Below are 133592 nucleotides of genomic sequence, written 5' to 3' on the forward strand. Positions count from 1 at the left end.
ATATAGACCAGAGGGGGGGAATCCCACGCACCTAGCCCAGGCTATAATTATGGTTAAATTCATGTATTTAGAAGTATCTGAAAAATACACAAATAAAATACACACTTTTGTAAAGCCACACTTTTGACCGTTTGGCTCTCTCCGCCATCGTTATCTATCTAAAGGTAGGCTATGAGCTTGAGTTGGTGTATGCGCTGTCAATCTCCCTGAACAAGAACCAGTAACCATCTCAATGGCAGACATCAAGGAAAGAGTGTCAAAGATGAAGAGCTGGACAGCACTGGGCCCTGCTATGATCCATACATACTGGCTGAAGAAGCTAACTGCACTCCATGAACGCCTAGCAGCACAGATGACCCAGCTGCTAAGGGAAAGAACCCACCCAGAATTGCTGACACAGGTAGGACAGTCCTGATCATAAAAGACCTCCAGAAGGGAACCATCCCATCCAACTACGGACCGATATCCTGTCTCTCCACAACATGAAAGCTCCTGTCAGGCATCATAGTGGCTAAGATAACTAGGCATATGGGCCAATACATGAGCAAGGCACAGAAACGAATTGGCAGAAACACTAGAGGAGCATAGCACCAGCTACTGGTGGACAGAGCAATCGCCCAGGACTGCAAGAGCAGGAAGACCAACCTGCGCACTGCCTGGATTGACAACAAGAAGTCTACGACTCCATGTCACACACATGGACACTAGAATGTCTGGAACTATACAAGATCAATAGGACACTAACAGCCTTCATAAAGAACTCCATGGGAATGTGGCAGACGACCCTAGAGGCCAACTCAAAGCCGATTGCCCAAGTTAACATCAAATGTGGCATATACCAAGGGGATGCACTGTCACCACTGCTGTTCTGCACAGGCCTGAATTCCCTCAGTCAGATCATAGACTGGCTACGGATACCAATTCCGAAGTGGAGTAACAATCAGCCACCTGCTCTACATGGATGACAACAAACTGTACACCAAGAATAAGCGAGAGATCGACTCACTGATCCACACCACCAGGATCTACAGCAAGGGCATAGGGATGTCATTCGGATTGGACAAGTGTGGCCAAATGGAATCAAAGAGAGGCAAGATGATCAGAACTGAGGGGGTCGAACAACCAGAGAGCAACATAGGAGATATCCAGGACAGCTACAAGTACCTTGGGATCCCACAGGCTAATGGAAATCATGAGGAGACCACAAGGAAGTCGACCACAACCAAATACCTCCAGAGAGTAAGGCAAGTTCTGAGGAGTCAGCAGAATGGTCAGACCAAGGTCTGAGCCATCAACATGGATGCACTGCCAGTCATCAGATACCCAGCTGGGATCATAAGCTGGCCAAAGGAGGAGTTAGAAGCCACAGATATCAAGACAAGAAAGCTCCTCACCATGCATGGAGGGTTCCACCCCTAGTCCAGCATCCTGAGGCTATACACTATGTGGAAAGAGGGAGGCCAAGGACTAGTGAGCATCAGAGCCAATATCCAGGATGAAACATCCAAAATCCAGGAGTACATCAAGAAGATGGCCCAAAAGCTGCTCAGTGAATGCCTTAGACAATAGAATTCAGATGAGGGCAAAGAAGTGGAGGAGCAAACAACATGGAGGGACAAGCCCCTACATGGTACATACCACCGTCAGATAGAGGAAGTGGCTTATATCAAGAAGACCTACCAGTGGCTGGAGAATGCTGGACTGACAGACAGCACAGAGACACTAATCATTGCAGCACAAGACCAGGCCCTAAGCACAAGTGCCATAGAGGCCAGGGTCTACCACAGCAGATCAGACCCAAGGCCAAGACTGTGCAAAGATGCCCCTCAGACAGTCCAGCACATAGTGGCAGGGTGTAAGATGCAAGCAGGATTAGCGTACATGGAGAGGTACAACCAAGTGGCTGGGATAGTGTACAAAAACATCTGTACCCAGTTTGGACTCAAAGTACCCAAATCCCGATGGGACACACCACAGAAGGTGGTTGAGAACAACAGGGCTAAGATCCCGTGGGACTTCCAGAGTGACAAAAGCTGCTGGCTAACCAACCGGACATAGTGGTGGTTGACAAACACCAGAGGAGGGCAGTGGTAGTAGATGTGGCGATACCAGCCAACAGCAACATCAGAAAGAAGGAACATGAAAAGGTGGAGAAGTATCAATGGTTGAAAGAACAACTAGAACAGATGAGGAAGGTCAAAGTTGACGTTGTCCCCATGGTAGTAGGAGCAGTGACCCCCAAACTGGGAGAGTGGCTCCTGCAGATTCCTGGAATAACATCTGAAGCTTCAGTCCAGAAGTGCGCAGTCCAAGGAACAGCTAAGATACTGCGCAGAACCCTCAAACTCCCAGGCCTCTGGTAGAGGACTTGAGCTTTAGGATGATACAGATACCACCCTGAGAGAATGAGAGGGTGATTTTGATATATCAGGGCTACCCCCAATGCGCACACACACACACAGAGGCACAGGTGAGCACACTAGAGCGCAGCTCAGTCCGCATTTTTCTGACCAAACCTGACCGAGACAAGTATAACCGAGCCTGGCCCGAACCCACAGCATGGCACTGTACACACACTCAATGAAGCAGAGCCTGTGTTGCATTCAGGCGTTGTCATGTGAATAACAAATTCCAGCACTTGACTAGGCCCACATTGTTTACAAACAGAGCGGCTGATGTTGCTGTAGTAAGAAGTTAGCAGAATGAGATGCCCCACCAGGCAGCTAATGTTGCGTTGTGTTTTGTTGTTTATATACACTATGTGCTCTGCCTGAAATCAAAATTTTTCCATACTGCTGATTTATTCCCAAATAAATAACGTTAGCTTGATTGTCTTCCCCTTGGCCGCTTGTCATTACCTGCCTGGCAGTGTTTGATGGTGGCACAGACTTTAAAAACAATATCAATCAATCAATCAATCAATTTTATTTATAAAGCCCAATATCACAAATCACAATTTGCCTCACAGGGCTTTACAGCATACAACATCCCTCTGTCCTTAAGACCCTCACAGCGGATAAGGAAAAACTCCCCCCCCAAAAAAAACCCTTTAACGGGGAAAAAAAACGGTAGAAACCTCAGGAAGAGCAACTGAGGAGGGATCCCTCTTCCAGGACGGACAGACGTGCAATAGATGTCGTACAGAACAGATCAACATAATAAATTAACAGTAATCCATATGACACAATGAGACAGAGAGAGAGAGAGAGAGAGAGAGAGAGAGAGAGAGAGAGAGAGAGATGCAGGTAATGACAGTAGCTTACAACAACATTAATGAAAGTAATAATATTATAGTTATAGTTCTGGCTACTGTGGTACAATATGTTGAAAGTATGTATTAATATATGACAGTATACTTGTGTGACAATAGTCATATGTGTATAATAACAGTAGAAGTATGACTAATGACTAATGATGGCAGCAGCAGCAGGAGGCATCTGGCAGGACCACGGCAGCAGCACAACCACACACGTCACGCTGTCCAGGCACCGCTGTGATATGAGTTAATCTGAGAGACAGTGGAGCACAAAGGCTCCGGAGAAGAAGCCGAGTTAGTGACATCCAGAATGGCCGAGTTAGCAAGATGCAGTAATAGGATGAGAGAGGGAGAGAGAGAGAGAGAGAGAGAGAGAGAGGGAGAGAGAGGGAGCCCGGTGTATTATAGGGCAGACTAGGCCTAAGTCAGCCTAACTAGGGGCTGGTACAGGGCAAGCCTGAGCCAGCCCTAACTATAAGCTTTATCAAAAAGGAAAGTCTTAAGTCTAGTCTTAAATGTGGAGACGGTGTCTGCCTCCCGGACCGTAACAGGAAGATGATTCCACAGGAGAGGAGCCTGATAGCTGAAGGCTCTGGCTCCTGATCTGCTTTTGGAGACTTCAGGGACCACGAGTAACCCTGCGTTCTCAGAGCGCAGTGTTCTGGTGGGATAATATGGCACTATGAGCTCTCTAAGATATGATGGAGCCTGATCATTTAGAGCTTTATAAGTTAACAGTAGGATTTTAAATTCAATTCTGGATTTTACAGGGAGCCAGTGCAGAGAAGCTAAAACAGGAGAAATATGATCTCGTTTCTTAGTTCCTGTTAGTACACGTGCTGCTGCATTCTGAATTAGCTGGAGAGTTTTTAAAGACTTACTAGAGCTACCTGATAATAGAGAGTTACAGTAATCCAGCCTTGAGGTAACAAAAGCGTGGACCAATTTTTCTGCATCTTTTCGGGTCAGGATAGGCCTAATTTTCGCAATATTACGCAGATGAAAAAATGCAGTCCGTGAGGTTTGCTTTAAATGAGAATTAAAAGACAAATCTTGATCAAATATTACTCCGAGGTTTCTTACGGTAGTGCTAGAGGCCAGAGCAATGCCATCTAGAGAAACTATGTCATCAGACAAAGAGTCTCTGAGTTGTTTGGGGCCAAGAACAATAACTTCAGTTTTGTCTGAATTTAACATCAGGAAATTGGTGCTCATCCAATTTTTTATGTCTTTAAGGCAGTTATGGAGTTTAGTTAATTGACTACTTTCTTCTGGCTTCATCGATAAATACAACTGTGTATCATCCGCATAACAATGGAAATTTATAGAGTGATTTCTAATGATGTTACCTAAAGGAAGCATATATAGAGTAAATAGGATTGGTCCGAGCACAGAACCTTGCGGAACTCCAAAACAAACTTTGGTACGTAAGGATGATTCATTACGAACGTCAACAAATTGAAAACGATCAGATAAATAAGATTTAAACCAGCTTAGTGCTGAACCTTTTAGGCCAATTAAGTGATCCAGTCTCTGCAGTAGAATTTGATGGTCAATTGTGTCAAACGCCGCACTAAGATCTAATAAAACAAGAACAGAGACGAGTCCTTTGTCTGAAGCAATCAGAAGGTCATTTGTAATTTTAACTAGAGCTGTCTCAGAGCTATGATGCACTCTAAATCCTGACTGAAATTCCTCAAATAAATTATTATCATGGAGAAAATCACACAGCTGGTCTGCGACTACTTTCTCAAGGATCTTTGACATAAAGGGAAGATTAGATATTGGTCTATAGTTGGCTAACACCTCTGGATCCAGGGTGGGCTTTTTTAGGAGAGGTTTAATTACAGCTACCTTAAAAGACTGTGGTACATAGCCTGTTAATAAGGATATATTGATCATATCTAATATATGAGTGTTAACTAAAGGAAAGACCTCCTTAAGTAGCCTAGTTGGGATGGGGTCTAAGAGACACGTTGATGATTTAGATGAAGAAATCACTGCGGTCAATTCTTGAAGAGAAATTGGGGAGAAGCAATCTAAATATATATTAGGTTCTACAGCTGTGTTTGAGGTAAGATAGGTAGGCCTACCATCTGAGGGCAGGAGGTCATGAATTTTGCCTCTAATAGTTAGAATTTTGTCATTAAAAAAGCTCATAAAATCATTACTGCTAAGGGCTAAAGGAATACAAGGCTCAATAGAGCTTTGACTCTCAGTCAGCCTGGCTACAGTGCTGAAAAGAAACCTGGGGTTGTTCTTGTTTTCTTCTATTAATGCTGAGTAATAGTTTGCTCTGGCATTGCGGAGGCCCCTCTTATAAGTTTTGAGACTGTCTGTCCAGATTAATCGAGATTCTACCAGTTTGGTTAATCGCCAATTCCTTTCAAATTTTCGCGATATTTGTTTTAACCTATGGGTTTCAGAGTTATACCAAGGAGCAAACTTTCTTTGCTTTGTTAACTTCTTTTTAAGAGGAGCTACAGAGTCGAGTGTTGTTCGCAGCGAGCCTACGGCGCTATCGACAAAATGATCAATTCGGGAGAGGTTAAAGTCGGCACGGGAAACCTCTGTTACTGAGGGACTTGGTATTGAATTTAACGACGAAGTAATCTTTTCCTTAAATTTTGTGACAGCACTATCTGATAAACATCTAGTATAGTAACTGTTGCTGAGTGGCGTGTAATCGAGTAAAAAGAAATCAAAAGTAATCAGATAATGATCTGATAGCAAGGGATTCTGTGGAAAGACTTTTAGGTTATCAATTTCAATTCCATACATCAGAACTAGATCGAGGGTATGGTTAAAACAGTGAGTGGGTTCATGTACACTCTGACTGAAGCCAATGGAGTCTAATAATAAGATAAACGCAGTAGCCAGGGAGTCATTATCAACGTCGACATGAATGTTAAAATCACCTACAATAATAACTTTATCTGATTTAAGAACTAAACTGGATAAAAACTCTGAGAATTCAGATACAAATTCAGAATACGGACCAGGAGCACGGTACACTATACCAAATAAAAGTGGCTGCGAGGTTTTCCAGGTCGGATGTAAAAGACTAAGAACGAGGCTTTCAAATGAATTATAATCTAGTTTAGGTTTAGGGCTGATTAACAGACTAGAGTTAAAAATGGCTGCAACTCCCCCTCCTCGGCCGCTGCCTCGAGGAATGTGGGTATTATTATGACTGGGAGGAGTGGACTCATTTAGACTAACATATTCATCTTGACACAGCCAGGTTTCAGTGAGACTGAGTAAATCAATATGATTATCTGATATTAATTCGTTTACTAACACTGCTTTAGACGATAGAGACCTGATATTTAACAGTCCGCATTTAATATGGATCAATGTTTTCACTTTGCATCAATGACATTAGATTGCTGATCAATTTATCAATATATCGATCCACACTGATGGATTGTTTCACTCCTAATGGATCCACAGCCAGATGCATCAGCAAACCATCAGGTACCATAACTTGATCAGAGGCCCCAGGGGGAAATTAGTTGCTTGGCTCCAGTTAACCAGTTCCTTAAAACTGTGAACAGGGACAAATTCTGACTTACAGGTTGTACTAGATCGCCATCTGCTGGACATTTACCATTAGGTGGGGCTGCAGCCTCCTCTGTTAGGATCAGTTGGGTCAGTTGAAATGCTTGCTGTCCTGTTCCTGCATGCATTATTTTGTAAAGATGCATGAGTAGTCACTGGCTCATATTTACAGATAATGTTAATAGCAGTGGTATATTGTTGATATTAGGATGTGGTAAGCATAATGTTAATTTCCTTATTTTACATATTTTCAATAACTGTTGAATTGAAGAGAGATCTTCCTAAAATGGCAGAAACAAATCATATATATGTATTGACTGCATTGTCAGTTTCACAGAGTTTTATGGTCAGCCATAGCCTACTGGGGAACCCAGAGGAAAAAAATGCTGTTGGGTCCCAAATGATGTCACACCTCCAAGCTCCCATTAATTAATTTTATGATGCATTGTCCATATATGGTCATTAAAATGTTTGTATCCTTTCAGAATGTGATGTCATCACATTTTGATATTATTTTCTATTATCATTATTATTATTATTATTATTATTATTATTATTATGTTATTGTTATTGCAATACTCAGCTGGTCCTATACATTCACAGTTGAAAATCTTGACTCACCGCAGCATATTGGAAAATACCTTTAGAGTATGAGTTGGGTTTTCTTTTGAGTTTTTTATTCTCAGCTAATCAGTCAATACAGAAACAAAACTGGATTGCATAGTTTTAATGATGTAAACTATCTTTACCTTTTTCATTTTTTTCTTTTATACCTTTTTTGTTATTGTCAGCATAACTGAAGAAAACTGGACTGTATTCCAGATTTTTAACAATGTGAACTGTATTTACCCTTTTCATTTTTTTTCTGTTATAGTCAACATATTTTAATGAAACCGGACTGAGTTCCAGATTTCCAACTAACAATCTTTAATCATGGATGAAAGATTCTGAAAACATTTCACTCTCCAGTTTTTCTAAGGTAACGTGATTACTTTAAATTATAGAGCAGGGCTTGTAAGTTTGGGACACCTTGAGGGGGCTGCAACAATGCAACAATACAAGAACTGGACTACATTCCAGATTTTCAACTACGTGAAGCATCTAGAGTATTTTTTGAAGGCAATGATTTTTTTAATTAATTTAATGATGCATTGTACATACATGGTCATTAGAAATGTTCACATCCTTTTGGAATGTCATCAGACTTTTATCTATATGTTTTGTAATGTTAGGTCAGCCTTAAACAAGTTTATCATCAGACTAAAGCTGTTTCTATGTTGATTTGAGATTGTTGGGATCATTTAACAGCTCAGTGTTGGATGCCAGCTGCTGCTATGGGTGGATAATGAAACACTGGGCCCCTGGGCACAGATATGCAAAAGGCCCCATCATCTCTCCTACATAAGTGTAAGACACACAATGGACATTTTTTAGGCATAATACACACTCACAAAACAATCCTGGAAGATGATCAGCTCTGCACTCAGAATTTCTAGTGAGTAGGCTCTGATTCAGCGCTGGTTATGGTTGCTTAGCAAACTCAGACACAACCTGCCTCTGCGAACTTTAAAGTTGGCACAGAGTAGGCACAAGGGTGGCACCCAGTGCCTGACCTCGCCTTTTCCAGGTGGCGGCCCCTTAAACATGAAAACTTGTTTTAGGAAGTGGGAACAGTTACCCAAACTGTGCAGAGATTCACTAATTCACTCTTTCCAGAGTTAGATATCATAATTGTCCATTAAATGTTAAGCTGGACCAAGGAGACAGTTAGCTTAGCATACTTCCAAACTAGAAGCGGGGGGAAGCAGCTGGCCTGGCTCGCTGACAGAAATATAAAACAGGGGAAAGTAGCAAATCTGCAATGATTTGTATTTTTGCTTGTTTACAAATAATCATTGATCTCAATATGCACAAACAAAAAACCAATGTCAGGTTGAAATGATTCAATTACTGGTTGTTTATTTTGCTATTGTTACTGGCAGTTAAAAGGGAACACGCTTATTATTAGCAGCGATCCTCATTTAAATACAAGTTCTTATATATACATACAGTGTTAGCATGAAGTGCTCTTGATTCACTTAGATCAGATACGTATTGCTTTCCAACCTGAAAAAGAGGGTATTATTAAAGTGACAGATCACACCAGCTCATCTGCTTGCTCACTGACCTAGCTAACATTACAGCTCAGTTGAGGAGGATGGTTTACATTTCACGCTGTCAGGACCACCATGAGTAAATGCATGCTTTTATCTGCATGTGATATGGATGGCGGGTTTTATTTTGGTATAAAGAAAATAGTTCCTACATTAAACTGCTCACATGGTCTGTGGATTATCTTGAGAAAGGGACTGTCCTTATTTATCAGAGGAGAGGGGTGGCTTATGTGTGACTTTGGTTTTGTTTTCGACCTCAAATATTTTTTCTTGAGCCTCCCTAAGTGACAAAATGCATGACCATCAATCACCATCAATTAGTAATTAGATTTTTAAAACTTACCCTTTGATTTCTGAAAGTTAAAAGTGAAAAGTTGAAGACGAAATACTGGAGCGGAAAAAGGCTTCGTTTTTTCACAGTTGTCATGCATGCCTGTTAGTTCATGCAAACAATTAATTTTTGGCCAAATTTTAAATGAGACGTAAAGTGATTTTAATGAAATTAAAATCAATCAATTTTAAACTCAGACTTGGTAATGTTTTGTTTTTTTCCCCCTGCCGGAAATATTCATCACACATGATGTGTACAAGAACCATCGGAAATTTGAAAATTCAATGACAATTTATGTTTTTACAGTTTCTGGTTCAGAAGGCACGTTTTCTTTATTTATTGGTAATAAAATAAATACAAAACAGAGCTATTCTAAGTTTCTCCCCAGCACTTAAAAATATTGTTTGCCATGCCTCTCCCCTTTTGCACCATCCCCTCCCCCTTTTTAAATAACGAATAGTCCCTAACTGGATCATGATTTCTGGAAAGAGACATTGCTGTTGAGTTTTTAAATCTGTTTTTTGCTGCTTTGAGCACCACAAAACGAGTGCCATCCAGTTCCGTTATATTGGAGAGAGGACCAATATCTCCAACGCAACTCACCCCAAAACAATCTAGGTTGATAAATAGCACTACAGGTAAGAGGGAAAATATGTATTTTTGATTTTGGGATTAATTGTCCCTTTGGTGACCACATGGTGCATTAGGAGGCAGATGCACTAACAATAAAACCATCAGATTTATGTACAATCCCACATGCCCCATGTTACATAACATGTCTTCGTACTGATATCAGTTTTCACTTGAGTGATCTGTCCCTGTTTGTCTCATCCAGACGTCCTGTTTTTACAGCAAATACTTCCTGTGACATTAATCTGTGATCAAGCCATGAACGGCGATGATGAGATTCTCTGTGATTAGTGACTCCCCCTCAGGCTCAAGATCTTTATAGTTGTCTCGGCTGAAGAATTTTCCCAGGATTCATCAGGTTCTTTGGGTCGAGGGCATCCTTGAGTGTCTGCATGACCTGGAGAGCCATGGGTCCCATCTCTTCACACAATAGTGCTCTCTTTCCTAAGCCCACTCCGTGCTCCCCTGTACATGTACCATTCATGGCCAAGGCTCGCCTGGAGTGAAAACAAACCACATTAATTCACTTCAGTGTTTATTCAGTGCTGTAGTGTTGTAGCCCCTGCCTTTAACTTTAACATGTTAAGTTAAACATGCTAATATCACAATATCTTTCATAAAGCTAAAAACAAATACCTGAGGCTTTCAGCAATTCTTCTGCTATTCAGTACAAAAGGCTTTTGAAATTTTGCACATAAATGTATGTTATCTGAAAGTATATGAAAATAAATATGTTTTCACTGATGGTTTTCTTTCGGTTTTGCACATCTTCAAACTGATATATTTTTTTGTTTTTTTGTAAATATACACTCATTCTGATTTTGATGCATTTGTCATCTGAGAAAGGCTCAGCTGTTCACAATTAAGGATGGTGCAAGTTTAACTCTATAGGCCCTAGGACTTTTTGGGGTATTTTTATTGGCTTTACTTTTAAGCTCATATCATAGTCATTATAAAGGCTACATACAAATGCTATATCTTCCTTTTTTCCCAGGAAAATCTGGGCTATCCAGATTTGCCATCATTAATTTTATATCAATGAAAAAACAAATCTGTGTTACTAAATTCTTACATTTTTACATGTATCTCACCATAGCAAATTGGAAATAGACATATTCTGACACACACACACACACACACACACACACACACACGACGTTCAGGCTCATTGGGTTAACTACTTTGTAAAAGCTGTGTTGGCAAATAGTCCAACAATATACCAACAATGTTTCTCAAAGCATGTCTACAAAGAATTTAGTGATTTAACCATCTACGATTGATAATATCATCAAGAGATACAGAGAATCTGCAGAGATCTCTGCACGTAAGGGGCAAGGCTCAAAACCAGTATTGAATGGCCATGACCTTTGACCCCTCAGGCTGCACTGCAATAAAAACCAGCATGACTGTGAAAAGGATATTATTACATGGGCTCAGGAACACTTCAGAAAACCATTGTCAGTAAATGGTTTATCGCAGCATCTACAATGCAAGTTCAGTCTCTACCAAGCAAAGTCAAAGCCATATATCAACAACATCCAGAAACACCGCTGGCTTCTCTGGATCGGAGCTCATCTGAGACGGACAGCCACAAAGTGGAAAAGTGTGCTGTGGTGAAGAGTCCATCATGGATGTTGTGTGCTCTGTGCTAAAGAGGAAAAGGACCATCCAGATTGTTACCAGCTCAAAGTTTAAAGCCAGCATCTATGATGGTATTGAGGTGTGTTAGTGCCCATGGCATCATGGGTAACTCTCACATCTGTGAAGGCACCATGAATGCTGAAAGGTACATACAGGTTTTGGAGCAACATATGCTGCCATCCAAACGACATTATTCCAGCAAGACAATGAGACACATTCTGCATGTGTTACAACAGCGTGGCTTTGTAGTAAAATGATGCAGGTACTAGACTGACCTGCCTGCAGTCCAGACCTGACTCCCATCAAAAATGTTTGGAAGATTAAAAAGCACAAAATATAAGAACAGAGACCCCAGAATGTTGAACAACTATAGTCATATATCTAGCAAGAATGGGAAAGAATTTCACTTTCAAAACTGTGTAGTGTATATAAGCTCTTTGTTTTTGTTGTGTTAGCAATACTGATTTCATGTTGATTTGGTTAGGTCACAGCTATGGGATATTAAATTATCCGTATTGTCTCACTACATCTTAGCCTTTCTTACCCTCAGGTGTACGTAAACTACAGGTTATACACTTCAAAAATGTGAAATTATCAGTTATGGATATTAGTTGAAATAATCCATATCAGTGCATTCCTAGTATTTGTGTTTCCAAACACTAACCACTCCAATTAATTAGCCATTATTACTGTTAGCAGTAACTGTGGCTTCTATTCTATCTATTCATCTGTACCATTACTCCTGGGATCCAGGCAATCCAGCCAGACTTTCAAAACTGAGTTTGACAGGCTTTTGTAAGCATTTAGCAAAATTCACCATTTAAACAGACAACACACTATCCAGCAGCCGTTAAACCCTTAAAGTAAAATTACCGCCTTGTGGTTGTATGCCTCTGCTAACCAGTCAAGTTGCAGTTTGTATCCATGTCTGTTTGGACTCATAATATATGTAGTAAAGACTTTGAGGGAATTTAATAGGAGGTATTACATGTTTTTTGGGTTTGTTTTTTGTGAAATATGGATGCTTCACACACATCTTCAACCCATCAGCACGGTTTCAAGATTACTGTCACCAAGTCAATATCTGACCAAATGTTTTCCCTTCTGTCCCTGAGATATGAAGTTGAGTAATGGCCAGAAAAATCAGAAAAGTCATAATTTTATTGTGTTAGACATTTGTGTCAGATTTTGTAATCATTAGCATGAGAATTCTTCAGGTGTGGCCAAAAACATCATATGAGTTCATCCTTGAATCATAAGAACGAGATGGATGTAACACCCCAAAACACAATGGCGGCGGTGGAGTCTAATGTTGTCATGATACTTTATTAATCCCACTGAGGGGAAATTCAATTTTTTCACTCCGTTGTCATTAACACACAGGTCCGAAATACACACACATGCACAAACAGGAGGGGGGCTGCCTTGGTCATGCGCCCCGAGCAGTTGGGGGTTTCAGTGCCTTGCTCAAGGGCACCCCAGCAGTGCCCAGGAGGTGAAATGGCACCTCTCCAGCCACCAGTCCACGCTCCGCATTTGGTCCAGATGGGGACTTGAACCAGCAACCCTCCGGGTCCCAACCCAAGTCCCTATGGACTGAGCTACTGCCGCCCCATCAGGCCCATCATCAGGTCTGCACTGATGCTGGTATAAAGAATTGAATTCAGTACGTAAATATCTGGACTTTCACCATATGTTTTCCTGCATGGTCAAATGCTATGATGATGTTAACTGGGAAGACTGTGCAGTGAATCAGGGGTGGAGCCAGATGTAAACATTCAGGACGCCCAAACCTAGGGGGGGTCCAGGGCATGCTCCTGCGGGGGGGATTGTTTTCCCCCAGGTATATGCACTTTTTTCCAAGTCATTTGAGATAATATAATTTCGGGAAAAACATGATTATTGCCAAGAAAAACTAGAGCCCATCTTGTGATGGGATCACCTCAGAAGTAGAGGGGGCCAATGGCCCCTTCTTTACTTTCTTCCCTCTTGCTCTGACCACACCCATCTTCAAAACTGACCTCCATTTTGATCTTACAGTAACTACACATCTGTTAAGTTTTTGAGTTGACAAAATCTCTCAACAGACAGACTGACAGACATATAAACACCTGGCAAGTTACTCAAAATTGTATTTGTGGTAGTTCCTGCTACAATTTGAGCAATCTGGATGATGACATGGCCAAACATGCATACACACTCATGAGATGAAAACAATACCAGTGGTCTTAGCAGTTAAAATGATCATATAGAACGTACATCCTATTTTATATCTAATTGCTTTGCGACTGTGTTCAACATTTTGGGACTAGAACACTACAAATGTAAAGGATGACTAATTTTCACTCATGCTGCCAAAAAAGAGGCAATAACTGTCTGATATTACTAGTGTTATAGTTACATAACATAGGCAGTGTAAGAATGTGGTGTTGTTAATAGAAGTAATAGAACTTTTGCTCCACTGATTTGCCAGTTATGTCAGAAAAACTGAAAATGACACAACATTGAAGGTATTTTACAACCTATAAAATTCAGGGCTCTGGAGCAGGAGCCCCAGAATCTGCCAACCCCCCTGCTCCGTCACTGCCAAATGTGTCAAGTAAGGAGGACAATATTTTTTAACTGGATTCCAATTTCAGTATAGTGGGCAATAATTCATACAGTAATTTCACAGAGAAAAGTTCTGTCAGAGGACAAAGAAAGGTGAGAGGTTCAGAGACACATTACCTGGCCAGTCTCTCAGTGAAGAGGTGGATCCTGTGCAGCTCCTCTGGGTCACTGGGGTCCACCACCATTATACAGTGGAAGTTACCATCACCCACGTGACCCGCTATGGGACCTAGAGGCAAGGACGATAGTATTCACACTCATTCCTGTGGATATTTACAATATAATTTGTATCTTAATTTCTTACTCTGTCTATTTTCTTATGATATATCTGTACTGCTTTTGTACTGTGTTAAGTCAGCTGTCTTTTTAGTTTTTTGCAATAACGTTGTTATATTTTGTATGATAATGCACATTCAATATGTAAGTTTTGAAGGAAGAAATAACACATTTTGGTCAGCAGTAAAAACCACCCATTCTTAGTTCAATACTCTAAGAATATTTGTTTCTTCATGAACCTGGAAGACAGCTCAAGGCTTGTGCCCTTTTTTCAATAAACAAACTATTCAAGGTTTAAGGATGGTAAGGCGGAGGCCATTTGGGAGGCCTGGATGCACATTTATTTATAATTATTACCTTGAAATAAAATAAACAAGAACAACCACTCTGCGGCTGTATACCTCTAACCACCAGTCAAGTTTCTCTTACAGTTTACATCCCTGTCTGTGAAAACATGGATGCTTAACACACATCTTCCCCCCTGCAACACAGAAGATCTATATAATCAGCACAGTTTCAAGATGGACACCCAAGATTAATGTCACCAATTAAGCACCTCACCGAATCATGTTAGTTATGATGTTGAATAATGGCCAGAAAAGTGTTTTATGCAGAACATTATGATGTCACAGTGAAGTTGACCTTTGACCTTTTGGACCATTTATAAAATCTAATCACTTCACTATTTTATCCTGTTAGACATTGGTATGAAGTTTTGTCCGAATTAGCATCATATTTATGGAGTTATGGCCAAAACATATTTTGTGAGGTCACACACACAGACTTTTTACCTTTGACCACAAAATTCTAATCAGTTTATTCCTCAGTCTTAGTGGATGTTTGTGTCAAATTTAAAGAAATTCCCCTCCATGTTCACAAAAGTAAGTTGACATTTGTACCAAATTAAGAAATTCCCTAAAGCTGTTTATAGATATCGCATGCACAAGAATGAGAGAGACAAGGTCACAGTGACCTTGACCTTCGACAACTAAAATCTTATCACTTCATGAGTCAAGTGAATGTTTGTGCCAAATTTTAAGTAATTCCCTCAAGGTACTCGCGAGATATCACATGCACAAGAATGAGACAGAAAAGGTCACAGTGACCTTGACCTTCGACCTATGACCATGCAGTGGCATAAAAATAAAACCTCTCTGATGTTTTTTTGTTACAGTCTTACTTGTTCAGATATGACCAGTAGCTTATGGTAGCTTACAGTGGCAAGGTTTAGGTAGATCTTACTGGGTAACTGACATTACTGAGTCAGTCTGTGGATATAGCAACAATGTTGATTTTGCCAACAGCTGTAGCAGTAATAGATTTATTCATTACTAACCTAATCAACTTATTTTGTATCTGCTACAAGCTGTATAAAACTCCAAAATCTGCATGCCACACTACAACCACCTCAACATGAGGTTTTTCATTTGGTTTTTAAATATTATTTGTGAAAAAAGAATTACTTGACTGGCAACAGGAGAACATTTATCTTGCACTGTACTTATCCAGTACTTATAATTATTCAAAGGTCATTCTGAATGACTGTATCCAGACAATTAAAGAAAGCATCTGATCTGATCATTTTATAAACTATTCAGTTTTAATCATATAATAATAATCAGTATCAAGGATCCAACTTTTACTCAGCTAACAGTCATTAGTGATTGTAATGTAATCACATCAATTAATGTCATTATGACACATTCATAGGTCACAAATAATGCACCTAGAGGCTTTATACTGACAATGAATCACATCAAGCATTATTAACATTATCAAGACTGAGTCTACTTTATGTTAACACCACTAAAATTGTTTTCTGCAGTGCACTCACCGGTTAGTCTGTTCTCAATCAGGTCCTCCTTTGTCTCCACAATGATTTGAGGCAGGCGAGACAGAGGGACACACACATCTGTAGCGTAGGCCTATGTGTGTAGCCATCCACACACACACACACACACACACACACAAGGGGGTGAAAAGGGTCAGTGAGAGCATGATGTCGCGGTACATACACTCTTATGATTACTGTAAAACTTCAATTAATAGCCCAGGCTTATATTTTCTCCAATCACTGAACTCAACCAGCCTTTATGCAGGACATGTGTCCATATATTGTTTTCACACAAAACTCTTGCACAGCAAAAATGGGAAATACTGATAAATTGTTTATTTAGGCCAGTTAGAATATTGTACAAAGCTCCCAGAGACAGCATATGTCTAGACTCACAAGTCAGTCTTTAGACGCTTTGCTTAACTAAAGACTGATGACTTTCTCCCTGATTTTGTGTTTAGATGGGCGGATACAATTTCAGAGTTTAAAAAAACTCCCTACGTTGCAGAACCAATAGTAATTCTGCAGGGCGGTCCTTCGGTGGCTCACTGAACTCTTGTGCTTGTAAACATAGTCCCACTAGAAACACGTGTAGCGGTACAAAATGGCTCAGCCGTGCTCGCAGAAAATGCCGTCAAAGTTAGTGGGTGTTTGTCGCGTTTGCGGCGACACATTCTCGCCAACTAAAAGAAACAAACATAATCTTTTACAAGGCCATGACTCATCCGTCCGACCGGACTATAGCGTTAGAGGGAATTGCCTTGTTGTTTACAAATACTTCCTGGTAGAAAACCAGCAGAGCTTTTAGCTATATATATGTATAGCCTATGTATCACATTTTTCACATCACTGTATCACCGTTTGGGCTAATCCGATGTTTGTAAAGTCTATAAACACAAAGACTGAACAAACATTACTATTTCTGTGTGCACGTTTAGCTGGGCTAACTGTTAGCTGTCAGCCATTAGCAGTGTCTGTAATAGGTAATAACTCATTAAACGGTCCGTGAAAAAAATATCTTCTCCAGCGGATATCTTAGTTACAACATGATTGAGCTAGCAAAGCAGTTTTGTGTTGCTATGTGTGGTATTTAATCAGTTTTGGGAAATCACGATGTCTAGAAAGCATCAGTGGCTGCAGCTGACAGGGACCACTAACAGCAGCAGCAAAGCTAACATCAGGACGTCATCTGTTAAAAGCCTCCCGTTGTCGGATACGACATGAAACTACTCCAGTTAGCTCAATAATGTTGTAACTAAGACATCCGTTGGAAAAAATATTTTCTTCACGGATGAGCACACGTTTGATAAAACGGAGTTAAATCTCTCGGCATCCATTTTCAAGCTCTCTGTGTGTTTGTTTCCTTGCGGACGAGAAAAGGAGGAGCGCACATTTCCGAGAAGGCGTGTCCTTTTCAAAAATGCAAGAGGCGTTGCTTTGTTGCCGGCCGTTTTCGCTGGTGTGTTAAACACACTTTAGATAGGAGTGTCCCCAGACTATCAGAAGGCGGAGATCTCTGATTGTCTGGTGGCAAGACTAGCATATGTCTAACCTCATGCATTGAGAGAGAGAGAGAGAGAGAGAGAGAGAGAGAGAGAGAGAGAGAGAGAGAGAGAGAGAGAGAGAGATTGCCTATGTTTCCTCCATGTTGAAAGACAGTTCCAAAGAGCAGCTGCTAGGCAAAATCTTTAAACATTGTTTAATGGATTTTTTTTTAAGGTTTTTTTAAGAAAAATTTAAAACCTACCTCAGATTTTATGTTACAAACCAATGGGTGATGTCATGGTAGTTACGTCCACTTTTTACAGTCTATGCTAGAAAGGAGTACTTGTGTAATTGTTTTGTGTTATTTTTCTTTCTTTATTATTTTAAATAAATGCAATCCAGTCTTTAATGAATGCACACTGGAATCAATGTGGGGCAGCATGCTATATAGGTTAAGTAGCCTGGCAAATACCTACAGACTGGCAGTGAGTCCAAAATAGTCCTTTTTTCTTTTATTATTGTTTTTTTGGTTGTTGTTTTTTTTAATTAAAACCTACCTCAGTTTTTATGTTACAGTTGCACTTTTCTTTGTGGATGTGATTACTGATGTTTTAAATCACATTTTCAGAATGTGTTTTACAACATAATGTACCTCAGTGTTGAAAGTATTAATGATTGTACTTTTATATTTTTATTTTCAACGGCCTGTTTTAGGCAATGTTTTATAAAATGTTCTCTTTGTGGCTGCAATTCATGCATAAATGATGACAACTAAAAAAAAAAAAAAAATTCAAAAAAGCTGTGTTAAAGTGTGTTTTTGTGTTTCACCGCTAAAACATTATATTGTTATGCAATTGTTTCTTCACGTTTTATCAACCTTTACCACATGTAGTGCTCATTCCAGAATGGGGAGCTGCAAAAAGCATAGTTAACTGTTAATAAGTGCATAATAAAGGATTTATTAAGCTTAATAAGGCTCTGTTCTCACTTTAGATCCGGTGCATGCAAAAAAGCATAGTTAACTGTTAATAAGTGCATAGTTAACTGTTAATAAATGCATATTTTAATAAAGCAACAAAAAAATCTTAGTAAAGGTTTAACAATGACATAATATGTAAGTTAGTTAAACTCAATAAATGTGTTTGTAATGCTATTATAAACAATTGTAAGAAACTCAAGGCTTTTATTAACGTTCTTAAGCAGTCTATAAACTGTTAACAAGTTTCTTATAAGTGCTTATAAATGTCTTATAATCTAACAATTAACATGTTTATAATGCTATTATTAACACTTATATAGTCTTATTAAACATTTAATAATGTTAATAAGCATCTTATAAGGAGTTATAAACGCCTTATTACATATTAACTAACGCTTATTACAAGGACCTTAAAATAAAGCGCTTCCAAAAATTCACATTTTTTCCATTGTCTTTTCCTTAGTGTGGACTTACTCTCTCTTTGGATAATTCAGCCACCTCAGAAGCGTGTATCAAGGGATTAAGTGGAAGTGTTACATGCCTCATGGAACTGGAAATTGTCTATGTATTTTATATTAAGTATTAGTTGTTAACTGCACATTGGTCATTATCACAGCGTTATACATTCCACCACAAGCACGTACAGAGGCTGCCCTGTCAGATCTTTGCAGAGACCTGAATTTTCTATTGCTGGAGACTTTAGCACAAGGATCCTAAATGAAGACCCTTCCTTATCCTAACCTTCATAGACATTTATTATTATTATCATTATTATTTTGTTTCTGTTACAGTGTTTTGAATAAGTATATTGACGGAACTATTACATTTCACTGAAGTCATGTTTGTAATTTCATGTGACAAATAAAATGAGCTGATTTTGAATTGAATTGAATTGAACTGAACTGAATTGAATTGAACTGAAAGGTGTAGTGTCCCATGTTGCTCGAGTGCCTCACGCCTGATCACTGTGGCTTCACTCCACACCTGCTCCCACATCTAACTATGTCAATTAGGTCAGTTGGAGTCTAGATTAGGTGGCCAGGTATGCTTTTGAGTCGTGCACACATACGTGCGTCTGCATGGCTGAGTGGTACTAATCACACACAGACAGACATGCATATACATGTTGGACTTTTACTTAATTATCACACGAGTGTTTGTACGTGTGTCTTGTCCCATTTCACAGTGGAAAAAATTGGGTTCTGGCCTCCCCATTCAATTCCTGATAACAGACATCTTGTCAGCCACTATCTCTTACATATTATGGGGGTCAGCAGTTATGTTAAGACTCTTATGAGTATGGTGTGAGATTCACTGGGCATTTCAGTGATAAAACCATTTTCTAAAGCTGTTCATTTTCCCACAGCTTAAGTGTCAGTTGACTTTCTTTACCTTACAGCCAGGTCTCAGAGCCAGAGCAGCGTACCAGGCGTCATGACGAGCTTTCCACAATTTGTTCCATGTTTCTGAATCTCTAGCCCACTGAAAATCGGAACCAGCATTACTCTGAGTGATGTACTCTGTAAAAACACACACACCAGTAATAATTTGGTTTTACACCTGCAAAAGAGGGTCAATTATTGCTAACTACTATAACTTGCCCAGAGCCAAGAGAGGCAATTCCATGTGTATGGCATCATATCAAAATAAAATTTATGGGATGGGCCGGCAGGTTCAGGAAGAGACACACTTCTAGGAAGAAATCTAGGAAGGGAGATAGGAATAGGTGCTGTTTTGGAATCCAGTGTCCAGTTCTCATATCAATTCATCTATGGTGCACTACATAAAAGTTAGGCAGGTACCAAAGTCATCAGTATTAGGCAGTAGTAACTACCACCAAGTTTCCATCCAATCCATCAAATACTAGATGATACTAGAGATTTTTCAGTATGGAATGAATAAATATTGGACTAAATGATCAGCACTGCCACAGGAGTTACACAAGTTCCTTTTACGCTGCCTCTTCAAGGTGGGAGTGTTGCAGTATAATGCTGCCTCACTGTTTGCAAATTTGCAAACCCTTGGATGGTGAAGGAATGACACATCCCACTCTCCCTATAATTGGCCAGTACTCGTTGCCTTCATTGGTTGGATTGGTTAGGTTTAGGCAAGAGGAATGGGATTGGTTAACTTTAGGGTAATAATGTCAGGGTAAGCCAGTCAGAGGCAGAGTAAGGCAGAGTTAATCAGGATTTACATTTCTGCGTCAAATTGACGCAGTAACCTACGCCATAACTTGACATGTCCTTCCCCAGAAATGTCACTACGCATCGTGGCGATGCAGACCTCCTGTCTATTTTTGTAAGCTGAAAACCATTTCCCTCAGTGGAAACGAATCTTGAATTTACTTCTATTTCACAGATAAGTAACAATAAATTGTGAAAACAATGAAGCCCTCACACAATAGCATTTTTAGTCTTGTGTGTGATTTATCCTGGCTTCATATGAGTAGAGGAAATATCTGCTAGTCCCTAGACTAATTTATACAATGTAAAATGCCATAGGCTTGTGCTATTAGTGTTAGCATGTTGTATCTGTGGGGAAAATGTGTCTAGCAAAACACAAGTGTTTTGTCTGTGAATCCTGCTAGTTTTAATGAAGTCAATTTGTGTACTTGTGTTGAACGGCGTGTTGAACAACGTAGGCTCTGCATCGAGCTGAAGCACAAGTATAAATCCGCCTTAAAGCTATAGCTGGTAATCCTATTCAGAAACACTTCTTGTTATACTGGTTGAAATGGTCCTTTCATCCTGAGAGTAGTCAATACATAATGTGTTCAGAAAAAGGAATGAAAAAATCAGACCTCTGTGGCAGCTGCAGGCCTGTAAATACTCTGACCAATCCCTGCCATTTGGTGCGAACGGAAAGAACCAATCAGATGCCTTCATGTCTCGTCCTGTCCGAGCCCCCCCTCCGTCCCTCCCTCCTCCCTGCATGCACTCATCACGTGTCACCATTGCCGGAAATATTCAGCACACTCCTCAGCAGAAATACCAAGTTAGCAGGAGTTTGCTGAACAATGGCAGAGAAAATGCAGCCAAAAGTACCACTTCCAGCATTATTTGTAATGGCTCGCCCCGCTAAACAGGCTGAGAAAAGAAAGTTGGAGACAGAAAAGGCTGCGACGAAAAAGGCTTTGGATAAAGCAAGAGGACAAACCAGACGTCAACATCGGTGCAGCTTTTGAATGGTGGAGACAACTGAGGGAGCTGAAGGGCCTGAAAAGTGATGCAGAGGTTGCGGTCTTTCTGTTGGACAGGTAATTATTTGTTTGCTTCGGGGGGATCTGTTATTTTACTTGGCTCTCCTCTGCCCTGCTGACTCCTACCTACTGCAGGATGCGCGTTCAAGTTTGTGGAGCTGTGGCTTTGGACAGAGCACTGACGGGAAAAAATCAAATCAAATCTTGCTAGCTCTCCAACATTACCAACTATAGCTTTAAGGCAGGCCATTCCTTCACTATCAAGAATTCGCTCACCGTCTGTATAAAAGGTACAACTGTGGATTTGGGGACAGAGTTGTCTCGCTTTTAATCCAGTATTGAAGGTGGTATGAGCACTGAAATGACTGATCAGCCAAACCATTAACACCACTGACAGGTGAAGTGAATAACTTTGTTTTGTTTCAGTGCATTGTTCTGCTGGGAAACCTTTAGTTCTGGCATTCATGTGGCTACCACCTGACATGTTCCACCCACTCAAACACAGTTGCGGACCAAGTACCCCCCCCTCATGGCAACAGTACTCCCCAATGGCAGTGGCCCCCAAGCCGGATAATGCACCATGCCACACTGCAAACATCGCTCAGGAATGGCCCAAAGAATTTGACAAAGACCTCAAAGTGTCAACCTGGTCTCCAATATCCCCAGATCCCAATCTGAAAGAGCATCTTTGGCAGGTGCCATTAACCCACCTCACAACCCACTGGACTAAATGAATCTGCCGCCAACACAGTGGTGCCAGACACTGCAGGACACTGGTCTGACCTGAAACTTAACATGTTGGTCAGCAGTGAAGGCAAATAATGTAAGAAGTTCGAACTTTTAGCAATACCTGAGACAGGGTGGAGTAGAACAATGTTGGTTTTTAGCCGTACTAGCTGTAGCTAGAGATGGTGCTACAAAGTCCTTTCTTTATGCCTCCTTTGCATTTGTACACAGAAAGCAGTATGCCACACTACAAAAACTGTTCAGAAATGGCCTGTGGAGCGTGACATAAAGCTCAAGGTGTCAAGCTGGCTTCTAAATTTCCCAGGTCTAATCTGCTCAAGGATTCTTGCGATGTGCCGATTAATAAAATCCTACATCTCATGTCTGAGCATTTTTAAGACTTTTGGAAAATTCAAGATATTTAATATGAAATTTAATATTTAGATCAATGAATTCAATGCCTTTTAAGACTTTATAGGGATTTGCAGGAACCCTGATTTCATCAGTCTGTGACAAAACACTTCTGTGAACATAACAAAATTCATAATCTATTAATATTTGTAATGACGGTATGAAGGTTAATTTTATCTATATTAGGTTTTTAGCCAACTGACATAGTATGTGACTTCAGTTGTTAAAAACCCATTATTATTTTTACTTGTGATTTGTACACTCACACACCGGTTATGTTGACTTGTTCCTCGAGGCTTTGCTTCGAGCCATGGAACTCCAGGAACAGAGTTGGGGTCACAGGACAGGACAGAGAGCTGAACCTGTTGCACGCATCAATCATCACATCATCCAGAAACTCTGGAGAAAACGCATTCACACAGTCAGAACACACACACAACCAAGACAAATGTCAGTGTGATCCATCTCAATACTACACATCATTCTCTGACTTCTGTTGACTTAATGGTGAATTAAATATTTTCTAACTGCCAACAACTGATATTGATTCCTTTATTTTCACTCCTGTGTTCAATTATCCTCCTACTGCAGGGACCCTCTCTCTCTGTGTAAGGGTTTCATCTCTTTGTTTGGTCTCTAAATCAAGTTCTCCCAAACCCTTTTCATTTAAATGTGGGTGGAGCTGTTGTCACTCACTGCTCCGTTCAGTACACACTGTATTTCCTCTTCACCGGTGACACAGATGGAAGTCTGCACCTTACTTATCATCCACAGAAAGAAGTTGCATGCCGACATTTTCAGAAATAAATAAACAGGCTTCAGTGAGAGTCCCTCTCCATGGGATGTTTAAAATAAGCGACTGTGGGCATTTAGTCCTTCTCAGGCAAACGCAGGGGTTTATTGTTGCTGGAGCCCACATGAACGACGCTCGGTGACACTTTTTTTTCTCCGGATGAGAATTAGAATATATGCAGTTCACATAATCCAGTAGTAATTAATACACATTTCTAAATGCTTGAAGATCCACTCATTACTAAAAGTGTATGTCATAGAGAGACAATGAAAACTAATGGAATGGTCACAGCTGTCATATTGAAATTTAAGGTGTGCTGATGGCTTCACATTGCCAGCTCATGCATTGAGCAACATGACAAGTAAACGTAAGATGCCAGCTGTTGGCTCAGTGAATTAAGTTTTAATTTTTTTTCTCAGACTACAGCTGTTGCGAGAAGCAGCAAAACATCCTTTCATTTTATAGTTATAATTTACTAATGTATATAAAACTTGCCACTGTATGAACAGAGCAAGAGTGACCGTCCTTGATTGACCAATGAACGGACTGCAGTTTTTCTATCTCCATCTTTTAGTGCCCGATCAGTGTGCTAGCTACCCCAACAGAGGCGTCACCACAAATGGTTATGGTATGGAACGGTTCTACTGGTACCTGGTACCATCCACAACTTTTCACAGTGGAAATGGAAAAAATGCACACTGAACTGAACTGAACCGTACTGCTTGGTGGAAATGGAGCTTATGATGCTTAAAAGTTTGATTTTAGTATTAAAATTCTCTTTGTACATATCAGAAATAGGAAAATTTGCCCAAATCCAACCATCCCAATGAGGGTTCTTATTACAATGCATCATCATGTGTCAGGCATGTTGGTCTTATTGTCTTGTTTTAGAATCTGGTCTTGCTGTGCTGAGGTTGCACAAGTGCTGTAAACAACTATATAGACTGCACACAATTTCTCATATAAGGATGGGAAAGGGGATGGGAGGATTTTATTACTTAAACCCAAGTGGCGACCTCCAAGGCTGAAAAATGGAGCCAACAAGGAAGTGCCAAAAACTGCAGGTCTTTGAAAGGCCACCTGAAGCTGGCTCCAGAAACCAGTCAATCCCCATAGACTCCCATGTTAAAATGTCCAACTTTACAGCAGAAATAAACATGTTTACAGCCTGTCTCCATGGCTGATAGGGTGCAGTTGTCTACTGTAACGGTGTTGGGTGGTATCTACTCACCGATGCGAGCGATGGGTACTCCTGCCTGTAAGATCTGCACTGTGCTGTCTACAGCAGCCTGTACAGAGGGAAAAGAGCACACGGCCGACAACATGGCCTCTGGGATGCTGTATAGGCGCAAGGTAGTTTTAGTGATGATTCCCAGGGTGCCCTCTGACCCCACAAACAGGTTTGTGAGATTGTAGCCTGCTGCTGTTTTCCTTAACATTGATAAAGATAGAAAAGAAAGGTTCAAGATGCACTAGGCAATGTTGAATATTTGTGGGTGTAAATGGCTAATGAGTACCTGGGGCGTCGGCCCTTCCCAGCTGTGTGTATGATGGTCCCATCAGCCAGCACAACCTCCAGGTTTACAACATTTTCCCTCATAGTTCCATAGCGCACTGCATTGGTACCAGACGCACTAGTGGCAGTCATTCCACACAGAGATGCATCGGCCCCAGGATCTGAGATAATGAAAGCACATCAGCAGTGTTTCCTAAAATATTTTCAAAAATGAAATATACACAGAAAATGAAAATCTACTACAATCCTCACACACTTTTCTAGACAGCACTTGGCTTAAAATTCAAAACTGATCAAAAATGGAATGAATTCAATTGTTTTTAAATTTGTTTTATCATGTAATCCTCACTGTATTTAAAAAATTATAAATAACTTTGGAGATTAAGATATCTTACCCAATGTCACCACATGCTGGATGTATGACTTATAACTACTTAAACAGAAAAAAACAAACATTTTGCAATGTCACCTTTGATGGAACAAGGGGGAATAAAATGATCGGCTCTGATATAATCCATACTTAGCTAGATAAAGCAGTGGAAAACAAATCTGACAATACTGTCTTTCACTCCCACAAGATGAAAACAGCTGTTAGTGGAAAGCAACGTCAGCCACTTTTTACACAGAGATGGTGCTATAGAACTTTAAGTCTCCTCTTTATGTTGCTTTTGCATTTTTATACATAACCAAACATCAGCAGCATCATGCTGCACCAGTGTGTGATTTTAGACAGCATACCGGCATCGCGGAAGCCAAAGAGGCGTGATAATCATGACATGTAACACAACAGCGTCGGCCTCTTGTGTGACATATAACATATGCATCAGCAGCGCTTTCTAAACAATAACAACGGCATAACATGTTAATGACAATCAGTTACTGTCTCTGTTATGCAGTGGCTGATCAGAGGGTAAGAAGCTCCTGTGCCTCATTGTTTTCCACACAGGCATGACACCTCGTCAAAACACCCATGCCACCCATGATCGCGTCTTGCAGGCTGTAGCTTTCACACAGACGTCCTTTCAGCGCTGTTACTGTCTCATAAGCCGGCTTAAAGGCGAGACAAGTCCGTCCCCCCATTCCACAATTTTCTCCACAATTGTACATTTTATACAGAATAGCGAGCTGGAATAATGGAGTGAAATTCCCGCCTTGAAGAGGCAGTGTAGAAGAGGCTACTGCCTCTTCAAGGCAGGAATTTCACACAGCTACTAACAACGGCTGACGACTCCTTCGGAGGCGCCTCCAAAGGACTAGCCTTCGGAGGCTGCATAGGCCGCGTCCTCCGAAGGATGCAGACCCTGAATTGGGACACAGCTAGTGTCACCAGAGATATTGAATAAAGGAGATACCCCACTGTAGGCTTATCCAATGTTAAGAAAACGGTTACTCTTCCTGTCTCCTAAGTGGGCGTGGTTAGCTCTCCCTCCAATCACGCTGACGTCACTGAATCAGGAAGTGAGCTGAGTGGGGTATCTCGCTTCATCCAATATCTCTGGTGTCACAGTTAATGAACACTGTGTTAAAGGGATAGTTTGACATTTTGGCAAATTCGCCTATTGCCGTAATCCCTATAGTCATATGAGTAGGTACATTACCTTTAATTGTGAGAGCGTGCTGTTCTGAGATCGGTGGGGCAGAGCTGCCTGCTGAAATGGAGGTGAACGGTACAGGTCCCTCTCTCCCTCAAAACTAATCAAATACACCATCAAATGACTCCAAAACGCTCTTGTGGACAACTTGTAGCTTACACATTCACCACGCTATGAAATAATAATGTAATATTATGAGACAGAGTTGTTTTGAAGCCAAATGCAGAGCCAGAACTACATTCCAGACATACAGTACTTGCTGGGCGGAGTGATTTCAAACAGCGTATGTTTAGTGCAGTTACTCCCGTCATCAAAACAATAAGTTTGTTGAGAAGAAGCCAGAATATACAGAGGAAGAGTTACAGGTTTTGGAAGAAGAGAGAGCAAGAAGAGAGGCTGAGGCTGCTGAACAACCAGGGGCTGAGGGGAGACCCAGAGCCGGCGGTGTAAATGTGGGGCTTACTGGCCACTTTATTAGGTACACCTGTGCAATATAAATATAGTGCACACCTCAAAATAATCACCGGAACACGGGGAGAACATGCTAACTCCACACTCATAAATCACCACAACTCCTGAAGGAACAACAACATAAAATGTTCCCTAGCAGTCTGTTTATTCCCAACAATGAGAAGTAATGCCAGTCACTTCACTATATGCTCTGGGCAAGCACTTATCCATAACATAACCACAACAACATTTGCATTTCAGCCTTATTTACCATGCTTGGGTTGTAGGCTAATGTTACTCAACATGGAGGTAACGTTACAGCAGAGAGATTGCTGAGCAAAATACATAACGATCACTTACCACGTCTGCTCGTTTTGTGATGCTGACAGATGGTATGATAGTATCTTTCAAGAAAAGTGTTTGAACCATTCCTGAGCTTCTGCGCTCCATCCTTTCACTGTAGTCTTCCAGTAAAAAATGGCAGGAGCACACAAACATTTTCCGGACTGTTTCCACAGGCATGTTGGGGTCGATGTCCAGCACAAATAGCCATTGTTTCATCCTGTCCATATTACTGGTTGGAACTACGTGAAACTTCACTCTGCTCCATGTCTTCGGCTTGTTACTGCAACCTTTTACAATACATGTGTAAACCATGATTTACAAAAACACTTGTAAACTTTCCTCAAACCTTCTGGTGTGTCCAGCTGATGATACCGCGAATGGCTACAAGCAATAACAACGGCACTGTCTCAGCTGCGCACTGTGTCACTCCGCCCAGTGGTTTACTCAAGAAAGTAGTTCCGAGTATTTGCTTCATGTGTTGTAATGTTACTTAATTATACATTATTATTTCATAGCGTGGGGAATGCGCAAGTCATGTGTTTTCCACTAGAGCGTTTTGGAGTCATTTAATGGTGTATTTGATTAGTTTTGAGGGAGAGAGGGACCTGTACCATTCACCTTCATTTCAGCGGGCAGGGTCCTGTATCATAAAGCGAGATCAACCTTTCCTGGGTTACCCAGACCTATCCTAGGTTGACTAACCCTAACAATGGCAATCAGGATAATCAGTATCACAACGCTGGATATCAATTCGGTAACTCAACCCAGGGTTGCTTTATCAAGAACCGTGAACACGCAGCGGACCAATCACAATCATGAGAGAAGCGCAGCGTCACTGAGCGTCCTCACAGAGCGCCGTATGTGAGGAAAAAAAGTATTTCTCGTGAGGATCAGACATTAATTCTACTAAAATATGAGGAGGAGAAAAGCAACATTACAGAAAAGGCCAACACCGTGGCAGCTGCAGGAGGAGGAAACATGCGTGGCAACGCATAACGGGATGAATAATGTTTCGTTTTAGTTTAGATTAGTTTATTTGCACATAATGTTAAAAATAGACAGTATAAAATTTACAAGATTAAAAAAAAGAAAAGTGGCGGAGAGGTTAGAAGCCACTAAAAGCTTATCAAAGAAATTCCCCTGTCAAAACATCAATGAAATCACATGATAGAGAAGAAAAAAAAAACGGGCAAGGAAAGAAGAAGTAGAGGAGGAGAGAGGGAAAAATCAAGACAAAACAATGTAGCAAATAAAATGATGTGTAGGTTAAATTACTCATCACTGGTTCAAGTAGCTACAGTACCTGTACCTGTACATCTGACACTGATCACACCCTTGAATCCCATGAAATCAATGCTGCGCAGATGAATTGCGTGTATTACAATTATTGTCTAACATCATTGCGTCTGATGAATTGGTCTTTTTATAGGATCAGATTCAACCCTGAACTTACCCTGCTCCAGAGCAGGATAGCCGTTCAGAGTAAGTTACCATGGTGATCTACCCCAATAAGAACTGAACTGGATTTGTGAGACCGAAAACCCAGGGTTAACCCTGAAGTTACCTCGCTAAGACATTAATCCTGCTTCGTGATACAGGCCCAAGCTCTGTCCCACCGATCTCAGAACAGCACGCACTGACAATTAAAGGTAATGTACCTACTCATATGACTATAGGGATTACGGCAATAGGCGAATTTGCCAAAATGTTGAACTATCCCTTTAAGCTGCATTGAATTGCCTCTTCTGTGGGCAATTGTTTTTCTATAAGTTTACATCTTGGCCATTAAAAATGTACTTTAGCCAAAAAATGTAGGGGCTTGTTGTCCCATGGGACCAGTGCTTAAATATTAGCGTCTGTCACTAATAAGCATTAGTTACTCTAGCAGGGGAGGTTGGATAACAGCAGCGACTAATTAACTATGATAGCTCCCTTCATTCGACTCTCCGTTTTCTCAGAGCTCAGCACTGCTAATGTGGTGTGCAACTGGTCAATGGTGCAAACTAGATGCAGAACATTTGTGCAGATTCCCTCCCTCCAAGTACTTACTACAGTAATTCCATTGGAATTAATTTAATTTGCCTTAAAATGATGCAGTTTTAAACACTGGTGTGTCCAGTACTTTCCTGTGTTCTACTTACTAATCTAATATAAAATACAGAGAAAACTAAGCATGTGACTGACCAACAGGAAACCACAGGCCAGTGTCTCGCAGGTAGGCATTGAGGGCCTTCCGAGTCACACCAGGCTCCACTGTCACGTCAAAATCCTCCTGGTGGAGATCCAGAACCTGGTCCATGTTCCTCAGACTGAAGCACACACCACCCTGAGGGCAGGAGAGAGGATCCATGACCCACACAAAAACATTTGTTATTTGTCATACTTTCTATTTGGCATGTATTTAATTCCCCACTGTACTGCAGTTACTGATTTTATGCTGTCATCTAGCTATCTTGATATATACTGTGATTGTGTATTTTCATACTTTCCATTCATGACAATGTTAAAGGATAACTTCAGCATTTTTCAGCCTGGACCCTATTTCCTTGCGTAAATTGGTCAAAGTGTCTGATGTGAACAACACGTTTTGACATTTATCTAGTATTGAGCGAGTACGCAGAGGCCGGCAGCCACAGGATGAGCTGCAACGGAAGCACACGGGGCAATTGAACACCGTCACTGTATGTCCATTAAAAGTGGTCATTTTCACAACAGAGTGGCTCAGATTGTTATTATAAATGTCTGGAGTGTCTCTTTACCTTTTACTTCATCCGGTCTGTTTGTTATTGCCTCGTTAAGGAGAAGACTTTTTCTCAATTATCACAAGATTTCATACATGAGTTAGATCTGGAGAGAGTATAAATAGATCACTTATTTTATCATTATGAATGTCAGCTGATGAAAATGGGTAATCAATCTATTTAGATTGGTTATAATCAGTGCTGAATCAGTTGATATTTTGCACCTCCTAATCGTTTATTGATTGATTGTTTTTGCTGTTATCCTGCCATACTTTCATGTGTAATGTTATGCGATGCAAGCACAATAACTTTGGCTAATATCATTATCATAACCTCCACTCATCTGCAGCAGGTAAATCCGCTCTTGGAACAGCATTTTCTCTGTAAAATAAGCTCCGGCTGCCGCATCCACATGATTGAAATCTGGTTATAACCATCCATGATAGACAACACTGTTTGTTTTCAGAGAAAAAGCTGTAAAAGTTTTTTTTCCCGTCAGGAGTTGGTAGAGAGCAGGTTGAAATTTTGTTGATTTCCAGAAAAGTAGTCCAACCCTGCTCTCATATTTGCTTTTTCAGTAAATGGTTTAGCTCCAGTTAAAAAACAGAAGTGCACATAATAGTGGAAAATCGATTACTTTCATTACTGCTTCTTCTTCCAAGTATTAATGCAAATACATCAAGTCACAGATATGCTTACACACACATATACAAGGGCTTCCTCTCTCTCACCTTGACTGCACTGACCCCTCCCTCCAGGCCAGTTCCAGTGCCAAAGGGGATGATGGGAAGGTGGTGGTTGTTGCAGACCTTGGCCAGGGCGCTTACCTCCTCCACGCAACGAGGAAACACCACCACATCTGGGGGACAACATCTAGACAGCAGCAATACAACACAAACTCACTAAATGTTCTACATACTTCTCCACTAAAAGCACCTTTTGGTAGCACCCCACAAATTGTCTCATCTTTTAATGCCGAGGGGAAAAAGACAGTGTTTGCTGCCATGCCAAAGAGTTGCTGTGTGGCTTTCTGCATGTCAAAAAAACTTTAAAATCCACGAATCAAGAGACAGAAGCCAGTAGGAGCCCTCACTGTTCCCTGATAGAAGAACACATTCTTCTGTGATACAGCACATTGTCAAAAGATAGACTCATGGTGTTAAGTAATGTTAGAGTGCATTCATACCAAATCTGGCACAGTGGGTTGTGTGCCGTTGGAGTGTAACTTGGGTGAGTGGAGGGTGAAGAGAAAGCCGATCTTCCCATCTCAGCAACTGAGTATTTGTTTTCTGTAAATTTGTTTATGTTGGCTTAAAAAATCTGTAGAATTCATTTTGACTATCATTAGGCCCTGATCACACAGAAAGTATTTTGCAGGTTGCAAAACACAAGGACTGCCCTTTTTTTTTTTTTTTTTTTAAATTGAATGCCACAGGTAAAACAAAAAAAACAACAAAACAAAACAAAAAAAAAACGCTTGCTGTACCTTTTTGTTGTTGCCAAGCAACTTTTCTAAATTTTATTTATTTCACAGTAATTAGTAGCTAGTTCCTAAAGTGCACAGGCAGAGGTTACTTGCTGTAGCTCTGGTTGAGGGTGAGAGGCTGTCAGCAAATAGTTTGTTGTGCACAGGGAAACAGAGATCTGTGTGGGTACATGAGACCCTAAAAAAACAGGGTGGATCACGGGGAGAACCAGCAGTTGGTCCAGGAGCTTCGCCTCAATGATGGCCATTTCAAGTACTGCACTTATACTCTTCCACACCTGTTGTTTTCTATTGAGATTGTAGTAACTGCAGTTTGTTAAGTTGTATAGCTCTGAGAATCCAACAACTACTACCACTTTCTCCTCCATTGTTTACCAACTGTAAACTTGTTGTCATGACCACCACAGAAGGCCGCCTCCCAATTCATCCAATTGGACAATGGGAAACAAGCGGAAGTGATGTGGGGAGCTTTTCCGCTCTGAGTTGAAGTTTTTTCAATTCAAGGAGTTCACAGTGCTCCAGAAAAAACAAGACAAAAGCTTCAAAGCTGCCTTCAGCTGCTAAAACACTTTCTGTGTGGTTGATCCAAATGGATCATCAAATCCCGATGGTGGAAGAAACTTTTTGCAGGGGGTGTGATGTGTAAGTCAATGGTAAAAGTCTTTTTGGGCCGGAGGGGGGTCACATGATGATGTAATTACACTGTTTGGGCACTACGAAAATTGCTTTCAAAGCTCAGTACACATCCTAGATACGGTGTGGAATGCGGGTGTCTTTCCGGTCTGATTGCTGGATATGTGATTGGCCACCATAGTGAGACACTGGGTTGCGTTCCTCCAAAAGTTCAATCTGTCTCAACTTTTCATTGCAAGCTGCTGTGGTTTGTTTTTTTCATGCCTAGTTATCTTTGTCAAGTGACAGCAAGGACTCTACATAAGACATGGCACGTTGCTGACATTAGCATGTGAGTTCAAAAACTGGGGTTTGCCATTATTTCTAGGTTTAGAGTGTTTTCCCCTCACCGACTCCACTCGGCAGGCAGCTGTTTTCAACAAAACAGCCCTGATAAAGCCGCTGTACTATACCTGCTCAGCAGCAACAGCAGATAGACATAGTTAGAGACTTGCTGGTGAACATGGTGGAGCATTTAACAGCCACTTATTTTTTTCTCAGGAGCCAAAAGAAGAGTCTGTCCAGGCCTAGTCCACATGTACAAGGGTATATTTCAATATGTCGTTTTTTCTATGCGTATTGACCTTTCATCCACACCAGACTGTGCAGCCTTTTGTAAAACTTTTTTCAGAAAGTCCATTTTCAGTGTCGATGTGTAGACAGGGAAAAGCAAGTTTTTGGCTTAAAACGTCAGTGTGTGTACCATTATCATCTCTGTGAGGTGTCACTAATGGTGGACAATGGACAATTTGTGGCGGACGTGAACCATTAGTATCATTTTTTTTTTTGTAATGCCACACAACTTGTTTATGTGCTCTATTTGCGTAGTATTGAAAACAGCATTAACAAACAACTTTGTGTCTGTGGAGAGAGTGTGAGAGACTGACCTGTGCACAGACTCATCTTTGCCGTGTTGCTCTCTGACAGCCTGACCCAATGAGATGGCGTCCTCACCACATATAGACCTGAATGAAGAGAGCACGCTGTCCAGAGCAGCACTCTGTGCAGACATACACAGACATACAGACACACACAGACACACACACACACAAATGATTACACGCTGTGATGATGGTGAGTCATCTCAAGAGGGTGGGACAAAAAACATAAAATATGATATTTTACACTTGAATTGAGGAGTAAACTGACAACTGGCCTTGATATGTTTTACCTCTTGTGTAAATAGAACAAGTCTAGTTGAAATTAGCAATTTGAAATGTCTACAGCTCACTGAGTCAAAGGGTCAATAAGGAAAGGCCTCTTGTATTTGAAGTTTTTTTGTTTTTCTTAAAAATTAACCAGTTAATTACCAGTTAATGGGTGTCAGCCTTTGGAAAGCAAAATTAACCAAAACTGTCATCCCTACACTAGAATATTTACTATTTGACTCGATGATATGGCTACACGATTTCTCTTCAACAACTGACCACAATGATTTCTTCATCTAAATCAATGTGTCTCTTAGACCCCATTCCAAATAGGCTACTTAAGGAGGTCTTACCTTTAGTTAACACTCATATATTAGACATGATCAATATATCTTTATTAACAGGCTATGTACCACAGTCCTTCAAGGCAGCTGTAATTAGACCTCTCCTAAAAAAGCCCACCCTGGATCCAGAGGTGTTAGCCAACTACAGAACGATTTTTAATCTTCCCTTTCTTTCAAAGATCCCTGAGAAAGTAGTTGCAGAACAGCTGTGTGATTTTCTCCATGATAATAATTTATTTGAGGAATTTCAGTCAGGATTTAGAGTGCATCATAGCTCTGAGACAGCACTAGTTAAAATTACAAATGATCTTCTGATTGCTTCAGACAAAGGACTCGTCTCTGTACTTGTTTTATTAGATCTTAGTGCGGCATTTGACACAACTGACCATCAAATTCTGCTACAGAGACTGGAACATTTAATTGGCCTAAAAGGTTCTGCACTAAGCTGGTTTAAATCGTATTTATCTGATCGTTTTCAGTTTGTTCATGTTAATGATGAATCATCTCTATGTACCAAAGTTTGTTTTGGAGTTCCACAAGGTTCTGTGCTCAGACCAATCCTATTCACTCTATATATGCGTCCCTTAGGTAACATCATTAGAAATCACTCTGTAAATTTCCATTGTTATGCGGATGATACTCAATTGTATTTATCGATAAAGCCAGAAGAAACTGATCAATTAACTAAACTTCAAAAATGCCTTAAAGACATAAAAACCTGGATGAGCACCAGTTTCCTTATGTTAAATTAAGACAAAACTGAAGTTATTGTTCATGGCCCCAAACAACTCAGAGACTCTTTATCTGATGATACAGTTTCTCTGGATAGCATTGCTCTGGCCTCTAGCACTGCTGTAAGAAACCTCGGAGTAACATTTGATCAAGATTTGTCTTTTAATTCTCATTTAAAATAAACCTCACGGACTGTGTTTTTTCATCTGCGTAATATTGCGAAAATTAGGCCTATCCTGACCCGAAATGATGCAGAAAAATTGGTCCACGCTTTTGTTACCTCAAGGCTGGATTACTGTAACTCTCTATTATCAGGTAGCTCTAATAAGTCTTTAAAAAGTCTCCAGCTAATTCAGAACACAGCGGCACGTGTACTAACAGGAACTAAGAAACAAGATCATATTTCTCCTGTTTTAGCTTCTCTGCACTGGCTCCCTGTAAAATCCAGAATTGAATTTAAAATCCTACTGTTAACTTACAAAGCTCTAAATGGTCAGGCTCTGTCATATCTTAGAGAGCTCATAGTGCCATATTATCCCACCAGAACACTGCACTCTGAGAATGCAGGGTTACTCGTGGTCCCTAAAGTCTCCAAAAGTAGATCAGGAGCCAGAGCCTTCAGCTATCAGGCTCCTCTCCTGTGGAATCATCTTTGTGTTGTGGTCCGGGAGGCAGACACCGTCTCCACATTTAAGACTAGACTTAAGACTTTCCTTTTTGATAAAGCTTATAGTTAGGGCTGGCTCAGGCTTGCCTTGTACCAGCCCCTAGTTAGGCTGACTTAGGCCTAGTCTGCCAGGGGACTTCCAAAAATACACTGAGCACCTTCTCTCCTTCTCTCTCTCTCTCTCTCTCTCTCTCTCCCTTGCTAACACTCATGTCCTGTTGCTGCATCTTGCTAACTTGGCTGTACTGCATGTCGCACATCGCAGCGGTGCCTGGATAGTGTGATGTGTGTGGTTGTGCTGCTGCCATGGTCCTGACTGATGCCTCCTGCTGCTGTTACACATATGATTATTGTCACATACAGTACAGGCCAAAAGTTTGGACACACCTTCTCATTCAATGTGTTTTCTTTATTTTCATGACTATTTACATTGTAGATTCTCACTGAAGGCATCAAAACTATGAATGAACACATGTGGAGTTATGTACTTAACAAAAAAAGGTGAAATAACTGAAAACATGTTTTATATTCTAGTTTCTTCAAAATAGCCACCCTTTGCTCTGATTACTGCTTTGCACACTCTTGGCATTCTCTCCATGAGCTTCAAGAGGTAGTCACCTGAAATGGTTTCCACTTCACAGGTGTGCCTTATCAGGGTTAATTAGTGGAATTTCTTGCTTTATCAATGGGGTTGGGACCATCAGTTGTGTTGTGCAGAAGTCAGGTTAATACACAGCCGACAGCCCTATTGGACAACTGTTAAAATTCATATTATGGCAAGAACCAATCAGCTAACTAAAGAAAAACCAGTGGCCATCATTACTTTAAGAAATGAAGGTCAGTCAGTCCGGAAAATTGCAAAAACTTTAAATGTGTCCCCAAGTGGAGTCGCAAAAACCATCAAGCGCTACAACCAAACTGGCACACATGAGGACCGACCCAGGAAAGGAAGACCAAGAGTCACCTCTGCTTCTGAGGATAAGTTCATCCGAGTCACCAGCCTCAGAAATCGCAAGTTAACAGCAGCTTAGATCAGAGACCAGATGAATGCCACACAGAGTTCTAGCAGCAGACCCATCTCTAGAACAACTTTTAAGAGGATACTGCGCGAATCAGGCCTTCATGGTCAAATAGCTGCTAGGAAACCACTGCTAAGGAGAGGCAACAAGCAGAAGAGATTTGTTTGGGCCAAGAAACACAAGGAATGGACATTAGACCAGTGGAAATCTGTGCTTTGGTCTGATGAGTCCAAATTTGAGATCTTTGGTTCCAACCGCCGTGTCTTTGTGAGACGCAGAAAAGGTGAACGGATGGATTCCACATGCCTGGTTCCCACTGTGAAGCATGGAGGAGGAGGTGTGATGGTGTGGGGTGTTTTGCTGGTGACACTGTTGGGGATTTATTCAAAATTGAAGGCACACTGAACCAGCATGGCTACCACAGCATCCTGCAGCGACATGCCATCCCATCCGGTTTGCGTTTAGTTGGACCATCATTTATTTTTCAACAGGACAATGACCCCAAACACACCTCCAGGCTGTGTAAGAGCTATTTGACCAAGAAGGAGAGTGATGGAGTGCTGCAGCAGATGACCTGGCCTCCACAGTCACCGGACCTGAACCCAATCCAGATGGTTTGGGGTGAGCTGGACCGCAGAGTGAAGGCAAAGGGGCCAACAAGTGCTAAACACCTCTGGGAACTCCTTCAAGACTGTTGGAAAACCATTTCAGGTGACTACCTCTTGAAGCTCATGGAGAGAATGCCAAGAGTGTGCAAAGCAGTAATCAGAGCAAAGGGTGGCTATTTTGAAGAAACTAGAATATAAAACATGTTTTCAGTTATTTCACCTTTTTTTGTTAAGTACATAACTCCACATGTGTTCATTCATAGTTTTGATGCCTTCAGTGAGAATCTACAATGTAAATAGTCATGAAAATAAAGAAAACGCATTGAATGAGAAGGTGTGTCCAAACTTTTGGCCTGTACTGTATGTATACTATCAGATATTAATATATACTTTAAACATATTGCACCACAATAGCCGTAATTATTATTATAATATTATTACTTTCATTAATGTTGTTGTAAGCTATTATCATTACTGTCTGTCCTGCATCTCTCTCTGTCTCTGTCTCTGTCTCTGTCTCTCTTTCTGTCTCATTGTGTCATACGGATTACTGTTAATTTATCATGTTGATCTGTTCTGTATGACATCTATTGCACGTCTGTCTGTCCTGGAAGAGGGATCCCTCCTCAGTTGCTCTTCCTGAGGTTTCTACCATTTTTTCCCCCGTTGAAGGGGTTTTTTCTTATCCGCTGTGAGGGTCCAAAGGACAGAGGGATGTCGTATGCTGTAAAGCCCTCTGAGGCAAAATGTGATTTGTAATACTGGGCTTTATAAATAAAATTGATTGATTGATTGATACACTGTAAATTAATTCCCAATTATTCATTAGGACTCATCATCTGGGGGACATGAATTTCTTGGTACTGCAATTTTTGGCAATCCATACAATAGTTGTTGAAACATTAAAAAAAAAAAAGTCAACTAATGGTGTGTTAAAGGAAAAGCCTGGGGATCACTGTAATCGGCAGGATTTATTTTCTGGGTAACATGAATGTCTATACAAACTTTCATTTTTCCATCTAATAGTTATTGAGATTCTTCAGTCTGGACCAGTTTGCCCACTTCTGGACTGTATTATGTTCTTTCCAAACCCCAGAGTGGAGGCAAATGACATTTTGAATGGACGAATGGACAGATGGATGGAAAAATGGATGGAGTTCTTTATTACTGCCAGTGGGAAATTTTATAATTATAGCAGCTTAGAGATACTAGAATTACTGCCCCACGTTTGCATGCCTCTGTACACCAGTCATGTTTCTCCTACAGTATACATCCGTATACTGTACGCATCAGTATACATGTCTCCCCTTCTATTCCTGAGATATGATGTTGAGTAATGGCCAGGAAAGTGTTTCTGCAGAACATTATGATGTCACAGTGAAGTTGACCTTTGACCTTTTGGATATAAAACATCACCACTTCATTATTTTAACCTATTAGACATTTGTGTAAAGTTTTGTCATAATTAGTATATTTATTCTTGAGTTATGGACAAAACATATTTTAGGAAGTCACACTGACCTTGAACTTTGACCATCAAATTCTAATCAGTTTATTCTTCAGTCCCAGTGGACATGAATGCCAAATTTGAAGAAATTCCCTTGAGGTGTTCTTGATATATCATGTTCACATCACAAGGATGGGACGAACGGACAGACAGACGGATGGACAACCCGAAAAAATAATGCCAACCCGAATAACACAGATGTACAAGAGGTGGGCTCATATCACCCAATCTTTCTACTGAATCTATATGGAAAGTTGTTTGCTAAAATCTTAGCCAAAACAATGAACCCTTTAATAGACAAATTGGCGCATATGGACCAAACGGGCTTCATAGCCAACAGAAATTCTACCTTTATTTAAGATGCCTTTTTAATATTATCTACACAAATAGGAAAGGAAATGAAGACCTGGTCATACTTGGGCTCAATGGTGAAAAAGCATTTGGTCAGATTGAATGTTCATATTTATTTGAGGTCCTACAGAGATTCAATCTTGGGCTTAACTTTCTCGCATGGATCAAACTTCTCAATAAGAATCCAACAGCACGAATTCTTACAAATCAGACACTATCCCCTCCCTTCAAACTGCGAGAGGAACAAGACAAGGCTGCCCTCTATCGGCTTTAATATTTGCCCTTGCCATAGAGGCACTTGCCTAGAGTATTTGATTAGACAGAAAACTCTATGGCTACGATACATGGGAAACAACAAACAAAATATCATTATGCAGATGATATTCTTCTATAACAAAACTGTAAACTAGTATATCAGCAGTTTTAGAAAAATGTAATTTATTTGGTACATTTTTAGGTTACAGTATTAATTGGAATAAAAGTATATGTATCTGGACTCATTTGTTGCAAGTCCTGAGTCAAGTTTTTAACATACCAATGAACTGCCACTGGAAAATGACTGAATCAAACCCTTGGGTTTAAACTCAGGCTTGGGTTTAAGCGGGTACATAACAAGTAAAAAAAAATTCTCTCACAAGGAACCACCTGGGTATCTCTTTACGATCCGACTGACGCGGCTTCTATGACTGAAGACAACCTGTTTCTATAGGACAGCTCTGCTCCGCACCATGGACTGGGAGGAGCTGCTCAGACAAAATACTCTCACTGTGGTGTGTCAGAGAGGAGGACATGTGTAAGACAAAAACAGAAGTGTTTATAAAGTACACCCTGCTGGCTCTTGGAGAATGATATCAGGTATACAATCATCCAGCAAAAGGAAGAGGCTGCAAGAGTGTTCATGGCAGAGAGACACAGCAAGAACACACTACAGTCACTTGACAGTTAATGTTTTTCCCCAGATAAGCATCCCAGACAGTCAATACTATTTGTGTGAACAGATAAACAATCTCTGTGCTCATGTGTGATCTTAAAATATAAAACATCTTCCACAAATGTCACAAAAAAACTATGTATTTAGCAAGTATAAAACACAGCTGCAAATACACAAGCAAGTTCCAAAAATTAAAACACAATATCTGTGAATACATTTAATTGATTTACAAATAAATGAAAAGCATTTGTGAATATTTTCCCCAACATTTGAAATTTTGGAATATATATTGGTGAATCCAGATTTTATTTGTGAATCTCAATTCTACAATTGCAAATTTGCATTTTATGGACACTGCATATTTTTTGCTAGTTCACATATTTTTTCTGTATTTGTGGAAGTTATTTAATGTATACAGGACCTGTCGATCTGTTTACACACATAACATTTAGACAAATCTATCTCCATGTATGCACTGTTCCTACAAGTACCCTCATGCTAACTTACAATTATTTGACCCAACAGGAGTATCTTCACTACCAGGTCACTACGTACACAACTTAAATGGGCTCTAACTTTATTCTTATCCAGAACCAAACTCCTAATTTCATGAACGGGGGCGGAAGACCCTAAATCGAGCACAGATCACACACAAATATAAGCATGTGTGCACAAATTAACCTATCTCACTGCAACCCTATGTGTAACACACAACAAGAAGAGTGCCAACTTAACCTCACCATAAAATACATGTTACCTAACGGTAACATTATCCGTAGTCCCCTCATAAAGTTCAGCTATAAGGTCCATACAACAGCTGGGTTATTAGGTAAATGTTTACTTAATGACCACAGTGCTTTATCGGCTATGTCACTGTGTTATTAATATTTTGTTGGCTTTAGCTACGTGGAGGCTAGGTACAACAGTAACCAGCTCATAATAACTCTGCAGCAAACTTACCTTGGCGGTGTTTTCCGATTTAACGCGGCGGCACTGCAGAAGGCAATGCCGGTGAGACAGCAGCCGTCTGCTCGAGGTCAAACAATGCAACATGTCAAGCCCAGAACCGAACTACGGTCACTGACACAGGCTTTTAAGTAGCTGTCAGAAGCTTGGTCACGACCAAATACACGACTTCCGGTTAAAACATTTCAGAATAAAACAAAACTACCAAGGATCTGAAACAATCGCAAACAGTAACACATGCTTTGGTGTAACATTGACAGTGCTCGTTTATGTTTTAGTACCTCTCAGGTTAATCGTTTTACTGGTGACCTCACGCCTATGTTTTATTGCATCTTTTACTATTGCTGTTTGAGTAATGACAAGTAGGCCTACTTAAAAAATATTTTAAGCTTTTGTCCCACGTCATTTGTTGTATATTGCAGTGCAGTGTTATAATTCTGTCCAATACCATACTATGCACTTTGGTTTTGGTTTTGTTTGTGCACTTTAAGTGGATGCTGTCTGATAGTTAAATTAGTGAAATTGTAAATATCTGTGATATGGCTCACCTGCACAGTCGCTTAGGGAGGCTCAAGAAAAAATATTTGTTGCTTCGCGGTTGGTCACAAAACAACAACAACAACAACAACAACAACAAAAAAACAGTCATAGCCCAGCCTCCCCTTCCTCTGATAGGTAAAGGACAGTCCCTTCCAGTGCTTAGTAAGGTACTTGTACTTTAATCTCTCAAACCTTTTTATGAGACATACATACATAGGCTATATCATTTTAAAACACAACGGAAGGGGATCTTTAAGAATGTATGTGTGAATGGAGTATGCAAAGGGTTACACAATCTTGAAATCATGAAGCAAAACTGACATTAGGAAAAAAAAAATTGGACCAACTAGATATGGACTGATGCTTGTCAGTACATTGCATTTCCCCACCAAATGCAGTTAAAGCGATTTGGAAGTTTTTGTGGAAATAATAACGTTAACTTTGTCAAACACGGTTTGCATATCTCAAAATTCCAATGCCTACGTTTTCGGTAGGCCTATATCATATGCTTATATTTTTAAGTCCACTTGACACATTTCCGGTCATGTTGCTGGAGCTTGAAGAGTGAGTTGAAGTGACGCAGTGACTCTATCCTACCAGAGGGTGTCGCTGCAGGTCAACGACAAAAACGTCAAGGTGACTTCAAAATGGTGTTTAGGGAAGTTAGAGGTGGAACAGGAAGCTTCGTCGATGACTGCCATCCTGTAACTTACCAGTCGTGAAGTAAGTTTATTGTTACTGTGACGCCTTGCCAAATGAAATTTATAGTGTTTGTTATGAAATCGTTCTGCGAGGCTTTAAGGGTATTATTGCCCTTACAAATTGTTTTTATTAGCATTGGTTAGTTAGCAGGTCAAAGTACACACAGCTGTAGCAGCACCTGTAACAGGCATGACAGGTATGAACAGTCAAGTCAAACTGTCGGTGTACTGCTGTCTCGCTCGTGACTCGTCACTTGTCACTCCAAATATTTTCTCAATCATAAGTAGTACCTTTTTAAATTATAGTATAGCTTACCAATACACCCAAATGGATTTTTACAATTTTCATTATAGTGTCATAACTTGAAATGACTTCTCGTCCATGAGACATGAACAGTGTGACCTGAAAGTTAATGTTTAGCTCAAATTGGGTTCATCTGCATTGATTACCGTAAGTGTCCCTCACTACAAGGAAGTATCAGGTTGCCAAAGATCATAAGTCACCCTCTACTTATTTTTCTGTGCTTGCACAAGGTAGCCTACTTTAAATATCCAGAATTGTTGATGTAGTCTGGTGGAAGGACATTTTGCCCTGCATGAGAAAACTGGACAAAATACAGTCAGTTAGGGATGATTGCTTATCATGGCACCCAGTCTCTACAGATGTGATTACATTCATTAGGTCAAGGGACATATTTGTTGTTTGTTAGTGTTTATAAACCACTGTACATGTGTAACTATCCTTTAAACAACTGTATTCCCTTTAAGAGGCCATGTTTCCAGTAGACCTTCCAGCTGTGAGTGACACTGACCTGAGGTCAGCATCTGAACTGTACCTCTCTTCTTTGGAGTCAAGACCTCATAATGATGAGTGGTTTCAATTATCACATACTTCAAAGGTACCATGACACACTTGTAACGACCTCAGTTTTTCATTATGACCATGATTGTGTGTGTTGTTGTTTTGTTTTTTTTTTTAACTATTTCCAGTTAAATGTACACAATATAAGTGCCCCAGGAATGAGACCTAAAACCCAGAAGTAAGTTAGCATTTTGGCACCTCAGGTTTCCTTGTCTAAAAGTCAGTGGGTTTTTTGAATGGGTTTTTGGTTAGATGCCTGAAATAAGGTCTGTGGTTAACATAAGCCGAAGAGGCTTTCACTTTTTTGTCCTACTATGTAAAATACATCAGTAAATACCCCACTGTGAATTTTAAGCTTTTATGTAGGCCTATCTTAAAAAAGGTGGTTGTTCACAAGTTGCTAAATGAGACTATAGAACATCATCAAGCCGTACACAGCTTTACAGACCATAGACTGTATAAAAATGGACAACGCATCTCCACTTACCCCCACTGTACAGAAGTGAAGCTAAAATATACCAGATTAGGCTGCTGCCGCCTTGCACTGTTGACATCTTTGGAGACAGAATCTGGGCAGTACCGGTGGACTTCATTCATTCATTTGTTCGTTTAGCCTATAAACTAATGATAGCGTTTTACTTCTGGTGATTGCATTTGATGATTGATGATTTTGCAAATATCTGCAAATATTCTTGACACTGATTTGTTGGTGGAGCTTAATGTTTTGTGCAAGGTTGGTAATTAGCACCAGCCACCAGCCAAATGCTGGTGAAATATGGAAGTGGCTGCCAGAATTGCTGCATTCACCAGCCAAAAAAACATTGGTAATCTATTGAGTGGCTGGTAGATTTTGGAATCTACCAACCACAGAATAGAAGAATAGAAATAGAATAGAAAGCCTTTATTGTCATTGCACATTAACAAGGATGCAAAATACAGATAATAATTGAGTTTGTATAGCAAACAACATTTGTGCAACACTGTTCAGGGTAGTGATGGATTGTGGAAAGAAGCTGTCTCTGAGCCTTTTTGTCCTGGTCCTGATGGACCTGTAACGCCTGCCTGAGGGCAGCAGGACAAACAGGTGTAAACAGGGTGGGTGCTGTCTCTGATAATACCCTCAGCTCTGCTGAGGCAGCAGGATGTATAAATGTCCTTCAGAGAGGAGAGGGGGCAGCCAATGATCTTCTGAAGGTGGACAAAAAAAGTTAATTTCCCTCCCTGGTTTTGCCTCCTGAAATGCTTCTTTCAAAGTACAGTCATTTTGCTTGACATCAAAGAAAAGTATGTTTTAGAAAAAAGTACAGAGTCTTTGTTGCTCCACTGGTGTCTTTAGGTCGAGGAGTGTAAATGAATGAACAAAATCCTCTTCCTGTCTGCTCAGGTAGCGATAACAGCAAACAATGTAAGGTGGTTGCAGCTGTTTGAAGGTGATCAACCCGCCTGTTTACTGTTGGCACTTCACCCTCCTGATGATCCAACACAAGGTTTGGAACTAAACTCACTGCCCTTATCCACACTTGTTAAGACAAAGACTAATGTTTTCTGCTCTCCCTTCCAGTGGTGGCTTTATACCTGCATGAGAAGTGGTGGAGTGTGGATAACATCTTACGAACGTCCAGCAAGTCCAGAAGTGGTCTGATTTCGGTAACCATGTTTTTACACACCTGTTTGTATGTTAGCATCACTACAGCACAGAGCAGGGTTCCTACACAGGTGTGAGCATTGTGGAAAGAAACAGAATTATCTGTCTATGTAATCAGTCTTATTCATTATGTCTCAGTGCCAGCGATAGTTGTAGCCAGAAGCATTATGTTTTTAGGTTGCCCATATGTACGTACGTCCATACATCTGTACATCCGTCCCAATCTTGTGAGCGCGATATCTCAAGAACACATAAACGGAATTTCTTTAAATATGGCTCAAATGTTCACTTGGACTCAGCAATGAACTGATCAGAATTTCACAGAAAAACTCACTAAAGATATTTTTGTCCATAACTCAACAATTTATATGCTAATTATGGGATTATGATTGGGATCTTTGATGATTCTCCTGGCCCTATTGTTGCAGCATCTGGAGTAAACATCCTTTAGGGTGGATAGAGTAGTGCTCTATCAAGGCTCTATCCCCTCCAAGATGTTTGCAACACATACAAGTTAAACCTGCAGAGACACGGAATTTCACACACATGAACCCATTTCCACTGAGTCTGTGCCCTTACCAAGGTGGAGGGGTTTTCACACTGATCTATTGAGAAATCCCTCAGACTAATCCATGCTCATGTGAGACAGATGCCTAATTATGGAATGTGTATGTTTGTTCCCAAACTGGATGAGCTCTACGAGCATAAGATTATGAGTTTTTAAAGCAATTTAGCAGCATATCCTAGAGTTTCTTCACCATTTTGCCTGAGAAGCTGTGTCGAGAAATGATCCATCGATCCTGTCAACAGTGGAACTTCTGTAGAGTGATGATGTAAGATATGCCAGAGTTGAGACAGGAGATGGAGGTGAGTTTAGTTCAGCCAGTCACATATAGATCTTCATTGAGGAAGGAAAGAGGTGGAAAGGACAGAACAAGCTCAATAAATGTGGGGTTTGGAGCTAACATGAACATGTGCTAATTTGCTCATTTATGGCCATGTAACCTGTCAGAACTACACACCTCCTTAATGCTGATGTCAGCATTTAAATGCACTTGACATTTACATTTTCACCTTCCAATCAAATTACCTCTAGACAGGACTATTGGTTAATTGATGTCCAGCTGCAAATGTTTCCTCCATGTATCATCTGTTATTACAATGTTCATTTCCAGGTCCCATTTTTCTTTGAGATACAGTACAAGTTATTGTATTCATGCTGTAGTGCTTTATACATTTTGATATAATCCCTTTTTTTTTGCCCCTTTGTCGGTAGACAACAATAGCAGCTCCTGTAGTTTGGTTGGTATCTTACAAATATTCTCCCACTCTACAAGTTCCTGAAGATAATGTCTAAGTTGTAGAAATTTATAAAAATCATGTGAGGATAGATTAAACTCCTTTTTAAGTTGCTCAAATGATAGTATGATTAGTCTATTGGAAATCTGTGTGATATATACCAGGCCCTTGCTTGCCCACATTAAATATCCTGAGTCCATAGTAGATAATGAGAAATCAGGGTTTGTTGCTATTTTAGTGGCCCTACAAATAGATTCTGACAGTTTCAACTTCTCCCTTACTGTTGACCATATTTTCATTGTTCCCCTGATCCAGTCATTTCCAATACCAAACCTTTCCCATGCCTTTTCATCCAAGAAAGGAAGTGATTCCAAAGGTACATTTTGACATGAATTCTGCTCCATTCCCACCCATACTGAATTAGGCTCTTTAGTTATCCACATAACTAAGGCTCTAAGTTGCACTATCCAGTAATATTTTTTTAAGTTTGGTAAATTCAACCCTCCCTTCACTTTTGGGCAGAGACGTTGCTTATATTTAATTCTGGCTTTCTTCTTTTGCCATAGGAATTTCGTTACGACTCTGTCTGACATTTTAAAAGTAGCCTCAGAAATCACTATAGGCAGTGACGAGAACAGAAACAACAATCTTGGTAAGACATTAATTTTCACTGGCATTGGCAGAGAAGATATGGCAAATTTTTCATGGGCGGAGCAGCTGCTCTGCTGCTAATCCCACAAATGCATGTTTCTCACAAATGTGGCACCATTTTAAAGGGAAATAAACAGGTGTTCCAATGGTGTAAGATTTATTGCCAAGAACCATTGTTACAACAAAGAAATAATCTACCAAGCACAAATTTCCTTACTTTTTGTGCTTAGTTTATATAAAACAAACAAGCTATTGCATACTCTATATTGTTTGTATACTGCTGTATGACAAACAGCAGCCTAGGCCACATCGTAAGCACCATATAATACAAGTAATAGAGCTAATTTCTGTTTTGCTTTATTGAAATACAGTAGCACAGGTACTTACAAAGTATGTAGGTAGGGTGAGGACTACCATTTATTTTGTCAGCTCCTTTCCCCTCGGTCTGCAGGTCCCGGTGGGCCGCACAACGTCCATACCTTTGTTGATGCTGTAACATCAAAGTACTTGCACATGTGCATTACAGCAGTAAGCTGTAAAATGTACAAATATGAAACTGAAAATGTCCTAAAAGCTTCTTGCTGGCAGTTAGATGTTATATTAAATATCATATGCGTTGAAATTACGTCTTCTTGTAAACCACATTTCACCCACCAGTGCAATATGAGTTTAGAGTAATACCTGCAAACTTATCAGTGTTGTATCTCTTTTAACATACAACTTAACAAATTAGCAACATGATTAAACAAATTTGTTTTTGTGACATGTTGATGCTGTAATCGCATTTTAGCTGGTTGAAAAGAGGTGAAAAGAGGTCTTAGACATTTAGACTGAAACCAGTTTTCAACCAGAAATTAACGTTAAAATCCAGGTTGGTGCTGACTGGGTTGGATTATACTGAACGAGTTGTGTGAGAGTTTGCAAACGGATGTTTTGATATAGTTTGCTGCTGTTAAAGTTGGTCCCCACTCAATTAATCAATATATTCACCAGTTTTCCAGAATTTAAGGTAACACAGTATGACTTACTGATTTACAGCTGGTCATTCTGTGGGTGAAGTATTCCATTAAGATGTTGTTAATTACATGTAAAGTCTAATTCAAATCTTGGCTCTTGTGTTTTGAAAGTTGCACACTTTCTGAAGTTGTAATTTCTTTGCTTTTTGTTCTCATCAGTGTTCATGAGCTTCCTAAATCAGAGTGTCTTCCCCAGGTGCAGTCCATCATAGAGAGGGTGATTGTGTTCCTGCTCAGTCAGGTAGTGGAGAGGTCCTCACAGGAGGAGGTGTTGTTCTCTCTGCACCCCCGCACAGAGAGCTGCAAACTGTTGTGGAGAGACAGCCAGGCGGTCGGCTTCTACACTGTCAAACACAAAGGTAGGATGGAGGGGGAGAGGGAGGGTGGAAGAGAAGAAGATGAGAATAAGAGGGATGTATTGGTGTATTTTTACATGTAAATTTCGCCTTGTGCAGCTTTAACGTTGGTAGTTGTTCCCTCTTAAGGTCACAATTGATTTACCGAATCACCTGTTGATTCTATGTCACTGCACACAACCACACTTTAAAGTAAAGGGAATTCATCTCAACAATAGTGTTTCTATCAACAAGATGACACAACTATCTCCATGTTGCAGCAGAACAATTTTCAGATGTACAAAATGGCGAGGCAAGATGCTGTGAAAGAGAAAGGTAATCCAAAGTGTAATCCAGAATGAACCAGAGGACTGTGACCACCAGAGATTTTATTCATTACCGTAGTGTATGTGCAAAAAAGGGATTGAAATATGCATACGCCACTTTCTAAGCATAAATTGGGATTTATCGAGAATAACTTGACGAAGAAATGTACATTATTGTAGGAAAACTCTGACCCATGTGTGAACACATTTGGAGCAAGGGGAAATTGGGGATGCAGATAGCGACTGAATTGAAGTCAGATTGTAGACAATAAATGTTATAGGAATCATTATATGTATAAAGATCTCTCACACATTTAACTTCACCACATTCATCACACGGTTCTTATAGGTCCACTTTAAAAACATTAAAATGAAGTAGTGGTAATTGTGCTTGTGCTAGTGAGCCATAACCACTCCATGAGCACTTTCAATAGTGAAAGATATAGCCAACTCAAATCTCAAATCAAATTCTGCTCAATACTTCACACATATATTACAAGCACTAAGAGGGGTAGCACAAGACTGTACAAGCTGGTTAGGAGGGCCAGCCCTGTCCTGGACAGTTCTCTGGAATCCATCGAGGAAGTGAGTAAGAGAAGGATTTTAACCAAGCTGACATCTATCATGGACAACACCTCTCACCCCCTGCGTGAGACAGTAGGCACAAGTAGGAGCGCTACCGCAGGTCCTTCATCCCATCAGCAGTCAGAGTCTTTAACATCAATACCAGTATGCAGCACAGTTATGTCACATTACTTATTCAATTCCCTTACCTTGTGCAACACAGTATATGTACACTGAATTCCGTGCAATATTTACTCCATGCAATATTTATTTATTCCCCATTGTGAACCTCACTGCAAAATCTCTGCTACTAATATTTTTTGCATTATGCCTCTCTGTGGTATCTGCCTTTGCAAGGCAACACTGTTTAATTGTTCTGACATTGATTGTAATTTTAATATTACACACTGTGTGTATTATATCCAATATGCAATTGTCTTATACAGCTGTCAATATATACTCATACATACATACATATATTCATATTTTTCATCTCATCTTATCCCCTGTCCTCGGAGCACAGGGGAAAGGGTTGGTGCTGTAGAGGGCGGGATATGAGGCTGATACATGTGTAAACATTTTCAAGTTGATTTGGGATTTAAAAAAGGAAGTTGCATACTGGCAGGTATAAACATGGTTAATTATAAATTAGAATCATTTTTGGTGTACTTACATTTCCTCATTTGTACGTACGCAAACATTTAGTGTGGGACTCAGCGATGAACTGATTCGATTTTGGTGGCTAAAGGTCACTGTGACCTTGTCTGTCTCATTTTTATGAACGCAATATCTCAAGCACACCTTGAGGAAATTTCATCACATTTGGTAGAAACATCCACTTGAACTTAAAGCTATAGTTGGTAATGTTGGAGAGCTAGCAAGATTTGAAAGCAGCACCTCCTCTAAGCTCCACCCCCTGCTCCCCCTCCTCCGCCCAAAGCCACGAGCCCAGACATGCCTGAACGCGCAGCCTGCAGTGAGCAGAGCAGAGGAGAGCCGAGTAAAATAACAAATCCCCCCAAAGCAAACAAATAATTACCTGTCCAACAGAAAGACAGCAACCTCTGCATCACTTTTCAGGCCCTTCAGCTCCCTCAGTTGTCTCCACTGTTCAAAAGCTGGACTGCTGTTCATGTCTGGTTTGTCCTCTCACTTTATCCTTTTCTGCCTCCGACTTTCTTTTCTCAGCCTGTTTAGCGGGGCAAACCGTTACAAGTAACACTGGAAGTGGTACTTCTGGCTGCATTTTCTCTGCCATTGTTCAGCAAACTCCTGCTAACTCTATTTCTACTGAGGAGTGCTGAATATTTCCACGGTGACATGTGATGAGTGCGCGCAGGGAGTAGGGAGGGAGGGACAGAGGGGGGCTCAGGCAATACGAGACATGAAGGCATCTGATTGGTTCTTTCCATTCGCGCCGAATGGCAGGGATTGGTCAGAGTTTTTACAGGCCTGCAGCTGCCACAGACGTCTGATTTTTTTCATTCCTTTTTCTGAACACATTACGTATTGACTACTCTCAGGATGGAAGGACCATTTTACCCAGTATAACAAGAAGTGTTTCTGAACAGGATTATCAACTATAACTTTAATAATGAAGTGATTAGATTTTTGTGGTCAAAGGTCAAGGTCACTGTCTTATTCTTGTGAAAACAGTATCTCAAGGACGCCTTGAGGGAATTTCCTCAGATTTGGTACAAATGTCTATTTGGACTTAAGAATGAACTGATAAGAATTTGATGGTTGAAGATCAAAGGTCAAGGTCACTGAGACCTCACAAATCATAGTTTTTCACCATAACTCACCTAACTTTATTAGGATAAAATGATGAAAGTATGACATTTTATGTCCAAAAGCTCAAAGGTCAACTTCACTGTGACATCATAATGTTTTCTGGCCATTATCAATGTCATATTTCAGGACATGTGACATATTAATGTTCTGCATAAAACACCTCTGGCTATTATTCAGCGTCATACCTCAGGAACAGAAGGGGAAGACATTTGGTCAGATACTGAATTGATGACACTGATCTTGGGTGTCCTTAAAACTTGTATAGATCCTCTGTGCTAATGGGGGGGAGATGTGTGTGAAGCGTCCATGTTTTCACAGACATGGATGTCAACTGTAACTGCAATTTGACTGGAGGCATACAACCACGAGGTGGTCATTCTAGTTTAATGCTCAAATATTGACCAGTTTGGTCTCAAAAATTCGGTATAGATGGTACCGTATTCTTCAATAGAAGAATTTATTCACTGTGATCTTATGCATTCTTTAACACAGTAACTCTTGTGCTGTTGATATTTCAGGTAGTCTGTGTGACAGCTGGAGCAGTAGCTGCTACCTGCTGCCTGTACTGGATACAGTACTAGTGAGGAGGAGCTGGAGGAGGAGAGGCTTTGGTCTTCAGATGCTGGAAGATTTCTGTTCCTCGTTCTACACAGAGAAGTTTCTGGGAGTCAGCTCACCATTGTCACCCAGCATGGCGGCAGGTCAGCTTAGGTTCTCCTTTATCCCCCACACAACCCATTTATTTGTTTATGTACATTCTAGTTCTCTCAGTTTCTTCCTTGACTTTTTTTTTCTTATCTAGAGGACACTTCCGTCATGTTTGGCAGAAGAATGCACATTTCCTGTCTTTTTTTTTTTGTACAGTATGTCTTGGCTGCGTTCAGGCCATATGGGAATAACTAACAATAACTGAAATGTTCACTCTAACATGGACTCAGTGATGATTTACTTATGTTTCACAGTACATCAAACACCTAAAAGTCATAACACAGTAAAAAAAAAATGTTGTTTTGTCCTGCTGTGGCATTTTAATCTCAGCACAAACTATTCCAGCACAGTTGCCACAGAGATCCCAGATAGTAATGATTCTCTGACAGCTGAGATGAACAGAGGAGGAAAGTGTATGAATGAATTGAAGGTGCTAATTCTATTGCAACCCCTTGACAGGTTGTGTGTTTGTGTCTCCTGTGTGTTCAGTATGTAGGAGTTTCCTGCAGCAGCATAAGGAACATCTGGAGCATCTGTATGAGGTGGAGGCTCCAGGGGGCTGGGCTCAACGAAGAAACATCTGGCTCAACATCCAACTAGGCCGCTATTCCCTCGGTACAGATTATATTTTCAAGATTTCTGTGTGTGTTTAGATGTTTAAAAGAATTTCACATCTTAGATATCGTACTGCAAAACTAAGTTTCCAGTGAGATTCCAGTGTTTTTTAACTTGTCTAAATTTAATTGTACCCCTCACCTTTATGTGACCTCATTAGACTCGTGTTTTTCTAGGTATTAAGGAGGAGAGAAGGTCAACATCAGAAGAGACACAAATGAATGAAGATGACTCCTCTCAGAAGGTGAGAATCTCAATTTTTCTCTGCTCATGTTAAAAGAATCTCTCCAAAAGACTTTAATCATTACATCTCCGCACCAGCGACAGCCTTGGCTGGGGGCATTATGTTTTTGGGTTGCCCACCTGTATCCATCCATCCGTCCCATCCTTGTGAACACCATATCGCAATGATACCTCAGGGGAATGTCTTCAAATTTGGCATATATGTCCACTCGTACTCAGCAATGAACTTATTAGATGTTGGTGGTCAAAGGTCAAGGTCACTGTGACCTTGTCTTGTCTCGTTCTTGTGAACATTATATCTCAAGAATGCCGTGAGGGAATTTCCTCAAATTTGGCACTAACGTACACTTGGACTGAAGAATAAACTGATTAGAATTTTGTGGTCAAAGGTCAAGGTCAGTGTGACCAAGTATAGTGAAGTATTTTTTTGGCCAAAACTCAAGAATTCATATGCTAATTATGACAAAACTTCACACAAATGTCTAATTGTATGAAATAATGAAGTGATGACATTTCATATCCAAAAGGTCAAAGGTTAAATCCACTGTGACATCTTAATACATAATTCTGCATAAAACACCTCTGGCCATTATTATGGCCAGTATATCTCAGGAACAGAAGTGGAGATATTTGGTCAGATACTGAATTGGTGACACTAATCTTGGGTTTCCACCTTGAAACTGTGCTGATTGTATAGATCGTCTGTTCTGTCATGGGGTCAAAGGGTGTGAAGCATCCATATTTTCATAGACATGGATGTGAACTGTAAGAGAAACTTGACTGGTGCATGGAGGCACACAACCACGGGGTTGTTATTCTAGTTGAACCTGTCAGAGGTATTAAGCATTATCATTTTTGAGAATGTGTTTCAGTTACTGTGAAGGGGCTCTACTACTTCTGACCACTGTTACTCTTTGCTAATGCAGTTTTTCTATTATTTGCATAATGACACTACAAAGTACAGCCTCAAAAAATAAACCTTGAGTTGAATCACATCTCTGACGAATATTATGAGCTTAAACAAAGTGGAACCTATTTCCTATTGTATTGTATTGGCTTTTATATTGTATTCTTGCATTAATTTGTCCCCTCTGTTTTTTCCGATGCAGATTTACAATTGTAGACCAGACCTGACCCCACTGAGCAGCTGTAATGTGAACAGTCCGCTGGTAATAGGCTTTTCTGTACAACAAGTGAAACCTTCTGATCATAGCCAAGGAGGATACTCCCCAAGCAGCAAGATCTCTGGAACAGGATGTATTCCTGCAGCCCACATTAATGATCTGGACTTTGGACCTCCCACCAGACTAGCACAGTCCCTAAACACAAAACAAGCTCTTAAAGCCAAGCCAGAGTCAGAGGAAACATAAACAAGTGCCAAACGAGTCAGAAAGACATGAGGATTCACACACAGCCATTGTGTGCAACAGCAGGAAGTGTTCATACACGTTATGTGGATGCTCTATCTGTTGAACGAAGGTGACCTTTACACTGTATTTATGAAATGAAGTTTACAGACCATTTTAGACTGATACATGAATACACTGATAGTGCAGTACAATGCAAGTTCTATTGCAAAGCATGCAATAAACTATTGTAGTAGTGTGTGTGTTTTTCTGTGTTACCCACTAAATGGAAGTTGTTGTTTCCTTTTTGCTTTGGAGGAAAAGTGCACAAGATTTAGAGGGATTTAGTGGTGTCTAACAGTGAGGACTGCAGATTGAAACCAGCAGAAACTTCTACTGGTTAGAATTCCTTCAGTGCCCATCGCTCAGGAGGTTTTTACCGGGATTGGAATTATCCACAGAGGTCTTTTCCTCTCCAAAACAAACAGATCCTGACAGATCCAATAGAAAGACTGAATAAAGCAGTTTCACGTTTCAAACCATTCCTACCACGTTTGGCTGCTTGCCTGGCACCTGGTAATATGTGCTTATCTTTTTCTCTGATGTTTTATTTTAATCTTTTTTTATTTGACCCTTATTTAGCCAAGAAGGTCTCATTGAGATACAAGATCTCTCTTCCAGGGAGTTCTGGTCAAGACGGCGCCACAATCAGTTACAACAGTAAAAAATAATATCAGTCACTGAATATGTGGTCATCAGGAGGTTTGCTGTGAGTCAAATTATCCAAAAGAAACAGACCCGGTGACTTAAACCAGTATAAACACAGAATAAAGCAGTTTCACAAAAAATAAAAAGTTTTTCCAACGCTACTCGCCACGGTGGTAGAAAAAAGACTGAGCAGCATGGCAATCTCGATTGACAAGGACTGGCTCCCTTTGTCAATACAAATGGCTCATGTAATGAAAACACAATGATTTTTAAACATTTTTTTCAGGTGATTATAAACTGAAGAAAATATACTTTTTGTTTGATTTAATTGAGTTATGTACGGTGAACGCTGGGGCAGAAAATTGCAATATTTATGTTTAATATTAAGTTTATTGATAAAATATTAAAAAGGGGGTAGTACTTGATAAGTATTCACTTCCTCCTACTCCTTTTCAGACATGAAATACTTATTTTGTTTACTGAATATGTCTGCTAGGTGTCTGGATTTTGTTTTCTTACATATATTTTTTTAATTTTTATTTATTTTGTATGTTTTAAATAAAATCTAAAATCTAGAAAATCTCCTCCTTATTATATATTTTAATTCTGCCAGTATATCTCCCTAAATCCATACACACTGAACCTTTAAAGGTCCTGCTCACACACAGTAAATGTGCTTGGCTGATTTGAACAATTCCTTACCTTAATGCTAGACCTCTTAACAGGATTGGTTGGGGCTGTACAAAGTATCCTTCATTGATATCTCATCTGTTGCCTCTGTTCAGGCAGGGCAAATTACACCTTAATAGTAGTACATGGAGTTTGGTGACTGCACAGTTTCTGTTTTTTCTGCCAGAAAAAAAGAAAATAAAGGAAAATGTTATTAAAGATTCTCCAGTTTCTCTGCTTGGTAGTGTGGAGCACACGTACCAATGATAATGGTCAATATGAGGTGTCTGATCGGCCAGTATGTGCAGGACTCATAATATTGTTTTTACTTTGAAAGTCAAACTTTGACTCAAAAAGCATATACTGTAAAAATAAAAAGTGACAATTTATCTTTGTCATTCATAACAAATTCCTGTCTGAAATGAGCTTCCATGTTATTCTGATTCTGACTGTGTATTTATGTTCACTATTATTATTTCAGATCGTTTCTTACCTCATGCAACAGTGTCTTGCACAGCTGTTAGCCGTCGGCACGTGCTTTGTAGAAATCGAGCGCACCTCTCTTACGCGAGGAACAGGAAGTCAGGACACAGAAAATCTCGGAGAGCAGAAAAGTTACAACACTGTTACTGAAAAATGAGCCGAATATATCACAACACGTCTTTACAGAACAAACCAGTACATACTGAGAAATTTGACCGCGTGTGGTCTCCCTCCATGTATGAAAGGTAGGAGCATACGTTTCTGTAGACGGACAGTGATAGGTAACGTTACAGTATCTCCGTATGATAACGTTACATTCTGTTCTTTCTGTGCGGAGACAACACCAAACTCCACTGCACTTTACTTTTCCCGAGGTTTGCACACCTCAACACATCATTGTCTTATAAGAAATTGGTGTTTGTGTATTCGTCATTTTACTGAATCCTCAGTCAGCCGTTAATTTCAAAATAAAAGTAATGTATTGATGCTTATAGCTGCTGCTAGCTAACGCTTTCCATCGTGTGTTTCAGTTGACCAAAGTTAACACCTGGCGAACAGCTAACATTACAGTTTAAAAGTTCAAAATGCAGGCTATTCAAATGAGTTCATTGGACGTCTGTCTAAATGAAAGACTGAGCTTGACGTTAGGGCTGGGCAACAGGGACGTAGCATCAAATTCTGGGCTCTATTCACGAGGGGTCTCTGTGGGCCCCCCACCCTTCCAATCTTGATCCAAGTCTCTTTCACACACCTTAAAACTTTCTGTCTTTCTTTCTTTTCTCTTTTTGAACTGATCTCCTTTTTCTTGGGAAAAGATGGGACAGTGTTTGTTGGTGCTCCAGCAGCATGGAGTTGCTTGTCTGGTGCATTATGTCAAAAACGTTTTGTAGCTTCCAGGTTTACTTCTGCAGTATGTGGCTCACTGACTATGCAGAGTAGTGTTTCTCCCGCTGGCCCTGCCCTCAAATAAATTCCTGTGCAGTGTCCTGTTAACAGTTATACAGACATCTCTTGTTTTGGTGGTCTATGGAGAAAAGGCTCTGGACTGATGTAGAGATGAATCCTAGCACAGGGATGGACCAAACCATCTTGCTTTTTAAGGGCCAGGGAGGGGCCTCAGAGAGCATCAACTTTTTTTTTAATACAAAGTTCAGTCTTCTTAAAGCCACAGTGTGTAGGAATTTCTCCCATCTAATGTTGAAATTATATATTGCATTCAAACGGATTCAGGCTCCTTCACAGATACACGCGACGCGAGTTGACAAACCCCCTCCTCACCATGCTGGCTGTGTTTACAACATAGAACTGTTGGGGCGGGTGTAAATCGAAACAAACCAATCACGTCTTGTCTTTTGACAACTGACAAGTAGCTCAACCTCACACACCTCATCCCTCTCCTCGCATCACTGCACTGCCAACAGCTGTTAGTGTCGCTGGCCACTAACAGCTGTTAGTGGCCATCGATGCTAGCGGCCTGTGATTGCATTACCTTACTCCCTCAGCAGCTCTTTCCACCTGGGAAAGGCTACCCCGATGTTGACCCTCGTATTTTAATTTGCCAGTCACATTGCCTTTTTGATTCCCTTTTGCGCTTTCTTGGCAACAAGGATTCCGTCTCCCGTGATGCTGCATATGTATGATCCTGCATTATGCTCAAAGAGTGGGACTTTGTTATGCTGCAGTAGTGCCGGGGTAGTAGCGAAGCACCTCTTGCTCCTCTCCTTCGGCTTCTCAGTCACACAGCGCTGGCCTGGCTCTCAATGAAAACGCCAAAGGCGGGGCTGTATGTCCCTTGCTGGCGGATGTATTCTCAAGATGGCGAAACGTTATGGAACCCCACAGACAACTTACTTTATGTTTGCTTTTTAAATGCATTTTCTGCACTGTTTTTCTTGCTTTTAGCTTTTGTTTTTAATGATCTATTGTTCCTTTAATGTTTTATCTTAACGTATTTCTCTTGTAAAGCACATTGAATTGCCTTGTGTATGAATGGTGCTATATAAATAAAATTGCCTTGCCTTGCTTTGCCTTGCCTTGCCTTACCTGCACAATGTACAAACAAATCCGAAATTCTCCTTTTATGAGAATAATTCGCATTATTGGTGCAGGTAATAGTACACCAATGATGACATATTTATGAATGCAGACAACAATTTTTGCCAATAAACAACAGCTTTATTTAACCATTTTTAATATAGTTATGGCATTCATTTCTTTAAAAAAAAGTGCAAAGAATTTTCAAAGTTTTCATTCCAGGCTTTTCAAGGGCCCCCCTCCCATTTTGTGTGCTGTACTGACACCAAATGCTGTACTATGCTGTACTGATTTATTCCCCCACCCATAATATCCACATTACTGATGATAAATTATCAGAGACCTTCTTGTGTAAATATTTTCTACAGTATGGTCGCCATATTGATATTGAGGTATTTGGTTAAAGATATTGTGATATTTGATTTTCTCCATATCACCCAGCCCTACTTATTGTTCAGTTTGCCATGTCTGACCATTTGTTGAGAGGGGTTTGGATGGAAGTGGTAGGTGTCCTGATGCAGCTCTTTATGGGAGAACAGATGTTTGAAGTGGTTAAACACAGCTCATGAGTGGAAGTATAATGATTTTAATTTTTGGTATGTTTCTTCCACACAGTGGCCAGGGAGTTCTTCTGGAAGGAAAGGTGCTTGATGTTTCCAGACATGCTATCATTGATGACAACAATCAAAAGGTACATTAGGCAAATCCAACTGGGTCTTACCGGTTGGGCAAGTGGGTCAGAAATCTACCTGCCCCTGTTCAAGTTATTAGATTCAGTAGAGGTTATCAAATAACAACAAAGACTAAAGTCAAGTGTCATGTTTAATCTAATCTAAGCTATTGTAAAACTTAAATTAGTAGCCAGAGCTATTATTTGCTTAAATTACTGAAGTCAACAGGCCCATATTTAGGACAGGCATCTATATGAGACAGGCCTTTAATTCCTTTCACACAAAACAGTTGCCTAGCAAAGATGGGAAAAACGATTGATTTTTTTTTTTTTTTTACAGCACTCGAGCATTACGGCAACCCGGCATACCAACCCAACACCACTTTATCCAGTCAATATAATATTCACAACTTAGATTAAGTTTTTTAAAAAACCCTTTTTTCATTCTTTTGATCAGTGGACCCTTACGGACAAAAGGAATATGAATAACTTACTGGGTAATCAAGGAATGGACAAATATTCTGACTTTATGACAGCTTCATAGGAAGGGAGCCCCCCCTTTTCTTTCATCATCCCAGTAAATCTGAATGAAATAAGATCTTCTCTAGTGCTCATGGTTTCAGTTAAATGAACAGAATGATTGAATTGTGGAGAATTTAAATGAGCTTGAAACATTTATATCACACATAACAATGTGTGATCTGAACAGCTATCTAACATTAGCTCAAGGAGGTAGCCAACAACCAGGTTTTGTACATCCAAAGAACTTCAATAAAAATTGACTGCTTGGCAACCAGACCAGGCAACCAGACCAGGTGTCTGATTGAGACAGTCCAACAGTATTAGTAAACATGAACAAACTCTCTCCCAAACCCCAAAACTAGAGTGATAAAACTCAAATCTGTGATGTCATAGGGTATAAAGTCTGCAGCTGCTCTATAGACAGTGAATGGTGAAAAATGTTATAGATGACACTGAGAGCAGTGAAAATGTACCCATATACTCTGAATGTTCTATATATGAGTACATTTTCTGTTTCAGAAATGAGAACACTACAATTGAATTAAGCTCATTTGGGTGTAAAAGAACATTCTGTGGGTCTATGAAATCAGGCTCCTTAATAACGTAGTAACAGTTATTTGATAAATATTACTAAATAGATAATAAATACATGAAATAAATAAATAATACTATTGTAGAAATAAATAATATTGTACAACAGTGCATATTTTGAGAATACTGAGCTTAGTGTATTTGTAACATTCTAAAACCATCTCTGTGTTGTGTTGCAGCTGTCCCCACAGGTGGGAGCAGTAGCAACACCTTCTTCGATTCAAATAAATATTGTGAATGGTATACTATATGCATCATCTTTAGATTGCATGGGTATTTAGCAGTGTAAGTTTATCATACATGAATTTGGTTGGTGTAGTTCAAATAGCAAGTGTTGCAGCTGCCCCCAGTCTCCTACTCCTACTTTGTCATAATTACTGTAAAAAGTGAAACCGTGTTTATAAGCTGCTTCTGTTTTGTATAATTAATCGATGTAAGCAAAATGTTTTCCCACTTCTTCTCTTTTTCTTTTACTAAACAGTATATACATGTCTTTCATAGGGGTGTAAATCACCACTTTCATCACGATATGATATTATAGAACGATGCGATATTTTCTGATTTACAAAGTCTGCCACAATACGATTTTGATTCGATACGACTCAGGGGTCTGTGATCAATATTAGCCAATATTAAATGCCCATTTAACACAGTCTGTTACAGAAGACACTGCCACCCCTTTCCTTTTTTACTTTTGGCCATAAAACACATAAACAACAAATAATAAATAAGTACAGTAAAGTTCACTTTAAACCGACTCCACTAACACAAATAAAACAGCAAATGGGATAAGTTAACCTTCAGGGCTTTCTGACAGAGAGACCTTTCTGGAAGAAATCTTTTCATTTTAACCCAAATCATCATCTTTTTCATAAAACTTCAAGAATATCTGGCTTAAAGCCCTGAATGGAGACTTCTCCAAACAGTCATAAAACACAGATTAACAACAGAAGTATAACATTCAGCTCAGTAGTAACTGTCAAGGTTCATGGACAAAACAATTGTTTTTTGCTAGTGACTCATTATTAGCTTGAGCTTGTTTACATTGCATAAATTAGCCTAGCGGCTAGCGGGCATTTTTCCTCTTCTCATAGTTTAACAGATTACATGCAGCGCAATTATTTTTCTTACCGTTGCATCTCCCGAAAGAACAGCTCAGTTGAATTTCAGCCTGCATGCACGGTTTTTCAGCCAAACAGAGCAGCTAATGTTGCTAAAGCAAGAAGTTAGCGGAGTGAGACGCTCGTCCAGGCAGGTAATGTTTCGTTGTGTTTTATCTTGTAACATCATTGTTTACATACACCATGTGCTCTGTCTGTTGTCCTGTATTTTCTCAGAAATCCAAAAATATTTCCACTCTGCTGATTTGTTCCTGAGTAAATAATGTAATCCTCATTGTCCCTCTCTTGGCTGCTTGCCATCTGCCTGCTGCTGTTTGACAGTGACACAGGCTTTCAAAATAAAAGTTTATGCTAAAGATGACGATACGGATCGATGTTTTCACTTTGCATTGATGTGATTGGATCGTTGATCATTAAATTGATATATCAATCCGGACCGATGGATCGTTACACCCCTAGTCTTTAGCCATCTGTTGTTGACAGAAACTGAAAGCTTTAGCTGTATTTATGCTGTACAAGAATCAACCTCCTCTTTTGTTGTGTCAGAAAGAACTTTAACTACCTAAATCCTTATTGGTTTTAGCATTTAGGACAGACTAAACACAAACACAAATGGACAAAACATTAACCACAATTTGTTTCTGTCACTGGCAGGTCCGTTTCTACGTGCTGTACATCAAACCCAGCCGCATCCATCAGAGGAAGTTTGACGCCAGGGGGAAGGAGATTGAGCCAAACTTCAGTGACACCAAAAAGGTTAACACTGGCTTCCTCATGTCCTCCTACAGTAAGTAGTTAGCAATAAACATTAGAGCTTATGTTTGCATATTTCCTTTCCTCTCCAAGCCTCTTTCTGTTTTGAGTGTTTTGTCTTCCATTTAGTTGTAGTTTAAGATTGACTTTGATCTGTCTGCCAACTGTGAAATGGCAGAATGGCTGAGTGAGTGATCATAAGGCTTGTGGTCAGGTCACAGTTTCCCATGGCAGTGTGTGTTTGAATCCCACTTCAAAAAGAAGACATTTCTGAACTCCAGCTGCAGCAAGCAAAGGGACTTAAAGGGAAATACTTCCAATTTCTGAACAGCTGTTAAAGAATGAGGATATTACATTTAATGTTATGCAGAAGCCAAACTGGTCATTTAAAAACAAAAACAAAAATTAATAAGAGCACACAAAGATTTTCAAATTGTGATGATGTTGCTTCCTTAATTAGCAGCGTGTTGAGCTTAAGGGCCAACGTTGATGCACATTTTGTGTCTATCCAGAGGTGGAAGCCAAAGGGGAGTCAGATTGTTTGTCCGAGGAGCAGCTGTCAGCGATGGTGAACAAAGCAGAGCTGGTAAAGATAACTGAAAAGCACCAACCCAGCGGGACCTGGGCCTTCTGGTACCCGGAGTCAAAGATGGATGAAATGGAGCTGGAAACAGGACAGGATGTACGGCTGAAGACCAGAGGAAACAGTCCTTTCATATGTGAGTCTGTACTGTCATGCTTTTTTTGTTTTACTGCTTAGCTGCTTCCACATACACTGAAAACAGCACATGTGCATCCAGTATGTCGTTATGCAGTGTTAGGAAGTTTACTTCTGTAATGTAATAGGTTACAGATTACTAGTTATCCTGCTAAATATATTAAGTTGTGTAGCTATTTTTATTACTTTATCAAAGTAATGTAACTTGACATTGACATTTAATTACTTCTCTATGAAATGTCTTAAACTGGGTAGTATAGCTAAAAAGTCTTTAAACATAAGTGCAGAAGTCGAAAAGATGCAAAGCAACAGAATATATTTAGATGTAACCTTTTTGTTATTAGGGCTGTATTCAACCAAAGAAAATCTTGGTGACGGAAATTTTACCTACTCCTCATCCAATAGATTGGTTGGTTGATGGGGTAAAAACAATCTGTCTGTTATCTCTAGGCTAAATAAATCACCACTGTGCACTGAGTGCACTCTACCTGGTCACACTGTGCGTCCACAAAAGCTTGACATTAACGCCTTGTTTCCACTAACATATGTGTACGGAGATTACTCACCAGAAGTCTGTTCATTACTATGGGAATCTCCTTGGTATCCAATGTGCCTGCGAAACTCCTCCTCTCTGTTATATTTCGGTCCGGAATTTGCCTCAAGTTCATTAAAAAAATTTATCTTTTGCAGTGGAATTCAGCGAGACTATGATAGTGTGCTAGCTTACCTTACTGGCTGTGAACTAGCTGACAGGCTGTTTTCTTCAATTCAGTTGCCTATGTTGATTGCCAATGCCAAGTGAGTAATGTTAAAGTAATGTTAATGTCATAATGACAAATTCAGCCATTCATATGTTTTTTTTTTTTAACGTGTTTTTTTTTTTTGCCTTTAATCGGTACTATAAAGTGTGAACAGAGAGAGAGAGAGAGAGAATGACAGCAAAGAGCTGCAGGCCGGAATCGAGTCAATGGCCACCATGGACAGTCCCCTGCACATGGGACACCTGCTCCACCTGCCACACTTCTTTTTAAGGAAATCCATCCATCCATCCATCTTCTAACCGCTTCATCCTCTTGAGGGGGGCTGGAGCCTATCCCAGCTGACATTGGGCGAGAGGCAGGGTACACCCTGGACAGGTCGCCAGACTATCGCAGGGCTGACACATAGAGACAAACAACCATTCATGCTCACATTCACACCTACGGACAATTTAGAGTTGTCAGTTAACCTAGTCCCCCATCTGCATGTCTTTGGACTGTGGGAGGAAGCCGGAGTGCCCGGAGAGAACCCACACTGACACGGGGAGAACATGCAAAGTCCACACAGAAGGGCTCCCACACCCGGGATCGAATTGGGAACCCTCTTGCTGTGAGGCGACAGTGCTAACCACCATACCACCGTGCCGCCTCTTTTTAAGGAAATATTTCACAAAACATGCTCCGTACCTGACAGGCCAGCATCTTCATTGTTTTTTGTGGCCATGCAACATTGATCCTGTTTTTGTCCCGGTAATGTTCCAAGTGTATATTCCAAACTACTGGATGGCGAAGGCCAGACCAAATAAAAATTAGCCTCTTCCCCATGGCTACAGGTAGTTTCTATCAGGTTTCTATCCATTTGTAAAGAAATGCACTTCCTTGTGTTGGACAGTAGAGGCATCATCTGTATATTTACAGATCTACGAGCACCAGTCACATATGTTAAATGGAAACAAGGCGTAACACTTGCCCAAGGCAAGTACATTCTGTTTTTAGGCAAGTGGATTGCCTTGAGCTAAAAGTAAATGTGATCTCAAGTGCAATATTTTCTGAAAATAAACTGTGCACTGTAACACTGGGATCGTTCAGCTGAGCTGCATTCCTGACTTCATCTCACAACTTAATGCAGATGACTGATGAGAAAAATCTGACATACTGGACACTATAGAGAGGGTAACTCTGGGGTTGACTGTGTCATATACGACATTAAGTTATTAATGTTAAATATCTCTTTAAGGCTGCATGTGGGAGCAAGACTAAACCTATTTTTAGCCTAGAAGCTAATGTTAGCCTTAGCAGCTCCAACACAGGCTCTGGTGTGGTCATATCTCTTTCAGCCTTGCACTGCAGTGTCTTTTTGGAGACTTAGTAAAATAAATCCATAGTGATAAATCCGACACTGAATGTCTTCTGTGATCATTTATCTGTTTTTCGGATTAGAAATGATAGTTGAAAAAAGTTTAACTTTGAGTAAATCTCTGGCTTGTCACTATCACCAACAGTCCAATCACTGAAGAAGGGGTGGGACAAATACCACAAAGACCAACTGTCACAGAGGACAAATACATATAATACGTATAAAAATCAACAGCAACTGCCGTTTCCAGCTGGAAAAGAAACGCTGTGGTGAACGCACAGCCTGATTAAAAGTCACACCAGCAACTGTCCAACCAATGAAAATTTGGTCAGACATAATGGCATAATGACCAGCCAACCAACCAACCAATCAACCAACCAGAAGTGTCGGCCCTATTGTAATCACCAATATTTTGATAAGTAACTGTAATTGAATTATATATTTTTTCTCAGTAACTGTAACAGATTACAGTTACATTTATTATGTAATGTAATGTAATTATGTAACTCTGATAGAATAGAATGGAATAGAATAGAATAGAATAAAATAGAAAGAACTTTATTCATCCCCGAATGGAAATTAAGCTGTCCAGCAGCTCATAAAAGACAAAAAAACAACAACCACACTTCCACTCATCACCAACAAACAGAAGTTAAAATAAGTGCATAAATAGAAATTAAATAAAAATACAATTGTCCATTCCACAGTCCAGTCCAGTTGTGGCTAATGTGATGTGTGTAAGTGTGTGTGTGACTGGATTCAGGAGGTGTTAAACCGTCTTATTGCAGTGGGGAGGAAGGGTTCCTGAAATGCTCTGTTCTGCAACGCAGTGAGATGAGCAGACTGCTGCAGCTGCTCCTCTGTCGCTCCAGGAGGCTGTGGAGAGGGTGTCTGCTGTTGAAAACCAGTAACTCGCCAACACTGCCCGTATCTCACATTAAGCCTGAAAATAAATGAATAGTCTACTGCCTGAACTCTGCCTAAACTCAAGGTTAGCCTTAACAACAAATAATGGTCCTAGATGCTATTAAAATACTGGCACATCTTAAGCTCTGACCCACAACTGAAAAATTAATTTAAAGACCTCCCCAAAGTGGTGTATAAACGTCCTCCGAGCTTAAGGCAAATGTTAGTCAAATCTGACCTCATCCCGGCTAAGAATGCTACCTGCCTGGAACCACCACCAGGTAACTATCGGTGTGGTGCATGCACACAGTGTAACTTTACACAGAAATGCACCACATATAACCATCTGATAACAGGCAAAACCATGAAGATTAGAGGCACTATATCCTGTTCCACAAAAAATGTCATTTACCTTCTAAAATGCCCATGTGGCTTAGCATATGTGGGTAAAAACCCAAAGAGCACTAAAAACAAGAATAGCAGAACACAGGAGCAATACTAGAACTCAGGACCATTTTAAGGAGGCCAATCATTCAGTGGCCTCTTTGAGATATATCGGCATCCAGCACGTTAAATCTCCTAGAAGAGAAGGGGATCTAAACAACCTTTTACTCCTAAGAGAATCTTTTTATATTTTTTCCCTTCAGACTCTCAGTCCTCGAGGTCTAAACCAGGAGTATGATATCAAACATTTTCTTTAAATATTTTTCTTCTCAAGACTTAAAATAATTTTGTATATTATATATAAAAAATCCTAAGAGGTGTCAGTTTCTTATAAATTATCTTAAAATGATAACGAAGGTGAGCAATTTATGCTTCAAGTTGGTTGTGATGGCATACTGTATTTAAAAGTATTTAAGAATATTTAAGAATATTGTATTTCTATTTTTAAGAAGTTTTTTCTATGTTGGCCACATGCGCTCTTACACTCTTTTGAATTAATATTTCTATGCATGTCTCTATGTATTTTTCTATGCATTTCTATATACCTTTTTCCATGTATTTTTGCCAAATTGATTAATTGGAGCTGCTCAAAACAACACAAATGTTTTTAATGTTTGGCCACACCTGTCATCACTTTGACAGCTCATTGGTGAGCAAAAAGATATGTATAAATATAGGTGTGTGCATCGTATGAGCACTGTTTGACCTGACGAAGATCAAGAAGGGATCGAAACGTTGTCCTAATAAACCACAGTTGTGACTTGGAGCAGTGTGCAGGTTTTTTTCCTTGTCTGAAGTGGATCTTTGTTAGAGGATAAAAGCAGAACAAGATTTGGTCAGAGCTCTTTAATTTGCTCTCTGACTTAAGAAGATGGGCATGTTTGTTCAAAGCCACAGAGTCCTTCTGGATTTCATGACCCTCACATTGATCAAGCTTGTCCTAGTGTTGACCTCCATGGGAGAGCAGAGTGAATGAAATTAAACTAGAATTTTGTTTTTCCGGTCCGTCACAGTTTGGCAAGTAACCTCAAGGGGAATGAACAGTGTTTGACCTCTCTCATATTCAGGAGACTCATCCAACCCTTTGATATTCAATAGTCAGTTTTGAGTGGAGTGGAGTGATTTGGTCTATTCACAGCCTCTCCTTTTACATATTTTTGGCCAAGATTTATTGATAGGCATTTGGAAGTTTAAGAATCCCAAGGAGAGTAAGAAGAAGTAGTCAAAAAGCAGTCAGGCTAGTTAATTATACAATTTCAATATCCTGTTTGAAAAATAGATCTTTATTATAGAGTTGATCCGCTATTTTTCGTCAGACATAAAGCCTGCTCATCCACCAACCACTTCAGTTTCAACTTATAAAACATGCACATTTTTATATAAAAATAGGGCAAACACACAAAACAACACATACATTATTTACCAGCTGTGACGACGGGGCTGGTGTTGTTTTCCTGTTGTGTTTGTGTGAGTGTGTGTGTGCGTGTATGTGTCCATTTTCCTGGGGCCCAGCTCTCTTTGCTGCTCATCTCCCAGCTGAAATCTTCTGAATGACATGTTTCATTAGTTGTATTTTCACATGTGTGTATGTCTGCCACCACAGACACACAGGGTTTCTTCTTAAGAAGAAAGTTCTTCTTAAAACCCACTTACATGTTTTCAGGAGATTCTAACATTCACCAATTTTTTTTTATCTGGGACTTACTCTTAGGTAAGAACAGAATCTGCGCACAATCAAAAGCACTGTTACACACATTTTGTGTTGACATGTTAGTACAGAATAATTGGTTATTGCATTTTTTCCAATTTTACAGTTGTATAATATTATAGGATTTATATTACAATACTCGTACTCGTACTCGTACTCGTCGTCCTCCACTTATCCGGGTCCGGGTCGCGGGGGCAGCAGCCTCAGCAAAGAAGCCCAGACAGCCACCAATATATTACAATAATATTTTCATAATTTATGTGTATTTAAAATGTATACTTTTTATTAGTTTACAAAAAAGCATTATGGCCTTTAATAATAAATACTACACCCATTTTTCAATTCATATCAATAATGTAAATGGCATCCAGGCCATCAAATAATTAGTGATTGATCCCACTAGAAAGTATCACTGGTGGATAGGGCAAGCAGATCAAAAAGTTATGAAGCAGCATTCCGAGTAAGTTGTTACATTAATAGGCTAAGTTACAGAAACATTGCGTGAGTCTGCCTTCACCCTCTCTCCCTCTCTTTCTGTATCTCTCTTACACACATACTCACAGCTTGAACAGTGCTATGGCGCTCGTCTTTGTCCTTAGTCATTATAGTTGTGCTACTAAAACACATAAAGTTTGTTGTTTGCAGTTCGGGTGGTTGATTAACATGTATTTTGCATCTGTTTGTTATTTTATATCCACTCCTGACGCTACTAAATATGACGGCTCTTTTTTTGTTTACTCTCTTAAGAAGCACCTCCACTTCGAAACATTTTTTTTTATTTTCCTCTGCCCTCTTCAGACTTTAATTTGGTGATTTTTACATAATCTCTCAACTTTTCTTCATCTTTGGTCTCTATGTGTGCACACAGCCCTGCAGTCTCATGTCCTATTATGGTGATTTGTGGGCATTTACTTAAATTAGGATCAACTGGCATGTGCTGTGAACTTACAGGGACAATGGGATTAATCGTGAAAAGAGCAAAGGTGTGAACAGCTATTTAAGAACATGTTGTGAATCTGATGTAGATTTTTCTTGATAACAAATTAAATACAAGATATTTGTGAATGAGGCCCATAGAGAGAGACCCGCCCCCCTCCTTTCCTCTCTCAAACTCAGACCAGACTCTGATCAAACGGTAACACTAAGCAGTGCTAATCAAATATATACCAAGATTCTGTTACTGTATTGTCTCACCTAAAATGTCCTCAGAAACATATATAAGTGCACTGTTTAGCTGTAATATGAAAGATTGGTGAACAGGAAGTGGGTGCCCTACAGTTTGCTGTATTGTAAAAATGGAGGCTGAAAAAAAAACTGAGATCAAACAGTAAAACTAAGCAGTGCTAATCAAATGAAACCTAAGGTTCTGTTTCAGTGTTGACTAATCCTCACCTGGAATGTTTTCAGAAACATATTTCGTCTTACTGTTTAACTCTAATACAAGATTGTTTGTTTCCAGCAGGCTGTCGTATTATTGGTCCGGTGCGGTGCAGTGCGTTCTGGTAGTTATTTTTTTTACCTCTTGATAAAAAGCAAATGCCACAGCCCTTTTTTGTGTTCTCTAGTCATATAGCACCAATTTCAAATGTACTTGTGTTTTCCCTCTGCATAGACAGCTTAGTTTTAGGCCACATAGTCTGTAAATAGCTATTGATATTATAAACCATGCCTATTCCTGACTGATCAGAACTGTTATTATGTTAAGATTTATTTATTTATTAACACCTTCACTATTAGACTTTCTGAGTAGGCATGAGGAAAGGCATAGAGGGCCCAGATCAGGGCCACGCTGATGGTGGTATGCACCATGTCGGGCTTGTCCCTCCATGTTGTTTGCTCCTCCACTTCTTTGCCCTCATCAGGTTTCTGTTGCCTGAGACATTCACTTAGCAGTTCATTTTTTGGGCCCATCTTCTTGATGTACTCCTGGATTTTGGATGTTTCATCCTGGATAGTGGCTCTGATGCTCACTAGTCCTTGGCCTTCCTCTTTCCGCGTAGTGTATAGCCTCAGGATGCTAGACTAGGGGTGGAACCCTCCATGCATGGTGAGGAGCTTTCTTGTCTTGATATCTGTGGCTTCTATCTCTTTCTTTGGCCAGCTTATGATCCCAGCTGGGTATCTGATGACTTGCAGTGCGTACATGTTGATGGCTCAGACCTTGTTCTGACCATTCAGCTGACTTCTCAGGACTTGTCTTACTGGAGAAACAGGTTATCGGTCTGTAGTTGGATGGGATGGTTCCCCTCTGGGGGTCTTTCATGATCAGGACTGTCCTGCCCTGTGTCAGCCATTCTGGGTGGGTTCTTTCCCTTAGCAGCTGGGTCATCTGTGCTGCTAGGTGTTCATGGAGTGCAGTTAGCTTCTTCAGCCAGTAGGTATGGATTATATCAGGGCCAGGTGCTGTCCAGCTCTTCATCTTTGACACTCTTTCCTGGATGTCTGCCATTGAGATGGTTACTGGATCTTGTTCAGGGAGGTTGTTGTAGCCAGCTCTTAGGTCCACTAGCCATTGGGCATCCCATATGCCCTTCCAGTATGTTTCCATCACAGTCTCAGTGATGGTCCTTGGATGGTCCTTGTAGGGATGGTATTTAGGGCAGCATTCACATCTTCTAGCAGATCATCTGAAGGTACTTGGCAACTCAGCCTCGGGATTCGTCAGAAGAGCAAGGTTTCCAGTTTGCTCACGCTCTTCCTGATGACATCCCCCTGCTGACCTGTTATCCTGGCTCCCCCTTGCCATAGCATTGTTGGAAGTATTTCATTGATCTCTAGTTGTGATAGTAGTTGCCGGTTACAGATTCTTGATCGTGGGTTTCGAGGTATCCATACGTCCCACATTCTCCGCATATATATCCCCTCTCTCTGGGATTGCTGGTATAGTAGCATTTCATCAATTCCGTATTCTCCGTGCTTGTCCATGTATGTCTTGTTCTAGTAACCCATTTGCCATCAGATTTCCCTGGTTCCCTAGCAACTGACGCAGACGTTGTTGACCCGTGCGACGTCTGAGCCAGTATGACTCTATCTTTATTACAATCGCTCATATCTGAGGAGGCAGGTATAGCATTAGGAGTCATACATATATACACACACACACACACACACACACACACATATATATACAGTGGTGGAAAAAAGTTTTCGGACACCCCATGCATTTGTGAAATATTGCATTAAGAATCACTCTTAGGTCTTCAAGTGCAATTTCTTTTAGTACAGTCACAGCCAAAATACTAAATAAATCCTAAAAAAGCCATTAAAAACTTAAAATTGATTGGTTCCATAAAAATACATAAGAAATTTTGAGTATTGGGTCATTTTGGTACCAGTGATGAAGGTCGTTCTTTTTATTAAAAGACACAATTTTTGTTGCCAAGCTTCGTGTCTACATAAAGCCAGCACATTTGAAAGTTCTTCAGACACAAAAATGGCTAAAACAAGGAACCTAACGCAGGAAACACGCCTGAAGATAAAGATTCTCAGCCAGGAAGGGTACAGCTGCCGCCAGATAGCCAGGAAGTGCAGATGCAGTCCTTCAGCAGTTGGATACACTCTGCAGAAATACAGACGAACCAACAGCTTGGAAGACAAACCAAGATCTGGGCGTCCAAGGGTTTCTTCAGCAAGAAATGACCGCATCCTGATCCGCATGTGCAGGCAAAACCGCCGAATGACATCACAGGAGCTTCAGCAGCAGTGGTCAAACCAAACTGGTGTCCAGTGTTCCACCCGCACTGTACGTGGCCGACTTTTAGATCATGGCTTAAGGTCATACAAGGCTATCAAGAAGCCCCTGATCAATAAGAGACAGAGGTTAGCCCGGCGTCGTTGGGCCCAGGCACACAAGAACTGGACAGCCAGGAATTGGAAGAAGATTTTGTGGTCAGATGAGTCCAGTTTCCAGCTTTATCTTCCTCCTACTAATGTGAGGGTACGCAGAAGGCCAGGTGAAGCATTATCTCCAGCATGTACAGTACCTACTGTCAAGCATGGTGGAGGCAGTATCATGGTTTAGGGATGCATGAATGCTGCTGGTGTTGGTCATCTCACTGTCTGTGATGGCACATTGAACTCTACCAAGTATTGTACCATTCTCGAAACCCACATGCTCCCTTCTGCGCGTGCACTGTTCCGTCGAGGTAAAAACTGGATGTTTCAACAAGATAATGCCCCTTGCCACACATCCAAGGCCAGTAGAACTTGGCTGCAGGAGCACAGTATCCAGGTCTTAGAGTGGCCAGCTCAATCCCCGGACATGAGCCCCATTGAAAATCTGTGGTGGATTATCAAAAGGTCTGTTTCAAAGCATAAACCAAAGAATTTAGAAGAATTAAAAGCAGTAATTCAAGAAGAATGGGACAAGATTAACAGTCGATCAACAGTGTGAAAGGCTCGTGGGGAACATGCCAGCCAGGATTAGAGCTCTACTACGTGCCAATGGCAGGACTACTGAATATTAATTTGATGATGTGATGGTTTATTTATTTTTTGTTCAGTTTTGAACACATTCTCTGTTATTTGTTGACTTTGATACCGACAATGTTGAGAACTGACATATTGAAACTGTCAAGAATTTAGTTTTGTTAGTTTTTCTTGTAAACAATAAACAAAAAAATATAATTTGTATTTGTTTGTATCTGTCTAATGCAGCCACACCTTTTGAAACACAAAAAAGATTTTTCCACAAATATTTCATGATAATATTTGAGATTGTGTAAAATTTTAAGGGTGTCCGAAAACTTTTTTCCACCACTGTATATATATATATATATATATATATATATATATATATATATATATACAGTACAGGCCAAAAGTTTGGACACACCTTCTCATTCAATGCGTTTTCTTTATTTTCATGACTATTTACATTGTAGATTCTCACTGAAGGCATCAAAACTATGAATGAACACATGTGGAGTTATGTACTTAACAAAAAAAGGTGAAATAACTGAAAACATGTTTTATATTCTAGTTTCTTCAAAATAGCCACCCTTTGCTCTGATTACTGCTTTGCACACTCTTGGCATTCTCTCCATGAGCTTCAAGAGGTAGTCACCTGAAATGGTTTCCACTTCACAGGTGTGCCTTATCAGGGTTAATTAGTGGAATTTCTTGCTTTATCAATGGGGTTGGGACCATCAGTTGTGTTGTGCAGAAGTCAGGTTAATACACAGCCGACAGCCCTATTGGACAACTGTTAAAATTCATATTATGGCAAGAACCAATCAGCTAACTAAAGAAAAACGAGTGGCCATCATTACTTTAAGAAATGAAAGTCAGTCAGTCCGGAAAATTGCAAAAACTTTAAATGTGTCCCCAAGTGGAGTCGCAAAAAACCATCAAGCGCTACAACGAAACTGGCACACATGAGGACCGACCCAGGAAAGGAAGACCAAGAGTCACCTCTGCTTCTGAGGATAAGTTCATCCGAGTCACCAGCCTCAGAAATCGCAAGTTAACAGCAGCTCAGATCAGAGACCAGATGAATGCCACACAGAGTTCTAGCAGCAGACCCATCTCTAGAACAACTGTTAAGAGGAGACTGCGCGAATCAGGCCTTCATGGTCAAATAGCTGCTAGGAAACCACTGCTAAGGAGAGGCAACAAGCAGAAGAGATTTGTTTGGGCCAAGAAACACAAGGAATGGACATTAGACCAGTGGAAATCTGTGCTTTGGTCTGATGAGTCCAAATTTGAGATCTTTGGTTCCAACCGCCGTGTCTTTGTGAGACGCAGAAAAGGTGAACGGATGGATTCCACATGCCTGGTTCCCACTGTGAAGCATGGAGGAGGAGGTGTGATGGTGTGGGGTGTTTTGCTGGTGACACTGTTGGGGATTTATTCAAAATTGAAGGCACACTGAACCAGCATGGCTACCACAGCATCCTGCAGCGACATGCCATCCCATCCGGTTTGCGTTTAGTTGGACCATCATTTATTTTTCAACAGGACAGTGACCCCAAACACACCTCCAGGCTGTGTAAGGGCTATTTGACCAAGAAGGAGAGTGATGGAGTGCTGCGGCAGATGACCTGGCCTCCACAGTCACCGGACCTGAACCCAATCCAGATGGTTTGGGGTGAGCTGGACCGCAGAGTGAAGGCAAAGGGGCCAACAAGTGCTAAACACCTCTGGGAACTCCTTCAAGACTGTTGGAAAACCATTTCAGGTGACTACCTCTTGAAGCTCATGGAGAGAATGCCAAGAGTGTGCAAAGCAGTAATCAGAGCAAAGGGTGGCTATTTTGAAGAAACTAGAATATAAAACATGTTTTCAGTTATTTCACCTTTTTTTGTTAAGTACATAACTCCACATGTGTTCATTCATAGTTTTGATGCCTTCAGTGAGAATCTACAATGTAAATAGTCATGAAAATAAAGAAAACGCATTGAATGAGAAGGTGTGTCCAAACTTTTGGCCTGTACTGTATATATATTCTCAAGAACACCTCAAGGGAATGTCTTTAAATTTGACACAAATGTTGCTTGGACTCGAGATTTTTTGTGGTTGAAGTTCAAAGGTCAAGGTGTTTTTGGCCATAACTCAACAATTCATACACTAATTATGAAAAAACTTGACACTAATGTCTATTAGGATAAAGTGATGACATTTGATATCCAAAAGGTCAAAGGTCAACATCCCTGTGACATCATAATGTTCTACAAAAACACTTTTCTGGCCATTATTCAGCATCATATCTCAGCAGAAGGGAAGACATTAAGTCAGATACTGAACTGGTGACACCAATCTTGGGTATCCACCTTGGAACTGTGCTGATTGTATAGATCTTCTGTGTTTGAAGCATCCGTGTTTTCACAGATATGGATGTAAACTTTAAGAGAAACTTGACTGATGCGCAGAGGCGTACAACCATAGGGCGGTAATCGTAGTTATTTATCGTATTTATTTCCTCTTACTTTTACCTTCATATGTCTTGTAATGTCTGTGTTGTACATCTGATGCTTTTTTTCTGAAGCCCTTAAACAAACATACTGTCTTCCTTACTTTTGTGCTTCCAGTCTCGGTTGCCAAAGTGGACAGCAGCACAGTGACCAAGTGTAACTTTGCTGGAGATGAAAAGGCTGGAGCATCGTGGACGGACAAGATTATGGCCAACAAAGCAGAGGCAGTCACCACTCAGAAGTCTGGAGAAGGGGAGGGAGCAGAGGAGGATGAGTGGGTGAGGAAACCTAGCAAATCTAACTCAAGCTTATATACAGGGCCTAATTAAACCTTCTTTACGTAATACCCCAGCTAGATTGGAAATTCAGTCAGCGGCCTCCACGTGGGGAAGACAGACAGACAGGACAGGAGAAAACTCTGAATAATCTGAATGCAATGACTAGTTGGAGTTTTCTTAGAACCATATGAGAATGGTTTAATTATGAGTATTCATCTCTGGTGGAATTCACTTACATTTTAGTGTACCATCAGCTTATTAATAGCATTTTAACCTAAACAAAGAAAAGTGTAAAATTTCCAGAAAGGTAAGTGTCGCTTTAATGTATACAAAACATTAGTGAGACAGGAAGGTGAAAGACATATGTTGCTTTTTATTTTGACAATTATAAAAGCCTTGAATCCAGGAACTCAACCTCTTTGTACACGTGACACTAAAATGGATGTGGAAAACAAGCTACAAGCTGTGATTTGTCCTAACAGGAAGTGGGCAGCAGAATTCCTCTGTCGCTGCATTCGGTGTTCACAGTATTTACAGAGCAGGTCATGTCTCAGACAAACACTTCTCCCATTTTGTTTGTCCCTCAGGACGATTGAGGAAACCATCTCTCTCGTCAGCCTGAACTCTTGGACCCGTTCCAGTCTCCAGGTTGAACTGCTTTAGCTTGGATCCATTCCTGTCTTTCCTTCTGTAGATTGGACTGGACTTGGGGTACTTAACCTTTTACAGTATATGTGTGGCCTTGGGGCTGGAAACCTTGCATCACTCCTACAGTATGGGACTAGACTCTTCCAGCTCTACAGAGTATATCTGGCTGTGATGCACACTGTCTTTGTAACTTCACTCTTCTATACTTTGGATTAATGGTATTAAATACAGTCCCAAAAATGTGTTGTTATTCAGCACACTTGTTAGTCCTTCCATACTGTAATTTATATCCTGTCTAAACACAGACACAGGGTATCTAAAGAGCTGTGTTTCTTGTTTCATGAGCTCAGTACGCTGGTTGGGTTCTGTGTAACACCTGATGTATTCAGAAATGCGTTTGCCCTCCTGACAGCTTCAAGCTACTAATATAGAATTTGAATTGGAAATCGGAAGAACGAAGGAGCAAAGAAGAGCTTATCAAAGAGGCTGTTAAAATGTCACCAACAGGTTATTATTCCTTCCTGGCAGGTATACTGTCATCTAAGTGAGTTTATGTGTAATAAGACACAAAATACCAACCTTTGTACTATCAAAGCATTCACAAAGAGCTCAGTCCAGATTCTTAAGAAATATACAAATTCTAATTTAATTTTAATTCTCAAGTATTTCTTGCCAAACTCAATCTGATCCTCTGGTTTAATGACCTGAAAATAGTCATGAATACCCTAATTTCCTCTTGTTTGGATTACTGTATTGCTTTGTTATGGGGAATATTTGAACTCATTTTGGTCTGAGGTCACAAAAGCTCTCTCAGAGATTTTTCAGGTCAATACTCCTAAATGTCCTGTACTATGTATATTAGCAGACAAATTAGATGGTGTAGCTGTAAGAGCAATGGGATGTGTAACACTTGGTTGTCTTGCTGCTAAACATAAAATTGTTATGAATTTGAAGATTAGAGCCCCATCCTGTTTTAGTTTGAGTAGTTGGCTGGAAGAATTTATTCATTTAATTGGTATGGAAAGAGCAGCTGCCACTTTATGGCAGCTTGATCCAGGTTTAGAGGGCCTATGGGATAAATTAAGGTTATATATAAGTTCTTTACCAGATTGAAGAAACCAAATATGAATTATATCTACGTATCGATTTTTTATTTTTTTTATTTTATTGTACAGCACTTTAGTCAACTCTGGTTGTTTTTAAATGTGCTTTATAAATAAATGTGATTTGATCTTTGGTGACGAGGGTCATGTTTTCCAAAGAATAGTCAGTCAATCAATCAATCAATCAATCAATCAAATTTATAAAGCCCAATATCACAAAACACAATTTGCCTCACGGGGCTTTACAGCATACAACATCCCTCTGTCCTTTGGACCCTCACAGCAGATAAGGGAAAACTCCCCAGAAACCCCTTTAACGGGGGAAAAATATGGTAGAAACCTCAGGAAAAGAAACTGAGGAGGGATCCCTCTTCCAGGACGGACAGATGTGCAATAGATGTCGTACAGAACAGATCAACATGACAAATTAACAGTAATCCATATGACAGAATGAGACAGAAACAGAGACAGAGAGAGATGCAGGACAGACGGTAATGACAGTAGCTTACAACAACATTAATTAAAGTAATAATATTATAATTATAATTAGGGCTATTGGGGTACAATATGTTGAAAGTATATATTAATATCTGATAGTATACGTCTCGTCTCGTCTCGTCTCGTCTCGTCATCCTCCGCTTATCCGGGTCCGGGTCGCGGGGGCAGCAGCCTCAGCAAAGAAGCCCAGACACTCCTCTCCCCAGCCACCTCCGTCAGCTCTTCCGAGGGAACCCCGAGACGCTCCCAGGCCAGCCGGGCGATGTAATCCCTCCAGCGTGTCCTGGGTCAGCCCCGCGGTCTCCCCCCGGTTGGACATGCCCGGAATACCTCCCAAGGGAGGCGTCCGGGAGGCATCCTTACCAGATGCCCGAACCACCTCAACTGGCTCCTCTCGATGTGGAGGAGCAGCGGCACTACTCCGAGTACCTCCCAGATGTCCGAGCTCCTCACCCTATCTCTAAGGCTGAGCCCAGCCACCCTGCGGAGGAAACTAATTTCGGCCGCTTGTACTCGCGATCTCGTTCTTTCGGTCACTACCCAGAGCTCATGACCATAGGTGAGGGTTGGAACGTAGATCGACCGGTAAATCGAGAGCTTCGCTTTCTGGCTAAGCTCCCTTTTCACCACAATGGACCGGTTAAGCGTCCGCATCACTGCTGACGCCGCCCCAATCCGCCTGTCAATCTCCCGCTCCATCCTACCCTCACTCGTGAACAAGATCCCGAGGTACTTCAACTCCTCCACCTGAGGCAGGACCTCCCCCCCGACCTGGAGTGGGCAATCCACCCTTTTCCGGCTGAGGACCATGGCCTCAGACTTGGAGGTGCTGATTCTCATCCCAGCCGCTTCACACTCGGCTGCGAACCGTCCCAGCGAGAGCTGGAGATCACTGTTCGATGGAGCTAGGAGGACCACGTCATCCGCAAATAGCAGGGACGAGATCCTCCTGTCACCAAACCTGACACCCTCCACCCCTCGGCTGCACCTAGAAATTCTGTCCATGAAAGTTATGAACAGAACCGGTGACAAAGGGCAGCCCTGGCGGAGTCCAACCCTCACCGGGAACAGGTCTGACTTACTGCCAGCCACGCGAACCAGACTCGTGCTCCTTCGGTACAGGGACTGGATGGCCCTTAGCAAAGGGCCACCAACCCCATACTCCTGGAGCACCCCCCACAGGATGCCCCTGGGGACACGGTCGTAAGCCTTCTCCAAATCCACAAAACACATGTGGACTGGTTGGGCGAACTCCCATGCCCCCTCCAGCACCCTGGCGAGGGTAAAGAGCTGGTCCACGGTTCCGCGTCCAGGACAAAAACCACATTGCTCCTCCTCAATCCGAGGTTCAACTATCGACCGGACCCTCTTCTCCAGCACTCTGGCGTAGACCTTACCGGGTAGGCTGAGGAGTGTGATCCCCCTATAGTTGGAACACACCCTCTGGTCCCCTTTCTTGAAGATGGGGACCACCACCCCGGTCTGCCACTCCAGAGGCACTGCCCCCGATGTCCACGCAATGTTGCAGAGGCGTGTCAGCCAGGACAGCCCTACAACATCCAGAGCCTTGAGATATCCAGGGCGAATCTCGTCCACCCCCGGGGCCCCGCTGCCGCACAGTTCCTTCACTACCTCGGCGACTTCTGCCCCCGAAATTGGACGACCCGCCCCCAAGACCCCCGGCTCTGTTTCCTCACTGGAATACGTGCTGGTGGGATTGAGGAGCTCCTCAAAGTATTCCTTCCACCGCCCGACAATGTCCCCAGTTGACATCAGCAGCTCCCCGCCCCCACTGTAAACAGTGTGAGCAAGTTGCCGCCTTCCCCCCCTGAGGCGCCGGACGGTTTGCCAGAACCTCTTTGGAGCCGATCGATAGTCTTTCTCCATGGCCTCACCGAACTCCTCCCACGCCCGAGTTTTTGCCTCCGCGACTGCCGCTGCTGCGCTCCGCTTGGCCCACCGGTACCCGTCAGCTGCTTCTGGAGACCCACAGACCAACCATGCCCTGTAGGCCTCCTTCTTCAGCCTGACAGCTCCCCTCATCTCTGGTGTCCACCAGTGGGTTCGGGGGTTACCGCCGCGACTGGCCCCCGCGGCCTTGCAGCCACAGCTTGCAACAGCCGCCTCGACAATGGCAGAGCGGAACAAGGCCCATTCGGACTCAATGTCCCCCTCCGCCCTCGGGACGTGGTCGAAACTCTCCCGGAGGTGGGAGTTGAAGATCATCTTGACAGGTTCTTCCGCCAGGCGTTCCCAGCAGACCCTCACTGCTCGTTTGGGCCTGCCAGGTCTGCGCGGCGTCCTCCCCTGTCACCTGATCCAACTCACCACCAGGTGGTGATCAGTTGACAGCTCTGCTCCTCTCTTCACCCGAGTGTCCAGAACATATGGTCGCAGGTCAAATGACACGACTACAAAGTCAATCATTGACCTGCGACCTAGGCTGTCCTGGTGCAACGTGCACCAATGGACATCCTTATGCTCGAACATGGTGTTAGTTATGGCCAAACTGCGACCCGCACAGAAGTCCAATAACTGCACACCACTCGGGTTCAGATTGGGCAGGCCGTTCCTCCCAATCACGCCCCTCCAGGTCCTGCTGTCATTGCCCACGTGAGCGTTGAAGTCCCCCAGCAGAACAATGGAGTCCCCAGTCGGGGCACTGTCCAGCAGCCGTCCCAGGGACTCCAAAAAGGGCGGGTACTCTGAACTACTGTTCGGCGCATAAGCGCAGACAACAGTCAGGACCCATTCCCCGACCCGAAGGCGCAGGGACGCAACCCTTTCGTCCACTGGGGTAAACCCCAGCGTACAGGCAGAGAGTCTGGGGGCTATCAGAAAGCCCACCCCGGCCCTCCGCCTCTCACCCGGAGCAACTCCAGCAAAGGAGAGAGTCCAACCCCTCTCAAGGACTTGGGTTCCAGAGCCGGAACTATGTGTCGAGGTGAGGCCGACTATATCCAGCCGGTAGCGCTCAACCTCTCCCACAAGCTCCGGCTCCTTCCCCGCCAGAGAGGTGACATTCCATGTCCCAAGAGCCAACTTCCGTAGCCGAGGATCGGACCGCCAAGGCCCCCGCCTTGGTCTGCTGCCCGATCCACACTGCACCGAACCCTTCTGGATCCCTCTGCGGGTGGTGGACCTGCAGGGGGACGAGCCCATGTAGCCGGTTCGGGCTGGGCCCGGCCGGACCCCATGGGCGAAGGCCCGGCCACCAGGCGCTCGCCCACGGGCCCCAACCCCAGGCCTGGCTCCAGGGCGGGGCCCCGGTAACCCTCCGGGCCGGGTACACCAACTCTTGTTATCTTCCATCATGAAGGGTCTTCTGAACCGTTCTTCGTCTGACCCTTCGCCCAGAACCAATCTGCCATGGGAAACCCTATCAGGGGCGAAATGCCCCTGACAGCACAGCTCCTAGGGTCATTAGGGCACTCAAACTCCTCCACCACGATAAGGTGACGGTTCTCGGAGGAGCTGAGTAGTTCTTCCTGATAGTATACATATGTGCCAATAGCCAGGTGTATAATAACAGTAGAAGTATGAGAGAGCCTCTCTCGGCATATGGGTGAGTAGATAATGGCTGAATTTTCATTTTTGGGTGCACTATCCCTTTAAGAATGTTTAATGGCGGGTACACACTATATGATGTCAGCCAGATTATAGACCTACGCAGTGTCATATAGTGTCAGCTCTGATCATGAATGACAATGAGTGTCGTATGCGATAATTCATCATTTTATCTTGTGTAGTGTCGTAGTAGATGACAACTGACGTCACATCTGGGACGCCTCACGATGTCCTGACAGAAAGTCTAGCATGTATGATTTTCTTTTTGTCATTCAGGACTTCTCCCGTCACAGCTGTCACTTTGACCAATAAAAACAGAGTAATCTGCTACCATATGTCAACAAACCCCAGCTATTTTGATATTTCCTCTAGGGATGTTACCACAGAGTTAAAAAGGAAAAATGATGGCATCAAACAGCAGAGGCACTTAAGCAGCCTGGTGAGTACTGCCATTAGCATCAAGCTAGCAAACTGTTACCTCTTAATAATGGAGGATATAAAGTAATAAAATTAAAAAATAGTGGCGGGGCTTTTACTTACCACCAGCTTAATTTGAAACAGGGCCGTTATTTATTATTCCCTCTGTATTTGTATATTTTTACTTTTAATCTGCTCCAGTTTACCTTGATGTTGTTAATGCATGGCACCATCATTTCAAACTCAGCACTTCCTGTACCCATTTAAAATTAAAAGCCCCTTATAATTTCAGTTGAGAGAATCCCTTCATTCTCTAAAAAGCTTTTATTGTGAAACTTTGTAGGAAGTTGTGGAAGATTCAGTGACTTAAATAGTTTGCATGTGGTACTTCAAATGTAGCTCCTGCCATCTGATGGCACTTTTTTTAAGTTACTACGGCAACATTTCGACTGGCACATGAACAGCCACAGAGACTGAAGTAATAGCAATAATGATAAGAATAGGACAATAATAACCCGATGACATCACACACGTTGTGAAAGACGACCAGGGATGATTGGTCATGGACCAGTGTGTAGTCTGTTATGTCTGTCAGCCAAGTCACAGCAAGATTTTATGACTCCACAATTGCCTAATCTGACATAGTGACCATCGCATCGGAACAGACAAAAATGTTGTATAACCCAGCATAAATGTGCTGATTCATTGTCTTTATCTAATCCCCCTAATGCCACTACTTTTTAATTTTATTACTTTATATCCTCCATTATGAAGAAAATATATACTTTGCTAGTCTGATGCTAATGGCAGCACTCACCAGGTTGCTGAGGTGGCTCTGCTGTTTCATGTGAGCATTTTTCCCTTTTTAATCTGTGTGGTTACATCCCTAGAGTAAATATCAAAAAGGCTGGTGTATTGTTGACATACAGTTATCCATGGCAGCAGATCGCTCTGTGTTCTTATTGGTCAGAGTGACAGCTGTGACGGGAGAAGTCGTGAACCACAAAAAGAAAAACAAACATGCTAGACAGAAAGTCTAGCATGTATGTCAGGAGGCATCCCAGATGTGGCGTCAGTTATCATCTACTACAACACAATACACAAGATGGATTATCGTGTACGACATTCATTGTCATTCATGATCCAAGCCAACACCATACAACGCTGCGTCAGGCTATAATTGAGCTAATATCATATAGTGTGACTGTGAACCTGACATAAGCCACATTTCTAGACAACAGATGCAAATAAAAGCTTCTTGCATAAGCAGTTTTTAATTCTGATGTCAAACTAGGGAGTTTTACTTCAGACCTCAAAATCCTGTTTAAATCCTGTCCAGATTCTAACTGAGCAGAGGAAGAGGAAAACAACAATAGTTACGTTCTAATTATACTTTAATGATACCCTGATCTTTTTAGTCACATGAAATAAATGTTGTTATGTTATGTTGTTAAATGTTATGTTGAGGCAGAAGCCACTGTTCATATCGAGGAGAGTTTAATTTGTAGACTGTAACTATAAAATATAAGGATGTTTTGCTGCCTCTTGCAGAGAAAAAAATAACTTAACCTGTAATGTTACTCAATGCACGAGCTGACAACATTACTCAATTAACACACCTTAAATATTCCATATTACAACTTTGACCATTACTTTAGTTTTTATATGACAGACACTTTTTGTAATGAGTGAATCTTCAAGCGCTTATATGTAATAATTTCGGCTGGATTATGTGAACTGCATGTTTTCTAATCCTCACTCAAAGAAAAGAGGCAACACTAAACCCCCAAGCTTGCCTTAGAAGGACTAAATGCACAAACTCGCTATTTTTAAATATCCCATGGAGAGAGACTCTCACTGCAGCCTGTTTTATTTTGTTCTGAAAATGTCAGCCTGCAGCCTAGTTCTGTGGACGATAAACGGGGTGCAGATGTTCCCCTGTGTCACCAATGATGAGGAAATACAGTGAGTGCTGGACGGAGCAGTGAGTGACAACAACCCTGCTCACATTTAAGAGGACTGTCTGTGGTGGAAATGCTAGGGTCTAGGTACCATGTCTGAAGGGTACTTTCAGTTCCAAAGGTACCATGCCGAAACTGTTTGGTGGAAACAGAGCTATACTGTCTGACTGTTTTGGGAGAAGTGTCTCAGCAGTTGTTTTAATCTGCCAGCTGCTGAAAATGCTTCTGCAGTTTCATTTGAAGATAAAATTCCTGTGTTTGTTATATTGCTCTTGGTTTCTATATTCAAGCACTCTGTGTAACTAAAGCTCACTTTATTTCATGTGACTAAAAAGATCAGGGTATCATTAAAGTATAATTAGAACATAACTATTGGTGTTTTCCTCTTCTTCTGCTCAGTTAGAATCTGGACAGGATTTAAACAGGATTTTGAGGTCTGAAGTAAAACTCCCTAGTTTGACATCAGAATTAAAAACTGCTTATGCAAGAAGCTTTTATTTGCATCTGTTGTCTAGAAATGTGGCTTATGTCGGGCACAAGCCACAACTCTGCCCTGAGCAGAGTGACTGTCCACTACTGGCCAATCAACAGACTGCAGTGTTCATAGCTCCACCTTTTAGTACCAGATTTGTGTGCTAGGTACCCCAACAGAAGGGGCACTAAAAATGGTAATGGTTAGGAACGGTTCCATTGGTACCATCCCCAACTTTGTGCAGTGGAAACGGAAAAAAGAGCGTACTGAACTGGACTGTACCATACCGTACTGCTTGGTGGACATTTGTGCCAAATTTGAATAAATTCCCTCAAGTTTCTAAAGATTTCATGTTCACAGGAATGAGATGGATGCAGGGTCACAGCTAACTTGACCTTTGACCACCAAAATCTAATCAGTTCATATTGAGATCAAGTCAACCTCTGTGCCAAATTTGAAGAAAATCCCTCAAGGCGTTCTTGAGGTATCACGTCCACGAGAATGAGACAGACAAGGTCACAGTGACCTTGACTTTTGACCTTGAGTCCAAGTGGACATTTGTGCCAAATTTGAAGATATTCCCTTGAAGCATTCTTGAGATATCATGTTCATAAGGGTGGGACTGATGGATGGACGGACAGCCAACACGAAAACATGCCTCCGGCCACGGCTATTGCCAGTGCGGAGGCATAAAAGAAACCCTGGAACTTCATGATGCCTCCTACGTGGATCATCAAACAGAAAGCTGACTGCTTAGGACAGATAGATTTAGCCTCAGTCTTTTAGCATGATAATATGTAGCCATGACCCAGGGAAAGGTTTAAAAATAGTCAGCCAGAGCTAATGTTAGAATTTTTAGCTAGCTAGCTAAAGCTGATAAAAGCAGCTGCATTTGAGAAAGCTGCTTTTGTCTTTTTCTGTCAAATATTAAAGACCTATTGTTTCAAAAGTTAAAACAATGTATAGTGTTAAGTCCATACACTGTATAAATTAACTGACTTAGCTACCATGACGTCACCAGTTGGTATGTGGAGTTCTGTGTTGATGCCTTAAGCTCGACATTTTCACCATCGCCACCTTGGTTTTTTTGGAGCCAGGTGTGACCATATTTGGAAGAGAGGGTGGCACTGTGGAGGGGCAAGGGGTGGATCTGACTCACAGACTGTGGGAACGCCTGGCAGAAAGCCGTCGCTCAAGCAGCTCCGCCTTTAAATATGCACAACTTTGGGCCTTGATAAAATGTAAACAGGTGATTTATACAAAAAAAATTGTCCCCTCACAATTGTCATGAATGTTGAAATGAGCTATAGAGACTAAAAAAATTTTTTTGTACTAGGCTGTTAACATGTTTATTTATGCTGTAAAGTTGGACATTCTAAGATGAGGGTCTGTGAGAATTGACTATTTTGGAGCCAGCCTCAACCGGACATTAGAGGAACTGCAGTTTGGCAATTGGCCTTAGCTTTATTTTTCAGCCTTGGAGGTTGCTGCTTGCTTTCCAGTGCACAAGATGTCTACAGTTTGCCACAGCTTATTATTTTCAATTGTTAAATTAAAAGCATTTCTCTCTTAAATGTGTAATCATGCCACTATGTTGCAAAATTTCAGCAGTTAATGGATGTCCATTATTTGTTCACTCAAAAATAATACTCAGATATACAGTAATTACAGATTCTCTACACATATGTTCAGATACAATGGAAACTGTATACAATGTGTAGGGAGAGACTGAAATGGTGGCAGACATATTAGATATAGGTGGTAGGTTTATCACCAAAAGCGTCCCAAATTACCTGACTTCACCCTAAATATGACCCATTTTATTTTTACAAGGCAAAACCAATGTGACATTACAGGATTAAAGGACTCATATTTAACACAATGTCAATATTTTATTATTAAAAATACAACATACAAGAATAATCTGGTTTGATTACAACATAAATACACATGTAGATATATCCTCTATAACAAACAGAGACAGGTCTGTCCTTTGGCTGTGATTTGTGCAAGTTGTTGAGAAGCTGCTGTGGAAATTGCCAGCATCAAACTGCTGTTCTAATTAACTTGTGTTGAATCACTGGGTTTGTCCTCAGAATTACAGCTCTGCTAAGAGATAAACACCAGCAATGGAAGTTTCAATCCATTTTCCACAGTAAAAAGCTTTGATTGTAAAATCATTTTAATAATGGGCAACAGCAACAAAGAAAAAAGTAATTTTGGAAAGTATATATGATATATTTTTAATCAAACATAAAACTTTTACAAACATATAATTATACTGTAAAGTTGGCTGATGCTTTATCAGCATCATGTGCAAAAATGGCAAACGGTGGAGTAAAAAGTTTGTTCCTTTGACTGCTGGCATTGACTGTACTGTATAAATAATGTACATACGTAAACTTTTATCTTAAATGGTTAGTACTCTACTATCTATCAGACTTACATGCTGTCACAGTTCAGTTTGGTAAATTGTTTGGTGGGATATTGAATGTCTTATTTCATGATTCTGTTTTGGCAAAGTGAGACTCAGGTCTTGATTGGTTCTTGTTATTGAAGTGTATTTCGTGGAGGAGGAATGTCTGAAGAGTATTTAGCACTGATTCTGACTGATCTGTGAAGCTCTAAAACATTCAAATATGACATTTCCACTCTACAGAGCTGTTTCACTTTCAAACCACTCCAGTATAGCATCTTTGTTCTCGCTGACCCACTGGATGTTGACTCGGGTTTGCTCTATGGCCTGCTTCACCACCCAGGTAGCAGAAGCCAGCTCATACTCCGCTGCAAAGCGCTCCAGCTACACACAAACACACACACACACACACACACACACAGACAAACACACACACAGAGGTCATAACAGTGATGTTAATTGTTGGAAGTGCATGGCATTCCCCAAAGATAAAACGTGGAGGACAGACCTCAACAAGATAGAACGTCCTGATTACGAGATAAGATGTCCTGTTTATTTACTTTGGTAAGTGCAATGCATTTGCATAAATTGCAAGAGTAGCATTTTAAAGTACACAGCTGGCATTATTTTTTAATTAAAGATTTTTTTTGTCGTCAACAACTTATATGAAAAGATCAGAACCAATCAGTGTGTTAAATACTGGCTCGAGTGACTAAGCTTCACCCCTCCCCAAAATTGTATCTTAGGGCCCTGACACACCAAGCTGACGGTAAGCCATCAGTAAATGTTAGGCCAACGATAACCATCTGTTGACCTAGTTTTTGCAGTGTGTCCTTCCCCGTTGGTCCTTGTCAGCCCCCATCAACTATTTTTTTTTTCAGCTGATTCAGAATGTCAAATTGGCGTCTGAAATGGCGGAGGCTGTTGGTGAATGAAATCAGCTCAGTGCATGAGAAGAAAAACAGAAGTGACGAAAGTAAACAAACAGCTAAGGTCAAGAGGGAGTGAGACTATAACAAACTTGTTATAGGCGATGAGAATTTTTTTCACCCCTTACCTCTTCAGCAGAAACATTTCATGATGGTTTGTGTTATTGTTCACTGGCGCAGAGTAAATATGCTCTGTTCTTTAAACACTGAATTGTGTTTAATATGCTAACTAGCCTCAAGACAGTCTTCTGGTTTCCCTTTTTGAATGACGAATACAGACTACTGCCGTCTGCCCAGTGTGCAGAGCTATTTCCTCTCAAGCAGGTGCAGAATGTTCGTACTAGTTGGCCATCAGCTGTGGTCTTAAATGATTGCTTGGTGTGTCTGGGCCTGTGACCCATTTATATCTTATAAACCATAATGAGGCATGGCAGGGAGCATTTCATACTACATTATTTTGTAGGGCTGTGGGTTACAAAACCAGAATTACCACCTAGAAACATATTACTTTATTACTATGAACACAACACACACACACATTGTAGTTTACTTTGTGTCAATCCTACGTTCACCGTCCTGCTGCCACAAATACTCACCAGAGCACCAAATGTGAATTAAAGCAGTGAATATATTCCTACACTATTTACTCCAGTTAGTGTAATGTTTGCTAAAAACTGTGGGATTGAGCCAAAATAAACTACACTGTGTGTGTTCAAGGTAATAAAGTAACATGTCACCCAACATTGTGGCTCATGACTCATGAACAATAGAGCTTTGTGGCACAGAAGAAGATACGTCAGGCTGTGATACACAGACAGTGGTTCACTTGTTAGTAGATACAATCAGTGATGGTTTCATCTTTTTTTTTTTTTGGATTTGTTGACAATAAGAAAAACATAAAATATAACCAGCCTTGTCTTTTAAACTATAGATAAGAAATAGCTTAGCAAGAGAATTTGGAGTTTTGGTTCAGAGGTAAAACTAACATGCTATCATCATGACAGAGAAACCTTTGATATGATATCAGGGTGTATCTGGTTACTCATTCGATATAATCAGTTATTGGTGCGTGACTGGAAAGAGGAGTTTCCACCTGACCTGCCATCACTATATGATGGAATTATAATTTTGACATAATAAAATGTCAATAACTCACCTCTGCCAGTTCGAATTTTGTCGAGAACCTGCTGGTCACTCCGTCGATCAGTGCGCCTGCATACCTGCAGGAGAGCAGAGGCAGGCAGGGTGGACAAAAATATTAGGAACGGTTTCAGTACACTTCAGCATCACCAAGCTCAGCCTCTACATGACTTCAAAGCTGATTCAACTGCAGTCAAAAGCAGATTCAATAAAGACTTAAGATTTTAGGCTTCATGAAGGTAGACTTTAGCATGGGGTGAGAATCACCACCGGCACTACAATACGATATTATCATGATACTTAGGTTACAGTACAATATTATTGCAATTTTAAATGTTTCACAACACACTGAGTATTGCGATAACAGATATTGTGATTTATTACCTTGTTTTTCAACTGCAAATCATGTCCCCAAAAGAGAACTTTGTCAATTTCTGTTTTATTTAACAAGATAAAGTTTTCAGTCTGCTCATCTCACTTCAGTCGTTTTTATGGGGGGTAGGTGTAAAAATCAGTACCAGCATAGTATTGTGATATTTTGCATGGCAATATTCGATACACGGATGCCAAGTATCTACCTTTTATTATATACATTATTAATTTTTGCAAATACACATTTCAATACAACTTTTGCTGCTAGAATGGTAAAATAAATGACTTTCTCATCTCAAACTAGAGCAACACACGAAAGTCACACTGTAGCAAACACTGCAGACCTCCTGCAAAATGCAGCACACAAATTGGGGATTGTGGTTTTAACAGACAACACCTCTAACATGGGTGTTGCCATTCAGTCTGCGGCATACCTGCATGTAAAGTGTTTAGCTCACATGCTTAATCTGGCCTCACAGAGGGCGTTAAATCTGCCAATAGTTCAGTTTGTCAAGTGTATGCAGCATTTCTGACAGGTTTTATGATGCAGTTGTTCTGTCTGTCTGCTTTACATCACATTATACTGCAATAAAAATGATTAAAGTCAATTGAACAGACTAAAAAATTAATCATATGAGGTAAAACTGATGTTTACAAAGTTTTCCTTTTGGGAAATAATTTGCAGCTGTTATGTCTATATAAACGTGATAACAATCAGTTTAGCTTCCTGGTAACGGTACAAACAGTGAAGGATTTATGAAGGAGAGCTAATGATAAGCACTGATTAAATGACAAGACCTTTGTACTTGATGATACCATGTGAGATTTTTATAAGCCACTGTTTATTGCAGTCTGTTGTTTTATGGCAGTGCTTATTTATCCAAGTGACTCGACCACAGGTCACTTTAGTGTCAAGAGACGTCAGTAAACAACAGTCCACAGGCAAGAACGGACTCTCGGATCTTGTCTGTGATGAGGCTGTGAGCAGCAGCACGTCCATAAAGAAAATACAAACAACAGTTTTTTAAACTGGCACCTCATGGCCTTGGAGCAGGCCATGAAACAGAACTGTGAACCAAAAAACACACTAGGAAGCTAGTACTGTGATCAGGGCTGGACTGACAGATCCGTTTACTGGTAGACAGTGTGGAATACTGGTCTACAGAGCTGTGAGGTGGTGGAGGTTCTTCCCTGTCGACACCAACATCAAAATACTAACAGCGCTGTATTTTTGCATATCACTGCTCTATGAACCCACATTTATCAGCATATTTTCAATGATCATTCTATGTTATTTATCATATGGATGCGTAATCAGTGTTGCTAAGCTCCAATGCCACAGAACAGAGGAACCCTGATCATAATTTAGCTAAGCTAGGTTAATGGTCTCCTGTCTGGATGCAAATTTGCATTTTTTAGTACAGTGAAAGCATGACCCGCCCTACTCTACCTTAATCTGCCTCTAATTTGGCTTCTCATTCCAACCTTTCCAACAAATCTCAATCCTCTTGCCTAAACGTAGGGCTGGGTGATATGGCTTTAAAATAATACTGAAATATTTTTAGGCTGTATTGCAATAGAATACACTATATATAAACATATATATTAATATTTTGAAATCTCCTCTTACTGTGAACTACTAAAATACAAAATTATTACAATAACTACAATTGTAAAAATAAATAAATAAAGTAGCTACTGTCATAATAAAATTAAATAAAGTACTGTTATAATACAGTAAAGAACTGTTATAAAGTTAAGTATTGTTACAATTCAATTAATGAAGTGGAGCCACTGGTAGTTTTATTTTGAAGCACCTGACTCGGCCAAAAGTGTTGATGTTTTTACTGTGAACTTGAAGCTTCCTGTCAGCAGTTAGATGTTAGCCATTGGCAGAAACTTTAAGTGTTGCCATGGCGCCTTTAAATGTGAGGATTTATTTACCATGAGCTGGAAACAAACAAAGAGCCTTCGGTTCATATATTAATAGCTTTTGATGTGACTCAATAGTTATGGTGTTGAGCCCTGCAGGTAAAAAAACACACACTTCATCTGTGCACACTATCATGAAACACAATAAAATAAACTGTTACCATGGCGCTGATCAATGTGATGATTTATTCACTGTAAGATGGAAAAACACTAACAGCTCTCCAGTCCATTTATTAATGATATTTACAAGTTGCTATGGTGCTCCATGGTTGCAATATGCGACTAAATGCGAGCAGTTTGTAGCCCTGTAGATAAGACACACGCTTTGCCTGCTCACACATTATTGCTCAAGCAAGAGTGATCTGAATGGGTGAAGTGTGAGAAATGTGTGTGTGAAGTATCGTGTTTGAGCCTTTCTTTGTGTGTGTTTTGTTGAGAGGGAGCGAGAATAGGAGAAAGTGAGAGAACAGAAATGCCAAAACAAGTCTCATGCCGGTGGTTTTAAAAGAAATTACATGACCATTCATACTCGATGTTTCCAATATAATCATTTTATACATCCCACGTGGAACAAGCAGCAATACATCAAGTGTGTTCAATATATCACACCCTTACCTAAACCTAACTAACAAAGGCAACAAGTACTAGCCAATCAGAGGAAGAGTAGGGCGGGTCACGTCTTCCCTATCCTAGGAAACTCAAATTCACATTGTTGACCCATCTCTAAACTAGACACACAGAGATTTGAAGCTGCGTTTTTGATTTATATATACTTTGCCCATATGGGTGCAGTAGGACAACCTGAAAACACAAAAGGTGACATATTTAAAAAAACTTTGGGATCTTATAGCAGACGTTTAATTTATGAAAATCAGGTTAACGATAATTTAAATGTCTAACTACATTGTTTGTATATGATGATGTTTTGCAGGCGTTGGGTTTTGTTCTCCATACCTTACAATTAAATGCCCTTTTTGTACGTCAAGAAAATATCATGACATGTCACTCCTGTGCCACACACACCCACAGTGACTGGACTGTCATAAACCATTTAAACTCATGTCACTACTATGCACTTTATACTCACAACATAGTTATAGGCTGCTGTTCAGCACTTTGCACTTTACCTTCATTACATGCCTCATCGCTTAGAACAAACAAAATATGTCATCTGTCGTCAGTATTCTACCTCATATTGATATTGGCATTAGACATTATCCAAACATTTAATTTTGGTAACCCGACGTGACAATCTAAATTCAACCAAATATCAATGTCTAACAACATTGGCGGCCAGCTGAGATGACACCAAACGAAGGCTAATGCTGCTCTGTGTTTGCTGGAGGAGTCAACAGGCAACAGTTTGCTAACATAGATAGACGAAAGACATAGACCCCTCTACACATCATAAGTAGAATGGTAAAGTGCAGTTGTGCATATTATGACATTTAGTTGAGAGAGAGAAAGTGCAGAGTGCTATTAAAGTTAGCTACATCAACTTCACGAAATCATAATATGACAAATGTGTGTGACTTTTAGCTGCTTGAGGAGCTCTGTCCACATGTGGCAAAAAAGACTGATGGAGCTCTCCAGGGCTGTACACTATAAAAAGAATATTTAGCTCAGAGTTCTCATAATCTGACAGCTGTGTTAGGTTGGCTTCTCCACCCTGACTAACATATGTTCTGAAGTAAACCATGAATACTTGTAATTTTCTTGTAAATCTGTCGGAATAAAAATTGCTAAATTTAAACGTTAGCAAGGTGTCTTTCTTTTCAAGTCTCATGGTCCAACCAAATCTAACACAATCTCAAATACTTGTTCATGACTCAGAAAATAAACCAATAGAGGAGGCAGTAGATAGAGGAGTCCAAATAGCAACCTACCCCTGTCTGACGTAGTCCCAGTGTGCTCTGATAAAGTTCCAAGCCAACGCCTGTCCTGCCACGTTCTTGGCTATGTAGCTAATAGTGGAAGCAACATCCATCAGACGTATCTTCTCAGGGTCCAATGTGTACTCCAGGTATCTGCAAGATAAGGAAAGCATGGACTAGTTCTTCACTTAGTAAAAACTGTGTGTTTGGGATTCACCTATCACAGGTGTGTCCATTGTGAAAGAAGTTAATATGTCCACAGTAAAAACAATACTAGAAGGATGTTGCATGTGACACACTAGGACTTAATGTTCAGTCCTGGGTCTGTCTCACATGAGAATGTTGGCTTCACCTGTTGAGCAGCCAGATCTTCTTGGTGCAGGAAAGAGCCTGACGTAGCTGGTCTTTCTCTGAGGTGTCGCTGGAGCTCTGAAACTTGTCCCACGCAAATTCCCACTCTCTCTTCCCGCCAGCAGCCACAGCTTGGCAGTAGATTACAGACCGCAGGTTGGGGTGGATGCTGAGTGACACACACACACATACAGACACAGTCATTTTCCCTGTGTCTTTTTCAAAGTGTCTTCTTGGGCAAGTGCAAATGTATTAACACACTTCAATGCTTGTGTATACATTCATGTGTGTATGTAATAAGCACATACAGTATACACATTTAATGAAGGGTCAGTGGGCCTCATGCTACAACATTCTCTTCAAATGTATCTTAAATTTTCTCTTAAGTTTCTGTGAGGAGAAAAATAAGAGGAGTAAGCTCCAGATACAGTACACTGAACATTCTTAACCATCCAAATATGCTCTTACCCAGGTGTGCTGAATGATGAATCCCACTTTATCATAAGCAACCTGTTAGCATAGGTAACATCCCCAAAACACTATCTACGGGCAGGTATTGTGCCGTGTACAAACACTCTGACACATGCCCAAGAATTGGGGTGATGTTATCAAACAAAGGCTGTAAGAAGAAGACCTAAAGAAGTAGTTAAATCGATTTACTGTTAAATCAACTGAAACAAGGTCAGTGTGATTTTACAGAGTGTCAGTCACAACCAAGCAATGACCAAACATTTGTGATGATGTAAATATCATGTCAGCGGCAGTGGTGGTGGAGGAAGAATCCAGACCCTTTACTTAAAGCAACACTTACCTTTCTGGAAATTTTACACTTTTCTTTGTTTAGGTTAAAATGTTATTAATAAGCTGATGGCACACTAAAACGTGGAGGCCTCCGACTGACGTAACTGCTCGCGTAACATCTCCCCCCAGTTGGCAAAAGACAGAATATTGCAGAAAAGCTAACACTAAGAGAGAACTCGAAGCTGCAAGAGCTAAAACTTGGGTCAACATCGGCTGTAGCGTAGCCTTTGAAACATTAACGTTATCCTCCTTGTGTGTTTCCACTTACTAGTAACATTAATGTTAGCACTGTGACCGTATTCTAAAACTCATCAGTCATCACTGACTCCGGTTGAGTCTTAAAACTCCGGGGTTGCATTTGACTGTCTTGGTTGTAACTTTACACTCACCCTCCTCTTCCGTGTATCTAACGTTACCTTGCCAACGCCTACGTCTATCATAGACGTAATGAGGACGTAATGGAGGAGGGGGGAATAGGCCTTTAGAGGGAGGTGGAGTTGCAGGAGGAGGGGGATGGGACTTTGGAGGGAGGCGGGAGTTGTGGATGTGTGAAATGCAAGAAAGGTAAGAGTAGCTTTAAGTAAAAGTACTAATACTGTAACTGTAACTGTAACTGTAAAAATACTCATTGATAAAAGTCTGCAGTAAAATTGTTACTTAAATAAAAGTAATAGTAAAATGATCATCAAATAGATCTTTGTGATCTCTACAAATGTGCTCTGCATCAGGCCTGGACAGCCTAAGAATCTGAGAGTAGTATTTAAGCACATCATCTGAGGTTTTTTTTATAGTCTTGTGTTGTGTTCACACGCATCGTGAAAATTCCCATCGCATTATTTGCGCAAGTTTGATTGCTAGAATATTTTGTGTTGACTTGCTTTATATGCACAAATATCTTGTGTCATACGCACATAAAACCACTGAATCAATGAATGAACTTCTGTCGGTACGTCCTTAGCCCACAAATTAAATAATGCAATCATTATTACTTGAAACATGTAATGATCTAAATTTGATTATATGATATTCATGCTTTTTTTTATGTTTCTCAAAGTTAAAACTCATGTTTTCCTCATATTGGACAAACAATATGTGGACTGTGAAAATTAGATGTTTTTCATTTATCTTGGTAAGGGGTCTCTGGACAACTTTTAAAATTTTCTCTTCAGAGCAAAAATAAATATACACTGGTGAATTCCAAAATTCGGTTGGTACTATCAAAATAAGAATAAATCATAAATACAAACAAAAATAAGAGTAAATTTGTTTGTATATCACTTTCTGCATGAGGCCCAGTGTCCCTCTACTTTAAAGCTGCACTTGGATTCCAAAAGGCTTCAAAGTACAGAAGTGCTGAACTGCTTCACCAGACAAAAAACTGATCAGCATCTGGTTATAACGTAAAAAGTTTCTTGTTATACCAAGATATTTTTTAGAAGACGAAGATATGGTTTATTAAGGGGGAAATTAGATTCTTTTCACTCTGTTGTCAAATACGCACAAGCCCAAAATACACACACATGCACAAACAGGACCTACTGAATACATGCATTAAATGGAGGGATGTCGGGGCGTCGGTGGCTTAGTGGATAGAGCAGGCACCCCATGTACAAGGTTGTTGCTGCAGCAGCCGTTCGACTCCAGCCTGTGGCCCTTTGCTGCATGTCATTCCCTTTCAGTCTCCCCCTTTCACACTTGTCTGTCCTGTCAATTAAAGGCAAAACTGCCCAAAGAAATATCTTTAAAAAACAAAACAAAAATGGAGGGATGTAGAGCGAGGGGGCTACCTTGGACAGGCACCTTGAACAGTTGGGGGTTGTGTGCCTTGCTCAAGGGCACTGCGGCAGTGCCCAGGAGGCCGCTGGCACCTCTCCAGCTACCAGTTCACACTCCATATTTGGTCCATATGGGGACCTAAACTGGCAACCCATGTTATTGCAAGAAACTTTTCTTGTAAAAAAAACCAAACAAAAACAAAACTTTTTTGTTATTACCTGATGCTGATCTTTTTTGTCTTTTCTTTTTTTTCTTTTTCTGTCTTTTACTCTCTCTCTCTTTTTTTTTTTTTTTTTTTTTGCCGTGGCAGTTCTGTGCCTTCGTAGGCAGTGTTTGAGAAGGCAAACACCTTTCAAAGATCACGTTCTACATAGGTGCAGCAGTTTGTGATTTAGTATCGGAGCACATGTTAGTATAAAAATAGTGCCAAGTGCAGCTTTAGAGAGCCACAATGCACAGTGGTAACAACAGCCACCAACAGTTAACACAAAAAAGTGATTAAATGACACCTACCTTTGCTAAAACATTGCTGCAGAGTAAAACTACAGAAGATAATGAAAGCTTTTACAATGAGAACAATGTTATTGTAAACAAAAGAGTCCTGCAAGTTTCAGATCATTTCATTAGGTGTGAAGTCGTAAGGTAATGTAAAGTTCAAATTCCACATTAAACACACTTATTGAGTTGTGTACATACTGGTTAGTAGAGTTGCTGTTCATCCAGTTGGCAAACATCTTTGTAGCCATCACTATGCATTCTGGGAGTCCATTGGAACATGCCACCTCTATGGCAGTGATCTGGGTGTGCCTTGGAATAAAGCACAATTTTTTTAATATATATTATTAATTATTATATATTTTTAATTTTATATAATAAGTTGTATTAAATATGTTAAATGTAATGTGTATTGAGCGATGTTTTATTATGTCATGTTTGTGTACACCTGCTAAATGCCTCCTATTAGCTTTGCTTTTTTGTATCTGCCTCTTCAGCTGTCATATTTGAATAGTGCCAGGCTTTTTCACATAATAAAAATAATAATTTTAAAGCACTCAAGGACACCTTACAAGACACATTTAAAAAAAAGCAGCGATGTATCCATCCATCATAAAATCAGATAATTTAGTAATATACCATAAAAGTTAACAAACATCATTATTATGAATATTAGGTATAAAATCACCATCATAAAGTCATCTTCAGTGCAGGTCTCGATATGTGTGTCACCATAAAATCAAACTGAATATGCCAACTTGAAAAGGTGTGTTTTCAGACGGGATTTGAAAGTGGAAAGGGAGCCAGTATTGTCAATGTCATGGGGGAGAGAATTCCAAAGGTGTGAGGCAGATCAGCTAAGGGCTCTAGGGCCCATGGTAGTCAAGTGGATAGATGGTGCTGTGAGTTTGATTGCAGAAGAGGATCTAAGAGTATGGGAGGGTGTGTAGCTATGAAGGAATTCAGACAGGTACGCAGGGGCTTGATTATAAAAGGTCTTAAAGGTGAGAAGTTGAATAATGACATCAGTCCGTTATTCAACAGGAAGCCAGTGAAGTTTCTGGAGAACAGGAGTGATATGATCTATGGAGGGGGTTCTAGTAATGATACAGGCGTCTGAACTCTGGACCAACTGGAATTTATGAAGACACTTGAGAGGGGGACCATAGAGGACAGAATTGTAATCATGGAATGTAAAGAGTGAACGAGGATAGCGGCGCTGTGAGGTGTAAGTGACAGGTGAAGGCAATTAATATTTCACAGACGAAAGTATGCAGACCAAGTAACATTATTGATGGACGATGTACTGTCAAGGATGACTCCCAGACTCTTAACCTGAGGGGATGGATGGACTTTGGAATTGTCAGTGATTGGAGAGAAACAATGCCGTTCAGCCAAAGTGGATTTAGTGCCTACGAGGAGAACCTTAGTTTTATCACTGTTAAGTTTGAGGAAGTTGTATGAAATCCAAGATTTAATAAAAATCTTTGATACCAATGGTAGCTGGTCTCTCTACGTGGATATTATTTGAAATGGTATTGAAGGCTGCTCTCAGATCAAGAAGAATGAGAATAGTTAAAAGCCCAGAGTCAGCTACCATTTAGAGATCATTAGTGATTTTTACCAAAGCTGTCTCAGAACATACAGTTAGTTTATCAAAGCTCTTTTTGCTCAAAATGTATAGAAATGACACTGATGGTTTACAGGCTCTATACTTAACTATAGATATGGGTGATAAGTCATTAATAAGATCCCACTTCCACTGCATGTTACAGTGCAGCTCTAATCAACTTAACAAGTCATGGTTTGGTTTTCCATTTGCAAAAGTTGTGGATAGTAGAGTCATTTTATTCTTCATCTGTAACAACCCCTGAATTCCTGAGAGCTTCTTGGATGCATATATGCATGCTGCATATTGTCATGACATAAGTCCACACAACACATCTGTAATTAGTATGTGTGTAATTGATGATGTGTAAGCTAACAATACAAACGTACACATCTGTTCTGCATTGGTTCTCTAGAGTGGACTGTGAATTTGTAGAACAGTAAACTGCAAACATGTGTAAATCTGTTGAGGATTAACTGAGCGTAGTACAGCTCATCTGTCCTTACTGTAAGGAGTGATCCTCTGGGACTCTTGAACTGTCTGTGTAGTTCCTGAGAAAGTTATACAGGCCCCTAACCTGTTCCCGGAGGTATGCCTACAGGAAGAGAACACGCAGCAGAGTTTCAGGAACACACAAAGCAACATAACACTGTACATCTGCTATTTTCCAATACAGGACAGTTCGGTTGGTATTGTTAGAAAGCAAGATACATTTTTATTTTGAATATCAGAAGTTAAAAAGGATGTTTTAATGTCACATGCCTGCATGGGTCCATACACCTCGGAGCGGTCAAACATGAGAACAAAGTACTCAAGGTTCCTGACTGCTGATTCCCAGGGAAGGAAAGCTCTCTCCTTCCGAAGGAAGCGAGTTGAATTCAGAGCCAGAGTGACTTCAACAAGTTTGGCCCTGAGGCAACAGAGATTGGATTTATAAGATCAGGGAGGCAAATGAGCCACCAGCAAAATCTGCTGTGATCACAACACACATAACCTACAGAAATTTAAACTGTAGCAGTCTGGATCAACTGAATCCAAGTTGTTACCTTGCCAAGTTAAATGCATCATCAACAAGTTGCCCTCTGTTCATCACTGGAATCAGCTAAAAAACAAGAGCAAGACAAGGGACAGTTGACATTTCCATTTACAAAGTTCCCAAACAGGAAGACATCTACAACTGAACAAAGTCATTACAGCAAAACCAATAAGAGAACAGGAAATTATGACTTCAGTGCCAAAGAAGAAGACAAAATGAGGCTCTGAACCAACAGAAAATTGAAAATGATTGAATGCAATTTTTACATTTTCAAAATCAGCTGTGTTGTCAAGAGATAATAGCTCCTGGTAGGATCTCCTAAGGCTCCCTATGATTGGTTTGGACTTGAGTTACTGGAGGATTTTCCATGTAATTTGGCACAGACATGTTTGTCTTTCCTACAGGATTGTAATAACTCAAGTATTAATTCCATAACTACAATTACTGCCTCCTGATGGTATGGTCCCACAAACCTGTCAAGTTGCCCTTATAGTTTATATCCATGTCTGTAAAAAACATGGTGCTTTAAACATACTGTAAAATTTCAATTAATAGCCCGAGCTCTTATTTGCTTGAATCACTGAAATCAACAGTCCCATATTTGGGATAGGCATCTATATGGAACAGGCCTTTAATGCCTCTCACACAAAACTGTCAATCAGCAAAGATGGAAAATACAATTAACTTTCTTATTTAAATCAGTATGAATATTGCTTGTTTAAAAATTAGGCTTCAGATAATATATCAATGATGAATCATTAATTTGATCTAGCTCTGACAGACAGTGCATCAGAGAGACAGTTATGGCACTTGAGGATAACAGCACTCAGCACACTGACACAACACTACTTTATCCTGTTGAAAGTCAAAACTTGGATTCATTTTTATGAAAAACCCTTTTGATTCTTTTGATCTGAGGACCCTTACGGACTTAAGGAATATGAATAACTTACAGGGAATGGACACATAATTTGAGGTAGCCAACAACCCGCTTTTATACATTTGAAGAACTTTTATTAAAAAATGAACTGCTTGGCAATCAGACCAGGCGTCTAATTGAGACAGGTGTTTATTTGTCCAAATGTGTAGCCACACCGGGCTAGTAAAAGGGACTGGGTATTTAATTGAAAATAGGCATTTAATTGAGACTAGGCTTTTAATTGAAGTTTTACGGTATATTCCCCCTGGCAGCACAGTTTCAAGATTAGTTTCACCAATTCAGTATCTGACCAAATGTCTCCCCTTCTGTTCCTGAGATATGATGTTAAATAATAGCCAAAAAAGTATTTTTGCAAAACATTATAATGTCACAGCGAAGTGGACCTTTGACCTTTTGGATATTATCATTATTTTATCCTATTAGACATTTATGTGAAGATTTGTCATAATTAATGTATGAATTCCTGAGTTATACTACCAATTCTAATAATTTTATTCTTGAGTCTTAGTGGATGTTTGTGCTAAATTTGAGGAAATTCCCCCATGGCTTTCTTGAGATATCATATTCATGAGAATGAGACAGGTCACAGTGACCTTGACCTTTGACCACCAAAATCTAATCAGTTCATTGTTGAGTCTAAGTAAATGTTTATGCCACATTTTAAAAATTCCCACAAGATCTTCTTTAGATACTGAATTCACAAGAATGCGACAGAGGAGGTCACAGTGACTTTGACCACCAAAATGTAATTAGTTCATCCTTAGCTCAAAGCGGATATTTGTGCCAAATTTGAAAGAATTGCCTCAAGGTATTCTTTTAGATATTCATGAGAATGGGCAGACAGACGGACAACCAGAAAACATAATGCCTCCAGAAGCACAAAAACTCACAAAGCCCAACATAAAGACCTTTGACCCACTGGTTGAGTTAGATGGAAAGTCAGGGAATCTACAGTCAGTAAATGAATTCTTTGGGAACCATGAAGGTCTGTACAATATTTCACGGCAATCCATCCAAAGAGTTGGATTGACCAGTCCAAAACATTACCATCCCTAGACACATTCTATTATTTTTATTAAACAGATGTTGATGACATTGTTTGTTAATGCAAGTACCAAATTCAGTACGCCCATTGTGTAATAGGTGTCTATGATAGAACACAGGAATGTTCATTTTAATCAGCACTTGGCAAGAGTCAAGATTAAGAAACTGAGGTTCACATTCTGGATTCAATATAATTCCTCTTGTGCAAGACCAAATGACAGCCAAGGAAGTGTGTTAACAGCAAATGATTTTCTGTTTAACAGCCAGGATTTAAAAAAGTGAGCCAAGATTTAATTCAGTCTGCCAGTCTCCAAGAACTTCAGGGATAAGCCCTCAGAGGGCAACTTGCCGCCTATTGTCATTCACCCTTAGTAAAAAGCAGTTTGTAAATTGTTGTACCTTAATCATTCAGATAAACAACATCTAGACAGAGGTTAGTTTCTGCTCAGTTGTGTGATTTGCTCTTTCATTATGTGGCTCAGTGCTCACATGTGGGTTTGTCTCCAGCTGAGTCAGGAGGCGTCCCCAGTTCTCCGGGTTGTAATTGACTCTGTAGTATCCAGTACAGTGGATGTTTGCCAGGATCCACTCTCCACTCTTAGAAAGGAATTCGTCTTTCTTTACTGTTTAAAAGGTAAATATCATAAATAATCAATGGCACTGTATGCATACAAAAGAAAAACTAGTAATGAGAAAAAGGTAATCTTGTGTATATAATCATCTGTTCTGTTGTTTGTCTCATTAAATGTTCAACTGCCTTGTACCCAACCAAAGACCATCACATAGCTGCCTTAAAGGGCCAGTGTGTAAAATGGGTTGAAAACAGTGACATCAGTGGTGAAATTCTAGATTGCAGGGCTCACTCGCTCACCCCTCCCATCGGGTAAATGACGGTGGCCTCGTAGGGACAAAAAGCCTTGCGCACGAGTTTTTCAGGAGTAGGTCTATCTAGCGACGAGGTGAATGTTTATTTAGAAATCTAAGCCATGTTACGATATTGTAATGAATCACTCACACGCAGGAGACCAGAGGAGCATTCGGGAAAAAGGCCTGTTTATTTGAGCACTCCAGAAACTCCGTCCCAAACTCTGACTCTTCTAGCATAACAGACACACTTCATAACTTTACACACATACTCGTTTACCATACCGAGTGGGGACCCCCCTCCCCTCTCTGCTCTGCCAATCTCCAGCCCACACACTGACTGACAGCATAGCCTGTAAACAGTGCTCAGCCGTTTATTTAGCCTAGCAATATCTCCGGACTATAGTAGCTGCAATGGACGACTTTGAACGCGATTTTGAAGAGTTTCTTGTAGCGGACACAGACCCAGAGCCATACCTGTTTGAGCCGGAGCATACAGATGAGGAACTCCATGTGTTTGATGCTGAGCGGGTGAGAAGAGAGGCTGAATGCACAGAATGGGATTTGGTGCTACTGCTGCCATTGTTGGGAGATATATCATCAGGAGGAAAAGCGCCGCAGAGAGTGCATCACAAGGAGTGAAGTTACGTCTTTTTTTCCTCGCAGATGACGGTTTGGGTTCATTCTCTCCTGTTGCGTGGTAAGTGTGGTCCATTGGCGAACTTTATAACTAAAAAAACTTTTCACTACTCTCTATCGACGAACTACTAACACTCTCTGCTGTTTCCTCCTCCTTCTTCCTTCCTTCCGCTGTCTTCGTTGGTTCATTTATACACGCGAAACGCGTTCTCTGGCTGGCTGGATTGTCCGCTCGGTCTGCCGTACATACATGGCGGCGCAAGATGGCGACCTCTCTAAAGCAAGGTCCTTGCTATATACAGTACAGGCCAAAAGTTTGGACACACTTTCTCATTCAATGCGTTTTCTTTATTTTCATGACTATTTACATTGTAGATTCTCACTGAAGGCATCAAAACTATGAATGAACACATGTGGAGTTATGTACTTAACAAAAAAAGGTGAAATAACTGAAAACATGTTTTATATTCTAGTTTCTTCAAAATAGCCACCCTTTGCTCTGATTACTGCTTTGCACACTCTTGGCATTCTCTCCATGAGCTTCAAGAGGTAGTCACCTGAAATGGTTTCCACTTCACAGGTGTGCCTTATCAGGGTTAATTAGTGGAATTTCTTGCTTTATCAATGGGGTTAGGACCATCAGTTGTGTTGTGCAGAAGTCAGGTTAATACACAGTCGACAGCCCCATTGGACAACTGTTAAAATTCATATTATGGCAAGAACCAATCAGCTAACTAAAGAAAAATGAGTGGCCATCATTACTTTAAGAAATGAAGGTCAGTCAGTCCGGAAAATTGCAAAAACTTTAAATGTGTCCCAAGTGGAGTCGCAAAAACCATCAAGCGCTACAACCAAACTGGCACACATGAGGACCGACCCAGGAAAGGAAGACCAAGAGTCACCTCTGCTTCTGAGGATAAGTTCATCCGAGCCACCAGCCTCAGAAATCGCAAGTTAACAGCAGCTCAGATCAGAGACCAGATGAATGCCACACAGAGTTCTAGCAGCAGACCCATCTTTAGAACAACTGTTAAGAGGAGACTGCGCGAATCAGGCCTTCATGGTCAAATAGCTGCTAGGAAACCACTGCTAAGGAGAGGCAACAAGCAGAAGAGATTTGTTTGGGCCAAGAAACACAAGGAATGGACATTAGACCAGTGGAAATCTGTGCTTTGGTCTGATGAGTCCAAATTTGAGATCTTTGGTTCCAACCGCCGTGTCTTTGTGAGACGCAGAAAAGGTGAACGGATGGATTCCACATGCCTGGTTCCCACTGTGAAGCATGGAGGAGGAGGTGTGATGGTGTGGGGTGTTTTGCTGGTGACACTGTTGGGGATTTATTCAAAATTGAAGGCACACTGAACCAGCATGGCTACCACAGCATCCTGCAGCAACATGCCATCCCATCCGGTTTGCGTTTAGTTGGACCATCATTTATTTTTCAACAGGACAGTGACCCCAAACACACCTCCAGGCTGTGTAAGGGCTATTTGACCAAGAAGGAGAGTGATGGAGTGCTGCGGCAGATGACCTGGCCTCCACAGTCACCGGACCTGAACCCAATCCAGATGGTTTGGGGTGAGCTGGACCGCAGAGTGAAGGCAAAGGGGCCAACAAGTGCTAAACACCTCTGGGAACTCCTTCAAGACTGTTGGAAAACCATTTCAGGTGACTACCTCTTGAAGCTCATGGAGAGAATGCCAAGAGTGTGCAAAGCAGTAATCAGAGCAAAGGGTGGCTATTTTGAAGAAACTAGAATATAAAACATGTTTTCAGTTATTTCACCTTTTTTAGTTAAGTACATAACTCCACATGTGTTCATTCATAGTTTTGATGCCTTCAGTGAGAATCTACAATGTAAATAGTCATGAAAATAAAGAAAACGCATTGAATGAGAAGGTGTGTCCAAACTTTTGGCCTGTACTGTATATATATAAAAGCATAATTATAAGGCTACGAAAACCAAACGAATTTTATTTTATAGCGATCATACACTTGTATAAACATATTAATGGGTAGAATATTCAGATTCAGATTCAGATTGACAATAAACCATGCCAAATATTACACACTGGCCCTTTAATATGTCAAAAGTTTGTTTTCATGACATTTTATATCTAGTCCTCTGTGAGCCTGATGCAACAGGAAAGATCTTAATTGATGGTTGTTCATCCAATATGAAAACAAAGTCGTTTAAATGGTGTTTTAGAAGAAACAAGGTGTTATTCCAAGGCTATGTGTTGAATACTCTGTTACCTGAGTTGCTGGATTCCAACCAAACAAGGGTAGGTGTAGATGTATTTGACATGACTTTGATTGGGACGTACCACCAAAGACTAAACAGACAGGAAATAGCAGAAAAAAACAAACAAATAAACAAAAAAACAAGGTGGAGTAAGTACTTGAGGATGCTCATGATCCAGGAAACGATTAGCAGCATCTATACAGAAAGCAATGAAGTGTAAAAATAAAAATCAAAAAGAAACATTTTTAGAAAAAGGTGATGCACAGTGATCTGTAAATGGAGCATGAATTCTAATCTCCTGTATAATATGCAGATATCTGCAATCCCATCATGCCATTGTTCAGAGCTGTTATGGTGTGGGGGTGGTCAAAACAACTTAAAACCAAAACAGATACATGAACCTGACTCTGTAATTATTTGGTGAAAACTATTTTCAGAGGGACATAGACATTGTGAAGTGATGAAGTTGCTGAAGGATAGATTTATGATCCAGCTTTGGCCTTTGGAACAATAGTGAAGGTAAAGGATTTTCTCTAATCCTTGACCTACTGGGCAGCACTCATGGTTGAGATGTAAAATTTCAATAAATACTGAAGGATCGGGTTATTGTTTTGGAACCAGTTTAGTTTCCTGCTACACTACATTTGCTCACATTTCCCACCTCCATTAGTGAGAAAATCAAGTATACATGCCAATGAGTGACAACATCATCTAAACTGTCTGCTAATGAAAGGTGAACGTTGACAGTATGCTTCATGGTGTCTCATGTCGAACACAAACATTGTTGATCTGTATAATCAACAATGGGAAACTATTACATTACCTTATTTCAGTATTGTTAAACCTGCATGAATTGATTTTTTTTTTTTGGAAACTCATGGGCTGAATAAAATAATGCACGTATACTGTGATGTCACCAGTTGGTTTGTGGACTCCCATTCTGAAGCCTCAAGTTTGGTGTTTTGGATGTCACCGTCTTGGTTGTTTAAAGCCAGAAGTGACCATATTTGGACAAGAGGCTGGTGCTGTGGAGAAGCGAGGGGTGGATCTGACGAAGAAGCTGAGGACACTATCAACAGCCAATCTGTCACTCAAACTTAAATACTAATATACTTAAATTATGTAATTCTTTATTTCCATTGCTCTTGTGATATCTTCCATTGTTTCCATGCTAAAGAAGAAAATCTATTTGTTTTGAGTATCACTCAATAATTTGTTCTTTTCAATAAAATTAACATATTATAATACAGATTAAGATATAAATAAAGACTTTAGCAATCCTTATGTTATCTGGAAATTAAATGTTAATGAGTGTAATTATAAATCTATAGCATCTGAGACACTTTGAGTAAAACATAACTGCATGGTTATTATCATTGTCACTGTCCTGAGCTTCAATCTATCTGTATACACTGAAGCAATGTCCATTTAGCACATACCTAGATTCAGAAGAGTCATTGAACAGGAAGTGCTTCTGGTAGGCTTCTCCATTGGTAGTGTTGATGGTGATGACAGGATAGCCAATTTGATTGGTCCAGGTGTTCATCATCTTGGCAACCTTGGTGTGGCCATCATTATTATCCTCAGCCTGCAAACATGGCACATTAATATTTGATGCTATAAAAATATAAACTGATCAATTAATTCAGTCAGTCATTCAGACATGATATTAGCACTAGCATAATTACTGTGTAAAAAAAAACCTGATTAAAACTAAGACTTTACCTTTTGTATATATTTCCACAGGTCGTTCTGGTCTGCGTTTTTAAACCTGAAGTCTGAGAGGTACTCCTAAAACACAAAAACAGAAAGAACCAGAGACAGGTAATAGTTAACAGTATAACCCTGCACTCAGAATAAGTATTTTTAGGAGGAAAGTTTGTATTCAGATTTGATGTTGAGGACTGGGAGAAAATATTTAAACACAGTTGCCAGCTGCAGATCCAAAGAGGGGGATGTTGAAATAAATGTTAAGGTCATTTTCTGGCCAAATGCACCTCAACAGCAGTGATGTTCTAGGTCTGCAAGGGAGAAGTCGGGCACCTGCTGGCTTGATGCAATGGAAACTACAAGTGGATTGAATTGTGGATTGTAAATCTGTTTCTCTGCCTTTTCAAACTGAAAGAAATTGTATTAAAATTAAGTCATGTAACATGACCACTCCAAATCAACAGAGAGTTTGTGTTGGATTACCAACTAGACAGGATGTAGATATGATGTATCTTTACATTGTCTTTGCAAAGTCAATAGAAAAATGCATATGGAATGACGAAACACAAATTCAGTCCAGTTCAGCTTTAAATGTTTCATAACCTCAATGAAGGCATCAACTTAGAAAACTGTGGTAGTTTGCTTTCCCACCTATGTTGTAGGTCAATTATCAAAAGGATGCATCTTTTCAGAAAGCTACAACTACTTTGTCAGGACACTGGCCTTTTTGGCACCAGACTAATGGACAATCTAATCTGTCACCTTGTGTTTTAAGGTTAAATAGGGAGTCAGACGTCACCTTTAGTCTTGACTCTCAGGGATGGTCTGCAGGGCCCTGCCAGAGGCATTTAAAAGCATTAAAGCGCATCTGAATGAGCTTAAAAGTCATTGCTTACTTTGATTCCTATTTTGAAAACCCTCTCTCCCACGACGTCTGCCAGCATTCTCAGCACAGCTGCCCCCTACAGAGTGAGCACCAAATACATGTCAGCATTAATATGCATGGTACACTAATATGAGTGACATAGATAGATAGATAGATAGATAGATAGATAGATAGATAGAATATGTATTTATAGTCTTATTGACTCTCTACCTTACAGTAGGTTATAGAATCATACATCCCAAGAATCTCAAAATTTTCCTGGACATCTTCCTCTGGAGGGGTGAGAGGATGGGATGATTCCAGAGCATCCTGCTCAAATGCTTCATGGAGGTTGTCCATGATATGTGCCTCTTTCTGAAGAAAAACAAATTGCATGAACACATGTATGTCTTGGCTTTTTGCATCAAGCTTAATTTTCATGTTAAGTTTTCAATGACTATGGTTACTACAAGCTGAAAAGCTTCAGTGAAAATAAATGAATTGACAAAAATAAAAAGTGTGTGTAATTCTTTAAAGCAGGATCCTCATTAGGAAGAGGGCTACTGCTATGGCACCGAACGTTTGGACTCAGCTTACTAATTTGAATGTGGGCTCAACATCATCCACTGCGAAGAATGACATGTAGGTGGCAAAGCCTTCATTAAGCCAAATCTCATTCCACCATTTCATTGTCACCAGATTTCCAAACCACTGTCAACAAAAAGAGAAAATGTGGATAGTTAAGGTAACACTCACAACACACTTATAATTAGTCGGAAAAGATGATGTCTTGATCCATTAGTCAAATTTGTCTCATATTTTGTTATTACACACAAAGACTTATTTCCCCTTCTAACCTGGTGTGCCAGCTCATGTGCGATAAGAGTGGCGATCACTTCCTTGTGCAACAGTGAGGACACTCCTTCCTCATAAAGCAGGCCTCCTTGCTGGTATGTGACCAGTCCCCAGTTTTCCATCGCTCCAGGACTTAAGTCTGGCAGTGCAATTTGATCTGGAGGAATCACATAGGTATGGACATCAAATAATGTAAAGACATTTGCTTAGTCAGCAGGCAGCAGATTGATCCCAGGTTATGCTCAAGCCCCATCTGTAAGCCTAAATAAAAAAACATAAGTCCCCCTGGTGCTTAAAAAATATTTTACATCCCTCTTTTTGCACTACCTACTTTCCCCCTCCTAAATAATGAATATACGGTCTTATCAACATCCATCCAATTATATCTAGACTTACCAAGCTTTTTCTGGTTGTAATCAATGTCAAAATATTTCTCATAGAACTTGAGAATCTTTCCGGTGATGTTAGCTGCATATTGAGCGTGTCCTGCTGCAGTGGCTTCAGGACGAGCATATGTCTGTACGGGTGAAACAGAGGCAAGTTAAAACACAGAGGTAGAACATATCCTCCTACATATTTACCTCCGCCAAGGAGATTATGTTTTTGCCGGCGTTGGTCTGTTTGTCTGTTTGTTTGTCTGCAAAATAACTCAAAAAGTTCTGAACGGATTTTGATGAAAGGAAAGGCTGATAGCGGGACAAGGAACAGATGATAAAATTTGGGTGGTGATCGGTTGAAGCGAAGTGGATAAAATAATGACATGGTGGGAAATCCAAGCTGCTTGGCGGAGGTCTGCGCTCTCCGAGTGCTTTTCTAGTTCTCTTCTGTAATACCTGTGCTTAATCAAAAAACAGTGAGAGGTCAAAAACCTGAACAATAATAATAATAATAATAATAATGATGACAACAATAATGATAATAAAGAACAGGTAACATGATTTAGGTATTGGAAAAAAAATGGTTCATGGTGCTGAATGGTATTTTGATTTGATACTGAACCGTACCAAAACCACTGGCAGGACTCTCTTTTCTAGGTAAACTTTCGATCAAACTTCAAAATGTTGCAGAAAAAAACAACAGAATTTTACTTGCAAAATAACAACAGTAGGCAATTACATTCAATTCATCTTGAATCTACAGTGCACATACGTTAATGTCCACACGCTCATGTAAGGAGGGGGTTGCTGTGAACTCTGAAACTGTGAAGGCAAACAAGTATGTTGACATCTTCGGTGTTGGATGAAAACGAGTGTATTTCCAGTCATCATCTATAATGCTGGAGTCTAAGAGAGTGGAAACAAGGCAGACCAGTATAAGGAAGGATATCTTGAATTCTTTTATGACTTTTTTACTGCTGCAGGGGACTTTTTTAAGAGACATGAGCTACAGCATATTGTACATATAGGCAATGTCACAGGAGATTGTTTTTTACCTGACTTTTCCGCATTCCCTAGAGCTGTCGTGCCTGTCCTGTGGATGATGGTCACGTCAAACTCTGCCTTCATTTCTGGCTCATCAAAACAAGGAAATATTCTCCTGGCATCTGTTGGTTCCACATGGGTGGCGACAAGGAATCTATGAATACAGATAAAGACAGCCAGCCTTTTATTATCAGGTACATACTGCAGGTACACTAGATAAAAACAATGAGGAAGTTATTGGATTTTGTAAACAACCCATGACAAGTCACTTTGAACTGATGCCCTTATAAGTACTGAATGTATTGACTTTGTGGAGGGCAGTCTTTGTGTCTTTCAATTACTGATGAAAACAGTGGTAATGTATGGACAGCATACCAAAGTCCATAACACAGGAAGCCAGAAGGTGGATTGTGTATTTGGGACAGACAATAGCAAACAGCTAGCCCAAGACCACTGAGCACCATCTAAGGGAGGAGTACCAATCCTTTGGCTTATGAATTTTAATAAGTGTAAATGATTGTGTAAATAGTGAGGAAAAGACATGAGTGAGTAATAAATGGAATATCCCGTTTCCTGTGGGTCTGGACAGAACAGACTATAATGTGACAAACTGTGTGTCACAGCACCCTGCCTTAACCAGGGTTGGAGAGTAACTTAATAGAAGTTATGCATTTAAAATACAACACACACTGCTCAAAACATTAAGGGAACACTTAATCATCACAGTCTAACACAGACTCAGTTAAACTTCAGGGATATCATTGTGCCCATTTAGGAAGCAAAAGTGATTGTGAATCAGTTTCATCTGTTTTGGTGCAAATCAAAGTGACAACAGGTGCAGTGGAGAGGCAAAAGCAAGACATCCCCCAAAAGGTTTTGTAGTTTGCAGTTACTCCTTATCCTTCCTGACTGATTCTTCTCTAGTTTTGTGTTCTTCTAGTGTCCTTGTCACTACTGGTTGCATGAGGCAGAACCTGCAGTCCAATCAGGTTGTACAGGTAGTCCAGCTCCTCCAGGCTGTGTCTCCCAGCACAGTCTCAAGAGCATGGAGGAGACATCAGGAGACGGACCATTACATTTGGAGAGCTGGACAGGGCTTCAGAAGGGCATCACACCAGCAGCAGGACCGGTATCTGCTCCTTTGTGCGAGGAGGAACAGGAGGAGCACTGCCAGAGCCCTACGAAAATGACCTACTGGTGCTACTGAGCTACTGGTGTGCATGTATCTGACCTTACTGTCAGAAACAGACTCCATTAGGGTGGAAGGAGGGCCCATGTGCTCACAGCCCAGTACCGTGCAGCTTGAATGGCATTTGTCAGAGAGTACCAGAAATGGCAGGTCCACCATTGGCGCCCCTTTCTCTTCACATATAAGAGCAGGTTCACACTAAGCACATGTGACAGGCGGGATAGAGTAGTGCAGGACAATGCCCGGCCTCATGTGGCCAGAGTGTGTAGGCAGTCCCTGGATGACGATGCTATTGACTGGCCCTCTCGATCCCCTGACTTACATCCAACTGAGCGCCTATGGGATATTATGTATCGTTGCATCCGCCACCGCCAAGTAGCACTACAGGCTGTCCAGGAGCTCACTGATGCCCTGATCCAGGTCTGGGAGGAGATCCCCCAGGACACCATCCACCGACTCATCAGGAGCATGCCCAGCCATTGTCAGGAGTGGATACAGGCACATGGGGGCCATACTACTGAGTCACATTATGAGGTGCCGTGATAAAATATATGCAAGTTGGATCAGCCTGTGTTTTCAGTTCTTTAGTCTGATTTTTGGTGTGATTTTGAGTCCAGCCCTTAACGGGGTGATGATTTTGGTTTCCACTGACTGTTGTTTTGTCATTTTGTTCTCAACAAATTATACATTGTACATCAGTAAAGATTTTCTACTTGAATAATTCTATCATCAAGATCTGATGTGTGTCCAGTCGAGCGCACAGCTGATAGGTCGCTTATGTGGTTTGTTTACATGACGTAACAGAAGTGCATATTTAAGCATATTTAACAGATTGAGTGTGGACAGAGAGTTATGCTCGCTTGCTATGATAAATGGACCTGCACTTGTATTGCGCCTTTCTAGTCTTCTGACCACTCAAAGCACTCTTTACACTACGAGTCACATTCACCCATTCACACTCACATTCATACACTGGTAGACGAGGCTACCATACAAGGTGCCACCTGATACTCAGTAATGATTCACACACCCATGGAACAGCCATCGGGAGCAATATGGGGACCTCAGTAAGAATACTTCGACATGCGTAGGCTACTGGAGAAGCCGGGGAATCAAACGACCTGCTCTGCTTCTGAGCCACAGCTGCCTGTGGAACACTGACTGTAGCACAGTGCATGTGTAAACAGCTCACTCTGTAAAAGACCGCAAAGACATCTGATGCATTTTTTGTTTTGAGGTGTGGTGGTGGGGGGACTAAATGGCTTCCATCTTATTTTTTTTTCTGTTTATCATCTCAAAAATCAAACTTGTGAGCTGACCAAGTTTGTTTCCTTAAATGACAAAAACATCTTAGGCAGGCACATTACTTAACAAAAAGGAATAATGTCATCTGTGGCATCTCATTTGGGTAAATAATTAGACTTATTCTTTACTGAGTACAGTGGTTCATTCTTGATTCTATATTTCATAGTAGAATTAATATCATGAAGATTATAGTTGAAGTTTAGTCTCAGTTTTTATTTCACATATTTCTTCAAAACTGAAGCTCACAACTTCACTTTGGCTTTGGAAATTAAAAGCACAGAAAAAAGTCTGCTGCATCATTTCAGGCTGAGCTTTGGGTGGCTCTAGTGTTCCCTCTTGGTTTATGACTGACTGAAGAATGAGAATGATGGAAGTTGATATCAGTTTGGTCTCACCATGTTAGGGAAATGTTAGCTTAGCTAGAGGTGGAGCTGGAGCTGGAGGCTGGAGGTGGCTTGCAAAGGTGAATATACAGAATATGTGGCTTGTGGGTGTGGAGGCTTTGGAGTTAATTAAAAGGATGGTACATTTTTGCGGTATGCACACAGTTTGGAGAAGCAGGCTGGAGTTTGACACCGAAGCTTCAGAAATCTGCTACTATGACGGGGTCAGCCACCTGAAAAAAGCCCTGTCTGAAAAATGAATTTCAATTTAAGTGCACTCTATAGTGGGAGTATTTTCAGCACATTTTGTCTCAAGCATAAGAATAAGACTAAAGTAGCTGTCAAAATTAACACTGGTGCCGACTGACATCTACTGTGTTTAATGTATTGTCTTTGGAAAAATAACCCATACAACCCTACTTCAAAAAATGAGTTATTCCTGGTAAAGAGTTGGACTTGAACAAATGTAATGTAGCAAGTAATGTAACTTTTTTTTCTACTGTTATGTACTTAGTAAAGAAACGAAAGTACTTGATGATAACATTTTTTAGCAACTCACTAAATAATTCTGCAAAATATGATGGATTGGAAGTTTGCTGATTTATCATCACAGAATAACAAATTAAGTCTGAGAATTAAAGCTGGATGAGGATCATTTACAACACAGAACTTTGGACATGAATACTTCATGCTTTATGTTCAACTGCAGTTCATACATTCTTTTAGTTTCCATGAAAGCATTGCAATTTGACTCTGCTGTAATGATGGCATAGCTTGTGCCTTTTCATCTTATGTTGTGTGTCTAAAAGTCACCAAGATTTTAAATTTGGGAATTTTAAAATTTGGTGCCCAATGGTTTTCTGGGGGAAACCCTTACAGAATGTTTTTCCAAAAATGTATACCATCAGAATAGTTACACACACAAACATAAAAGCTTTATTGTTTTTTACTCACCTCTCTGTATTTTTATCGCTTTCATGAGCTGGGACACCTTCAACATATGTGCTTGGATACATCGCATCGAGAGATTGTGACATGTCTCCCTTGAAATCCAGAAACAAACTGTAATTCCCTTCCGCCTCCAGTGCATCGTTCAACTGGATCTCTAGAAAGTAAGTGCCTTTGAAGTGGTCTCTCATTGTAGAAACACTAATCATCTCATTCGTGTCCCTGTTCATCACCAGTGGATTAGACACTGTCAGGTCACTGCTGTGGAGGTAGATGGTGTTTGTTCTCTGGACACAGTGAAAGTTAACGGTAGAGTTCCCAGTAAAGAGCATCGTCTGGTTGGGACTGGTGACATTTACCTCCTCAATGATTCGGGTGTAGAGGTGAGGCTGGAGGAATACCTTGTAGCTGTGAGGTATGAGATTCTTTGGCAGCCGCATGGCGGGTGGTGGACCTTGGGTGGTGGGTAGGAAGGTTGGACGAGGCGTCGGTTTCAATGTAGAGATCTCAGTGTTGTAAAAGATGATCATGATAACAATACCAGCGATGACAGAGATAGTCAGGATGACAAAAGCAGCGCCGAAAGCCTTGGATATGATGGATTTTTTGGGCATGGTGGCTGTTTCCTGCGGTCAGTCCTGAGGGTCCTGTTGCTTGACTGGTAGAGATGATTCTGATGAGTCCCTGAGCTTGTGTGCCTTTGGTTTGCAATGACTGATCTGTTCACATCCAAGTAACCTCCCTCCCATAAACAGGGCTTGGCCTTAGCAATTAAGGGTCTGTACTTTGATTAAGCATTAACTTGGGCATTGCCGAAGGAGCAAAGAGTAAGTGTTACAGTGTGAAGAGGGCGATGTTCATTGGCCTCGTCGTAAATAATCAGTCAGATTGTGCTCTCAGACATCTGGAGGCGGTTACTGTGGTCTTGCCACTAATGCAGGGGTTAGGTAAACCTCAAGGAACACTTTATCCTCACACTGCACTCTCCGACCCATCTCACACACACACACTCCCTCACATTCCCTTTCTATGAGCATAGCACACACTGCCCGAATCATCATAATCACGTCTCAATGGAAACAAGAGCTGTAGCTGAAGAAAATCCTTCAGAAGGAGAACATCAGCGTCACCACTTTGGATTGTAGGTGAAGGTGTCCTGAGTTTCAAGATGCAGTGGTGTCTCCCTCGAACAACTGCCCTCCACAGCCAGGTAAAACCTCAATGCAGGGGGTCAGATGATGGTTTCCAGCGATACATGTCAACACAGATCCTGTGCGCTCAACAAACTCTTAACAAACGAGAAGCATATGAAGGGAGGAGTGCTGAGTGGGCTGGAAAAGAGAGGAGAAAGAAGAGGAGGAGAGTAGAGAGCAGATTTGGCTGGAAAGCCCAAACTTCAGGGAATCACGACCACCATGACCACACGCACACACACACACACACACACACACACACACACACACACACACACACACACGTCTCACCTCAGGAGAGAAAACACAGGGAGACAAATAGAGAAAGTGGAAACAGTGTAGGAAGAGAGTCCGTGCTGGGTGCGGCAGTGGTTGTTTGTACTCAGAACAGATGTGCCTGTTGCAGGATCAAGGAGATCAGACCAGCCCAAGCATACTGAAACACTAAGATGGCGCAACAATGACGGCAAATCATCATCGCTGTGAGACTGGAGCCAGGTGGAGGAGCAGCCAAGCAAGGCCATATTCCACATTATCTCTGATTAATGGCCTGTTATCAGCTGTAATGATGGTTATGACACTTGTGAGAGCTTTTTGGGAAAAAGAAACTTTTAAAGTAAATTCCATCCATTTCATCAAAAGTTTAACAACAGCAAATACTTCCCCAGTGCTTACTTATAACAATGTTCCATTGCATTGGAGTCCATAAAATTAAATTTATTATGTATTATGATGTGAAAAAAGTGGTCCAAACCAGATGTTACAACATCTGTCTTAATGTCAGAGCTTTTTACTCACACTGTGCATTTGTTGTTCAGGAGGGATTTTCCCTCAGAAAGCAGGAGGTAAGTCCTGGAATCAGAGCTGTTGTCTGTAAAATGATTCATGTTTTTCATTGAAACTTTAATCTGCTGCCTTACACACACAAACACACAAGCCTGTGAACAGTTAAAGCTACAGTAAGTGACTTTTATAAAAAACTTTGTCGTTTTGCTGAAACTACCACTTTTTTGTGAGAGAACTACATGAAACAGATAGTCTGAAAAAAATCACACCCCTCCTCCTCTTCCAGCTGCTTCTAATGGCATTTGCTAGAACTAACTGCTGCTCACTGAAAACAACAAATCAGAGCCGAGGAGTCTCTCCTGCTGTTTTCAGAAACACATTTGAATGTACTGTTAAGTTGTAAAAAATTTTATCTTGTTGGTAGGTGGTGTTTTGTTTCAGCTCAACTTTCCATCATGGCAACCAGGTTCCTAACTTTCTCATTTTACAGCTAAACGGTACACAAAGATATGTTTCTGAAAACATTTGAGGTGAGAATTAGGCAATGCAATAACAGAATCTTGATTCATATTTTATCAGCGCTGCCTAGTTTGACAGAGGTTGGCATGACTGGCAGTTGTGTTGGAGACCCCTTGGCTCTGAGTCGATGTTTCATTACATGAGATGATGCCATTACAAGTGCTACAAGGCTTTTTTGTAAGATAATTGGTCTCATTTGGTGCTTCTCAAAGTCAAGGAAGGATTCTTAACAGCTGAGGTTCAAGGAGGCCACATCATTGACTCCCGCTGAAGGACTGTTTCAGTGTCAAGGATCCTTCCAATTATACCGAGGACTGAGTTCTTCCTTCAGAAAAAGGATTGCTCATAGAACTGTTCGTATGATATCCTATGAAAAATGCATGCACAATAGTTCATATGATATCGTATGAATTAGCACATAACAAATGACCTTAATGTACAGTTACTTTAACGTAAAGTTATGGATGTTAGGTTTAGGAAAGAAACACTGTGAGGATGTACCTTAAAATGATTCCATGTTCACATGGTTCCAAACACGCCACTCCAGGGGAAAATCCGGACTTTTGTGAACCAGCCATACCTCAACCTGCCTCCTTACAAGATCGCTCTGGACTGCTTCCTTGTTAACTCCCATCAGTGTATTAGATGTGTGATCGCAGCCTTTTGAAAAATGTGGGATATGTAGGGATTTGGGTTTTTTCGTAAGAAAACATACCAACAGTTTGTGATAAAAGGCTTCCTTCAGAGAATTTTTAAGAATATGTGTGTATCCTTAGTGGGTGTGAAGTACCCACAATTGTTTTCACATGATTTGCCAGAAGTGAAGGTGGTGCCTCTTCAATGACGGACACCTGGACACTCAGTACCATGTTCCAATGTGTGTTCACTGAATGCTAGGAAGGAGTCTTACCAAGCCTCTGTAGGACCTGACTTGGAAGGACTTGTCTTACTAAGGAAGCATCCTTGACTTTGAGATGCACAAATTTAGTGCTGTGTGAATAAAGCTTATAGTTAGGGCTGGCGCGGGCTTACCTTGGGCCAGCCATCATTGAGGATGACATAGGACTGGTCTGCCGAGGACTCCCTATGACATACTGAGTATGTTTATGTTCAGGAACATTACCCTTGGCTTTAGAGACCGGCAGGTTTAATGCCATTCCAGAGGAGGACAGACTTTGTCAGGTGTGTGAGCTCGGTGAAATTGAGAGTGAGGTCCATTTTCTGTTTTACTGTCTTGTTTATGAGGACTTGAGGGATGTACTTTTTATTAAAATGTCCTCTATTTATGCTGATTTCTTTTGACTGGACAAGTATGAGAAACTTGAGTTGTGTTTTAGAAAGGGAACCTTTTTTGTTATTTGTAAAGCGTGGGAGAGAAGGCAGAATATTCTGTTTAAAGTCTGAGCCGTAAAAGGGGCTGTAATTATGTATGAAATGAAAAAATAAATAAATAAATAAAAATAATAATAATAATGTACACTGCAACTGTACTTTCTTTTTGGTGTCTTATAAACCCATGAGGGTTGGGCACTTTGTGCATGACATGTAAATAAAAATAATCAATCAATCAATCAATCAATCAATCAATTTACACACATAGTTAAGTTGAGCTACGGTTATAGCTCTACTAAGCCATTTAATTGGGCTACTGTCCTTGTCTCAGTATACAAGCACGTGAGGGGAATCGATTTATTGACCTAAGTATGTCGACTCTGTAGATGTAGATTTTGTCATGTTGTTACTGGCTTCCTCTTCTGTTACGCATTTAATGCTATTCGACTTCCAGGTCAAAGCCTGGGGCGGAAATTGTGGAGCATGCGCAGAGCGCCTAGGCCAGTTTGGGTCCAATTGACTGTACACATGCAGGAGTAATTAGACTCCCAATCGCATTATCTGGGTATCTAGCTTTGAGAAATTTGATTTGATCGAACATGTTTACATGTATTTCAACATGTATGACATTTTCTCTAATGTCATGTAAATGTGCTGACTGAGCTCCTCTCTCTTTCTGTCTCTCTCCATTAACAAACATTCATGTTCTGTTAATGCATGTTACTAACTCAGATTTTTCCCTGGAGCCTTTGTCCTCCCTTGTCTCGCAGGTTCCCTTTGATCATGGTTGCACCTGGACTGTGGGCCGTGGTTACACAAATTGTGATTTGTGATATTGGGCTTTAGAAATAAAACTGAATTGAACTGACTATAGTGACAGTTTCAGCAAATATGAAAAGAAGTGTATTTTTTAATAAAAGTTACCAACTGCAGCTTTAAGATTAAAAACAGTTCTTCATGATGAATTCAGTGAAATGTTCTCCACTCAAACCTTCCATCATATCAGCCAAATCTCACAAATACATTGATGCAAAAATACCCTCATGCATACATCTGCTACTCATACAACACATGAGCACAAGTACTGGAGTGAAATGTTCAGAATCCTTTGGTCCACTAAGAGACAAGGTTACACTAATGCACATGTAAACACAAGTTTGAGTTGTAAGACCTTTGGGAGAGAAATCTCCACAGTCAAATCTGTGACAATAAGGACCTCTGCTGTTTAGAAAGATCATTGCAAAAGCACTGCTTCCATTTCTGACTCGACAGAAGCAAACAGTTGAGGCTCATTGTAAAAAGGAACGAAAATAAAACTTCCTATACATTTTCTCCTGGTTCTCAGTCATTTCTCTCTTTTACAATTTCGAAGGCACTCTCCACAACTCTGAGTCACCATTATACTCAAGTCTTCTTTTCACATTCACTCTCAGCTCAGGGTTGTAGTTAATGTTGTCAGTTTTCCAGCGCAGAACTTTGGTGGAAACAAATCCAGGCCAGCACAACACAGTGCAATCAGCATGAAGCACCTTTGCTTTTTGGACATAATGGGCAAACTAATTAAAACAGTTGTAGACACACTGTGTATCATTGTCCTGGGAACGTGTTTCCAACTGTAACAGCAGCTTTCTGTTTAAGAAGTGAAAAAAAAAAAAACTTGCAGTCCTTTAATTTCATTTCAAGACTATTTTGTTATCTGCAACTATGTGCAACAATGTGTCCCTCTAAGGACATGTTCAGTTCATTCAAATGGGGACAAATATGGTGTGTGTATAAAAGCAATACATTGCTAATGACCACCTGTCTAATGTACTTAGTTTCAAGTCACGCAGTTGACTACCAAAGCCAGCTGTCTAGATGCTGAACACAGTAACAGGACTGTTCCAGGATGGCAGACAGCTCCCCATAGCTCTCCTCTCTCCATGTAGGAAGTAGTCTCTCATTGTTGAGGGCCTGGAGCTTTGGCGTCCCCTCTCGGAGGACGTGGTAAAGGCAGGGCCACCGGCTCTGGATACTCAGCCTGGTCCTGCGGTCCAGTGTGATGCCGCGAACAATCTTCTTGGCTCGAAGCTCACGCAAGGCAGGTAGCTTCAGACATGAGAAGACCAAGCCTCGGCTGGGTGACACGTCCAGGAACTCCAGAGACTGAGACTCCAAAATGTATGAGATGCCCAGGTTCCTCAGCGGCACAAGGATTTGCAACGTCAGAGACTTCAGGTTAGGCAAGGATTTGGTCAGGGTCTGCAGTGTTGTGGGCGTCACTCCTTTAAAGACCCAGAAGTATTTGAGCTCAAGGACTCGGAGCTGCTGGAACTGAGTGAGCAGTGACACGGACACATCCGACCAGTCGAAGTGTAACCGCATCTTGGAGATGCGTGGGCAGCTGTGGGTGAGTTTGGTCAGCAGCTCCTGGAAACTGGTCACCTGTCAAATCAAATCACACAGGTAAACCAACTGCCTGGACATTTTTCTGTATAAATGACATTTTAGTATGGAAAAGACCAGATCACAACGACGGTTCCTGATTTTTTTCCGTCAAGTCCCTCTATAGAAGAAAACCATTCCTTGGAAATTGATCATATTTTTAAATCCACCACTAGCAATAATGGGGATGTGTGTCAAAAGTGTCAAGTTGCCAGATTTTACTGAAATAACTAAATAATCATGCAAAGACTTAAGTGCAAGTGTTTTTCCCAGACTGACTCTAATGATCATCAGCAGTTTTCCCCCCAAATCTGTCTATGTTGTACTCTGTGTCATTCTGCTGTCTGAATATATCTTAATAGCCTTGCCAAGATCACGACATGCCACTGGCTGCCGGACATCACAGCTGATCCCTGCAGGACTCCACTCAGATCAGGACTATCTCTGGAAGGTTAATGGTTTGATGCTGTTTGACAGGCAGGGAGAAGGCTCAGTTATCTGTGAGTGTAGCTGTACTGTAAGCAAACAGTCTGAACTCAGATCAGTTTTCTCTGACAGAGATGAAAGTTAAGTTTTAATCACCAACTCTGTGAGAGGAGACAAGTTTAAATTTCCAGACTAATATGTTGCAGATTAATAAAGAATTCGGGCTTTAATGAAGTTTTTTTCTGCTTCTGAACAGTGAGATGGAGAAGTTGGAGTTTACAATGAACCTGGGTACAAATCCTAGTTGTCTCAGATTGGTTAACCGTGGTGTCCAAGTTTTTGAGAGCATAAATAGAGAGATGTTGAGCTTTTCAAATGATGATCAGTGTGTGCTTGTAAACCACCCCTTAAACCTGTCAAACACTGCTGGAGAAATGATAGTTTGTAAGTGTGTAGAATTATTTGTTGTTGTAGAAAAAAAATGTCTATATTCAATTTTTAAATGCAGAAACATAATGATTACATGATTACATGACTAAAACTATGAATGATAAAAATGTGATTTTTGTCTCAGGACAAAGACTAAATCTAAAATAGCTGCAAAATTTAACACAGTGTTACTGTTATCTATCTTAGCCACAGTAGCTAGGAGGCTCATCAACTCATGATTGGTGCAAATCATAGCAAAAATAATATAAAAAATTAACTTACACAAGTTAATAATTTCTATATAGGTCAATCCACTCAATTTTGTGCCACTTTTGTGGGTCCAAGTCACATGAATTAATTATATATTGCAGGGTACCAGGTTATTTTACAATAACCAAAACAGAAGACCAAAAAACATGAACCGACATTCATTTTGAATGGTTAGATAAAATTTTGCCCAAATATTTGTTTGTATCATAAAACCTGACTTCTTTGTTGCATGGTGGAGAGGAGACAGAACTGGGAATTACCTGCCATTTGCTGGAGGATTTTCTTGCCAATTTTGTGTTTCTCACTCTGCATGTAGGGTTTCACTGCCACCTGTTGTGAGTTTAAATCATTTTTTTCATGAAATACACACAGGCTTGTATGTATTCCCTTTAAGCGATTTCAGGCCGTGAAATCTTGGTTAAATAGCCAATTTCAACTGAATTTGCACTTCCCCTCGTCGTTCAGGGTACAGTGACGGCTGGCTTGCAGAAAGTGGATCCTCTGCTCTGAACATCCCAACTAGAAACAAAATATGACTGTTGCTGTTTTAACTATCCTGATCTGTGCAACGTTAATGCAAAGGGCATTTGGGAAATTATTTAAGAAAAAAAGATGTCACCAATTATTTTGAGATTTTACAATACAGCGTCCAAGAAAAAAAAATCATAAGTTCTGACTCCCTATTTTGTAGCATTTTTAAGACTTGAGAAAAATTGATTTAAGACATTTTACTACCAAATAAGGTCTTCTTTTTTGATTACTGAACTAAATGTCCTTTCAGACTTTTTAAGGATCTGCAAGAACCCTGTATTACCAAGAGTTGTTGTTATTATATGCAGTTGGGAAGTAGGGATCACACTGCACAATATGGGAAAATGCAGTGTACTACTAGCGCACTCAAAATGGTCAAAAAGCTGTGTGATTTAATTTATTTTATTGATGAGCAGTCTATTAACTTTTTAATAATTTCTAGATTCTTTTGTTCCACTGAACTCCTACGCACATTTTTTGACTTTTATTTCTTACTATCTAGATATATGTCTACATGTTACTGTATGTTATAGTATGTGTGCAAGGCAAGCTGTTCAAACAAATTGTCCCTGGTGAGATTAATTAAGTTATCTAAATCTGACTCTGACTCCAGTCCACATGTCAAAGTATCCTTGGGCAAAATAGTGAAACCCATATTGCTCTCAATGGCTGTTCTGTCAGTGTGTGAGTGCATTAAAATGGCTAACTGAGTAGCAGGTGGCATCTCGTAAGGTATCTTCAACCACCAGTGCATAAATGTGTGTTAATAGGTGAATATGACAAGTAGTGTGAAAGCAGCGCTACACAAGCACAAGTCCATTGACAATTTACCATTTATCAGTTGTCTTACAAAGAGGGCCTGCAATGAAGAGTAGTCAATGTACAAATTCTCAGTCTATGCCCCTGCAGTTTTGTCCTTCCATCACACAAGAAGTGATAAAGCTAATCATCACAGAGGGAACTTTAAACACACATTTTGGTTCGAGGGTGGTTACGTAAGTGCAATGTTTACTGAGGCCACTTAAGTTCAGTTACCAATTGTTGCAATCATGCTTTCATTTGAAATAAACTTGAGTAAAACCCAGTTACCTGGTCCATCTTGGTTATGCTGTCCTGGTGCGAACTGGAGCTGGAGTGTACCCTGAGGTCCAGTGGCTCAAGAAGAGTAAATGTCCAGTTAAGGTCCAGGTGGCTCAGGTCTCTGCAGTGGACATTATCCAGCAGGTGACTGAGCAGGTCACCCCACTTGTTGCAGCGATCCCCCAGGTCGAAGCTGGCCTTCAGCGTGAGCAGGCTGGCCCGCCGGGAGATGAGGTGATGGGTGTAATGGTGGACCCAGGATTTCCACCTCTCAAACTCACGGTTAGAAACAAGCAGCCCCTCCTGACCCAGATGGAAGACGCCGCGACGGGAATAGTCTGCCACCCGCCACAGCTTCCATGAGCGGACCAGGCAGCTCCAGCTCAAGCAAACCAAAGCACAGCTACATTTATCCACCTCATTCAAAAAGGACAAGACGTGCAGCTGGCATTCCACTGGCAGGAAGTTGAAAGGAAAGAAGTCATCCACTGCTTTCCGCCGGCTGCTTACAGGGATTAGGGGTCTTTTTCGCGGCGACATGATGACAGGTGATGAAATAATATTGGTGGTCATTGACGGAGGGGAGAATCTCCGCCGACAGTCTTGTGGTCTGCCTTTGCCATAAATATCTCTGGCTTGGGGAAGTCTTTGAGACAGAGAAAAGAAACAGAAAAAAATTTAAGAGGTTGACCTTTTTGTTTCTTTTTTTAAGATGTTCAAGGTAGCAGGCAGAACAAAAATTACACCTACTCTGGTTCATTAAGTGGTCTGTCTTACAGCAGGCAGTGCAACAGACCTGAGGACACAGACAGGAAAATATCATTAGAATTCATATTAATTTTGGTCCACCTGGACAACACAGTCAATGCTTGGGAATGTGGACCAAAAGCTGGAGTACCAAAGAATTAATTGTCCATAAATGTACTAAAAAATAAAAGTACAGTTACATTGAGATGTATAGTATAACACAGATCTATAAATGGACCTGCATTTGTATAGCACCTTTCTAGTCATCCGACCACTCAAAGAGCTTTTTTACACTATGAGTCACATTCACCTATTCACACACACATTCATACACTGGTGGCCAAGGCTACCATACAAGGTGCCACATGCTACTCAGTGTTTTTTTAAACTCACTCACACACCGATGGAAGCATCATTGGGAGCAATTTAGGGTTCAGTATCTTGCTCAAGGATACTTCGACATGCAGACTGGGAGCCAGGGAGTTCGAACCGCTGATCTTCCGATTGGTGGACGACCCACTCTACCTCTGAGCCATTGTCACCATCTATAGACAAAGATGCTGACTTATTTGGCGATATTTTAAAGGGATAGTTCGAATTTTTTTTAAGTGGGGTTGTACAGAGTAGTCATGCAGTAGACATCTGTCGGCACACCCATAGATTAGAGAAGCAGGCTGGAGTCCGTCATAGAAGTTAATGTGTATGTGTATGGGGGCCAGCGACAAAACATTTTAAACCACCTAAAAAAAAGTCCCACCTAAAAGAATATCAGTCTAAGTGGAAGCTATATTGACAGTATTTTCAGCACTTAACCTTTCCATCAGAGAGCGTGAACAGCTTCATTTCCCCATCAATGCTCTCGTCAAAGCCACCGGTCTCCCTTGACAGTAATTTCAGCATGCTGAACACAGTAGCTGCTGGTCTACCCCAGTTTCAATCACTTAGTTAGTATTCTTGTGTGACTTTGTGTGGTTTTTGCATTTAAAAAGGTTTAGTTCAGATTCACCAATTACTCAAACAAACTGTTCGAGGAAGTGGTAGACCAGCAGCTCCTGTGTTCAGCAATGTCCCTCAAAGGAGTCTGGAGTGATAGAACAGCTTAATTTTTCCCGTTAGAAATCACTGTCTGACATTAAAGCAAAGCAGTGTATATAGTCTCAATATAGCATATTGATTTTTTTAAGTGGGATTTGTTTAGGTGGCTAAAACACGTGTGCTGACCCTTCTACACCAGTAGATTGCTTAGCTTCCATGTCAGACTCCAGTCTGTTTCTCCAAGCTGGGGCCAACTGACATAATACTGGATGTAATATACTGTCTACGATTAAGTTCCCCATATAACCCTACTTCAAAGAAACTGAGCTATCCCTTTAAGTTCTTACCCCATACTGAGCTAATTGTGTGAATTCTTTACTGGGGTGTCTTTACTCTTTAAGTCCTGTGTCTAAGTACAGTTGGGTGAAAACATAGTCGTTCTCATGCCCTTTACAGTTGACTGGGAAATTGACCACGCGAGCCACAACTGTTGGTGTCCCATTGTTACCCATAGACTATATAAAAGTTGTTACCTCAACGATGGCAACAAAACTCATTAAAAGTGATACACACTTGCTCAGTTTTCTCGCGATATTGAATTACAATGGAGTTATGTGACTCATGGTTTTTGCAACATGACTACAGGTCTGTTAGCAGCTCCAACATTTCCTCTCCTTTGCAGATAGTTACCGTTCAGCTTTCGTCAAAAAACGGGCCTATCCATAAACTTCAACTGTCTAATTATACAGGCTAGAGTGTATTATGTGACTGTTTTGCGCTATTGTCAAGAAAAAAGTCGCGTCTTTACCTTTACGTCGAACGCGCTCCCTCCTGTCCTCAGTTAAAGGCTAGCTGCTAAAAGCTATCAGAAAAGAGATCAAAATAAAAACTAGTTACAGCGCGTTGTTGTGGATTTTATAAGATTTGCTTTATATTCAAACGTATTATCAACTGTAAAGCAACTTATACATATCCCAAATGTAAAGCACAGGACTGAGTAACTAGGCCGGCTAGTTAGCTGCAGAACAGCTGAGTTCTGTTGTTGTTTTTGTTGTGGCTCGTTGGTGATGGCGTCATCAAAATGCGTTGGGCTGCACGTTTTGTTCCACGGTGTTTCACCGGCGGGCGGGTGTTGATATTTGGAAAAAAAGAAAGGGTTGAGAAAATATAAGACCTCAAGCGGATTTGGGCAAGTAAATGAATCGCCCTCTGCTGGTAATATGTAAAACAAGTTGTCTTATTATGGCTTATTTGCATGCTGTATGTCTTAAAATGAGATTGGATTTGGAATAATAGACAGACCCTCCCACCCAAGGGGGGACGTGTTTCCCAGGAATGTGCCTCTAGAATATAAGAAGGCTACATTTATAGCCCCATACAACAACATGCAAAATAAAGACATTTGTAGGCCTACAGAAAACGTGTGTTTATGTAATTACATTTAGCACCGCAAATTGCACTACACTATGGAGGTGCATTGCCTTCACTGACTAGGAAAAAAGAAATTGACGCCTTATCTTATAATTACGACATCAGGATCTCATAATTACGAGATCTTATGTCGCAGTTATGAGATAAGGTGTTATTTTTTCTGTACAAAACATCATGCATTTTAATTTACATTTTTAACAATTTTAATGTGTTTATTTGCACTTGACATATTTAAAGGCGTAAGTAAGTAAGTAAGTAAATTTTATTTATATAGCACTTCTCACAGAGAGGTGTGAGAGGACTCACAAAGTGCTTCACAAGATAAAATACAAAAAATACAATAACAGAAACAATGCAAAATACACAAAAACAAATAAAGTAAAGTGCAGCGAAATACAGAGATGATACAATGGACAATTAATGGAACGCATGCCTAAACAGATGTGTTTTTAACTGCTTTTTAAAAATGTCCACGGAAGAGGCCGCTCTCAGCTCATGAGGTAGTGCATTCCACCATTTCGGTGCAACAGCCTTAAAGGCTCTATCACCTTTCGTCTTTAATCTTGTGTGAGGGACAGTAAGTAGGTGGCCTTCAGCGGACTGCAGTGGCCTGACAGGACAGTGAAAAGACACCAGATCCGTCAAGTATGCAGGTGCTTGACCATGGAGGGCTCTGTATGTGATGGTTAGAATCGTGTGCTGGATCCTGAAATTAACAGGGAGCCAGTGCAAGGATGCCAGGACTGGAGTGATGTGAGTGAACTTATGAGATCTGGACAGAAGCCTGGCAGCAGCGTTCTGGACCAGCTGGAGGCGGTCTAATGAAGTTTTATTTAGACAGGTGAAAAGAGAATTACAGTAATCTAGACGTGAGGAAATAAAAGCATGGATGATCATTTCTAGCTCGGAATAAGTTAACATGGATCTGAGTTTGGAAATGTTTTTGAGGTGGAAAAAGCAGGAGCGAGTGACAGTTTTGATGTGGTCATCGAAGAGCATGGCCTGATCAAATGTGACCCCAAGGGTTCTCAACTTGGGGCGCACATTTGCACTGAGGGACCCTAAGCAGCTGGCCACTTTAGATGCTGAGGCGTCAGGTGCAATAATTAAAATCTCAGTTTTAGCTGCGTTCAACTGAAGGGAGTTAGAAGCCATCCAGTCCTTAATTACATTCATACAATCGTACAGTGAGTCAATTCCATCGGTCCTATCAGGGTTAAAAGAAAAATATAACTGGAGGTCATCTGCATACATATGGTATGAGATACCTTCAAAATTGCTGATGACATCTCTGAGAGGAAGCATGTATAGCGTAAAGAGGATAGGCCCAAGCACTGAACCTTGGGGCACCCCACAAGAAACGGGGGCAAATTATGATTTATGAGGGCCAACAGCCACAGAAAAGGATCGATCAGACAGACAGGATTTAAACCAATGAAGGGCGGTCCCTGAGATTCCTACCCTGTCCCTCAGCCTGTCTAAAAGGATGTGATGATCAACAGTGTCAAAGGCTGCACTGAGAACAAGCAGAACCAGGATAGTGGATTTACCGGCATCGGAGGCCATCATGATGTCATTGGAGACCCTGAGAAGAGCAGTTTCTGTGTTTCTCGGTCGCGTTTACACTACAGCTGGGTCTATTACACTGAACATCCCAAACCATAATGTCATCCAACATGAGAAAGACACATGTCCAAAACTTTAAGCAGCATTTACCTGTTTTTACACGTTTCAATATTAAAAACTCTTTCTGTAAGACCTTACCCAAGAGTTGCCAAATAAATCATTCCCTGCAATGTATATTTCTCCAGAAAACAGGCACTCTCAATACAACTCTTTTTTCTCCATTGTGCACACACACAAAAAAAGAAACTATACACACAGATCTGAAAACCCATCTATCAACAACAAGAGTCCAGGCTGCTAAACGCCAAGCACCAATCCACTGTTTTCACTCAAACAGTAATTTTAAATCACATCTTTGCGAACTTTTAAGTACAAATTGGAGCATTAAGCACACTTTGTTCACCTGGAAAACACTGGCCTTAATGCTACATCCTAACTAATGCAGGAGAAAGGCGAGAAGAAGAGAAGGAGGAGGAGGAGGAAGAAGAAGAAGAAGAAGAATGCCTTGTTACCTTTTTTAGTTTTTCTCCATTGTAAACAACCAAAAATGCACACAATTCTGAAAACTCATGTAGCACTAACAAAAGTCTAGACTGCTAAAGTAAATTAGAATTCTAAATCACATCTCTGCAAACCTGAGAGCACAAATTGCATCATTTAGCACACTTTGTTCACTGGAACACTGGCTTCCAACATGACACAGTTTTTCACTGTTGCAAAAACACAGCTGGTGAAACGAGGGCAGTTTATCGAAACTCCACACGCACAAACTGAAAACATACACACAAAATACAGAACATCTTGCATCCCTTGCAAAAACAAGCACGACATTCAAAACTATTGGAGCTCTTCTTAAAAGGATACTTTTGCTTCCATCTTTCACACACAAGGACCAAATAAATAGTTCTTGCGCCACTAACTGCACAGAGCTGTGCTAAATGTAAAACAATTTTAGTTTTCTAATGATGTATGCTAAGAACAAAAACACTATTACTGTATGTCTTTGGCATTTTCATTTGTACCATGCTCAAAATATGAACACAAATGCAATGAGGAAACAAAATCTGTTTCTTTACAATACAGAACTGAAGATAATAGTAATAATAATAGTAATAGTAATAATACAGTTTTTCTCAATTGCTTACACACTATTACCAGACTTATGAACTAAATATCCTAATGCATAATGCCATCTCCCAAAAGACACACCCATTTCCCTAAACTGTCAACTGTATTGAGCTGTTTACACACATGATTCAAATTAGTTTAACTTTTAGTGCAAAACTGTGCACACAAATCCCCTTAATTATCATTGCCTGCACCTTGTGTTCATTCAGAAAGCACAAGCATTCGATATTGTTCACTCAGTCAGCAAAGGCTGAACCCAATTAGCACACAATTACCTGATAGAAAACACTACGAGACAAAATTGTTCACACACCAATCAGAACGTCTAAAAGGGCCCTGGGTCAGTTCATTTTTTAGAACAATGGATCCTGGAAGGCAAGAAAGAGGAAGAGGTCAAAGAAGAGGAGGAGGAAGAGGAGGAGGGAGGCCGAGGCCGAGGAGACAAGTAGTGAGTGATGAAATTCGTGCCACTCTTGTTGACCATGTCCTTGTGCATGGCCTGATGATGAGGGAGGCTGGGCAACGAGTGCAGCCAAACCTTAGCCGCTTCACTGTTGCCTCCATCATATGGACTTTCAGGCAGGAAAATAATATTTTATGAACATACTGCTCTCTACTGTACTCTACTTTAGATTGCTGTACCATGAGCTCTTACAGTACTGTACAGCATGTATATATTTACAGTATTGTAACTGTTGCTCTATCATTCTGTATGCATCTCAGTTACAGTATGTAATGTGGAATTACTGTAGGCTCCCATTTTGTTACAGTAAAAGGATGGTTTACAGTTACAGTATCCCATCCCACTTCTGTTTTTGCATGTGATGTGGATGAGGTTCTCTGGCCTGACCCAGACCAGAGACGCGATGCTGTACAAGAGTGAAATATTTTCTGTATTTGCCATTTTATTTTGCCATTTTCTATATTTATATTTTTGTGTAAATATGTTTTTCTTCTTTTTTTCCTCCCTTATGAATAAAAAAGTAAAAGCATTTGTCTATTGTGTTTATCATTTAAAGAGATTTTGTGGGGGAGAACCAGAAGCAACAGTATTTATTTTAGGTTTTTGTGGCAGTGTTATGAATTGATCTCCGCAGTGTCTAAGACTATGTTGTAGTGTGTGTGTTTTTCTGGACTATTGTATGATGTGTGAAGGCAACGTTTGGTTTTGACCTGGAAGTCTGATGTTTGGGGAGTTGAGTGTGCAGTTTTGGATTTGTGTTTAGGGTTTTGAGGAATGGAGCTTAGTTTCGAGAAATGTGTCTAAGCAGTCGAGAAAAACTGTAATAATAATGATAATATAATTTTATTTGTATAGCACTTATTTAAACAAGGTTACAAAGTGCCTCATAAAAGTGCATGAAATTAAGACAACAATAACAGTACAATATTTAAAAAATGGTAGAAGGAAAATAGTGTGTACAGAGGCAAAAACAGAACAAAATGAAATCTAACACAAAAGTCACAAATGAAAAAGTACAAATCAGGCATTATAAAATCACCTCAGAAGTTAACTAGCAGCCCATGGAGGGAGGTGAGAATTTGGGTGATATGGGACCTTTGATTAGTCCCAGTTAGAATACGAATTGCACCATTATGTACTACTTGAAGCCAAGTTACTGAAGATTTACTAAGGCATGTTACCAGTGTGTTACAGTAGTAAAGGCGCGAGAGGACAAAAGCATGACTAAGCTTGAAGATGAACATAGACATAAACAAAATACAGTATACAGTATTGCAATTACTGTCCATCCTGTCTCTAATGTGCATCTGGCCAAAGCATTTCTTTTCCACCTGTGCCCTTTCTCCTCTTCTTCATCCTCCTCTTCCTCAAACACTTCTTCCTCTAACTCTTTCCCCCAAATTGTCCTCCATTGTTGTGCACACCAAAGAGCAAACCTGACTCCTTTTCATGGTATTGAAGCTGTCGTCTGTGTGATCTGATTGGTTACATGTGTTGTCACATGTACATTCTGAGTTCAGGTAATTGCCAATTGAGTGTGGTGTTTTAGTGGCAGTGTTAAGAAATTAACACAAACAGGTTTTCAGTTTTGAATGATGCATCTAATGTAGAGATGTGTCTTTGGTGTTTTGCAAAAAGTGTGTGGCTGAGAATGAGTGTATTGTTATGCAAATCTGGGCTGATGTTTTGCTCCTTGTGTGTCGAAATGATGCTACTTGTGCTTAGCTTTGTGCAAAGGTGTGATTTAGAATTTCTATTTAACTTTAACACGGAATTGTACTCAAAGTTTAGCAGGCTAGAGTTTTGTTGGTGATACATGAGCTTCAAGTTTTCAGAACTTTGTGCATAGTTTCAATTTTTTTGTGCACGTGCACATGCAATGGAGAAAAACTGTTAATTTACTGGAAATACATATATGTACTCTTCCTTACATGTTTTTTCAGTGTGACAGTGCAAAGGCCAGCAGCATACAGCAGTATTCTCTTCTCCACTGTAAGAGCTATGCAGTATATTACAGTGCTGAATTTCTCTCAGCAGGTTATTCCTGAAAGGGTTATCTCAATAGTCGGTGCTGTGATTTTACAAATTATTTCTCTGAAAACACATTGTAAACATTTTGGCAGCAGTGTTTTGAAGTGATCCCTCCAGTTTGTAACAAACAGTCATGTAATCTGTGTCTCTGATAGCTTGTGTATTGTCTGATGTAAGATTATTATGTCATGAGTGGGGACCCTGGTTCTGACATTGAAGTTTGTAAGACATTTGGTCATATGAGTTTGTTTAGACTTCTGGAAGATGGAACATCATATCAAGAAATACGTCTTAGCAATTATAACAAACTGAAAGGTTTAATTGTATTTGTGATGCATTTTTTTTTACCAGTAGATGGCAGTCTGGGTGTGCAAAAAAAACCCATGGCATCCTCCTCTGGGATCTTCTTTCCACTGCTGATCCTGACCGTTCCCTTCACAAGTCTGCCTGTGGGCTTGGCTTGAAGGAATGACAAACAAAATGTCCAATCCAAACAGACCACATTTCCTGGAGCAACAAGCTCAAAGAAATTCCCAGAGACAGATCATATCTTGGTATTTGGTTGGTGTCATTAAAAGCAGTGTAGATCTCCATTATGACCTCAGAGGGAGTATTTTAGTCTACTTGTCCTAAAGCTTCTTTGTGAGATGTTAAATTTCATCTTAGATCTGACTCGCATTTTCTCTCTAATGCTACAGTCTTTAAGATGAGGTAATGAAGTACAAGGGGGACTCCATGACATATCACCTTATTCAGGTAGCGTATATAAAAGTTGTGTCTGTGCCTTGGTGACAAATTCCACACTGCCTTTCTTTCTATAGCCAGAAAAAAGAAAGCTCACGTTGAGTGTAAGAGGTGCTCATTTTCTGACAGAAAAATCAGTGTAATATTTACCAATATTTACTCGAGTATTGTACTTAGCATACATTTGGGGTACTTTACTTGAGTTTTGTGACACTTTGTACTGCTACTTACAGAGGGAAATATTGTACTTTTTACTCCTCTACTTTTATCTGACAGCATTAATTAGTTTCTTAGAAAGAAAGATTAAGATTTTTGCACACAAAACGTATAAAAAGTTTACAAAACATGATATTTGGTCACAAATCAAAATACCCAACAGTAGATACAAGTACAACTGGAAGTATTAGTTGATTGACAGTGAGTTATTGGCAAGTTATAATCATCTAAGTCATTTTTTCTGCAAATATATTTCATTGGTTCAGCTTCAAAAATTGATTGATTGATTGATTGATTGATACTTTATTGTCAGAACAGGTCTGAAATTTGTCTTGCATCTCAGTAACTCCATTTGCAACATCATAAAAACAAACACACATCAGGACAAAAGACAAAAAAAAACATAAACAAAGCAAAATACAAACAAACATACATCCCACATGACATAACAACTACGAAAGTTAAGACAGAGATGGGCGGAGACAACAATACCACATTTAACAATATCAATACAGAAGATGACATTCAAAGCTGTTTAACATACACTTGATCTGGGGTTGAGCTCCGTATTTAATTTTCAAGATTTTCCTACTAATTAAGTTTTTTTTTTCTTTGATTCTTTACACCTCAACTCAACCAACTAAGAGACCTTTTCTTTACTTATTAGAGGAGGGTGTGACTTTTCTTTTTTTTTCCTCTCTTTTTTTAAAAAAAAATTCTTTTTGACCCTCCCTAAAGCTACAAATATTTGTCCTTGAGCCTCCCTGAGTGACTGGTGGAAAATGCATCGCTGTCCATCCACCATTAATTAGTTGTTAGATTTTAAAATCTTACCCTTTGATGTTTGAAAGTTAAAAGTTAAAAGCTGAAGATGAAATCCTGGGCCTATATTCACAAACATTATGAGAATACTCCCAGAGAGCTCCTAACTTAGCCTAACAACTTTTAATAAGGAGTCCCAGCTTAGGAGTGATTGAGGAAAGTTGTTAAGGCAACTCTGAGCAAGAATGGGACACAAACTTTTACCTTAGTTAGGAGGTGTGGTTGGCCTTGTTGCTAGGTATGATGCACTCTTTTAACAGATGTGATTGGTTGTCACGGACACACCCTTCGGTGAGCCTGTAAGGTGTGGACACCCAGTGGAAATGAAATGAACTGCTGACTGTGAAAGTGATGTCATTGTTTGTATGATCACTCTGCTGATGGAAGGCTGAGACAGACCCAAGTCATCACTGCTGTACTGTTGCATTTTTCCAGTTTTTCCAGATATCTTAATACTGTTTGTTTCTGGTGATATAGCGGTACTGTGTTTGGTGGGAAATGTGTGCGTATCCCTAATGACATCGACCATACATATTACCCCCTGTGATCTAATCTGTAGCATTTGATTTACTCACTGTCATCCAGTGTTTGGAGTGTTTGTTTTTTTCTAACCCCTTCCACCATTTTCTCCTCTGTTTAAGAAACTCTTAAGCCTCTTAAAAGTCCTCCTCTCTACTCCTAACAGTTTTTCACCATAGGAGGTCTTTTAAGGGCTAAGATGCTCTGTGAATAACTTATCTTTACAAGGACCTCGTCTTAACTTTGAGAAGATTCTGAGAAAACGTCACAATTCTATGAATTTCCTTAGAAATTTGTCACTAGGAGCAGTAACAGGAGGCTTTGTGAATATAGCTCCTGGGGTTGAAAAAAGCCTCAGTTTTTCAAACTCGTTATGCATGCTGGTTCATTCTTACAAACCGTTTATTTTTTGGGCCAAATTTTAAATTCAATGTCTAATAAAGTGATTTTAATGAAATATCATTATTTTAAGTTCAGATTTGGTGATGTTTTTTTCTAAAAGAAACATTGGTCACTCACCATGGGTCATATTCACAAACATTCTAAGAATCCTTTCAGAGCACTTCTAACTTAGCCTATTTTTTTTTAGTAAGGAGTCCTTGCTTAGGAGTCTGTGGCCCTTTGCTGCATGTCATCTCCTCTCTCTCCCCTCTTCGCACTTGGCTGTCCTGTCCATTAAAGGCAAAATGCCCAAAAAAATATCTTTAAAAAAAAAAAAAAAAAAAGAAACTCTTAAGCCTCTTAAAAGTCCCTCTAATAGTTTTTCACCTTAGGAGCTCTCTTTTGAGGTCTAAGATGCTTTGTGAATAACCTTTATCTTTAGGAGGACCTAGTCCTAACTTTAAGAGGAAATTCTAAGAAAAGGTCATAATTCTAAGAATTTCCTTAGAATTTCATCACTAGGAGCAACTCTTAAACATATGGGGGTGTATTTACAAAGCTTCCTAGGACAAAGTACTATTGGATATGTGAAAATCCAACAATAATTTCTGTTTTTACAGTTTCTGGCTATGATAAATGGTGTACATTTTGCAGTTATAAAGAAATAATGAGTTTGGAAGACATGCTTTCTTTAAAAATCAGCAGTAAAATACATACAGGATACAACCATTTAAATTTGTATGGCCATCCTCTGAGCCTTCCCAGTGCTTAAAAAGAATCATTTGACTTGCCCCCCCTCATAAATGACAAACAGTCCTTCAAACTGTAAAGTCCTTACATTAATTCATGGGTAATAATATAATGATATAGCCTAATTTAGTGTATTAGTGTATTTAGTGTGATTGCATCCCTGCATTGAGTAGGCCTATGTCCTTAAGAGACGTTGAACTTCCTTGGCCTTCTGACTGAACGTGAGGTAGGAATGTGGCAGATGTGTGGCTTTCTGGGACTTGGAATGCCTCATAAACATGCCCCGCCCAACACTCACGTGGGGTCATGTTTTGAGAAGACGTCCCAGTCTTTTCTTCTACCAGCTTGCGCACGTGGACTCTCATTGCAGCACGCAGGAGCACTGTGCAGTCTTTAAATTCATTTTTCAGCAGACAGTGACAACTGAGGGTGTTTCCAGCATTCTCTCTCACCTTTGCTAACACTCATGTCCTGTTACTGCGTCTTGCTAACTTAGCTTACAGTACTCAAGTTGTAAAAAAAAAAAATCGGGGGGATGGTGGATTTTATCACATGGGGACATAATTTGTGCTGATGATAGCGCAGAGGGTCTGCCATAACACCACCACTGCTCTTACATAGTTAGGGTCAAATGCACAGGACAAGTGCAAAATCATTTCTTCAGA

At 40.5% G+C, this 133592-nt stretch overlaps 5 protein-coding genes and 1 pseudogene across 6 annotated transcripts; 3 read left to right on the forward strand and 3 right to left on the reverse strand.

The window, feature by feature from the left end:
* Positions 1-1443: 1443 nt before the first annotated feature.
* LOC144463588 (uncharacterized) lies at positions 1444-2643 on the forward strand (annotated as a pseudogene).
* A 6107-nt stretch (positions 2644-8750) lies between these two features.
* Positions 8751-41131, reverse strand: ldhd (lactate dehydrogenase D). Its single transcript, XM_033635411.2, has 11 exons — positions 40958-41131; positions 33578-33690; positions 31264-31405; positions 29976-30117; positions 25406-25565; positions 25120-25319; positions 23366-23494; positions 20149-20276; positions 16293-16383; positions 14300-14411; positions 8751-10428 (listed from the first exon to the last, which is right to left on the reverse strand). Exons 1-11 carry the CDS (start codon positions 41048-41050, stop codon positions 10248-10250), a joined length of 1491 nt encoding a protein of 496 aa, XP_033491302.1. The 5' UTR covers positions 41051-41131; the 3' UTR covers positions 8751-10247.
* A 1001-nt stretch (positions 41132-42132) lies between these two features.
* Positions 42133-53875, forward strand: fam169b (family with sequence similarity 169 member B). Its single transcript, XM_078168271.1, has 9 exons — positions 42133-42226; positions 42973-43103; positions 44451-44553; positions 44628-44713; positions 47874-48036; positions 51215-51397; positions 51894-52019; positions 52196-52263; positions 53372-53875. Exons 2-9 carry the CDS (start codon positions 42978-42980, stop codon positions 53630-53632), a joined length of 1116 nt encoding a protein of 371 aa, XP_078024397.1. The 5' UTR covers positions 42133-42226; positions 42973-42977; the 3' UTR covers positions 53633-53875.
* Positions 53876-55539: 1664 nt separating this feature from the next.
* Positions 55540-76125, forward strand: arpin (actin related protein 2/3 complex inhibitor). Its single transcript, XM_033634428.2, has 6 exons — positions 55540-55713; positions 58118-58193; positions 61061-61193; positions 61672-61878; positions 74079-74239; positions 74827-76125. Exons 1-6 carry the CDS (start codon positions 55622-55624, stop codon positions 74833-74835), a joined length of 678 nt encoding a protein of 225 aa, XP_033490319.1. The 5' UTR covers positions 55540-55621; the 3' UTR covers positions 74836-76125.
* Positions 76126-84777: 8652 nt separating this feature from the next.
* anpeplb (alanyl (membrane) aminopeptidase-like b) lies at positions 84778-113306 on the reverse strand. The gene is made up of 20 exons (XM_033635286.2): positions 112051-113306; positions 108231-108373; positions 107948-108081; positions 107195-107315; positions 106801-106955; positions 106541-106654; positions 106175-106318; positions 105975-106040; positions 105094-105159; positions 104808-104956; positions 103380-103459; positions 100110-100243; positions 97647-97702; positions 97363-97510; positions 97107-97195; positions 95193-95303; positions 91921-92088; positions 91581-91721; positions 87407-87470; positions 84778-85705 (listed from the first exon to the last, which is right to left on the reverse strand). Exons 1-20 carry the CDS (start codon positions 112656-112658, stop codon positions 85559-85561), a joined length of 2838 nt encoding a protein of 945 aa, XP_033491177.1. The 5' UTR covers positions 112659-113306; the 3' UTR covers positions 84778-85558.
* A 627-nt stretch (positions 113307-113933) lies between these two features.
* Positions 113934-123880, reverse strand: LOC117261952 (uncharacterized). 2 transcript variants are annotated; one of them, XM_033634560.2, is made up of 4 exons: positions 123625-123880; positions 121785-121830; positions 121044-121680; positions 113934-118298 (listed from the first exon to the last, which is right to left on the reverse strand). In XM_033634560.2, exons 3-4 carry the CDS (start codon positions 121605-121607, stop codon positions 117711-117713), a joined length of 1152 nt encoding a protein of 383 aa, XP_033490451.1. In that variant the 5' UTR covers positions 121608-121680; positions 121785-121830; positions 123625-123880; the 3' UTR covers positions 113934-117710. The 2 variants fall into 2 exon arrangements, with proteins under 2 accessions (XP_033490451.1, XP_078024388.1); XM_078168262.1 differs by lacking the exon at positions 123625-123880 and adding an exon at positions 122183-123594.
* Between the last annotated feature and the right edge of the window lie 9712 nt (positions 123881-133592).

This window comes from Epinephelus lanceolatus, chromosome 5 (genome assembly GCF_041903045.1).
Source record: "Epinephelus lanceolatus isolate andai-2023 chromosome 5, ASM4190304v1, whole genome shotgun sequence".
NCBI classification, from domain to species: domain Eukaryota; kingdom Metazoa; phylum Chordata; class Actinopteri; order Perciformes; family Serranidae; genus Epinephelus; species Epinephelus lanceolatus.

Excerpts from the sequence above, each read along its gene's own strand:
- fam169b (XM_078168271.1), top strand. The coding sequence starts at position 42,978 with ATGTTTCCAGTAGACCTTCCAGCTGTGAGTGACACTGACCTGAGGTCA. Across the intron at positions 43,104-44,450 it reads AATTATCACATACTTCAAAG|GTAGCGATAACAGCAAACAA; the intron begins GTACCATGACAC and ends CTGTCTGCTCAG. Across the intron at positions 44,554-44,627 it reads TCCTGATGATCCAACACAAG|TGGTGGCTTTATACCTGCAT; the intron begins GTTTGGAACTAA and ends TCTCCCTTCCAG.
- ldhd (XM_033635411.2), bottom strand. The coding sequence starts at position 41,050 with ATGTTGCATTGTTTGACCTCGAGCAGACGGCTGCTGTCTCACCGGCAT. Across the intron at positions 16,384-20,148 it reads CTCTGAGACCTGGCTGTAAG|GCCTACGCTACAGATGTGTG; the intron begins GTAAAGAAAGTC and ends CTACACACATAG. Across the intron at positions 14,412-16,292 it reads GATTGAGAACAGACTAACCG|GTCCCATAGCGGGTCACGTG; the intron begins GTGAGTGCACTG and ends CCTTGCCTCTAG.
- LOC117261952 (XM_033634560.2), bottom strand. The coding sequence starts at position 121,607 with ATGACCACCAATATTATTTCATCACCTGTCATCATGTCGCCGCGAAAA. Across the intron at positions 118,299-121,043 it reads GCATAACCAAGATGGACCAG|GTGACCAGTTTCCAGGAGCT; the intron begins GTAACTGGGTTT and ends TTGATTTGACAG.
- arpin (XM_033634428.2), top strand. The coding sequence starts at position 55,622 with ATGAGCCGAATATATCACAACACGTCTTTACAGAACAAACCAGTACAT. Across the intron at positions 61,194-61,671 it reads CTTCCTCATGTCCTCCTACA|AGGTGGAAGCCAAAGGGGAG; the intron begins GTAAGTAGTTAG and ends GTGTCTATCCAG. Across the intron at positions 61,879-74,078 it reads AGGAAACAGTCCTTTCATAT|TCTCGGTTGCCAAAGTGGAC; the intron begins GTGAGTCTGTAC and ends TTGTGCTTCCAG.
- anpeplb (XM_033635286.2), bottom strand. The coding sequence starts at position 112,658 with ATGCCCAAAAAATCCATCATATCCAAGGCTTTCGGCGCTGCTTTTGTC. Across the intron at positions 106,319-106,540 it reads TTGAGCCCACATTCAAATTA|AAAGAGGCACATATCATGGA; the intron begins GTAAGCTGAGTC and ends GTTTTTCTTCAG. Across the intron at positions 87,471-91,580 it reads TGGGACTACGTCAGACAGGG|GTATGCAGGCGCACTGATCG; the intron begins GTAGGTTGCTAT and ends GCTCTCCTGCAG.